The 121,589-nt window shown below is 41.3% G+C and overlaps 4 protein-coding genes across 4 annotated transcripts; 1 reads left to right on the forward strand and 3 right to left on the reverse strand.

Moving 5' to 3' along the window:
* Positions 1 to 7,534: 7,534 nt before the first annotated feature.
* Positions 7,535 to 12,188, reverse strand: LOC117449554 (G-protein coupled receptor 182-like). The gene is made up of 2 exons (XM_034087305.2): positions 11,985 to 12,188; positions 7,535 to 9,611 (listed from the first exon to the last, which is right to left on the reverse strand). The coding sequence occupies exons 1-2, from the start codon at positions 12,171 to 12,173 to the stop codon at positions 8,538 to 8,540; spliced, it is 1,263 nt and encodes a 420-aa protein (XP_033943196.1). The 5' UTR covers positions 12,174 to 12,188; the 3' UTR covers positions 7,535 to 8,537.
* Positions 12,189 to 16,363: 4,175 nt separating this feature from the next.
* Positions 16,364 to 32,717, reverse strand: pip4k2ca (phosphatidylinositol-5-phosphate 4-kinase, type II, gamma a). Its single transcript, XM_034087306.2, has 10 exons — positions 32,288 to 32,717; positions 30,059 to 30,156; positions 28,031 to 28,127; positions 27,619 to 27,768; positions 23,540 to 23,686; positions 23,051 to 23,089; positions 22,836 to 22,949; positions 19,897 to 20,158; positions 18,629 to 18,732; positions 16,364 to 18,209 (listed from the first exon to the last, which is right to left on the reverse strand). The coding sequence occupies exons 1-10, from the start codon at positions 32,444 to 32,446 to the stop codon at positions 18,129 to 18,131; spliced, it is 1,251 nt and encodes a 416-aa protein (XP_033943197.1). The 5' UTR covers positions 32,447 to 32,717; the 3' UTR covers positions 16,364 to 18,128.
* Positions 32,718 to 38,305: 5,588 nt separating this feature from the next.
* On the reverse strand, positions 38,306 to 43,588 carry igfbp6b (insulin-like growth factor binding protein 6b). The gene is made up of 4 exons (XM_034087331.2): positions 41,788 to 43,588; positions 40,984 to 41,018; positions 40,148 to 40,267; positions 38,306 to 39,847 (listed from the first exon to the last, which is right to left on the reverse strand). The coding sequence occupies exons 1-4, from the start codon at positions 42,122 to 42,124 to the stop codon at positions 39,734 to 39,736; spliced, it is 606 nt and encodes a 201-aa protein (XP_033943222.1). The 5' UTR covers positions 42,125 to 43,588; the 3' UTR covers positions 38,306 to 39,733.
* Positions 43,589 to 44,829: 1,241 nt separating this feature from the next.
* On the forward strand, positions 44,830 to 120,928 carry spryd3 (SPRY domain containing 3). The gene is made up of 11 exons (XM_034087307.1): positions 44,830 to 44,928; positions 46,300 to 46,427; positions 48,011 to 48,086; positions 52,933 to 53,057; positions 53,660 to 53,795; positions 53,922 to 54,110; positions 81,894 to 82,043; positions 102,677 to 102,734; positions 109,034 to 109,153; positions 113,745 to 113,878; positions 119,403 to 120,928. Exons 2-11 carry the CDS (start codon positions 46,300 to 46,302, stop codon positions 119,535 to 119,537), a joined length of 1,251 nt encoding a protein of 416 aa, XP_033943198.1. The 5' UTR covers positions 44,830 to 44,928; the 3' UTR covers positions 119,538 to 120,928.
* Positions 120,929 to 121,589: the final 661 nt, after the last annotated feature.

Raw genomic sequence — 121,589 nt, forward strand, 5'->3', positions numbered from 1 at the left:
GGCGCTCCTCTGTTTTCATTTAAACAGCTCCTTATATCCGTTAGCGCAGCTAGCTAGCACCAGATTCTAACAACAACAACAATGCACGTAAGGTCTCTCGCTCGCTCGCTCGGGCCACACATACACACACCCTCCCGGTCCTCCCGATGGCCAGTCGGTGCCTGCCGGTGAGCGTGGAAGTGTGGTCTGCCACAAGCGGGCGGCAGGAGCGGGGCTGTCAGCATCAGCTTGGAGATGGTATTTTAAACTTGATGCGCTCTGAAACTACGGGGCGGCCGAGGAAAAAAATACACATGCGTTAATCGCGTTAAAATAATTAGTGGCGTTAATTTTTTTTTGCGTTAACGCGTTATTAACGCGTTAACCTGACAGCCCTAAAAATAATATATGACAGTACAAAAAGGTTGTTATTAATAAACAAGAATACAGTTTGAAAGGGGAGTGATTTGTAAAGTATCCATAAAGAAAAAGAAAATCTTCTTACAGTTCTGTTTCATATGGGTGTTGAGAGATGTCTCCATAGAGCTCCTAATGTTGCTCTCAAAGTGCACCAGATTGATGCTTTTAACTTCAATATTAAAAAAAAAAAAGTCTTCCCGGGGGTGCATGCCCCCGGACCCCCCTAGAGGAGGTGAGGTCCCCCCCACTTAAATCATGTTCAAATGGATAGGAAACTAAATACAGTTGCACACATCTTGTGTCCATATCTTTCTGTGTTGGTGGTAATGCCACAACCATGCATGCGCGAATCATAGTAAGTGTCTGCATTTGGGGGGGGGGGGCGCCAGCTAAAGTCTTGCCTAGGGCAGCAAATTGGTCAGGGCACGGAGTGATTCAGAGCGGGTCCTTCTGCTTTTGGTTCTGGACTGGTGTTCTTGTGTTGGTGGATAAAGCAGACTGCTCCGTGTTTGGTGCCGCTGTGCCGCTGTCACGTCTGTTCCCTGATCTCTGCGTCACCGACCGATTTGATATTAAAGTGACAGAAAAAACGTTATAGTAAAGCCGCGGCCGGAAAATCAGGAAGCAACGTTACTACTCTATAACCGATTATCTTCCGTCACTGCATCAAGACCGAATCGTCGACGTCCGCATCGCAATGCATCGTAGAAACGATTATTTTCAACACCCCTAACGTCCATTGATATATACAGTCTATGGTTACACCCAACACTGGTTATACCGTGTTTTCTGTGCAAACGGCGTTAGCATTTTTTCGCTCGAGGCTAATTCAGAGTCTCAGCGTTAGCTTTGTGTGTTTTTTTGCACAAAAAAAAAAAAGATCAATTAGCTGAGTTTCTTCCCGTTACATGGATGTGAAACATTCATAGTTTATTAAATATTAAGAAGCCCTCGCACGCTGTTTCCTGCAGATTATGCATTTTTCCCCCTGGTGGCGGGGGGATGGGGTTTAACAGGCTAATTAGTGTTTATTTATTGCAAGTAAGGAAGTTGTTGTACATGAGTTTTGGTCTTAATATGCTATATGGGCATAATAAGGCAGTAGTACCACAAGAATAGTTATTCTACCATAACAACACTTAACAAATATGATCTATTCTTATGTAACAAGACATGAAACTATAAGTGTTAATTGTGTCTAAATAACTCAAAATTAGGTATTTATATCTAAGAACATGTTCCCTATTTTAAAGTGAAGTCTTGTTCATAACCAATAAGCTAGTAGTTTGACTCTAATTAGGTATTTCTATCTAAGAATATGTTCCCTATTCTAAAGTGAAGTCTTGTTCATATCCAATATGCTAGTAGTTTGATAATTGACCTGAACAGGTTCCCTAATCTAAAGTTGCCTCCTCTTCACACTTTGTAAATACATTATAGCACACAACTACTGAAATTAACCTCAATAGTACATGAACAAAGTAGGCACACGTTGAAATATCTGTTTTATTAATGAACCACTAAAGCAGGGGTGGGGAACCTCCGGCCCCCGGGCCGTATACGGCCCGCGAGACCATTTAGTACGGCCCTCGAGGTAATTTATAAACACACGCAAAAAAGAAAAAAATGAAAGAAATCTAGACCGCAAAAAAATTAAACAAGCGAGTGCCTGTTTTTCCTGGCCAAGATCAGGGTCCTTGAACAGAACACGAGCCTAACGTGTAGTGCTGACGGAGAGCAGCACCAGGACACTGCTCCGGCACTTCCAAAAATTGCAGTAGCCTACCCATAAGGAGCCGTACACATGCCGCAGTTTTTGCGTGGCTGTGTCTTTGGTTGAAAGCCCAGTGGCGATCTGTTCATGACTGTCATACTGATCATACAGTCAATAACTTTGTTGTTATTAGCATCTGGTTAGCTAGCTATGCTAACGAATATAAGAAGCTTTTTCTCCAACCAGTGAGGTAAAGGCACATCTTTATATGATCATTATTATAAAAAAATAAGATAATAAAGTAAACGGGTATAAAATACTATATAACAGTAAAAAAAAGTTGTTATTAATAAACAAGAATACAGTTTGAAAGGGGAGTGATTTGTAAAATGTCCATAAAGAAAAAGTAAATCTGTTGAGTTCTGTTTCATATGGGTGTTGAGTTGAGAGATGTATCCATAGAGCTCCTAATTTTGCTCTCAAATTGCACCAGATTGATGCTTTTAACTTCAACATTTAAAAAAAAATCTTCCCGGGGGAGCATACCCCCCGAACTCCCCTAGAGGAGGTTAGGTCCCCCCCCCCACTTAAATCATGTTCACATGGATAGGAAACTAAATACATTTGCACACATCTTGTGTCTATATCTTTCTGTTTTGGTGGTCATGCCACACCGTGCACGTGCATGCATGCACGAGGTCAATCATTTGTACAGCCCTCGGAGGATGTTGAAAAAATTGAAATGGCCCTTGGGAGGAAAAAGGTTCCCCACCCCTGCACTAAAGAGAGGTTCAGACACATACCAAAACATGTCAAGTTTCTCCAAGGCTAAGAACACATGCAGCCTGTACTTTTTAATAAAAACAGATTGTTAACAGATTGTATGCATTTGTGATCATACTGTGTCAGAGATGGAGTACTCGAGTCCTGGACTTGGACTCGAGTCGGACTTGAGTGCCGATTTTCGGGACTCGTGACTCGACTCGGACTCGCGCACTGATTGACGCGACTCGGACTTGGACTCGTGAATTCTCGCACAGGATGACTTGGACTCGGACTCGTGAATTCCCCCCCCCCACGATGACTCGGACTCGACTCGTACATTGACGCTCCGACTTGGACTCGGACTCGAGCACATTTTCTCTGGAGTCTGATGTCCTCTATCCTGTATGGCGAGTTCACGTACTGGGCCCCGCTATTCCAGTCTAGAGATGTCTACAGACACACCCCGCATCATGCTGTATGCTTTCACACATTCTGCTTCCACATTGCAAAAGAGCAGCGCAAAATGCTCGTTATGTGGAAACAATATAGAAGAGAAGGCTCCGTAACACATTACTCTAAGGATCGAGTTCAGACATATAGGCTGTCTTGAACACTATCATCAGAGTAACGTGATCTAATCAATAAATAAAGATTCAGCCGATAACGAAAGCACATGGCTACTTAACATGCAGAATGACATCATGTTGCATGCTAAGTAGCCATGTGCTTTCTGGGGATAAATCTTTATCGGTAAACTGATTTAACTGGTAAAAGTTCCTTCAAAATAAGAGTCCCGATCTTATTACTATCAAAATAAAAGTGCAAAACGAAAACTTTACCATAGGAAAATATTGGCATACAAATATAATCACTTCTCTAAAAGGTAACTCATTTTAAATATAGTTTATTTATATATAATAATAATATTAATATTAGAAATAAGCTTTATATGTGTATAATAGCACCTATTACAAGAATTGTAGCCAAACTCGCTTCACAGCAGTTCAATAGACAGGATAACAGCAATGTAGAGGAGCAGCTACATTTCAAAACATATATCTACGAAGATTAATACATAAAGACTTGTGACTTGACTTGGACTCTTCTTAAGTGACTCGGAATTGGACTCGGACTCGAACACAGGTAATGATGACTCGGACTCGACTTGGACACTCCTTGGGTGACTCGGACTTGGACTCGACTACGACTCTCCCTTTGTGACTCGGACTTGGACTCGGACTCGAAGAGTGGTGACTCGAGGGTGACTTGGACTCGTGAATTGGTGACTTGACTACAACACTGTACTGTGTCACCTGCTTGTGCTTACACAATAGGTGTACTGTTCTCTCTGTGTTATACTGTCTCAGTGTGAACATAGATTAAACAGCCAGCCAAACTCTTTTGAGAGCCAGGGAATGAGCAGCCATGCTCCTTTATTGACTTATTTGCAGTCCACTGACATTCAAACGGAGTGAAACTATAAAAAAGAAGTTACAAGGCACTTAATGATCTCATACATGCAAGTCTAACATACACAGATTAACACATGGGATCGCTAAGTGTAAACAAGGTAAATAAAGCTAATGCTAGCTGTGCAATAAGCATGTATACAGGCTAGTATGGCTAACACTAGCATGTATGCTAATGCTAACGATAGCGCGAATGCTAACGCATTTTCTCATTGTGTTTAAACATCTCCAACAATACATGTTACTAATCCTTACAGTGTAAGTGTAAGGCGTACACTTACAGTCATTGCTTTCTGGCAGACTTGACCCTTTTACTCTTCAGGTTGCATAGGGAAAATTAGTAGCAGTCTACTGCCATGCTATTCAGTTCACTTTCTCCTACTTCCTGTACCTGGTTTCCTGTCTAACCTTCAGTACATTTCATTTCATTTCAAACCTTTATTTATTCAGATTGGTCCCATTGAGATCATAGATCTCTTTTTCAAGGGAGACCTGCAGCATATAGGTTCCACATGAAACATAAAACAATAAAGGACATTATACATTATATTTACAGGATACATAGTTATAGACATTTACAAGTGCCCATTGTATCAGCAAGCATTTCATTTTGCCTAGCTTTAAAAACATGCAGAGGAATGAGATTGCTCAGTTTCAATTCTTGCTGAAGATTGTTCCAAGCAAGTGGAGCTGCGCACATAAAAGCTGTCTTACCGAAGACAGTCCTTGCTCTTGGCACATCTAACAAGACTACATCATGTGACCTCAGACAATAGCTGCTTGCAACTCTGTGTGAGATCAGAGAGCAGATATAATACGGGAGTTTACCCAACAAAGCTTTATAGATAAACGTGTACCAATGACTGAGCCTCCGTACAGAGAGTGATGGTAAACCTGCCTTGGTATACAGTGTACGGTGATGTGTAAGCGCTTTACAATTTGTGACAAATCTCAGAGCACTGTGATACGCAGCATCCAATTTGCTCAGGTAATTGGCAGGTGCATTCATATACAACAAATCCCCATAGTCCAGCACAGGTAAAAAGGTCACAGTGACTAGCCTTTTCCTGGCCTCAAGCGAGAAACAGGACTTATTCCTGAAAAAGAAACCTAGCCTAACCCTCAGTTTTTTAAGCAGGTTATTGACATGAAGTTTAAAAGAGAGACAATCATCAAGCCAGATACCAAGGTATTTGTAACAGGCAACAACTTCAAGTTTCGTTCCTTGCGTAGTTACAATATCTAAAACAGGCTCTGGTGTCTTTTTAGCTTTTGAAAAGAGCATTACCTTGGTTTTATCCACATTTAAAAGAAGCTTTAATTCAGAGAGCTGAGTCTGAATAGTGTTAAAAACAGCCTGTAATTTAACACCAGCCTCCTTAATGGAGGGACCTGCACAGTACATCACAGTATCATCCGCATAAAAATGTAAAGTAGCTTCATCCACATTATCACCTACGCTGTTAATATATATGGAGAATAAAAGTGGTCCTAAAACAGAACCTTGTGGTACACCATTAGAAATGTTTAACCATTCAGAAGACAGTCCATCAAAATGAACACATTGGGACCTTTCAGAGAGGTAGTTCACAAACCACCCACTGCAAGGCTGGATAGGCCAATACTGAGTAGCCTCTGCTTTAAAATGCGATGATCAACGGTGTCAAACGCTTTGGAAAGGTCAATAAACAGAGCTGCACAACTCTGCTTATTATCTAAAATAGTAGTAATGTCATTTACCACTTTCATCGTGGCAGTGATGGTGCTGTGTTTCTTTCTGAATCCTGACTGATGTTTAGACAGGATATCATTTATACATAAAAACTCCTTTACTTGTTCACTCACTAGGCGTTCAAGAACCTTAGCCAGAACTGACAACTTAGAGATTGGCCTATAGTTATTTAAAATAGTTGCCTCCCCTCCTTTCAGTAAAGGCAAGACATAAGCAGACTTCCATACTTTTGGAATTGTATTTGTGCTGATGGAGAGGTTAAAAAGAGAAGTAAGAGGTGGAGCAATAAAATCTGCAGCTATCTTTAAAAAGAAAGGTTCTACGTTGTCCGGGCCAGCCGGTTTCCTAGGATCTAACTTGGATAATGCTTCATGAACAATACCAACAGTTAAAGGAGTAAAACTGAAAGGGTTTTCCAGACCACATTGTTCAGAGTCAAGGATTTGAGCGTTCACAGGAGCCACACAGCCAAACAGAGAGCCACAAGACACAAAATGCTCATTAAAGCAATTTAGCATAGTAGCCCTGTCTGATATAATGCCAGATGCTGTGGTAAGGCACGGAGGTAGCTCATTTGGGATATCACCAGTGGAAATCGATTTTATGGCTTTCCAAAATTTCCTAGGGTTATTCAGGTTTTCTGTGGTAACCGACAAATAGTACTTTGATTTAGCACTTTTTATTTGAGATGTGAAGCTATTTCTTAGCTGCCTAAAACGTAGCCATTCTACCTCTGAGCCTGATTTCCTAGCCTTAGCCCAAGCATTATCTCTCTCATGAAGGAGACTGGACAGCTCAGCAGAAAACCAGGGATTGTTTCGTCCCTTCACTCTAAATTTACGCAGAGGTGCATGTCTATCTATAATTTTCATAAAACCAAGATAAAAATAAGACCATGCAGTTTCTACATCAGCACACAAATTGATTCTACCCCAATCAAAATCAAACAGATCATGCACAAAACCCTGCTCCACAAAGTGTTTTTTGTCTCTCTTTGTGATGACACGTGGTTTAACCTTTTGGACCTTAGTGTCCCTAATTGTGGCTACAACACAATGGTCACAATGGTCAGTACACATTTTACAAAAATATAAATGTGCAAATATGAAACATACAGGTCAATATCACCTTGCTATTGGTAGCTGAACGGTCAATACCCCAAAACATATTCCTAGATATAAATACAACATTTTGAGTTATTTAGAAACAATTAACACTTCATGTCTTGTTACATAAGAATAGATCATATTTGTTAAGTGTTATTATGGGAGAATTATTATTCTTGTGACTACTTCCTTATTAGGCCCATATTGAGCAGAGCATATTAAGACCAAAACTCATGTACAACAACTTCATTACTTGCAACAAATAAGCACTAAGTAGAGGGTTATTGAGGAAAAACTCTCAACTAATGGCTTATTACTTGTAGAATATGGTCATGTAGAATAAGGCAAGGCAAGGCAAGGCAAGTTTATTTATAAAGTGCTTTACAAAAAACGAAAGACATTAAGAAAATGGCATTTAAAATCAGTCATTAAAAAGAAAAGCTAATAAAATAAACATTAAAAGAAAAAATACATGGATAAAAGTTAAAGTGCAGTCTAAGATATGAACAGTTCAATTAAAAGCAGCGACAAAAAGAAAAGTCTTCAGCCTGGATTTAAAAGTAGTAAGAGTTGCAGCGGACCTGTAGGTTTATAAGGCATTAATAAGTGTTTTATAATGACTAATAAAGAGCAAATATACTGCTAATATGCATGTTAATGAACAACTAGTTGATGGTTAATTTGTGTACCTTAATATAAAGTGTTACCAACAAATTAAATAGAAAAGTATTATTTAGAATTTATTGTCGGATAATAGATTGATTGTTAAATCATTTTCAAATAAATGTTATTTGCTGCCAATATATGCCACATAAGCAATATTATTAGATTATTAAGAAAACTTGTAGTTGTGTCACTCCGGTGAATGTTTACTCTTGGAATAATAGAAGAACAAACAAATAAAGTAGAAATTAATTAATAATTAAACTAATAGTACCATGGAGAAAAAAGTAACCCCATTGCATTATTTTGATACCTGCCTGCCGCCACATGATTCAAAGGCTTTAGGATTCAATGGTTTTATTGTCATATGCACAAAGTTACAGTATAGAAATGGCAATGACATTCTTCTGACCTGAGCTCCTCCAACAATGCAACATATATAATAAAATACAAAATAAAAAGTAGTGCAAAATGTCTATATATACACACGAGATCTCATATCTACTCTTCCCTGTCTCTCCTCTCCCTTACAGTCGGTCAGAGACCACCTACTGAGTCACGTGTGTCCTCAGAGCCTGAGCGTGGGGTGTGTCGCCTTCCGCAGCTCGCTGCTGTGGCACGGCATGGCCCACCTGTCGCTGACCGTCTTCAGCTGCCCGCACTGCGCCCTCTGCGACCTGTTTTTTTATTTATGTTCCAACATCGGACTGGCTGGTGCTGGCGTTACTTAACTTGCGTTGCTTCCCCGGGTCTCCCCCTCCTCTGTTGGGAGGGTTGGTCCCGGCTCCCAGCTGGTTCCCGGCTCCATCTCTGGGTAACTGGCTCAGCACGGTGTTGACCAGGTTGTCTCGGAAGCTCTTGCTGAGGAAGTTGTAGAGGATGGGGTTTGCCACGCAGTGAAAAAGAGACAGGCTGTGCACCACACTGGCCGAGAAGTACAGCACCTCTATCGCGTTGCAGCTGAAGATGTCGGGGTCGATGACTTCCACGACCATCAGGAACACGACGAAGTGGTAGGGCAACCAGCACAGGACGAACACTAGGGAGTAAACGTGAACCAGCCACACGTCCCGCCGGCCCTGAACATCCGGCGCCGTCTGAACCGCACGAGCGATCAGCACGTTGCAGGTGATAATGACGACGGCGGGGCCCAAGAACTGGAAGACCAGGCTGAGGAAACTCACAGAGACAAACCACTCTGTGGAGTTTTGTTCAGGAAAAAAGAAGCAGCCCGGCTCGTTCCACTCCATAAGATCTATGTGGACGTTCTCCAGCAGCGCCAGGAACAAGGAGAGCAGCCAAAGGCCTCCGCAGAGCACCCAGCGGCGACGGCCCAGCACAGGGAAGAAGGCGGGAAACGAGGGTCTGGTCAGGGACAGATAACGCTCCGCGGTCATGAGGGCCAGGAAGAAGGAGCTGCTGTAAGAGTTGACCTTGTAGACGAGGTGGGTCACCTTGCAGAGGAAGCGTCCCCACAGCCAGACATTGCCCATGGTCACCTCCATCATGAAGAACGGCAGGATCACGATCACCATGAGGTCCGACAGGCTCACGTTGAGGATGCAGAACAGGACCCCGTTGGCCGAGTGGCGTCGGCGCCAGTTGACCCAGATGACCAGCACGTTCTCCAGCAGGCCCACCATGAAGATGAAAAGGTAGATGAGGAAGAGGGCGATGCGCCGGTAGTCTCTGGCAGAATCCAGGTACATGGGGCAGTGGTGGAACAATTCCAGCGTGGCGTTGTGCTCTTGAGCGCTCATGGTCTGGAGTGAAAAGCAGAGGGAAAACTGTTTCATATAACTGGAAATAGTTCAGGTTTATTCTGGGGTTAATCTGAATATGTTACACAACAGAAGCTCAGGAGGAGGGTGGGAGACGTGCTGGGTTGGAATATTACAAGAAGTAGTTTGAGAGTCGGATATTAAAGCCTCAACATATGAGAAGAAGCAAAAACGTCAAATGGAAGTTAGAAATGTCTCACTTTGAGGTGCTGTGAGTAAATATTTGGTTTAGTTTATAAGTTGTACTTGCTGACTCATTGCACATTTTGTCATTTCAAAGGAGCAGTGTGTTGGATTTGGCGACATCTGGTGTTTTGGTTGCAGATTGCAGCCAAACTGAATAAAGGCTAACCCAATACATCTCAGGAGGCGGCTGGTGTTACAAGCATGTCAAAGAACAACTTCAGGTAGCATTAAAGCGTGAAATACACTGTCTAGAGAGCATTTGATATGTAGGAACATGGTGGTGCAACATGTATTCAGACTCCATGATGAGGACCCTTTCCCCTTTATATTATACACTAATATAAACATAGTTCTGCATATTTTATTACATTTCTGCATATTGTTCCCTGAAATACTGCACGATGGCCCTTTAAAGCAGGGGTGGGGAACCTCCGGCCTCCGGGCCGTGTATGGACCGCGAGACCATTTGATACCGTCCCCGAGGTAATTTATAAACACCCGCACACACAAAATTAAAGAAATGTACATCGCAAATGAATTAAACAAGCGAGCGCCTGTTTTTCCTGGCCAAGGTCTGGGTCATTGAACACAACACGAGCCTAACGTGTCATCACCATAGACCAAGGGTGTCAAACTCAAGGCCCGGGGGCCAAATCCGGCCCGCGACTTCATTTAATGTGGCCCACAAGAGCTTTCAAAGAATATAATACGTTTATTATACTGTTACATGCCACTTTACTACATGTAAGTATGTTGCCCATAAACTACATGTCCCACAATGCATCTCGTTTTGTGACATGCGCACTGAAGAGACTTGCAATTATTTGCCCTGGACTTCTGCTTTCAAACGTAGTTAGTTATTACCCTATCTGATAATAATCCAATTCAGAGGCAATAATATAATACATTATTTTATATATATGTATATTTATATAGTAACAACCGGCCCTTTGAGTGCAACCATAATGCTAATGTGGCCCGTGATGAAATTGAGTTTGACACCACTAGACTGTATAAAGGTCATCACGTGTCTCGTCTGACAAATGCTGAAGGAGAGCACCGCTCCGGCTCCGCAACTTCAGAAATTGCAGTACCCATAAGGAGCCGTACACATGCCACAGTTTTTGCGTGACTGTCTTTAGTTGTAAGCCCAGTGGCGATCTGTTCATCTGTGATACTGATCATACAGTCAATAACTGGCTCTATGAAACCTGATGTACTTATATGATTCTGTTTTCTTCAAGTTTGTATCTTCTTGGTCGAATTTCTACAACCAGTGAGGTAAAGGCACATCTTTATATGATCATTATAGTTATACAACATTAAGAGAATAAAGGAAAAACTGGTATAAAATACTATATGACGGTAAAAAAGAGTTGTTATTAATAAACAAGAATACAGTTTGAAAGGGGAATGATTTGTACAATATCCGTAAAGAAAAAGAAAATCTGCTTCCAGTTCAGTTTCATATGGATGTTGAGAGATGTATCCATAGATCTCCTAATGTTGCTCTCAAAGTGCACCAGATTGATGCTTTTAACTTCAACATTTAAACAAAAATCTTCCCGGGGATGCATGCCCCCGGACCCCCCTAGAGGAGGTTAGGCCCCCCCCCCCCCACTTAAATCATGTTCACATGGATAGGAAACTAAATACATTTGCACACATCTTGTGTTCATATCTTTATGTTTTGGTGGTCATGGTGAGTTTGCTTTTTTTTGCACGGCATGAAAGAAAGGCGAAATGAATGGGCTGTGATTTTAGTATTTTGAAGCAGAGGTTGAGTTCAATAATTTGTACGGCCCACGGAGGATGTTGTAAAAATTGAAATGGCCCTTGAGAGGAAAAAGGTTCCCCACAACTGCTTTAAAGAGTAGAATACTGCATATATTTAGCAACACTGTTGTACTCACAAAGGACTAAATATCAAGAAATGTTTTATTACTGTAGTGTACATGCATTTTTTCTCTCTAAGAAAAACATGACGCCTACATTACCCATAATGCCACTAACAGTCTGATGTCTAGATGGTAACCCTCGACTTGCAAGATGTGCAGGCTTGAATAGCTAAAGTTAGACTTTGACCTCGAATGGATAGGCTTTCCCTTTTATTTAGAAATATGTATGGTGGAAAAGGTTGTTACATCACAACAAAATATATTACTGTACCTTGTTGTGAAGAGCCGCTTTGTGTAGATGAAGAGGGTTAGGGTGAGGGTCTCTCCTGAGGCCTCGCTGTGTCTGAGTGAAGCCTGAAGCCACCAGATGACTCCTTCCAGCTCTGATGTTCACAGATATCTGAGCAATCAAGCAGCAGGAGCTTCTACCCTCCCATTTCTCATTAACATACTCACACATGACAGGACATCCTCAGTTGGTAGTGTGGAGCGGTGTAGAAATCCAGGAACGCCCACACAGGTTTTATGCATTTCAAAATGTACATTCAACACTCAGCCAAATAGGACATAGAAACTTGGGTGTTGCCATTTTCTGCTGCATCTCGTCACTATTTAATTGAACTCCTTTATTCATTGTACAGGTACAACTGAATTAAAAAGCGATCCTGTCAGTGCATAACAAGAGTATTATTCAACCTTTTACTTCCCTACATTAATTTGACAGCTTAAGCTATATTTAAAATCAGGATTTTCCATACCAAACTGTTCAGATGGTTTGATTTAAATAACAGTTTGAATCCCATAAGATCAAATTGGTATCACATGACACAGCCATCCTTGGATTAATAAACAAAGACAGCAGTTTTGAAGAAGACTAGAATGTTAGGCCGGTGGTGGTTATCCACAACGTACCCATAACTCAGGTCTGCTTCAATATGTACTTTGGTGTTCATATCGATAGTACTCTTAGCTGGAGATCCATGTTGAACATCTCTGCTTTATCTCAATAGAGGAGATATTTCTTCACGTAGAGCTTAAGCTGTGTGGAGTTGAGCAGAAGTAGAATGAAAATATTTATGATTACACATATACACAGTTTGCTATGTGCAATGGCAAGCAATTGCTGTTCCCCTGTCATTCCTCAAAGATTTGATGCAGCTATACGCTCTGATTTGTTGCTCTCAGTCATTAGGCTGTCATGCATCCCTTTGTTTACTTCAGGAACATAGTGACATCACTATGTAACACTTGCGTTTCTATTAGCTAGCGCTCCAACCCATTGGACGTGATAGGCTAAGGGGCAGGACATATTTCAGCGGTTGACAAATCCCAGGAGAGCCGGTCAGCTAACCAATCAGAGCAGAGCTTTTTGAACATTAAACCTGAAGACATGTCAAAGTAGAGGCACCAAATACAAATATGACCGCTGAAAATGAGCATTAGGGCCCTTTCAAAGTCGTAGAAAAGGTTAATTTTACCGTGCATTTCAAAAGGCACATTGGTGAATCACAGAAGTTTTTTTACTTTGGTGGATGCTATGATCCATTCTCATTGAATTGGTTCCAAAAGTTATCTAAAACGGAAACAGCTAATTTACTTCAGGGTAAGACAGCCGTGCATATCTTGAGTTTTTTTTTATTTAACAGTTTTTAATTTGCATTAACTTATTCAGATTGTTCTCAATGTATTACCTTGCTTGATCCCGTTTGTGAATATGGCCGGGAGGGATGGTGCAGACACGGTAAAAAATATACACCAGTGAGCAGAGAACAATGCCAGGAAGCCCCCTCTTGAGCTGTGGACACGGTGAGTGACGGCCAGAGTGTAGAAGAGGTGGGAGGCCTGGCGCACATCTCTGAGGACGCACATCTCTGAGGACGCACATCTCTGAGGACGCACATCTCTAAGGACGCACATCTCTGAGGACGCGCAACACACACACACAAACACACGTTTGGGACCTGTTCTCAGGTGATGACGGCGCAGATTTGTTTGAGAGTTTAACTCATCTTAAATTGCACAATATAAATCTATCTAATTTCCTCTAATGAAATGTGGCATTAAGCAAAGGTCAGCAGCTGTCCTCGCCAAGGTCACGTCAGAGGTTAGCAGCGTTGTACGGAGTGAAAGCAGGAACATTTGTGTTGGCTGTGATTCAGGCTGTTTATCTGCTGCGCTCCGGAGCGTCAGCAGCTCGATGACCTTCTGTCTCGCTGCTCGTCCTGCCTCGACCCTATTGTCTAAATGCGTTCTTTCTCTCCACTCTGGTGAAACGGGAAGGAACCGGTCAGCAAAACCACATCTCAAAAGTGAGATTAAAGGAAGTCCCTGACCTCTAGCATATTACCTAAGACTTCATTAAAACAACTCAGCAATTCAATATACGTTTAGTTAACATGACCGCCAAACTACACAAATAATACCTTACACTGCAGGGACAACATGTACAGTGTTGCATGCAGCTGGGAGCCTGTTGACCTCTGACCCCACAGATACCAAGTTTATCCTAGTTCAGTATGATAGCGTAATACTTGCCAATGAGTACTAAAACACAAAGTATTAACACAGGCTAATGGGAACGTTTTTAGCAGTGGTGGGGATATAATGAAGTACATTTACTATTTTGAGTTACTTGTACTTTACCTGAGTATTTTAAGCTTTACTCTACTGACATCTTTGGTTACGGTACAGATTAAGATTATTTGTTAACACAAAACTCAAATGAATTTAGAAATAAACATTGTCATATTGGAAGTGCATTTATCTAGCTGCAGTATCCGAAGTAATTAAGGTTAGCTCAACATGTATGCATCATATTACTGTAATTTAATGTGATTCAGTATATTTTGATGCCAATACGTTAAGTAAGATTTTGAAGCAGGACTTTTACTTTTAAAAGACTCTTTTTTATAATTTAGTTATGCTACATTTGCTTGAGTATAAGATCTGCGTATATCTTACATTACTGGTTTAAATGTTTGACCTGTTGATAGCGATAAGAAGCTATTGTAATTCAGCATTGTTGGGAAGGGATTTTTTTTGTGTAATAGGAAACATATTATAGTTACATAGTAAAAAGTTTAATGATCACTATTTTAATTCAACAAATGAATGTTAATATAATTGGATAACTTTTCTCAAGGTTTTAAAGTGGGAATTAAAAGGGGTAAAATCCTTAAGACATGATAAATTACATAAAGTACATACATTTAAACCAGGAAGTTTGCTCAACACTCACTAGTGTCAAACATGAAACGTTTTTCAATATAACTTGAAAAAGGATCAGAGCAGAGCCACTGAACAAATGTTATAATCTACTCATAAGCTTTTTATGGGATATATTTAGTTTAGTGCTGTCAAAATTATCGCGTTAACGGCGGTAATTAATTTTTTGAATTAATTGCGTTAAAATATTTAACTCATGTGCAGAATGGCCCGCCCCATACGTTCCACCAATGGCAGCGCCAGGGTATGGCTGGGGTAGGCTACACCCATACCAAGAAATGGCTTAGCCCCACTATGGAAAATGATGTTGAAGTTAGCAAAATAAAGTCTGCCAACTCGCGGAGTAAATTGCACAGACAGCAGTTAGTAAGATTGATTTCAGTAGCCACGGTTTTGAAAACTTTTGTCACGAAGTGATCGTCTTCTCAATAGAACATCTTTGATAACGGCGTGGTGTTGTTGCAGGAAGTCCCGACGGAGAATACTTTTGCTCTGGTACAGGGGTGCACATAACTGGTACGCAGGTTATGTGCGTAATTTGAAATGCGTACCGTCACTTGTGTCACAAAGCGCATTTGCGTACCGACGTACTTGTGAAGCTTTTCCAGAAGGCGGTTAGATCACCGGACGACAGAGTCGGTCTCCGTGTGCACAGACAGAGCTGCTGTTAACGTCGGTCTGTACAACGGATTTGTGCCAAAACTACGCCAACCGGCTGCGGAGGGAGACTCCCCCCTTCACTGGAGAACTGCGCTAAAACAGCTGATCACAACGTGCACACTCTGTGGTCACGAAGTACTCCACTTTCCGCCGCCGCCCCCCCCCCCCCCTCCCTCCCGCTGTCGACTTTCCTGAAGTACTCCCCCGTTGATAGAAATCAACACGTAATGAATTAAGACCCCACGGTTTGATGATTGATAGGTGTGTGGGCTGTCTTTCATTTTGACACGCAGAAAAATGTTATAATAAACATAGATACTGTATGTTAAATGGATATATCCGCCATCTTTCATTTATCTTTCCATTCCCACAACAATATACATAAATAAATGGCATATTTTGGACATAGTTCGAATGGTGATTAATCATGATTAATTCATTTTTAAGCTGTGATTAATCTGATTAAAATTTGTAATCGTTTGACAGCCCTAATTTAGTTATAACTCTTTGGTAATGAACATTTTGATTAGTAACTTATTTAATAACAATTATTTTACAATAGTATTTTACAACAGATGACACAATTGCAGTTAAATGATATTACTTTAAACTAGCTACTTCCCAACAACGCAGTTCACTCTGAGGCGAATACGCAGTAGAGAAAAAAATGTGTGTTGAGAAATGTCACATAAAACCGGCACAAACATTGACCATCTGGTGGCATAAAGGGGAACCAAGAGCAATGAGAGGAAATGAGGCAAAACATTTCAGAAATTCCTTGTAAAATATATTTTGGTCCAAAACACGGATTTTTCAAAAACACAACATGTGAAATCATCGAGGAGATGAGGCATCAAACCGAGAGCTGCGCTGCCTGGCCAGTGATTCAGAAATAATCCATCATACCACCGTGCTAAGGCTAACTGCAGAAGCTACTGAAATGTAGTGTTAATGTCCACAGTGTTTTACACAGTACTCTAGTTATTATCACTAAATGTCAAATGTTACAATACACAGACAGCAGATCCTATTGCTATCTTTGTCTGAATCCATCACAATGATTCACATTTGCCACAACACCACGTTCATAAAGGAGTCCGTACAGAATGATGGGCTCATTTCAGGAAGTGTTTTGATATCGACACATGAAAGTATTTTTATTTAAAAAAGGCTAATCCTAAACCCCTCGCAGGCTCTTTACAGGCTCCTGTAGCTAAGAGGCGCTGTCCAACATGTTTACAAGTCAAATGATTTAATGTGCTCTCTATTAAATACCACACATTTCAATTTACAAGGCTGTTCTGTACATTTTCTTTTAAATTTAGTAAATATCTTGAGGAAAATCATACATGATCCATTTTAATTGCGATTCTGCTCTGTCACACCAGAGCTAATTTAATTGTATGCAAGGTGCAAATCCTATTAGGATAAAGCTTTGATCCCACACATTTGGCACTCTAAACATTCAAATGGCCCACAGCATCAATAGATAAATAATATTACGCTCCAACTGTAGAATATAGACTACCATTATTGTTTTAACACCGATCATCATGTCATTATTATTCTAGGATTAAAAGGAATAGTTTCACTTTTTAGGCACCTTTTTACCCAGAGTTAGATGAGAGGACACTAAAACCAATAAAAGGCTAACGCGATAAGCCGGTTTGCTTAGCTTAGCATAAAGACAGGAAACAGCTAGCAGGGCTGTTTAAAGAAAACAAACCCTGACAAACAGCTCCTTGCACTTATAGACGTGTTATTCCTCATTTGTTTGAACAAAATGACGAGTTTTGCGCATTAATTGGCTTCTTTAGAGGTGCTGGATGGAGGATGTCGTTACCTTTCTACAGAGCCAGGCTAGCCTTTCCCTCCGTTTCCAGTCTTTATGCTAAGCTAAGCTAAGCTAAGCATCTGCTTGAATAGCTTCACATTATAAAATCCATGTTCCCTTTCTAGCAGTCTTTTTAACTCCGTCACCTATAGGTCAGTGGAGTAGTGGGTTTCATTGGCATTGTGTACAGGGTGCACATTTGTCAAAAATGGTGACCAACTCATAGAGAAATGACGGTTTGACTGTTACTAGAGGTTAAAAAACGATACAAGGAACCTTAAACATGAAAGCAGTTTCAATCTTTTCATTCAACTTTTGGCAAAAAAAGTAAATAGGCTATGATCTTAACATGTCAAACTCTTACTTTAAGTTTATATCAGGCCTGGGTACCGAGAGAGAAGTGACAAAGAAGAAAACTAAATATTTGATCTCGCACTGACGTGGTCTAACACTGATCAACAGCAGTTTATTTCCATGTACCCTAATGCTCCAGAGTTAAACCGTTAAAGAGTGCTTAATATCTATAAGAACTGCATCTTAAATCTTAAAAATAAATATATGCATCAGAAGTAGTACATTATGTTGCTACAAACGTAAGTAGTCCCGCCTCAGATCCTCAGAAACAACGATCTGTGTGTGCGTACTAATTTCTTTTGGTCGAAGGGTAAAATAGATGACAGCGTTCGGAGCCGAGTGTTACGCAAAGATGTTGGAGATGAAGTCGCGAAATCTTTTGGCGTACTGCTCGGGGTGGACTGTGGAGATTTCAGCGCCGGCCTGCAACAAAGAGAGGGAGGATGGAGAGGAAAGGGAAAGGTCATCAACATCATCTGTGAACAGAGTTGTGAATAACCCGACAGCATCCCTCTTCCGCCTCACAAATATATTTATTCCTCAAGCAGTATTATTCCACTGTACAGTATTTCATTTTACATCATGTTCTTGTTTATCTGATTCTACCTTGCGTGCATATAGACACCTACATTTACTTGGACACTTGCAACATTTAGCTTCTTGTATTTTATCCTACATACATTTGACTTCTCCTGCATTTGCACATTGGTCTTGCGACATAATCTTGCACTATTCTATTTAAACTCTGTTTCTTCTTGCCATAATTACACTGTAGCTACAATGCGTATGACAGTAAAGCTTTGAACCTTGAACCCTTCTTCCTCCTCTCCCGTGACACTCACCCCATGTTTGACAGTTTTTGCTGCATGAGCGGCTTTCTTCTTGGCGTCGTACTGAGTGAGGACGTCGATCAGGCCCATGAAGTACACTTCCCTCTGAGGGGCTCCTGAGATGAAAGAGAGAACAATCAGGGTTTTTACATTGGCTGTATCGACAGTACTGACAGAAAACACTCATCCAGATGAAAGCTCCCGGGTAAGAAATGAATATCAAAGCCTATAAAGATATATCCTTATATTATTTTCCAGATGATTCTAGATGGTGAAAGTGGAGATGAAAAGACAACATGGAGACGTATAGAAACTTCAGGAGATCATTTTGGAATTACAGATTCAGGGTTTGGACACACTGCATCTAAGGAATTATTTGCTGCTTGTTTTCTTTATTCATCATTTAAACTTTATGTCTCTACAATATTTGAAAATTGTGAAAAAAAGGCGACATCTTAAAATATACATATTCCTATGAAACTAAGAAAATAGCTTAGGCCAACATCTAAAATATTTTCCATTTAAAGAGATGTAAAACAGAGAAAAGGCCGCAAATGATCACATTTCAGGAGCTGGAGGCAGGAAAATCTCACAATAATAATGATTATATACTCTGACTAATATTTCTTATCTCTACACGCAGGGGTGTCAAACTCAATTTCATTGCGGGCCACATCAGCATTATGGTTGCACTCAAAGGGCCGGTTGTAACTATAAAAATATATAATATATATATAAAATAATGTATTATATTACATTATTGCCTCTGAATTGGATTATTATCAGATAGGGTAATAACTAACTACATTTGAAAGCAGAAGTTCAGGGCAAATAATTGCAAGTCTCTTCAGTGCGCATGTCACAAAACGAGATGCATTGTGGGACATGTAGTTTATGGGCAACCTGCTTCTGTAAAGTGGCATGTAACCGTATAATAAACGTATTATATTCTTTGCAAGCTCTTGCGGGGCCACATTAAATGAAGTCGCGGGTCGGATTTGGCCCCCGGGCCTTGAGTTTGTCACCCCTGCTCTACAGCATGTTAACCTACATAAACATGAAAAAAAAGTTAGTGCTGAACAGATTTAAAATATGGGGAAAATAAAGCACTTTTATTGGACTGGTATTGAGTTTCAGGAGATACTTTGAGAAGAAATAATAAATAAATCAAATAATGATTTAGGAAAGAGGAAATGTCTAACCAGTGCATCCTACCTAAAACATTACAAAGTCATCTCATTCTTAAATAATGGTATTGTGTGGCCTGAGCCTTTGTTCACCTGGGCAGTTCCCGATGGCGTACACGTCCACGTAGGGGTCGAACTCCCCGGGCCCCAGAGGTTTGCAGCAGGACATGTACCCAGCGATGCCCTCTGGAGAGGTGCCATAGGACCCCACCGCTGCCCCCGCCAGGCCGTTCTCTGCATCTGGATCTTCCTCGTTGGACACCTCCTCGCCCTCCTCTTCATCACGTTCAGCTCGACCCACATCGTGGATCCCGAGCAGCAGGCTGTAGTCCATGATCTTCAGCCGCACTAGGAACTGAAGAGGGATATTTGTTAAGAAGCTTACAGAGAAATGTATTTACTGTGAGGGAAAGACGCACGGTAAAATAGTGCTGAACTGTTAACCAGAGCTAAATGAATCCACAGACAGGGATGCAAACTCATCAGGTATGAAAAAGGTGACAAGGACCCGAGCCCCCCGACCCCAAGGAATATCGGCTTTAAAATTAGGAATAACAGATAATTTTAGCAATCAGAACAACTAAAGCAGCAGTGTTACTAAGAACAGAAACGCCAAAGAGTCACATCTAATATACATATATATAAAAGCATTTATTTTAATTGTAAGTGTAGCAGGGAGTTTAACATTTTGGCAGCACTGTTGAGCATTTTGAAAATGTATTTTCATGCCTCTGTGCAAGGCTTAGTCTTTCTATCTTTATAGCCACTGGTGTAAAGTAAGTTCATAAACTCAAATACTACTTGGGTACAATTTTGAGATACTTGTACTTTATTTAAGTATTTCAATGTTTCTTTTGCTACTTTGTACTTCTAATCCACTACAGTTCAGAGGTACATGGTGTACTTTTACTCCACTACATGTATTAATCCCTTTAGTTACTTCACAGATCTGGATAAATGATGTGAAATCTAATCAAGTGTTGAATCAGACTTTAGTTCGACCTGGAGTAAATCCACAAGCTACCCTGCAGAATACAAAGTCATTCAGACTAGCTGCATCTTTACCAGCTTTGAGAACACTTTAATGATCATATATATTATTCTCAAATGGACCAATCTGCACAACGACTACTTTTACTGTCGCTACTTTAATACTTTTACTTGAGGAACATTTTGAATGCAGTACTTTTACTGTAACAGAGTATTCCTACACTCTGGTGCTTCTAGTACAAGACCTGAGTACTTCTACTTTTACTGTCGCTACTTTAACTATATAATAATAATGATAATACTTTTATTTGAGGAACATTTTGATTACAGGATTGTTCCTAGATTCTGGTACTTCTACTTTAACTCAAGTACAAGACCTGGGTACTTCTACTTTTACTCAAGTACAAGATATATACTTATACCACCTCCGTTTATAGCCTATGAAAAAAACGAATAGAAAACGAAGGCTAAAGCTAACGTTAGCAGATAGTGACAATGTATGCTAGCTAGCTAGCTCAACGATAATATTGCGAAAGAAAAACTTTTCAGTGCACATCACGCTCTGCGCTCCGACAGGGAACTCTGCTCTGAATACCTGAACGGCCCGTTCTAACAGCTGTTCACCAGCGGTCCAGTCTGTGCCACAGTGACTCCAGACCGCACAGTTAATATTAACGAGCGCACCCGTAGCAGGTAATGTGGCTGCTGAAGCTAGAGTAGACCATCATGGCGGAGCAGCAGTCTTATTATACATCCATGAGCAGAGCCGACAGGCAGGAAGACTCGAGCACACAGCTCGCGCTTCATTATCATATATAAAAAAAGAACACCATGAGTGTCATGATGGCACATAACAGCTCGCGGCCGCAGATTACTCCGGGTCCCATACCCCCCCATACTCCAAAAATATTTTTATTGCAGATCTACATGAATCACACAAACGACCTATTTTGGATTCAAAACGGCGAATTTCGCCGAAAGGTGACAAGTTTGCATCCCTGCACAGAAGAGTCATTCAAACATTTGGACCGGTTGTTTCTAGAGGGAAAATCACCCTAACCCAACCTACCAAAACTGAAATATCTTTAGTTTTTATATGTTGCTGAAACAAAAACAACAATTTGCAGGAACATTTGTATTTATATATCAACTTGCACTACACGAACATCTGGGAATATTGAATGAAATGCCTTGTACATGCACAACCCTCCTCTACTAGATCCTGCTGCTCTTCATGTTTGTATGTTTTCAGTTGATGTCGTTTTGATGCACGACAAAGACAAATTCCCAGTGCCCTGAGACTTTCTTGTTTATATTCTGTGATGTTTACATTTGAGATGCGGCAACCTGTTACATTTTAGCATTTCGTCGAAGAAAATAAATACTTAAAGAATGATAAAAAAAGTAGCAGATGAATCTATCCGGAGCACTTTCAGCCATATACTGACATCACCGATAACCACCACGCAGCGCCACAGGAGGTCTTTCCTCCCAGTGGCCATCAGACTCTTTAACTCTTCACCCCTACATAAAGGGAACTGAGAACTTCCACACCAACAATATGTGCAATATACATATCAATATAATTGCCATCATTACAATACACTCGCTGCTATATAACTATGTGCAATATTATTAGTATTATTAATAATGCTATGATAACGTGCAATTACGTAACTGCCACTACGTTTTATTTTTTGCACTACTAACTACTGCTAATAATTGCATTGATTGTGTGACCATCTATGTTTCATGTTGTCTGTAGATGTTAATTGCTCTTCTTGCTGCACTTTTAGCGTACAGTTTTGCTGTTGTGCTGCTGTGTTTATTGTATTTTGTTACTCTGGCACAACAATTTCCTTCGGGATAAATAAAGTCTTATCTTATCAATTTGAATGACCTATGTTTATGTTTTGAGATGTAAATGAATCCCACAGCTGCTAAAATGGCATCACAGCCTTGGTGCGTCCCTGACGTGCTGATGGTGCCTCCGTGTGGCGGAGCGGTGCAACAACAGAGAAGTGTCTCATTGAATCACCTACCTCCACATCTCTGTTGAGTTTCTCCATGACCTTCTCCTTCTGCTCGTCGGTCACATACACCTTCTGCATGTTGTTCCTGAAGTCCATGTCCTTGAAGGTCGGGAGCTCTTTTCCCTTTAGGAATAAAAAAACATCTTTAGCAGGAGTTAGGGAGGGACGTAAGGAGGAGACAGTGGGCCCCATTAGGATATACAAATGAAGAATTGCTATTTTACCCTTTCTTTGTCACTTGCTTCACGAGCCACCAGAGAGCCCTGGAAAAAATAGAGATTCAGAAACATTAAAAAAGGCAAAAAACGACATTACTTGCAAAAAGTAAACCTTAAGGGTAATCAGTGGAGCTGCTCTCAGTATAGTTATCATACAACACATTGCTTGTCTAATTATCAAAAATAAATGGATATGTACGTTCTTTTATTGAGAAATAAATAGAATTTTAAAATGAAAGAAACGATTGTAACATTTTAGAGTGCATTTATATACTGATACTCTTTTAGAAAAGTTCCCTGAAGTCATTCTTCTTCTGTTTATCGTGCTAATGGTAAATTGAGGAGCAGTACAAAGCCACTTCTGTGCTAAAGGCAAAAGGTTTTAAATTAGCTAAACATGTGCATCTCAGGACCCTTTCAGAGAAAACCGTATATATTGACTATAATGTATAACTTCATCATTTCTTTGAGCAGTGCCGAGTAGTTCCTCCTCACCTTCAGGTCGTACTTCCTGTGCACCAGCAGTCTGTGGCTGAACATGTTCCTCATGACGATCAGGTACGTCTCCTCGCTGTCCACGCTCACACGGTACATCCCGAGGAACTGAGGCAGCAGCGTGCTGCCGTGACACTTCACTATGTGCTACAGAGAGGGAACAAAGGGTATTCGCATGGCAGCTCGAAAAGTGGAACACGTTTCTAATTTAGACATAAAAATAGCAGAAGACAGATTAACATATTAAAGGCTAACCAGCATGTGTGTATGAGAGTTTATGGACACCATTTACTGATCATGTTAACATTTTGATTTAACTGATGATCGAACGGAAAACGTATTGCAGTAACAATGCCGTTTCAGAGTTTGTAGACACTTGATCTTTTTTAACAGTTATTATACTTCACTTTGTAATAGATTACCATTTGTTGTACAGATGAAACTTAAACTTTTAGCCTTTTTATTTTTTTCTGCGAGAGAATGCCACAAACCTGTGTTAAGTGTAACATATTAAAGGGTCTATGCAGGAATCCTGAAGTCAAATGTAATACTTTTTAAGACCCTTTCCACACATTTTAAGACCTCATCGCCACTTGGAGTTCTAACCGGTTACCTTGGCGACACACTTTACCTCACATTGACTATATACAGCATTGATTGTCCTTCCTCCTTATCTTCCAACCATTTGGACGCAGACTTGCATTTCCCCATAACGACGTTGTTTAGCAACCGCTATCAAGCAGTGAGCGTGCGATGTCCTGTTCAGATGGCGTCAAACCCAACGGGATGCCATCAATAAACTACACAAAATCACACTACACACCTACGCAATTTATATTTATTTTTATTTACCCAGGTGTATCCCATTGAGATCATTGATCTCTTTTTCAAGGGAGACCTGCAATGATTACAATCAGGCAGACTGTAGAATACAACCTCTTTGGACAATTGATATACTTATTGGAAACAACCTACAAAATGTAATACCTTGGAAAATGCACTTTAATACTTTTTAATAGCCTGAATTTTCGCTAAATTGATTTGTCAACTTTTAATACTTTTTAAGACCCCGCGGACCCCCTGTATTAATGTATAAGACTGTATTTCATGTTTAAAATTCTAATACAAATATTGTAAAAAATGAAGACAGATTTGCAGCTGAAAGATTACCACAAGTCTTAAAAAGGCCTACAGTCTTACATGTTTCCATATTTAAAGGTCACTTTAAAAGCAGAGCAATTACTGAGTGTATCCAGGTTAGACTTTGAGCCGTGCTCAGTCAGTTAAAATAGACTTTCTTCACAGTGACCTCATTCAGTGTCCCATGAAACACACTGGGCAGGAGGTTAAAGAGTGAATCCTGGTTTCAGGGATGCAAACTCATCAGGTATGAAAAAGGTGACGAGGATCCGAACCCCCGGAAAATTCATCCAAGTAATGACTGAAAGCAAAACATTGATAAAGCCTTTAACAGCGAAGCCGTCGTGCTTGCCCTAATGCTCGAGTACAATATGTCAGAGATGAAGCACTCGAGTGCCGATTTTCGGGACTCGACTCGGACTCGCGCACTGATTGACGCGACTCGGACTCGTGAATTCTCGCGTATGATGACTTGGACTCGGACTCGACTCGTACATTGACGCTCTGACTTGGACTCAAGCAAGTGTTCTCTGGAGTCTGATGTCCTCTATCCTAGCGTGTGCACCTGTGAGGCGAGTTCACGTACTGGCCCCCGCTGTTCCAGTCTAAACATGTCTAGGACACACCCCGCATCGTGCTGTATGCTTTCACACATTCTGCTTCCACATTGGAAAAGAGCAGCGCAAAATGCTTGTTATGTTATGTGGAAACAAGATTGAAGAGAAGGCTCCGTAACACATTACTCTAAGGATCGAGTTCAGACATAGGCTGTGTTGAACACTATCATCAGAGTAACGTGATCTAATCAATAAATAAAGATTCAGCCGATAACACATGTCAATTTGCATGCTAAGTAGCCATGTGCTTTCTGGGGCTACATCTTTATTAGTAAACTGATTTAACCGATAAAAGTTCCTTCAAAATAAGAGTCCCCATCTTATTACTATCAAAATAAAAGTGCAAAACGAAAACTTTACCATAGGAAAAATATTGGCATACAAATATAATCACTTCTCTAAAAGTTAACTCATTTTAAATATAGTTGGACATATTAAAAGTTATTTACAATAATAATATTAGTAATAAGCTTTGTATTTGTATAGCACCTATTACAAGAATTGTAGCCAAACTTGCTCCACAGCAGTTCAATAGACAGATTAGTATAACATGACAGGATAAAAGCAATGTAGAGGAGCAGCTACATTTCAACACATATCCACGAAGATTAATACATGAAGACTTGTGACTCGGACTTGACTTGGACTCTTCTTAGGTGACTCAGACTCTGACTCAAACACAAGTAATGATGACTCGGACTCGACTCGGACACTCCTTGGGTGACTCGGACTCAAATACGACTCTCCCTTGGTGACTCGGATTCAACGAGTGACTTGGACTCGTGAATTGGTGACTTTACGACAACACTGCAATACGTCAATATTGGGTACAACATTTCTAAAAAGAATAGTCATCATCTGAATCTACAGTTCTTTAACACGCAAAACATGTTCCCTAAAAACTAAATGTTGACTGGAAAAGTGACACAATAAACAAACGGTCATGATGAAAGAGGGAAACTGTGTAATGCCTCGGATAACAATGAGTTCATTCAAGTGCATTAAAAAAAACACTCTGAAAACAGAGCTGCCATTTTTCCTCATCTTCCTCCCCGTTCTGTGTAGGCTGCGTAACCACCGGCTACACATTCCTATCAAACTCAAAGCAGCGAAAAGTTTACTCAGTGGTCCGAGTTCTGAAGTCCCCTCACGACTCGGCCAAACAAGCATGAGCACTGATACCAGACTGGGCCGCAAATGTATAATAAGCCTTTATAGAAACAAACAAAATAGAGGGGAAAGTGTGTCACCTTCCTCGTATCTCTCCTACAAACGTACTCTACTATTTACATGAACATAGATGTGTGGATATGAACATTTGCATATCTTTAGTAAATCAGCAACTATAGAACTGTTTGTTCCCCACGCTGCGCAGCGCTGTAACCTTGATGATGAGGGTTTTGTTTTGCCTGCGTTTTTATTCAGTTTCCCCTAAGGGAGGTTTACATTTAGGGTCTTGATCAAGGGCAATTCAGCACGACAGATGTTTTCTCTTCTCAGTTTGAGTATGTAGCGGTCTGCCTACTCACTGCACCACATTTGGGTCGACGTCCCTCGCCATGAGGCAGAAAAAGAAAAATAATCCCCCCAGGAAGTGCTAATTTTAGGAGCTCAAAAAAGGTCCAAACAAAGGTTAAAGAGAACATTCTGTAAGTAGGACGCAGTGTGGGAAGCTTAACACACAGTTCAGTAAAGCAGACAGGATGCAAGTGATCCAGGATCTGTGTGTGATGGTATCAAGTCTGGAAACTGACAGGAATAACCTTGAATGAATGAGTGAGGGGCAAACTGAATGAACAGGTAGATGGAAGGAAGGATTCAGATTCAAGATGCAGAAGCAGCTGAAACGGAAACGACCCAGTTCTTTGCCAGATGTTGGTTTTCCAGAATATAATAAAAATCATCAATAATAACACAATCTCCCAGTACATAAACAATTTAAGAGATTATTCAGCATTTAGAGACATTACTCCGCCCGACTTGAAAAAGCTAGCAGAGTGCTATATGAGGGTTTCCTGTAAACACATTAAGCTGTGGAGAGACTTGTCTCAAATACATTTACAGAAGTGACTAGCTTCTTGCTGAATACGGTGTAAAGTTCATCTTAACATTTTGCATGTTTTACCAAAACAAGATTTTGAGATAATCAAATTAATTGTACACACATTGCCCTGGACCTACATTAAACTGTATATTTGTAACACTCGTGTTTTACAGTAAGTCCTCAGTAAGAACTAATAAGACGGGGTACGGGAGTAAGAAAGTATTGACATAATGCTGGGTAGAACATAGGGAGTTTTCCTTCAACGACCAAGACCTTACCTGGTGGTACTCAGACAGGATGTTGTGCATGTCTGCCACATCCTCGCTGGAGATCTGCTTGATGACCAGCGTCCGGTCGTAGGAGTTGAGGAGCAGACCCTCTCCCTGATCGTCTACACTCCTCACCGGGGGGCTGCGGGTCAACGAAACCTAGACAAGCACACAGTTAAGAGTAGAAATGAGCCTTTTAGTTTTAACTCAATTTTTTCTTATAATTTGTTTTAATATGTTAAAAAGTTTGTTTGTATAGGATATTTTAGACAAACGAGGCATTTTAAAGCACTTTACATAAACCATCTAAAAACGGGTGCTATAAATACATAATAAAGACAATTTCATTAAAAAAAATGTAGGAGATACATCGCTATAGGACAACAAAGTCTCATCAGATACTGAACATTACTTCACATACCTGATAATCCAGATCCTCAATACCAAAGCGCTCCCTAAGATTTCGGAAGACCTGAGGACAGTACTCTTTGAATTTGAAATGTCCTGGGAGATTTTCTCTGCAAAATGAGAAGACGTAAGAAAGTGAAAAGGGGTGGCTGAACACAAATGAACAAAAACATTTTTTATAGCGGACAGCACACAGACGTCAGGATTCTTTCATATGTTTATGTTCCTCTGCAGGTTAGCCTATACACATTGTCAGGTAGTGCTGCACGATTAATCGAAAAAAGATCGTGATCTCGATTCAGACACCTACGCGATCTCATTTCTAAATTACGGCGATCCTATGACGTCATGCTGATTTTTTTTTGGGGATTTTTCTTTTTTTTACATTTTTTATTATTTTGCTTCTGAATAATACCAACTTGCAATGTCAATCATACTTAAACGATGTAAAGCAAATATACTCTATACATTTAACATAAAAGTACCATGATCGCATGCAAATGGTAGTGTTCTGTCTGTCTCTCCTCCTCTCATGCAGTGTTAACCTATGGTGTTAACGCTGCAGCCACGAGGGTTGCCAGTTTTTGCGGAAGGAATAAGCAACCAGGTCTATGAAAACAAGCGCAAAAGAACATGAGCACTTTAAACCTATATCAGGTCGGCTATTTGAAAATAAGCTATCTACAAGCTTACAACCGCAACAACCATTATTACTTCCTACCAACTTTACAGAAAGATAAGCCCAATGTGGCTTATAATAAGTATACCTGGCAACACTCACTGACTGCAGCACGTGAGGGCAGGAGCCGGCAGTATCTTTACAGAAGCGTTAGCATTAGCACTGATTAGCAAAGAGTGACGAGAGCGACTAGTAGTACAGGAAAAACAGAAATGAGTGACACAGAAATGAGTGACGAGGAGGTCGAGGACAATGACAACAACACCGATGAAAAAAAAAGGGGGGAACATTGTAACTTGCCAGCATTCCTCCCTGAAACCTCAGAATGTCGACATGTTGGTGTTCTTAGCCAAGAATCTTAAAGTGCAGTAGATGGACTGGGCAGCTAGGCTTTATTTACATTTATTCTGAAGCTGTAACTTTATGTTCTGTTCCGTTTTTATATTCAGTACTGACTGCAGTATTTAAGTTAATCCTTTTGATTCAGTGACATTACTACTCAGTGGAGTCTAGCACTTTGTTTAAGTTTTTTTCAGTACAAGAACCTTTAAGTGCAGTAGTTGAACTGGGTGCTAGCCGGCTAGGCTTTTTTTAATATTATTATTCTAAAGCTGTGACTGTTTTGTTTTTATATTCAGCACTGTGGTGAGGTATTTTGAGTAACTTAAGTGCATTCCTCCCTGTAACAAACAGGTTGGTGTTGTTGTACAGTAGTTGGGTGTCCACTGTGGACAGGTGCTACTGCAAAGTTTACATTTTGTTATTATAAAGCTGCAAAAATTCAATTTGTTATGTTCAGCACTCAGGCAGCAGCAATATCTTTATTTTAGTTACTGTATGTTTTGTTACCAGAGAGACTTGAGTTTAAGTCAAGCACTTTGTTTAAAGCCATAGTAGTTGGCTGTCAAATTCATTTTAGTTACTCTATGTTTTTGCTACAAGAAACTGAGACTTGGATTTAAGTCCAGCACTTTGATGTTGATGGTGTCTGTTTAAAACCACAATAGTTGGCTCCAGGTGCCACATTTTGAATGTAGTAATGGTTGTTCAGTATTCAGCAACTACAGACTAAAGACAAAGTTATGTTTTTAAATTTAAACAGACAACATTTGTCTCTCTTGTAAGAGAGACAAATGTTGTCTGTTTAAATTCATTGTACTCACGTGACGTCTAAGAGTAAGAGTGCAATACATATTTTCATTGAAACGATGAGAATCGTGTGAGAATCGTGATCTCAATTCTTATGGAGGAAAATCATGATTCACATTTGAGCAAGAATCGTGCAGCACTATTGTCAGGTACATTTGATTTTAGGTGCAAGTATTCACATTTCAACCAATTCATTATCTGCTTATTTCTTACTTGTTAAAGAGGTGGTTGTTGACTTTGATCTTAGTGTTTGCTTTAAAGTCGTCAGGCAGCAACATGACGGGAACCGGCACCTGGTTAAGATCATTGATCTGAAAGAAAGAAGGTAACAACAATGTTAGCATTTCTTTAATTTTAAACATGCTGCATTGACTGGGATGCATGACACTAAATGTTAGGCTACAAAACCATCGCCATTCATATGCCTGAGAGGGTAACTTTAACCTGTTAAGCCCCGAGCCTGTTTTTCAGGTCTCAGGCTCGAAAATGACATTCCCAGAACAAATGACCATATCTACCCTTCTAAAAAGGGTTAAATTAATAATCTTTTTTCTCAAAGCAAGGTTACACCTGTGAGTTGGATGTAGAAGTGTCAGAATCAATATAGATGTTTTTATTTTAAAGTAAATTCAGATTGAACACAGTAAAAAAAATGTAAATTATTCCATCCGTCCGTCCAAAATGTTTTTACTTATAGTGAAAACCACCCTTGAATGATGGGATGGTAGACTAAAAGCTTTAGGAATCCAAACTACAACATATAATAAGTACCCCAGGGTTTCCCACACATAGACTATACTTGGGCGGGCAGCCCAGGTATATTAACGGCCGCCCAAGTATATTTCGCGACCAATTTAGGTTTTGTTTTTTTTAATAATTAAAAAAAAAAAAAAATTCTGCGATCAATTAACTTGTGGACAATGATCCCTCGCTCCCTTGCACTGATCTCGCCTGTTAAGTGGCCTGCCTCACACAGGGTGACTGGCTGTCCACATGATGTGGCCTGCCGACATGGCCACTGTCATACAGATCATAAATCAAAGCCCTTGATTGGTCTCTGTGTGTCATTCAAGCTCCGGATAACCTCAGCTCAGGTGAGGTAAAGGACTCTCTGAGTGTTTAGATAGTTAACTTAGTCTAAGACCCCCACTAAAAATCACATGGATAGGTTCCTAAATACATTTATAAATACATTTATTTTTTTAAATAGTAACCTATTTTCATATGTTCATGTGTGGGTAGTAGATTTAAACTATAGGGCTATCATTATGGGCCCTGTCTGTACCTGTTCGCTCTGGCATCACGTGAAGGGTCTGCTAACAGAAAGGTTAATGTTGTTGCACGCCACCTCACCTCAGGACGCTCAGGGGTCATTTAGATGCTTCTTATGAGGCTTGTGTTTTGTTTTGGTAAAAATGGTTTGTATGGTCCGTTAGCTGAGATTCTTCCCGTTAATCTGGTATAACACATTAATAGGTTCTTAAATATTAAGATGCCCTGAGAAAGTGTCGTGAAAAAAAAGCCCCCGCCGAGGGGGGCTTTGGGGCTTAACAGGTTTTAAACTAGTTCAGATCTTTGAGTACTTGTACTTCAAGTAATAGGATATACATTACTGCACTGACTAGTTATACTAAATTATTTCCTTTAGTACACTAAATCTTTCAGTATGGCCATACAATGATTGTTGGTAGCTGCTACCAGAGTCCACGGTATTTCCATAACATTTTAATAGCTGTGATCCAATACACTTTTGTTGATGTTTGCTGTGTAACATAAACAGCTGCAGTGCTGTAAAGTAACTAAGTACATTTACTCTAGAACTCTGCTTGAGTATTTAAATGTTTTGTTAAATTCGTACTTCGTTCTACCCCAGAACAATTCAGAAGTAAATCGTGTAATTTTACTCCACCACATTTGTTTAACACTTTTAGTTACTTTACAGACTTGGATTAATTATGTGAAATATAAAATCAATATTTAAATCAGACTTTAGTTCCAAATTCACAAGCTACCCTGCCGCATACAAAGTTATTCAAACCTTTACCGGCTCTGATAACACTTTAATGCATCAATAATTCTAATCAAAACATAATATATATTATTCTGAAATGGGCCAATATGCATAATGAGTACTTTTGGTACTTAAAGTTTATTTAGCTGCCAATACTTTTCTTGAGTACAATTACTGGTAACAGAGAATTCCTAGACTCAGGTACAGGTAAAAGAGAACTTCTCCCATCTTTAACAGCTGTTTACAAGTCTGTCACTAGATCCTAATGAACCCACATGTCAATAATTAGTCAAAGCATCTGAGTTTTTAACCACAGATGATCTTCTAGGGTCACAGAATCTCACAGATGTTGGTAAATCAGCTAACTGCTAACTAAGCTAAGCTACGTTTACATTGCAGAGATATGTTAGCATTAGCTTCTAGCGACTCACCGAGTGATTGACGCCCCACATGAAGACGCTCAGGACGGGGTCGCTGGCTCGAAACACCTTCACCTTCTGCTGCACGAAATGTTTCTTTTTCGTTTTAGTCTTCGGAGCCAAGACCACCATGGGACTGGAAATAGCTCCGGAGTTACCGAGGGCAGCCATGACCGCAGACGGGCTCTTCTCGTCAGTCTTCCTGGAAGCTAAACGAGCTAACGGCTCTAGCTAACGTCTCCTCCCCGGCCACAAAACAACCAAAGGTCACCTGTCGAGCTTCGGTTCTTTTACACTGTCTCTATTTTTCAAAACCTGGCGAGCTGAATCATTACTTAACTTAATTAATGCGTGACTAAATTATTTCCCAAATCATTGCTGCTGCTGACAGTCCACCTCCGCCCTCTCGAGCCCACCCATGTTATTATCAACCACGTGGTGAGTTTGTGATTGACAGGTGGCAACGACCAGTAGAATCGATATAAGTGCGTCAGGTGACCTAAAGTGGGCGGTTCTGGCAAAGTTGCATGGTGCTTTCAAGTAAGAGAGGTCAGTCGGATTTATCACCTCTTTAATTCTGTTACCTCATCACTTCGTCTAACTTCAGTTGTACTAATCTTTTAATCAAATAAAATGTGTGAAATTACAACAAACATACTCTGTTGCAAGCTAAAGTAGGCTACATAAGTAATATTGGCAAACTGTAATTAAATTAAATGGATTCATTATCTAGAATGTCTAATTCTATAATCAATAAATCAGCCTATATCACACAATTATAATTAGACTTTAGATTAGATAATTAGATTTGTACACTTCATTTTATGTTATTAGGTTGATAACGTAAAACTAATTCATATAGTAAGTTCAAAAGCATAACAGTTCTGCAAGATGAGGGCAATGTGCAGAAATGTGAACACAACATAGTCATACCAATGCTCCAAACACTGATGGACAATGATTAAGTGATAGTGATACAGACAGACAGCTTTGTTGGATCAAACCATGCATGATGGTTATGTGTGTGTTCAGTGTCCTACTTAGTGATCACATTTAAGCAGATGCATTCAACTCTCATTATGGTTGCCCAAAATATATTTGTTAACCTCTAGAGGGCAGTAAGATCCTAAAAACAAAGGACAACGTCATGATTTGAGGTACCTGTGTAGACATCTGACAGAAACAGAGCTACACACTATTTATTATAACCCTGTTTTGTTTAAAATGGGGAATGTAATTCTTGCAATGTGGTTTTCCATTTCCATCAAGTTGTTGGACTTGTGAGAGACAGATATAATACAAAAAAAACTGTGGCAGAATTTAAGATATCCAGGGCTTTAATCCCTAATATTGGAAAAGAAGAACATTCTTTTTATTCTTTCTTATATTTATAAAAAATTAAAAAAATGTTATTTACATGACATGTTACTTGTTACATACTCAATACAGTGGACAATCACCGCAGGAGCAATTTGGGGTGAAGTGTCTTGCCCAGGGACACAACGACATGCTGACTGCAGTGGGGTTTGGACCTGCTGCTACCCCCTGATCCGAACACCAACGCACAACCCACTGCGCCACACGCCTCCATTTAAGTTAAACATTGATGATTAATTGACAATGTGACATAATATACACATTAAACAAATACAATATGTGTTTAAACTACAACTGACATGCATAGAGAATAGCAGAAGAACACAACATCAGTAATATACAAAAAAAGGTATTGATTGATTTGATTTACTTTTATCAGAGGTGGTCCAAGCACTCAGTTAATTAAATGTGTTCCTGCATACAAGAAAATAGCAAATGTACCTACTGTTATAACTGTCCACAACTAGTTAATACAAGTCAATATACACTTGTATACCGATTAGCTTATGATTTGCAAATCTACTTTCTCAACTTATTGTCTTTGACTTTACATATCACAAAATGCTGATCGTATATATTTAATATCATGTACCATTTTGAAATGAGCAACTAAGAGATTAAATGAACCCCAGGTAAAGCAGTGTTTCATGCATAGTTTCATGTATGTGTCATACTGTAGTTGGGTGTGTCCAGAAGTGTGCTTTGTTGCACCTGTAACCTCTTGCAACAGTTATGTCACAATTTGGCAGATTGCACTGTTACATAACTGCAGAGAGGTGAAGAGTTAAACCACTAGGCCTATATGCAATAGTTTCCAGGGAACGGTAACTTACTAATTTTCTTCTTCTATATTCTAGTTTTCTATTTGAATGTATGACAGCATTACTATGTTATTTTGTTTTCCAAATGTGAGGCCTGTCAGCATTCAATTGTAGTAAACAGTTCATTTTTCCAATATGCTTTGAACGCAGCACGGTTTCCAACATACATCTTCGTACACAAGCTCTATTTCCCCCTTTGGCTAAATCTGACACATTTACATCTTAATGATGCTTTTCATGTGTGTTGTGTCCAATAAATAACAAAATAATAGTAAAGTAAAATATAGGGAACATCCCCAAATGTATTTGATGTTGAAAAAGCAATTTACTTGGTGCGTGAGAACAAATAAGTGTGTTATAGAAATATTTTTGGATTGATTATCAGTTTTTACTTTTGATATGTTTTAGCATGTACACATTTTGTAATATTTGACCTCGAGAATGGAAGGACTCCAACTATCTGCTTGCAAGACATCTGCTTTCAATGTTTAATTTTGGGTAAAAAACTGTACGTGTCATTATTCACATCATACTTGTCATTTTTAAGTAAGTTATACAGAACGGTGGATGTATTGTGCTTGCTTCTCATGCTTAATGCACAGAAAAGATTCGCCAAGAATAGCAGAGCACCCTACATAGAGAAGTAGGACGTGTGGTGGTGTGATTCTACAAAGGATCATGCTTCCTCCTTCATTTTCTGCAAGGCCTTCATTTCATATCACGCATGGACAAATGGGATATTCTATGCTGTTACCTTGGAAACAGGCATGTATCTGGTCTCTGTGTTGCAGAGCAAGAGAAAATCATCTTTTATGTGCCTAGTAATGGCAGAAAAGCAGCATGACTCTAATGTGCTCTAATGTGTAATTTCAATTTCACTGCATAAGGAATGTGAGCATAAAGCCTCAAACTGAAATACACAGTAAGCTGTCCAAGTGCTTCAGAGGGACCCTTCGTAGTAAAGGCTTCAGAAGTGACAAAGTCCCCATATTTGTTAAGACAACTGATTTAGTGTTGTCTGCCTTCATCATGTGTATCACTTTGTCACCACCCTGACTGAACATTTGATTGTGGTATTGCTCTGAATAATGGAAGGAAGTATTTGGGTTACTGGTGTTCCAAAAGGTCTGCTTCTCCGAGGTCTGGGCAGTGCATTACTGTTTTGATGTGTTAGTTTCATCAAGGTTATATATATATTGTTGTCTTTTTATAATTAGCTGCCAGCTAGCATGGCTCTTTGGATGGCCATGACAGTCAGTCAGTCAGTCAGTCGGCCCAAAGTATCCTGTGGGATACATTTCCTGAAATTCAATGGTGATCCCCAGACTTTTCCTCTAAAGCTATATCAATAGGCTTCATGTGTGGCTGTAATTGTCAGTGTCAAATATCTGGATAACTCTTGAATTGCAATTTGGTTCTGACTTTGTTGTCCCCCTCACGATCCTTGATTCTACTTTAGTGCCAACTATGGGTCAAAATGTTGATTTGTCCAATTCAGAAAATGTCACACTGACACAATTCTGGCACATTCAAGAAAGGGCTAACTGCAACTAGCGCTGGGTTTGTCGGCAACGAGTTTTGGGGTTATTTGAAAATTGAGTAAACCCGGCTAAAAGTTGCCAATGTTAAACGGGCCACATTAAAAAACAGCAGACTGATAACAATGCTATACTTGTAGCACTCACATGTTAAAACTGACATGAACCCAGGCCAATATAATGCATTGTCAATTATACCAGAGTTAGCGGAGGGTCAACTGCAGTGTAGAAATCTGTTAAAATACCTACAAAACCTTTGAGTTTCCCATCAGCCTCAGCTGAGCTTTTTGTTTATTGCTAACTAGCATATATAAACATGCTAACAAAATGAACTTAGATGCTAAACATGTTAGCTTTAAACCTGCTAAACATCAGACAGGCTGCATTGTTATTGTTAGCATGTTGCCATGCTGTCGTTAGCATTTACCTCGAAACACTAATGAGTACAGTACCTAAAAGCCATCGTTTATTGACTCTTTTTTGATTACTCTAATTGCTATTGAGGATCGGCCCAGACCCTGGGGGGTTTTAAATCAACACTTAAAACTCACTTTTTCTCTTTGGCTTTTGTTTAATTATCTATTTATTCATTTATTTAGTTATTTATTTATTTATTCATTTAGTTCTTTATTTTAATATTTATAACATAACATAGGATTTCATAAAGTATTTTTAAAATAGTTTATACATTATTGAAATATAGGAATAGTAGATAGGATTACTTAAAATATAGTACCTTATATTTCATCTTTTTTCCCTTTAGACCCTTGCGGTTTATTCTTTAAAAACCCTTACCCACCCCCCATTTCCCCTCTGCTGGTCTATGGCCTTGTAGAGGGTAACGGGGTACAGAGTCGCATCTGACGAAGAGATAGGTTGTTGTGCTCCCTCTCTCTGTTTCTTATATCTAATAGAACTGCTCGGGTCTTGATAGATTGAGTGGGGAAGTTCATGAGATCTTTCTAGAGGGTTATCAAGAATAACTTTGATCCAATGACCTTCTCCCTCTCTGTCTGTGTCTGTGTATTCTCTTGTTCCGATTAACCCAGCCAAATCTTTTTTCTTGTTTTGTATCTATATCTACGCCGGGATCCGGAGTCGAGGCTGATCCTCTTGCTGTAGTCCTGTGTCTTGGATCCTCTATCCTGAGTTCTGGATTAAGTCGTGGACTTCGGGTCGTGTCTGAACCTGTCTCTGCGGTCCTGCCTTGGGTCTCGTCATGCTGCTTCCCTGATGGCTTCCACAGGATTGTCGCTGACATCCTCGTGGATTCATCTTCTCATTACAGACACATGCATTTCCTAACATTCGGTCTATATGCTGTAAAATGTATTATCTCTTGGATTTACACACGGCATCTATTGCACGTCTGTCCGTCCTGGGAGAGGGATCCCTCCTCTGTTGCTCTCCCTGAGGTTTCTCCCATGTTCTCCTTAAACTGTGGTTTTTCTCTGGAAGTCTTTCCTTGTACGATGTGAGGGTCTAAGGACAGAGGGTCTAAGGACAGAGGGTCTAAGGACAGAGGGTGTCGTTTTTCTCATACTGATATTCTGTACAAACGGTGCTGTTGTATTTGCTGTAAAGTGTCTCTACTGTAGGCTATTTTTATTATATGTACAGCACTTTGGCTCGACCAAAAATCGTTTATAAATGTGCTATATAAATAAAACTTGATTTGATTTGATCAAATATTTTGTATGATAATAATCATAATATTTTATAATTGTGTTAAATATCCGATTTCCGCATTGTTGGAAGTATTGTATAAATTCATATAGTAAGTTCGTATAAAAGTATCAATGAACAACACAATACAACAGTGTAAAATACTATGAGGAATCAAATTCATGCGTTCAAACTCTTTCCTCAGTAAAACTACATACTGTAGGTATTCTGTGGGGAGGGATTGCTTTTACAGTTTAAAATACCCTGTATTATTATTCTTAGTTAACAGATAGGTTACATTTTAGAGACATAAACTGCTCAGTTGGATCTATGTTTCTTGTTTAAATCATGTTTTGTATGCAAAAAGTTAATCTTTAGAGTTAATAGTAACTGTTAACTGTTGACTGAAATGTTGGGATGCAGACAATAGTCGCCTAAAGTTTAATCACAAGAACGTAATTGTACTTTCATGACATATCTGGGGTATCCATGTTTATGTTTTTATGTAACTTAAAGCCAAAAACGTGGTAGATATCATCTTCATCAACTTATCATCATTATCAACAACAGCATTATTCAAATTCATCACAAATACCTTCATCCAATAAAAAGAACACACCCAACAGCCATTGTTATATTAATATATGTTTAATTCTTCTCCATTTTTATTATCATTATGTTTTATTTTCATATTTGCAAATCTTACAGGTCCTTTGTGCATGGACCTTTCATCACGGCACACACACGTTGGCACAACAAGATTGTTCAGAAATAGATAAATTCTAATCACACTTTAATAGCACACCATTTCATGACTTTTGCAAGGACTTGGGAGAGACATAACAATAACAAATTAGATTTTTTTTTTCCTCTACTGAACTCAGAATTTGTGGTATGATGTGCCAGAAATAAAACATAATAGTAACATGGATATTCTCAACTTTCAAATAAACAAAGCATAAATAAAAGGAAATTAAAAACATGAGATATAACCATAAGATGTGCAGCAGTTGAATAGAGCTCTGATGAATGATGAGTTTTGCCATAAAGGTGCCTTTCAAGCACAACACTTCCCCTAACATGAAATAAAATAATCTCTGTCTTTAAATAAGAAACTGCTGACAATATAAAAATACATGGCATTGTACTGTAGTTCATTAAATAAACCAACAATTCATATATAAAATATTATATTGACGTGTATAAAAATATGCCTTACAACTTTTTGAAAAGGGTAACAGCCGTAAGCTTTTTGTATGCCACTTCAGAACACACAGTCAACCACAAAAATCCAACATATGTACAAACAATCAACTAATAAGCAGTCAGAATGCCATTTTGACAAATAAAATGAACAAAAGCATCCAGGATCATATTTGTAAGATTATTTTTTCTGACTTGACATATATATACTGTAAGATTCAAGCAGTACTTGATGGAAACACATACTCAAAAATAAATTAATAGAAAAGAAATATTCTGTCAATTAGGTATGTTGATATCAGTGTATCTTTGGAGAGAGGGAGAGAGGACGGTGAGGGAGACACATTTTTCAAACATTTGTGTCGCATCACCTGCGTAACAGTATTTCAGCCCACTGAGATCAGAACAAACACAGGCAGTGTCAGCTATCCTAAACTAAAAAGTAAAGTAAAGATCTACCAGAAAGCCAGGACAAGAGCCAGGGAATATAGAGATCATTCGGAGTAATACCGCTTGGATCACTGAGGCAGTTCACAGAGCATTAATGTAAGCATGCAGCATGTCACCAGACGATGCAGAGGACGCTGCTGCAACTGTTGAACATTCAGGCAGATGTTATTGTTGCTGCTGCTGGACTGTGAGTGTGTGTGTCTTGCTTTCGAGAGGACATGAACGTTAACTGGTATGTATTTTCCATAGGAAGTGGTTTATCCCTGCTACCTCCTGTCCAGGCAGTGTCTAGCACATGCTAAAGCCACCCTCTCTCCCTGTGCTCCTGCTCCTCCACCACCTTCTCCTCCTCCTCCACCTTCTCCTCTTCCTCCAGGCTCAGAGCAATCGGACAGACTCATGCCTCACTCCCCATCGCATGGTAAAGTGCCATCTTCGCTGGCACGTGAGGGCACAGGCGTGCCGAGTTCATCCACGCACCAGCAGTGGCCACGCTGCATGCCCTTGGAGGAGCGGCACTGTGTGGGGTTAAAAGACAGAGGGATATTTTGAAAGGGGAAGGAGGGGAGTGGGAGAAAAGGTGGTGAGAGAGGAAGAGAGAGAAAATGATATGTCATCATAGCGCAGTACTGAGAGGCTCAGAGGATGAAGTGTCACATATTCTCAGCTCCTGTGGTCACAGACAAATCTCTGGATGCACCGAAAAGAAAGCTGCAGTGGGGTGCAGCTCTCAGAATACACACAGTTACACAGCCGCAAAGACATGTTTTCAGATCACATAGGAGCCAATAAAGTTACAGGTGTGTGTGACAGTCTACCTGCTTTTTCCTGTAGAAGCCACGGGTGTCACAGTTGGGTATATAGATGTCACGGTCAGACTGGAAGATTGTCAGCTCCAGACCCCTCAGGACAAGATTCAGCAGCTTGCGGCAGGGTGCCTGAAAACAGCAACGCAGAGTGTGACTGACATAACCAGAAGCAAAGACATGTTCCTCTGAAGAGTGGCAAGCTGCTGTTTCCCCTCAGCTGATTGTGTTGTCAGAAATCCTCTTTGATCACAACACATGTCGATATGAATCACAAAGGATTTGCCACAGTGTCGCAGCGTTACAGCCAGAAGCAGGGAATATGTATATCAGATTGTGTAACATTATATAACCATATTGTTACACAATGCTTTGGCTTTTCAGGTCAGTGGATGGTTTGAAGTCACTTTCGGGAATGAATCTGTGTCCTCTTCATCAATTATGTGATTATTGTCATCCATATTATACATACTATGCATTAGTTCAAATGCTGGAGATCACCCGAATTGCAAAGTGTAAAATCTGAGGCGGCAGCGGCCGACTTGAAACTTTCCTGATTCACATCATGCTCAATTAGTTCTGCCGCATAGCAGCACACACATCATGCACCACAATGCATGGCTTCAGGGCAGTGTGTGTACATGCCACTGCAACACCCTAAACGACAGAGAATCCATGGTAATAACTCTTTATAACACAATGCATCTCAACAGACAGCCCTCTGCATCACATCTGATGTGTTTAACACAATAATGTTTGGTAAAAATGCTTTTGACATCTCAGATTTTTGACCATTTAGGTGAAGAGCTTCACTCGTGAAAGACTGTAAATCAAAAGCAGGAACTTACTTTTTCAATGTCACCGCTGTGTGAGGGATGGGGACCTGAGAGCAGACGACACACCGGCATGAGAATGGGACATTACACCAACGTAGCCGATAACATCAAACCACAACCACATTTCACAATATAAGCTGCCCTTATTGGTGTATATCTTTGCATCACTGAGCAGTCACTCAGAGGGATCTATCTGGTGTGGCCGTTCAATGAGAGACCTAATTTCCATCAGTATGCTTCCTTTTCAGATAGTTCATCGCAGTATCTCCGTTTGAACAGTAGATGGAGATCACTGCAATAAAAAGCAGCTTGATTAGGATGTAGGTGTCAGTTTCACATTTGTTCTTAATTCTCTACAGAGAGGCTGACTTGTAGGGCAGATCGTTTCGAATGAATTGAACTGGACTAAATGTATAACATGTCTTATCAATGCAGGGATATGTTCACGTATACACTGTATAGATCTATAGATCCTTGTTTTATGTGATTTGCCATCATTTCTGATCTTCTACAATCGGAAGGACAAAGGACATTTCTTCACAGTCTAACAGTATTAGATGCTTGAGGTCTTCAAATCCATCTGTGGTGCATAAAATGCATCCAGGCTTATTTGGCCTTTCTTTTTGTTGGGAAGTGACACAGCATCACATGCAATTCACAGCAATACAGGAGACACTCTGTAAAAACATTACTCTGTGGTAGATGTGCACTTGTCCAGCCCACCTGCAGCGTCCACGCAGGTCCGAGTGCATCTGTAGGTGCATGCATGTACGTGTGCATACGTGGTTTCATGCACGTGTGTATACAGTATCTTACCTGTGGGGTGGGGCCTCTCAGTGGGACTAGTCCTGCTGTGCTTGGCGCAAATGCCCCTTCCCTGCAACAGAGCCTGGAGGGGGCTGTGCTCCCTTGGTGGGGGAACACAGCGGAGCCCCTTGGCACAGCTCAGGGTGTACACACCACAGGGCTCTCCCTGGGCCAACACTGACGTGCTGCCGGCAACATTATGGTCTCTGGGGGGCCGACCTGCCCCCAGTGGATCCCTGCAGGAGGGACAGACCTTGAAGGGGCCCAAGCGGTTTGCCCCGGTCCATGATCCGCAGTGAGCAATCAGCAACAAAATAACGGTTGTTAAGTAAGAAAGGAAAGGCATTTTGTGTCCAGGTCTCAGGTTCTCCACTCTGTCACTCTCTGTCAGTTAAATGTGGATGATGCTATTTCTGGATGTATATTTCTCCCTTAGTCTCTCTCCCTTTTCTCTCCCCTTTCCTCAGTCTTCCTCCCCGTTTCTATACAGTAGCTCTCCTTGGTGCTTTGCCGGTTGAGTCCCCTGCAGTGCCAGAGGAGACAAATGGAGATCGAGAGAGAGACAGCAAAGCACCAGCTTTTAAAGATCTGAAAGGCGGTGATAGAGAGTGAGTGAGAGAGAAAGAGAGGGAGAGAGAGAGAGCACAGTTATGACACCTTCAGGGGCTGGGACTCAGAGAGAGAGAGAGAGAGAGAGAGAAAAGGGGAGAGGGAGAGAGAGAGAGGGAGGTGGCAGGGAAGGAGAGAGAGAGAGCAAGTGGGGGGTGGATTATGTTCCTTTCAGAAATTATCAAAATCACTCCACCCTTTCCTGTTATATACTAACACATACATCCAACCCGTCTTCTTCCGCTCATTCTGAACGTTACAGATGACGAATCAGAAGTAGTGATGTTCTGCTTTTTGCACTTTCTTCCCAGTGTCAGAGACCTTTCTGGAATCATATTTACCATGGTAACAAATACAAAGGTACACGTGCCTCCATCAGCCTCGCCACTGCAATATCATTTGCTACATTACATGCACAGCTGCGTGGTTTCTCCCGATGTGATTATGTGGAGAATATTTCCTGGAAGAACACGAATGCTCCACCTGAGCAACTCTGTCTTTTTGTCAAATCTGAAACACATATCAAAGTTCAGAGACCGTTGAAGTAATGAGTCATATGCAAAATACATCTGTAACGATTTAAAGTCTTGTAACAGAAAAGTATTTTAGTCACTAACTTTAATATTATCATTGTGTGTTTCTTACTTTCTAATGTTAATTTACTGGCTTTCACGTCTTTGCTTAGCTTGGGAAAACTCCTTATTAAGAAGATTTGTTGCAATGTTGTTAGTTAAAATCTATTTACACCGACAGTATGACCTTCGACTTCTGTGAACTGAGAACATCCTGATGCTGCCTCCATGGCTTCCAGAAGGCTCCTTTCAGTATTGCCAAGCTTGTAACGTTCACTCGGATGCTCTCTGTACGACTGACTGGACTTTCTTACAAGAAATAAAATACCACAAAGACAGCTGAATGGTTTCATTCTTTATCCACATTTGATGGATGCAAATGCCACCACAGGCTGATCTCCTAAATGTACTTCTTCCAAATGTTAGAATATTCCAAAACTGAAGTGTAAGATAAGACTTTGTGTTTCATACACTAACTAAAACTGAGCCTCAGCATTATCAAATCCCTGCTGAGTCAGGTATGTAAAGCATTGCCTCTACAGCGCTTTTATATTTTTATATAAACTTCTACTAACAACTATCAGATATTAACTGACTTCATGGACGATATTACATATTGGAGTTTGAGAACAGCGAAGTACTTTGCTCAGCAAATGTTTGAATTGGAAGAGAAATCATCTGGATAATTAGGAGGAGGAGGAGGAGGAGGAGGAGGAGGAGGAGGAGGGCTCACTTTTGCAGGAATGCACATTGACCAGCCGGAGTCAAACTCCTAATAATTCCTCCACTCAGTTAGGATTTGCTAACTATTATTTAACCAAAAGCAACTTTGCAGGAATTATGTATGCAAGATTTTGAGTGATTTTGTTTAAAAGTCCTCTATATAACCTCTATAAAACGAGAAACTCTATTAAAGCAACGCATTTTTGTCGTTGTTCTACATTTGCACTTGAGTACTTACGCTCTATTTATGAAACGGCACATTATGGCACTGCAAGAATGAGTTAAAAATTAATGTGGTTCAAGGATCTGACCATGACCATCATTGGGAGTGTTGAGGATTCCTCTCTTATCTAAAGTCTCATTGTCTCCTGTGTTATCTGACACCTGCATTGCTGCGAAAGGCGCTATGTAGACAGATGAACATCATGGACATTACACCAAATTAGTCATTCACTTGAAACATGAACATCATTTGGGTATTAATCTAAACTATGGGACTTGTTTTTGTGCTGTGAGCAGTTGCCTGGCCCTATATTTGCAGTAGTGTAGTAAAGACATGGCAGGGCACAAGCAGACATACCCACTGGTCTGTACTTCCCACTGGAATGCAGGGCTACATGAGGCCAATCATCTGCTCTGCCATCAGCAGCCTGTTGTTCTGATTAATCTTGGCAAGGAGGGCAGAAATCACCTGCTGTCTTGTGTTGCCATCAGCGTGCAAGTTAGCCCGTTTCCACCTATCCGGAGAATGTTCCAAGACACACGCCAGACCAACGGGGGCTCTCTTTTCCACTCTGCCCTTGGGTGTATTCATTTTTGCTCCTACAACCACACAGTTGTGTCCTTCTGTCTGCCTCAGGTCTTTCCCAGCCAGCTGCCTCAAAGTCTCTCTTCACCAACTTCAATACAACTACAAGAATCCACTCAAAACATTGTGGTTGAACGCTTCTCTGCCCTGAAGAGTAGTATCTCCATGACTTTCTGGTAATATTTCAGTTTAGGATAATGACATTAGTCATTAATATGACACACAAAAAAACAGACACACACGCAGAGAAACAGAGAGACAGGATTGGCTGAAAGATTGTCACCATTTCTCAATCCTCACTGTGATTGGCTGTTCCATTAATGATCGTGACGTCACAGGCAAGCGCCGAACTCCAGTTTCCAAAGTTTTTATGAGGAGCTAAGGATAGCTGATGGACAGAAAAGTGAGTTTCTGTCGTATTTGTCCCCAAGTTAACCGGTAAGTGACTGACATATCGATAATGACACCTATAATAAAGTATTGTTCTACGCTGCACTTTTAGTAACAGTCGTTCTCTTTGCTAAGCAACGAACCTGAGCTAAAGAGAAAAGAAGCTACACGACGTTAGCTGCTAACGCTGCTAATGCTTTTTTAGCTTTACGAGTATTTTAACCCCTTATAACCAACTTAGGAAAGGATTATTATCTTAAGCTATGTAATAAACACAAGGCTATAAACAGTTTTCATTATAAATGCTTGCCCAACGAGTCATGCTAAGCTAGCTTTATCGTTAGCATGGTTTCTAGCTTGGCAGCTTGGATGTAAACATTGGCACGCCCACCTTGCTGTCAGTTTAAACGTCTTTTGTTTTACTATCGGAACATCTCTGAACGTTGTTTTAAGAGACACTGGGTAATTGTGTGGACGTTTTTGACGTGTTTTACTGTGCACTCAATGCATCCCAAAGCAAACTGAAAACTACAATTTCGTCGTATGTTTAATAGTTATTTTGTCTCGTCGTTTGGTCATTGTCAATATTTGATAAAAAAAACAAAAAACGATCATTGCATCTTAAAAAACATATTGATTATGGCAGTTCCGTGTGTGTTCACCTGGTTTTTCGTGCAAACTGATGTTTCATTGGCATATGATTGGAAACTTAAACCACCTGTTCTACTTGTTTTAGTTAGTATTTAACGTTTTGTTTACATAATGGCACTTGCAACAGGTTAACCATTTCAACTACAAGAGCAAGGCAATGTTTAATAACAAACAAAAAAAGGAAATACATTTGAATTAAATTCATCTGAACAGCTTTTACAGTTTATGCAGTGTTTTAGCGTGTAACTCCATATGTAGCTGTATTTGTTTCACACCCAACAGATTTAGTTGACTCTAGTACCTATGAGTTGTGTCTTATGAAATGACTTTCAGGGTTCTTTGGGTCACTACAGTATTACTGAACACCCTTAAACTATAAGTGAAATGGAAACTTTACTACAAGAACGATCAGTGTCCAACTGTCCATGGTAAACAGAAACTCATCTGTATTTTTACATTGTGAGAAAAAGATAAAAAGCCCAGTGTCAAGAGATTTTACATTTGTATCAATGTAACATCAATACAATGACAACTGTTTATACAATCAATATCTTTCCAACTGTTGATAATTCACCTCTGAGCCCTCATCGGCGCCACATCCTGATACAAAAAGGAGCACATGCTTGGAGAAAACGTGTTAAATGCCAACATTTCATTGGCACTGCGATTGTCGTTTAACTTTTAGTTGTGTATTTCTCCCATTCTACACAGCCTGCTGGACTTGTGTTCATTTCCCCTTATTTTACCCACCATTTTTTCACGATTCAGATGGATGACATCAACGTACTACACCACAGATGCCTCCTGAATCTGAGGCGTCGAATCCGAGGTATCGGGGATGGGCGCCCTGCACAGGAACGCTACATGAGGATACAGAAGGATGGAGAGACACTCAGGTCAGCCTGTTCTCAAACTGAAGTGATAATGAGGCTCTGCTTAATCTGTTCCCTTATTGTAAAATTGTACTTGTTCGTCAAGTGTTTTCATTCCTTTAAGAATAAAAAGGACTCAGAAGCTGGTGCTGTGAAGATAATCCTGAATGTTCAGCACGTTTCTAAGCTTCAACTTGTTGCCCTAAAATATTCTACATGTAGGGATGCCAAGATAAAAATATTCTTTTTACAATATATATATAGAATCCACCTAACAAGGACAGTATTTGTGCTGCTATGACGGATCAAACCTAAGATCCAGAGCTATTTAGCCTGTGAGGAACTTACACATTAGCTTTGTACCCGTCTTAAAGCTTTTAATGTTTGTATTTAAGAAATTAGTATGGTGTTTATTTCACTGACTTACAACTAGTAGAATAGAGAAAACAGGGACATATATATACACATATATACGCATACGCATTTGCTCCTGTGGGTAATGTCCGCAGTAATGACTCTTACATGTCTAATATGTGTAATGTGTACTTGTAAAGCGCTTTGAACACCTGTAAAAGCACTCTAATAAAAAATGTAATGCATTATTATTATTACTATTATTATTATTATTATTATTATTATTATTATATGTTAGCATTTGTTTTGCAATTTCGCATTAATAAACCCAAACAGGTCTACTGGTAACCTCAGAACCAATTTAAATGGTGGCCTGTCTCCAAGTCAGCATAACATAAAATACACAACATTTTCTCAAACATTTTAGTTTTTTTAGTGTAGCAACCACTATCCATAAATAGATCGAATAAGTAAGCTGCTAAATTTGAAGCTAATTTGATTCAAATCAAGTCTGAAGTCCCGTTGGCTATTATGCTGTTTTTAAAATCAAAAACCTTGAAGTAAAACGTAGATGTATACAGAAAAAATGGATGCCTGCTTAACCTCTATGTCTAAATTCTGTCATACAAGTGTTAGTTAGTTATAGCACTGTCCAAACAATCCCATAATAAGCGCCACAGGCTTATCACAAACTTTGGTTCCTACATTCAGTTTGCATCAGGTTTGTCACATACCTACCATACAGTAAAACATCTAAATATGTTAGCATTTAATTCAGCTGCTAAACACTGAATTGCCCTTGCACATCTCCAGTTTCTCCTTTCTTAACAAAACATCCCTTCAGTTATTATTTAATAGTGGAGGATATGTATATCTTATCAAACAGTAGGCTGACTCCTTGGATGTAAGCAGACTCACTTTCATAATAATAAAGAAGAGCATGAGATGGGTCTGGCTGTGTGAGACTAATACAAGGTAACAGCAAATAAAAATCATGCGCATCATGTCGTTTGATCTGTTTTCCTTTAATCATCTGGCTAAGGAGCAGCCTTTAAAGTGTCTTTTCATTTTAAGTTGTGGGTTCATATTGTAGTCTGATATCTGTTGCTCATCTTGTGCATCTTATTACTCTGATAGTGTCTCCACTGTATTTCCTTCCAAAGACGAGGTTGTACTTGTGTTTCTGATTATGCACACTGCAGTCGGAACTATGAGAAGTCACCTATTGTTAACCTGTCATTTTTTCTCTTTAGTTACCAAGGGAACTCTGAGGAGGTGGGTTGCTATGTGGCTGGCCATCCTTTATCAAAGGGAAATTGCTATTTTGAGGTAAGGCTCATTTATAGTGGTGCTGTAAGTCAATATCTGGCATTGTTATTGAAACTGAGCTCCGATCGAGTTGCAAGACCTCTCCCAAGATTAATTTGTCCAACTGCTATCTTTAACTGTGTATCTACTTTTTTTTCTAGCTTTATGGTCGAATGTTTGTCCTTTGCACAATCATTCATTCTGAAATGTTTGGGTGGGGGGGATCTGATATGTGATATGATATCATTACCACATACCGTCGTCCCTGTGTGTGCTCAAGATTGCTTTACCATCAAGCCAGCAATTGTATCCGCTGGAATCCCATCGCTGACAATTTTCTCAACTTCATATTCAATTCTGAGTGCCCCCCTACAGTCCACGTTCACCAGTGCAAAACCACGACCTCAAGAATGTCCGAGCTGCATTGGAATGAGGGATAGGGTGTGGGTTAGTAATCTTTGAGTGAGATTAGTCTAATACAGTGTTTTCCAGCAGACAGGCAGGCAGACTGGCAGCAGGAGAAACTATCGGACATGTATTAGCTGTCATAACAACTCTCACTCATTCAGGAGAGTATGTGGAAAAAGCAACTAATCTGACTGATACTGCAACTGCAATATGAATCACAATGTTAGAGGGATTGATTGTTTTTGTGTCATTATCCTCATTATCATTGAAAGATGTATTTATTATTTTAGGTTTTTTATGAGGATCTGAAACAAACAAAGATACATATATATTTAGTTTCCCCTTTATTTACAACAGGGTTAAGCGGTTTAACAACAATTACCATAAAACACAATTGGTTGGGAGTACACAATTCATCAATGTCCTTTTCAGAAATCAGATTAAATGTCTTTCTTTTGAAATGTTTGAAGGTTTTTGCAGCTTTTTTGTTTCTCATGTTGTCCAATTGTCCATCCTAGGTACACTTCAACTATGAGAGACAAAATGGGGGGAAATAATCCAGGAAATCACATTGTAGGATTTTTAATGAATTAATTGGTAAATTCCTCGGTAAAATAAGTATTTGGTCACCTACAAACAAACAAGATCTCTGGCTCTCACAGACCTGTAACTTCTTCTTTAAGAGCCTCCTCTGTCCTCCACTTGTTAACTGTATTAATGGCACCTGTTTGAACTCGTTATCAGTAAAAAAGACACCTGTCCACAACCTCAAACAGTCACACTCCAAACTCCACTATGGCCAACACCAAAGAGCTGTCAAAGGACACCGGAAACACAATTGTAGACCTGCACCAGGCTGGGAAGACTGAATCTGCAATAGGTAAGCAGCTTGGTGTGAAGAAATCAACTGTGGGAGCAATTATTAGAAAATGGAAGACATACAAGACCACTGATAATCTCCCTCGATCTGGGGCTCCACGCAAGATCTCACCCCGTGGGGTCAAAATTATCACAAGAACGGTGAGCAAAAATCCCAGAACCACACGGGGGGACCTAGTCAATGACCTGCAGAGAGCTGGGACCAAAGTAACAAAGGCTACCATCAGTAACACACTACGCCGCCAGGGACTCAAATCCTGCAGTGCCAGACGTGTCCCCCTGCTTAAGCCAGTACATGTCCAGGCCCGTCTGAAGTTTGCTAGAGAGCATTTAGATGATCCAGAAGAGGATTGGGAGAATGTCATATGGTCAGATGAAACCAAAATAGAACTTTTTGGTAAAAACTCAACTAGACGTGTTTGGAGGAGAAAGAATGCTGAGTTGCATCCAAAGAACACCATACCTACTGTGAAACATGGGGGTGGAAACATCATGCTTTGGGGCAGTTTTTCTGCAAAGGGACCAGGACGACTGATCCGTGTAAAGGAAAGAATGAATGGGGCCATGTATCGTGAGATTTTGAGTGACAACCTCCTTCCATCAGCAAGGGCATTGAAGATGAAACGTGGCTGGGTCTTTCAGCATGACAATGATCCCAAACACACCGCCTGGGCAACGAAGGAGTGGCTTCGTAATAAGCATTTCAAGGTCCTGGAGTGGCCTAGCCAGTCTCCAGATCTCAACCCCATAGAAAATGTTTGGAGGGAGTTGAAAGTCCGTGTTGCCCAGCGACAGCCCCAAAACATCACTGCTCTAGAGGAGATCTGCATGGAGGAATGGGCCAAAAATACCAGCAACAGTGTGTGAAAACCTTGTGAAGACTTACAGAAAACGTTTGACCTCTGTCATTGCCAACAAAGGGTATATAACAAAGTATTGAGATGAACTTTTGTTATTGACCAAATTTTTCCACCATAATTTGCAAATACATTTTTAAAAAATCGGACAATGTGATTTTCTCATTTTGTCTCTTATTACAGGCCTCTCCTTTTTAAGTGGGAGAACTTGCACAATTGGTGGCTGACTAAATACTTTTTTGCCCCACTGTATTGTGCAGCCCTACAGGAGTATATTTCATGTTTTTGGGTGGTTTAGCACAGGAAAGTTGCAAAAGTTTGGTCATAAATAACCTGCTAAAGGGCTGCAGTGTGTTATTTATAGAGCCAGACAGCAGCCTGCAGCATCAGCAGAGATGATTTACTTCTTCCATTCTTCTTTTTTAGATTCTTAACCTTTCGAGACAAGTAGCACCACTTCCGGCATCCGTTGAAACATTTCAGATCTTCTTGAGTTACGGCCCGTCCACACAGCGGCGTGCGCTGACGCTTGCCGGCGGGCGTGTCTGAAACTCGACCAACAACCAATCACATGAATCTCCCGCCCCTGACACACAAGCAGCGGGTTGATTGGCTAGAGCTTGTACTGGCATATGATTCGATTGGCTGACGCCTCGGCGTCAAAAGTTGAACATTGCTCAACTTTTCCGGCGAGCCCCGCCAGCTACGCTCCGCGTCGCTTCCCACGATGCATTTCGGCTAAAAGTGACGTCACCCCATTCAAAGTGAATGGGGAAGTGTCAACGCACGCCGCTGTGTGGACGGGCCGTTAGGCAGGCTAACAATTTGCTTTGACATTGTTTATCTTCTGGCCTTCATGTTTCCCAGATATGTGCCAGATGTGACATTTCTATCAAATGCAATGTCAATCACTCTGACCTGAGAATCACTTCGTCTCCTATCTAAAAAGGATATTTGAACGATAACAATATTTATATGGAAACGCGAATCCCATTTGCAACCTGATGGATCGCTCTGACATTTAAACAATGGGATTTAAGCGTGGTCATTACCCTGTGTTTGATGCTACATTATTCTCCACCTTGTGACGCACACGCTGTCAGCTTCCCCGATATCGCGAAGATTTGGGAGCGTTTCTTCTGATAAAGGGCAGGCCTATGTGGGCGTATGCGTCACTGCAATCCTCGTGTTTCACCTCGTTCTGCTTTCACAAGGAATCCATCTTACCTCTGTCACTTCTGCTGCTCTTTCTCCAGTTATCACAAGCTGTTTTCTCCAAGTTGAGCTGAACATCTGAAGCATTCCACTTGTTTTAATAGATTTATTGGGAAATGTATTTCGACATAACGGCTCATCAGTGTGCAAACTCCTGCGCTGTAACATTTACTCACGTCCTTCACAGACAAAAATGATATTTTAACAGTTTACATGTGGAAGTAATGACCTGCCGAGGCCAAGAGTGTAGTATTAGTATTGTCCTTTAAAAAGTGCCAGACTGAAAAGGAATTGGCCCTGGAATTCGTAGGCAGAGAAACCCAAGCCGTTTGGTTTAACGTGTGCCGTCATGCAGGAGAAGCGATTTGGGGGTCTGAGCTGAAGAGGGAGGTAGAGAATGAGGGAGGCAGATATGTGGGGAAGGGGAGAAAAACATGCAAGGAATGATACAGAGGGGGGAGAAATGACTTGGAGAGGTCAGCAGGAAAAGGAAGGAAATGCAGCTCACTCCCCATGGGGCCGTTCTCCTGTATTCGCCGGCATTACCTTTCACCTAATTCTGCTTAGTTATTGTGTGTCATTTTGTTCTGATTGGGTTTAACTAGCTGAGGGGCGGAGGCGGTTGTGAAATGTTCCCCTGCTGCCACAGGGACTTTGGACTAACGATGGGCCGGTATAAAATGTTCATGCTACCAATTTTGTGGCCAGAAATATCACAGTTTACACACCATGATTGTATTGGAATGAATTAAACATTAAAAAGGGAACATTGAATTATATATTGCAGCTTTTTTGGACCATAAATACATCGGCAACACCAGAAACCGAAGCAGGTTGTGAAAATATATTGAGGGCGGAAGAGCAAAACGTTTTTTAACCACTGTAAAAAATGTTGTTTTGGTAGGCTTAATGCCAACAAATATTGATAGAAGCAAAATATTTTGTTGGACTAAAACTATTGTCCTTAACTTTTCAATACATTTTTCACTTTTGAACTTAACATCCTTAGTCGGAAAACAATGTTACGTAGCCACCACTTAAATCTAATGGTAAAAGTGGTATGAAACAAATGATAATAGTGTTGCCTGATTTAAAGACTTTGAATATCAAATAGAAGTGATAAATAAAGACACAAATCAGTGTTGTAGTTTTAATTCAGGATCTAATTAAGGATTTGACTGTATCAAATGAAGTGTGTGTGTGTGTGTGTGTGTGTGTGTGTGTGTGTGTGTGTGTGTGTGTGTGTGTGTGTGTGTGTGTGTGTGTGTGTGTGTGTGTGTGTGTGTGTGTGTGTGTGTGTGTGTGTGTGTGTGTGTGTGTGTGTGTGTGTGTGTGTGTGTGTGTGTGTGTGTGTGTGTGTGTGTGTGTGTGTGTGTGTGTGTGTGTGTGTGTGTGTGTGTGTGTGTGTGTGTGTGTGTGTGTGTGTGTGTGTGTGTGTGTGTGTGTGTGTGTGTGTGTGTGTGTGTGTGTGTGTGTGTGTGTGTGTGTGTGTGTGTGTGTGCGTGCAGGTGACAATAGTGGACACAGGGGTGAGGGGGACCATCGCTGTGGGCCTGGTGCCTAAATTCTACAGACTGGACCACCAGCCTGGCTGGCTGCCATACTCTGTAGCTTACCACGCTGACAACGGCACGTAAGTCAAACCACCAGCTCACAGCCATCCATTAACTTCAGTTCAGCTTTGGTTTCCTGCATGGATGGAGAAAAGGGATTGTGGCTTTTGCCGGTTCTTCATCCACACATAACTACAGCATTCATTCCCTATATGATTCTCCATAGCTCTTTTCTTTGCATTATAAACAAAATCAATCACTTAACTATTCGGTCACATATATCTAATCTTGTCCTAATAGCTCTTAACCTTGCACACCTAATTATTGTTCATAGGGCTTCAACTAACAACTACTCTCATAATAAACTTACTTTGTCTGTAGATTTAGAGCTCAAGGTGACCTCTTTAAATGTTTTGCTTTGTCTGACCAATAGTTCAAAGACAAAGAAAGCAGCAAATCCTCATAATTGAGGAGCTGGAAGCAGTGAGTTTTTACATTGTTGCTTGATAAATGATAAACATTACTGGCATCATAAACTTGCAGAAGACAACACACGCAGAAAGCTCATACATTACAGTTATTGCTGTTTATTTATACACATAATAATGATTGAATGGTTATATATTTGCAGTAGCTAGCTTTTTTTATATTGTGAAGATTCATATATTTTTGATCTTCCTAGGTTATACAATGGAAACCCTGTCGGTCAGCAGTTTGGGCCAAAGTGTGCTCGTGGTGACCGCATCGGCTGTGGAATACACTCGGAGAACATTGAAGCAGGTTTTACAACAGTCTTTTTCACCAAAAACGGCAAAGAGGTAGGTGTTTTAAAACACGAGGACATTCTGTAATGTTCTGTTTCAAACAGGAACTGTCAGTATGTATTAGCGTCGTGTCTTTCTTTCTCTTCACCAACTGTTACCATGCATCCCTGCCCTCTGCAGGTGGGTTCAGTGGAGGTTCCCGTGTCTGCGGAGGGGCTGTTCCCCGCCGTAGGGATGCACTCCATGGGGGAGGAGGTGAAGGTTGACCTGCAGGCGGAGTGGTTCCTGGAGCTAGACGATAGTATGATGATGGTGGACAGCCATGAAGATGACTGGGGGCGGCTTTTCGATGTCAGGGTTAGCGGCACGGTAAGAAGTAGAAAAGGTCACTTTTGTTTTGTCCCTGTTAAAGCAATACATGTTGTCTGCTATCTCTTGCCTAGCCTAACTCGGCGATTGCAAGTATTACTAAGTATCATGAGTATAAGAGCATATAAGACAATGGCAGACTGTATTTTAATTCCTAATGTGAACTGGCCAAAGACTAGATAGATGCATTTCCAAATAGCAGTGCAAGTACAAATTAACATTATCCATATTGAATCTGTTTATCAATCTTTAACAAAACAGACAATATTTTCAAGATACATTTGTGGTGGAACTGTGTGTCTCGGATTAAACTATAAAATGTGAAAAATAACATTTGCAGAGCTTGAACTGAATTGTTTACCTTGTTCCGACCATTGGCCATAATATAAAGCATTTATTATACAAAACAGACGGATCTTACTCGTTGTTGGGACTATATCACGTTAAACAAAGGCAACACATTAATTATAATCTTTATAATATCAGTTCATTAAAAGTTGTATTACTTAAGCACTGTTTTAAGAAGTATTAAACAAAATGATGTAGCAGTTTATGCTAGTTAGCTTGTAGCTGATTTATGACCGGTAATTTGAGTTCCTGAACATGGCACACGATGTACGTGAAAAATGTACATTTACATTAGAAAATTACATATATTAACTGTGTTTTTTGAATGGGACAGATTCATGTGTGGCTTTTCCGTCTCTTGCACTTCTGAGTGGTTGTTGCCAGTTCCCCGTGTTTGTTTTGAGCCTTTTTACAAGATCCTTCATCTGCCTATTCTCCAGTAAATCCATCTTTGTTGACAACTGTGCTTAATGCTTTAGCAAGAAAGGCTCAGTGATATATCTTTTCAGTAACCGTGGACACGTCTTGGGATCTATCAAAGCAGTTTTCAAACTATCTGTTAGCTGCTGTTGCCTCTCACAAGGTGACTAAAAGAATGTAAAGACTTTAGCGTATATAATTAAAGTGTTGCACGGCACTGGCTGAGCTAAACACTGAACTATACATCCATATGATTCCTACGAGGCAGTCAGTCCTGGATGGTTTTATCGCACTAGGCACACTCTGAATCAGGTATTGTTCAAGAATGCAATCAGTGCCAAATGTTCAAGTTAACATTTTATATGAGGAAGGTATAACAAATTATATATATTCTTGAAGAAGTGCGTTATTGAAAATCATGTAGCAATAGGTAATAGCTTAAAAGGCAACAGTAACGCAGCGTCCACATGGCGGTGTGCGTTGAAGCTTACCGGTGGGCGTGTCTGAAACTCGACCAACAACCAATCACATGAATCTCCCGCCCCGGACACACAAGCACTCGGTTTGATTGGCTAGAGCTTGTACTGGCATATGATTTGATTGGCTGACGCTTCCGTCGAAGCTTCAAAAGTTGAACATTGCTCAACTTTTGAAGCGAGCAACACGAGCGAAGAGAAGGAACCGCAATGCAGTTCGGCAAAGCGTGACGTCACCCCATTCAAAGTGAATGGGCAGAAGCGTTGAAGCTTCAACGCACGCCGCCGCTTGGACGGGCTGTGTTACACAGCGATCAGTACTAGGGCTGCACGATTTTGGGGATTGGTGTAGATGACTGACACACAAGAAGAACAAAACAAAAAAAATGTAAAAAATCATTTAAAATCGCAATTTCGATTTAAAATCGATTAATTGTTCAACCCTAATCAGTACTGACTGATGGTGTTCGAAAAATACAATGTGAGTTTTACATTTAAATTCATACAGAGAATATTTAGCCCGGGAAAACTAAGAAATGGAACAATTATTTATTTTCACATTTAGGTTTTTATTTCTATTTGCCAAGAAACAATAGAAATGCCAACACATTGGATTGACCAGTAGCCTATTGTTACTTTATTTAAAAGACCAGAATCGTCTCTTAGCCAAAAGACTAGAAGGAAAGCCTATTGTGCATACCAGGCTTTGATAATACATGTGAACATGATCAGAAAAAAGGAAACTAATTATCGGAGAATTGTTAGATCATGGATAAAGTCCCTTACTATTAGCCTGCAGTTTATTTCAGGAACCTTTTTAAAATAGAGGAAAATATGTTTTATTTACAGAACAAGAGCACAAAGTAATTGCTATCTGCCCGGACACCGTGTAACGCCACTAGATACAAGTGCTTTAATATGAATACATCTTCAATAGACATCATTAATACAGCAGCATTCACCAATATGTACTACAGTCATTTGTACAGTAAGACGACAGAGGTTGGAATAAAGTATTCTGTTGTTTGTTTGTCATTGCTGTGGGCACCATCAAGTCAAGGGATTTTTAAAAATTCATAAGCTGTAGCTGATTAATATCTGGCCTTGTTGGTGGGATAAGAGTGTTATAGTCCCGTGTTCTCAGACTCAGACTAAACTATGCTTCAAGTCGTCGACGTGAGCTACTCCAATGGAATTCATTGTTGGCAACAACCGTGTCATCAGTGATATCACAAGTGCTGTTTTCCCACCACTTTACAGTAGTGAAACTGTAGCACCTTTGTTCTGTGTGAAGGTGTGAGCTCTCATCAACCCCCCGTCCCACCCTCACTTCTTCCAACTTCAAAACCACAAGACTACAGGTTTCTCATTGACAGAGCAGCGATGAAGGCCAGGCTGTGTGTGGTTTTTAGTGATAAACATGTCTCTCCACGCCGGTACACAATCATCTGCCACACAGCAACATGTGCCATTATCTTTTCCAAAGGCAGATGGAGGTCATTAAGCAGAGGGCTGTCGGTGAGCAGGATGATTCAGCCAGCTGTCTCGCTCTCTTGTCTTTCTGTCTTTCTGTCTGTCTCTCGTGTTTCTCTGGACCGAGGAGTGGCAATGGCACGAAACGTGTCGGAGCAGCCAAGTGCCTGGCAGCCCACCAGGTTGTAAAAATTCAATAAGTGGAGTAACGGGACTCTTAGGAATCTTTTACTCATGTGGTTAGAGGTTTTCACAGCTGGGGTGTCGGCTGCATGGTCCGCTCAGCCGTGCAGCAGTGATTTCTTTATTCTATTCTACTGTAAGCCTTTAAGATCCTTGATGTAGCCATCATTGAGAGAGTTTAAAAGTAGAATATGTCACATTTCTGCATTAAGAATGTCTAAAAAAACAACTAAACCTAAGTTATATATTTTGTGAAATATCCCAAATGCTTCCAACAACTATCAAACCTAGAGAGATACCAAATTCTAATCAAGGTCACAACCAGTTTAATTTGGTTGTGTGAAATGGTATTGGATAAAGTGTATTCCTATGAAAGTTTCTCAGTGGAACATAAAGGCAATATGGCTTCCGAGTATGAATTTATAATTTTATTTTTAGGATCTATGATTTAAATAAGGGCTATTCAAAGTTTGTACTAGCTTCAAAGTCTTCAGCGCTTCCTGCGGTCTTGGGATGTTCCCTTTTTGTGCAAACTTTAGCGTTGTGCCAGTGGTTGTTATATATTGACCTTTTTTTCCAGTTTTAAGGCACTTTTTTTTTTTTACTCTATATCAACCAGATGAAGGGTTTCAGTCATTGGATGATTTGACTATCAGAGAACCAATCTGAGCAAATGTTGGTGAAAGCGTCAGGCTGACTTTTTGTGCATCCGTTTCATGGTTTGTACTAGTTTTTATCCCCGGGTCCGGTTGGTTTGTAGAGGACAGGATCTAGGGGGATAATTTTGTTCCTTCGAAAAGAAATCCTGAACAATTAAATGATGGAATCCTATCTGAGAGAAATATGCGGCATGCTATTTCACTCCCACCTCCATCTTTTGGTGTTGTTTTGTGTTAAAGATCCCTACTAGACTACTGCAACTCCCTCCTGGCTGGTCTGCCTGCATGTGCCATCCGACCTCTGCAGCTTATCCAGAATGCAGCGGCTCGTCTGGTCTTCAACCTTCCTAAATTCTCCCACACCACACCGCTCCTCCGCTCCCTTCACTGGCTTCCAGTAACTGCTAGAATCCACTTCAAGACAATGGTACTTGCATACCATGCTGCGAATGGATCTGGCCCTTCCTACATCCAGGACATGGTTAAACTGTACACCCCAGCACGTGCACTCCGCTCTGCATCAACCAAACGGCTCGCTGCACCCGCACTGCGAGGGGGACCCAACTTCCCATCAGCAAAAACACGTGGGTTTGCTATCCTGGCTCCAAAATGGTGGAATGAGCTCCCCATTGACATCAGGACAGCAGATAGCTTACACACCTTCCGGCGCAGACTGAAAACTCATCTCTTTCGACTCCACTTCGAGCGATAGAACTACTAACAAAGCACTTATATACTAATAAAGGACTGGCTTATCTAAAGCCAGTTGAGTAGCACTTGAAATGTTTGGCTCTGAAACCTGATGTACTTTATGATTCTGTTTTCTTCAAGTTTGTATCTTCTTGGTCGAATGCACTTATTGTAAGTCGCTTTGGATAAAAGCGTCAGCTAAATGCAATGTAATGGAATGGAAGAAAATGACATATTATGCGTTTAAGTTGGTGAAAATACTGAAACTAAAATCGCTGTGAAGTTTTGACAAGTATTAAGTGCAGATGCTGAGGAAGGGTGTGGGACAGCCGCAACAGTAGCTGCTTCCTGCAATGACAGAGAACATGTCGTTTATAGAGCAACAAGAGAAAGAAAAGGAAAGTGTGGCAGAGGAAAATGAAACTAGAGGAGCAGGGGAAACAAGAGGTTTGTTTTGAAGGCTAGAAACCTTTGAGTAGGAGGATTATTATGAGGTAAGATTATGGTGAGAACATTATGTCAGGTACAAGTTGGTCTCACTTAATCTTTGTTGGTTTTGACTCTTAATTCATTTTGTTGTGCGGTTTCAACCAGACCTTTCCAAGAGCCACTTTGGATCTTTGAACACTCAACTCTGTCCTTGTTTCCTCTCTTTGCTTTTATGTTCGTCTTGTCTCCTCTATTCTTGTTCCCTCTCTTGCCTTGTGTCTTCTACCTCACCACTACCCTTGACTTCTCTTCTCTGTCCTTAACCCTTTCTTATCTCTCCTTGCCTCCTCTCACCTTTTTACTTTCTTTTTAAAAAGTATTTCCCTAACATTGACTTCTCTCCTCTCTGTTTGACCCTTATCCTCTCCTCTCTCCTGGGCTCCTGCCTCATCTCCTTATCTCCTGTCTCATTTTGACTCCTCTTTCCTTAATAATAATAATGCATTTTATTTATGGGCGCCTTTCAAAGCTCTCAAGGACACCTTACAGAGCATAATTAAAAACAAGCAACAAAGAAGAGCACACAGTAATACAAGACTTAAAAAATACTTAAAAAACAGAGACTTAACAACAACAATCAGTTTAGCAGAGATTAAGAAATGGAATACGCCAGTTTAAAAAGGTGTGTTTTCAGGCTGGATTTGAAGGTTGGGAGTGAGTCCATATTGCGGATGTCTTGTGGGAGAGAGTTCCAGAGACGGGGGGCAGAGTGGCTGAAGGCTCGTGACCCCATGGTGATCAGGCGGGCAGAAGGTACAGAGAGTTGAAAGTCAGAGGAGGATCGGAGAGTACGAGAGGGAGTGTAGATGTGAAGGAGCTCAGAGAGATATGGAGGTGCAAGAGTGTGAAGGGCCTTGAAGGTGAGGAGCAACACTTTGAAGTCTATGCGGTGCTTAACGGGGAGCCAATGGAGTTGTTGGAGAACCGGAGTGATATGATTAATGAAAGGAGTTCTGGTGATGATACGGGCGGCTGAGTTTTGGACCTGTTGGAGCTTACGTAGGGATTTCTGAGGAAGACCAGAGAGAATGGAGTTGCAATAATCGATACGGGACGTAACAAGGGCGTGGACGAGGATGGCGGTGCTGTTGGGTGTGAGTGACGGGCGGAGGCGGTTAATATTGCGGAGGTGGAAGTAGGCAGATCGAGTGATGTTGTTGATGTGAGCTTCAAATGATAAGGTGCTGTCAAGGATGACACCCAGACTCTTAACTTGGGGGGAGGGTGAGACTGTGGAATTGTCAATAGTGAGGAAGAATTTGTCAGTTTTAACCAGAGTGGACTTGGAGCCTACTAGGAGAAACTCGGTTTTATCACTGTTGAGTTTTAAGAAGTTGGATGAGAACCAGGATTTGATTTCCAGTAAGCAGTCGGAAAGGGCAGTGGGGGGGAGAGTGGAAGTGGGTTTGGTGGAAAAATAGAGCTGGGTGTCATCCGCGTAGCAGTGAAATTGGATTGCATATTTTCTGAAGATATGGCCGGGAGGTAGGAGGTAGATGATAAATAGGAGGGGGCCCAAGACAGAACCCTGAGGAACACCAGTGAAGACTGGATGGGACTGTGATTTGAAGTGTTTGAGTTGGACAAAGTGAGTACGGCCAGAGAGGAAAGATCTAAACCAGGTGTGGGATGTGCCAGTGATACCAATGGAAGATAATCTGTCAAGGAGGATTTGGTGTGAGATGGTGTCAAAGGCTGCAGTCAGGTCAAGGAGGATGAGTATGGATAAGAGCCCAGAGTCAGCTGCTACTAGGAGATCGTTTGTGATTTTAACCATGGCCGTCTCTGTACTGTGTGAGGAGCGGAAGCCAGACTGAAATTCTTCAAAAAGATTATTGTTGTTCAGATGAGTATGGACTTGGGCTGCAACTGTTTTTTCGAGTATCTTGGAGACAAATGGTAAATTAGAGATTGGGCGGAAATTATTCAAGTTGTTGGGGTCCGCACCAGGTTTCTTGAGAATAGGGGTTATTGCACCTGTTTTGAGGGATGAGGGGACGAGACCAGAGGTAAGGGAGGAGTGAATTATGTCGGTAATTAAAGCGGAGAGAGAAGGTAGACATGCTTTAACTAGGTGGGTAGGAAGGGGGTCAAGCTGGCAGGTGGATGATTTTGATTTCCGAATGAGATTTGATATTTCAGCGACAGTGGGAAATTCGAAGCTGGATAGTGGGCAGGAGAGGGGAGCATACGGAGTTGAGTGAAGTGATGTATAGCTGGAGGAGGTCAGTTGCTGGTGAATATTTTTGATTTTGGCATTGAAAAAGGTCATGAAGGTGTTACATTGAGAGGTTGAGTACAGGTGGGGTGCAAGAGAGGCCGGTGGCTGCAGAATGCTGTTGACTGTAGAGAACAGAGTTCTGGTGTTTCCTTCACCTAACCTAATTAATTTTGCATAGTATGCTGATTTAGCAGAGGAAAGAGCATCCTTATAGGCGAGTATGTGGCTGTTGTACATGTCCTTATGAACTACAAGGCCAGTTTTGGTGTACAGGCGTTCAAGACGACGACCTTTAGCTTTGAGCTGGCGTAGCTCAGGTGTATACCAGGGGGCAGAGCGGGTGAAAGAGACAGACCGGGTTTTCAGAGGTGCATGTATGTTTAAAAGGTTCTGGAGTCCGTCATTGTAATGGGAGACCAGCTCATCTGTGGTTGATAGGCAGTCTTTGCAGGGGAGGTTGTTAATTCCATTAGAAAAAGCAGACGTGTTAATATTCTTGACGTTACGGAATGAGATGGAACGTGACATATTTGCTTTGGGTAATGTTAACTTGACATTGAAGGTTACAAACTTGTGGTCAGAAATGGGCAAATCGAATGCAGAGCAGTTCAGAGGAGTTACACCAGAGCAGCAGATCAGATCAAGTATATGTCCTTTGGAGTGTGTAGGAAAGTCAATATATTGCTGTAGTCCAAAACTGTCCAGGCATGATGTAAAGTCCTTTGTGAGACTATTGTTGACATTGTCCATGTGAATATTAAAATCACCTAGCACTATTATATTAGGGGAGAGAGAAGATAGGGAAGTAAAAAAAGCAGAGACTTCATTTAAAAAGTCCTTATTGGCCTTGGGTGGACGATAGACAGTGGCAAGAATTGTTGGAATTGGCCCATTGCTTTGCAGAGCAATGGACTCAAAGAAAGTATTCACAGGAACTGTCAGTGCAGATACTTTCCACTTCTCGTTGTAAAGTATCGCGAGACCACCGCCCCTGCCAGAGGGATGGGATTTGCTGGTGTAAACAAAACCAGGTGGGATAGTTTGATTAAGCTGTGTAAAGTCATTGGGCTGTTGCCACGTCTCAGTCAGACATATAAAATCAAACTTACGATCTTCCAGTAGATCATGAAGTAGAAGTCCCTTGTTGTTGAGCGAGCGGATGTTGAATAGCCCGATGGCGAGATCATTTCTGTCAGGTTTGACGCCAGCACTAGCACACCTGGCCAGGTTTGCTAGCGAGCTGTGGTCAATAGACCGTCCGGTGGATCTTCTTGCGGGACGAGGATATGAGGAACAGAAGGATGGAATTGGTTTTGTGTCATCGAAGTTGATCCACATCGTTACCTGGATGGTGAAGCTACCAGATACAGGTCCCGGTATGATAGCAGCGGCGGCTAGGCGAGTCAGGGGAGCTAGCCAGGTAGGAAGCCGGTAAATCGGTAGTCCAAAACACACACGATTGCAAGTTAAAACAAGGGATCAAGTCACTGATATTGTCGGGAGGGTAGGCTGCTGTTCTAATTGCTGAGAAAACAGTAAAAATAGTGACAAAGAACCGAGATAATTGGAGTAATACTCCGTAGTTGAGCAGCGGCAGCCAGTCGTGCCAGTGTTCACTCCCATAACCTAGAATAGAAATAAAATAGACCTTACCTTGATTACTCTCCTCTTTTTTGTCTCCTCTCCTCACATGACTTCTCTACTCTTTTCTTGACTGTCCATGAGTCCTCTCTTTTGACTTTGACAACTCTCCTACATCCCAGACTCCTCTCTTCACGTATACTTATCTCCTCCTTTACTCTCCTATCACCTTTATTTCCTCTCCTCACCACCTTCCTTGACTCCTTTCCTCTCTCCTTTAGTCCTTTAGTCATCTCCACTTTCTTGGACTCCTCTCACCTTGACTTTTCTCCCCTTAATTACTCTCCTATATCCCTGACTCCTCTCACCACCTATACTTCACTCCTCCTTAAATCTCCAATCACCGTGACTCATCTCCTATCACCTTAAGTCCTCTGCTCACCTCTCTTCTCACCACTTTCCTTGATTCATCTCCTGGGCTGCAGTCGAATTGTCAGTTTCTCTTAGGAACCTTCCTAACCGAGTGAAATGACCCGGAAGTCCCTCAGTGGCAGCCATGATAAGAGCCGTTCGAATTCTCTAGATCAGTGGTTCTCAAATGGGGGTACGCGGACCCCTAGGGGTACGTTGGAGTACTGCAGGGGGTAAGTGAAATTTATTTTCTGTTAATGAAAAAAATACGTAATTAATGCATTTAAACAAACTACTAATAGTAGATGAACTACTTTCTTCAAAGGTTTACAGAAACTCTGGATAATAAAATGGGAAAAATAAACGGGGTGCTCTCTTTCCTCTCCCTCTCCTGACAGCCCGTCAGTCTCGTGCAGCTCGCTGAACCTGTAATAAGTGACCCGACAGTGTATACTAGTTTAGCTAGTTCCAGAGTTGATAAACTAGCTAAGTGACTTAGGTCTAACTCTTAGTGTATTTTGCTCCATTCAACGGTCCGTCACAGCAGCGGAGCTGTGATCCGGAAGAGCTGCGTGTTCTCCGTCAGCAGCAGCTGATCTGATCTCTCTCTCTCTCTCTCTCTCTCTCTCTCTCTCTCTCTCTCTCTCTCGCGTCCAGTTATACTTCACTCGCGTTTATGTCCAAATCTATCAGATCTAGTTAGTTCTAGTTAATGATATGACTGCCTGCTTATCAAAGGACCTAAACAATAAGCGTTGCTTGGCAACGGCTTGTGGCTGCAAAGTATAGCATTATGCATATGTTTATATGAGGAGTCAAAATCCCATGCTCATAAAATGCTCATATATATTTTTCTCTTCATTCCCATAGCCCCAAAATAAATAAATAAATAGACCAATTTTAGGAAAAGTAAGGAAGTTTGAGCAGTGTGGGTTTTATATTAACAGAGTTACACATATTTCAAAACGTGAAGTGTAATAACTGCAGTTTGCCTCCCTGTCAGAATGACAAAGATCCTCAGTGAAGCACAAGCCCATGTTTCTCACTAAATTGTAAGTACATCTTATTAAAAAGATCAGTTCAAAGCAACTAATGTCCTCTGTGTTATTGCATGATGTTAAAATGGGTTTGCCATGAATTTAGTGATGGATTGTAAACATTTGAAATGTAGCATTTAAGTGTTTCTCAGTTACAATGTTGTTGTTTTAATAAATCAGACACTGATGGTGCAAGGCTGTACTGTGCCTCTTTATATAGACATTTTTTCACAATTGTTTTTGCGCTAATCAGGGGGTACTTGGCTGAATTTCTTTTTCAAAGGGGGTACATTATTGAAAAAAGTTTGAGAACGACTGGTCTAGATGATAGGAAAGGAGCTTTGAAACTTCCTTTAAACCTCCTTTAGCTTAGGAAACATTGGACCTGGAAAGGAGAAAGTGCTGCCCCACAATGCCTTGCAGCCGCAGCATTCGCTGTCACACAACATTCGTCCGTTCACGGAAACAACCGATTATGACCGAGAAATTATATCATGAAAGTTAAGGTGCTTATTAAGCATTTTAAAACGGTAACTTGTTTTGAACGTTCATCAGTATTATAATCAAAAGGAGAAATATGAACGTTACTTTTTACTGAAATGATCAAATAAAGTCAACATTTCAGTGTTTACTGAGCTGTGTGGAGTTTGTTCAGCTTTTAAAATGTTTGAATGGTGATATACACAGTGATAGATGTTAAGGACTAATGTTTATAATAAATACGTATTTATTTTTAAGATATTTTCATACAATCATAGGTATTGGGATTCATGTGGATTAATACGTGTGGACCGGAGGGAGAGGGTGACGAGCATACGTTTCACTTTCCTTTTTTATTTAAATTCCAACTTTGGTCATGAAGAATATTTGTTTCTCTGTTGTTCATAAAGCATAAAACAAAACCATAAGAGCGCGTCGGTGCAACGTATCTAGATGCGTCCGCCGTTCTTATTAAACATGTAGTCCGCTCAATCCGCTGTATAGAAAACTGTATTTTCCCAACAGTAAACGCACATTCATGACGTCCGCTGGCGCATCATAAACACGTTGGATAGTGAAAGTGCAGTCGGATTCTCAAAGCACCGCAGTGTCTTCTCCTAAGTCCTTTTGAATTCTCCTATCCACTATTCCTTAACCCCGTGACGTTTCACACAGAGGTCAAGGAATAGACGATAGGGGCTGATTTTTGGACTATTCGACTGCAGCCCTGCTCTCAATGTCTCACCTCTCCTCTGTCCTTGCCTCACTTCTCCTCTCCTGATCCAAGCAGAGCTCCTATGGATTTCAGTACAAATTGTAACTGTACTGTCTATCTCCCGACAGTATGGGTGGAATCAAGATGGACGGAAACAACTCCTAGTTTTGATTATTTAATCAAATCCAAATAGGTTGTTAACCTTTGAATAAAAAAGGACAACAACAATACACCAATTAGGATCACACATATCCCATACACATTAAATCACATTCAATATAATAATCACACTTACTAGTGGCCTCTCCTGATTCCTCAATCTCAATGACGTTAATGTATGTATCCCCTCTATTTATACATATCAATAAACCCCGCGAATCTCCATCCAGATTTAAAGTCACACTCACATAAAATGAACCCCATTAATTTAACCCTCATACACCCAACACAAAACCATGAATTTACAGCACACCTCCCACTTGGCCCTCCTGGTCGGATGACCCAAGGAGGCCACCAACCTAAATAACCTTGCTCTGGTGGTGGTGTCTGAAGAGGTTCCTTCTTCTTAGTTCTCCACTTCGGAATCTTCAACAACCCCGAAGCCAGGTTCCTCCGCAGAGGCACAGGTTTTACTTTTCTGTTGTCCAGGACTCTTGCCTCCCACTTTGCTTGACCCGCCGCTCGGCCTCTTCTAGTCAGCCATTTCTCTGCAGCTCGCCTGACCCATGCGACCACTCCACATAGCCTAGCCAGACTGCTGAACCTCTCTAGTTCACAGGTTCAGAACAGCAATGCTCCGAAACTTCCCTTCCGGTCTTCTCTCTGTCAAGACTGAAGCTTCTTCCCTTTCGGAGGTTTCTGGGGATCCGCCAACCTTAACTAGGGACTCCTCAGCCTCTGCGTCCTTTCCACTGGTGTCGTCATGGATAGGGGGTTTTGTTGACCGAGAATGCCTTTCTTTGACGCTTGCCCCACACTCTCTCTGGCACCGGTTGCCACCTCCGCGGCCGACTTCATGGGCCATTCTTCTAGCTGCCTCACCAGGAACTCAGGTCCCCTCTGCCACTCTGAGCCCTCTCCCTGGTCTTCAGGAGTTGCTCCTCTTGTTACGATGTAAGTCTTTAATCGAGCTGCAAAGACCGCACCGCACATCTCAGCTTTGACTACGTCTCCCTTTTGGTCGAGAGGTGTTAGCTTTGCCTTTGACTCCACCAACCTGACCCCTGGCTCTGCTACTGCTCCAGCTTGGACCTGCTCCGCAGTCTTCTGCCTCCCACTTTGGCCTGACCTGACCCATGGTTTGAGGGAGGAGCCTCCGGTGCTCAGGATCTCTTCTACCCCCTCTGTGATTTCCTCCAGTCTCTTTGGGTCATTGTGGGACGTTAAGATATCGTCCACATAACTGTCCTCCTCCAGGACCCTGTGATCTTCCACCATGTGTGCGAAACTGGGCTGCTTCTCTGTTTTCAGGAAGGTGGCCTCCACTCCTCTTCTGTTGTTTGGAAGTGAGGCTGGGTCCTCAGTCCATGGGTAAGATGCGTCCCAGTGCGGAGTCAGGCAGTATTCATCTTTGGCCATGTAGGACAGCCCCTCTTTAATCACGTCCAGCTCCCTTTCTTCTGCCAGGGTCATTTTCTTTCCTCCTGGCTGGCATGTGACGCAGCGACACCCACCACACATGGGTTCACAGGCTGCACCGATGCTGTCCCACTTCCACCACTCGAGAACTTCTCTCCTCGTTGCAGTTGTATCCCTGGTCTCCACCTTTACTTCCTGAGTCAGACTCTTAGTCTCTTCTTCCCTCAGGATCTCAGGACTCTCGACTACTTCTCTGTACTCCACAGCAGCTGTCCTTGAGCGAGCGAAGTGCGTCTCGGACTGGTGCATAGTCACTTTTATATTCTCAAACGGACTGGGATGTGCTCCGCCCACGGTTTTACCCAGTGGGCCCTCCCTTAAGACGAGGTCTCCAACTATCCTCAGTCTTTGTGGAGCAAGTCTCCCCTCTCTGTGACTGATGAGAAGTTCAACATGGTCTGGTCTCTTCAGTTCGTCCATTGCAACCTCTGGAAAGAACCTCTTTAGCTGTTCAGGTCTGACGCTCCGATGCACTTTAGCAATCTCCTCTAGGCCATAACAAACCAGCTTGTGAGCCCTCACAGTACCTTTGGGGGTCTTGACTCTTACTCGCAGGAGGTACCTCTTCATCTTGACTGTCACGGTCATCCCTCCAACTCCATGCACGACCAGAGTGACTTCTTCTCTGCTCAGACCGAGCCTGTCAGCCGCTACGTGAGTGATGTAGTTGGTGTCTGATGCGAGGTCAATCAGAGCTCCGATCTTCTGCCCAGCGTTGGCAGTGACTTCCAACAGCATCATGATGACAGGGTGCTCGGTCAGTCCATTATTTTCCAGAAGTCCACCTTCATCCTTCCTAGTGCTCCTTGTCACTGAAGTCTTGTTGCTGTTACTGAAAGCTTTCTTGATCTCTGCCGCCGCCTCTGGGGAACATTTGGACAAGGCCAGCTTTTGTTCTTCTGTTAGCTCTCTTACCCTCTCGCTGCCTTTTCCAAGTTTCCCCTTTGGAAGCTGTTCCCATTTTGGACAGAGGAGGTAGTGGTGGTCCGAGGAGCTCCTCTCTTGGCAGTCTTCCCTGTTGCAGAGGAACCTGTCTGTGCACTCTTCTACCCCATCGTGACATCCAAGACAAACGCGGCATGCTCCTACCTTCTCCACAGCAGTCTTTCTCTCAGCCAAGCCAAACCCCTTGAACTTCTTGCAGAAGAATAACTTGTTATTATGCTTATCCTCTCCACACACGACGCACTCACCTTCTGGAGTGTCCCTTCTGGTGGCTTTTGTGTAGGCATACTTCCTCTCGAACCTATTTTGCTGTTTGTCCATTTTCTCAGTTGTCTCCATTATTTTTCAGTTGTTCCAAGATCTCTAGAATTTCTTCTTGCTCCTTCAGGAACTTCAGAAGCGTATTGAAATGGTTGACTGGGGTGACACCGTTTTCGGGCTTAGCCCTGAAGATGACCCACTCTCGCTTCACCTGGTCGGGCAGCTTGCTTTCTATATACCTAATCATCAGCAGGTGGTTGATGGCTCCAGGGTTCTCGAGGTCTGTGAGGTCTGCCAAAGCCTTTTCCACAGCTTGGATGAGGTCTATCACCTTCCTCGGCTGATCTCCTTTCACAGCTGGTATCTTCTCCAGTTCTGCGACGATCTGCAGTGTAATCGTGCTCCTGTTTCCATACCGGTTCTCCAATACTCTGAACATGTCTTCGACTGTACTGTAACTGGCCAACTTGACATCAGTTTTTACCTTTTCTTCCATGCTGTCCAGAAGCTGGAACTTCTTGACTTCAGGCGACCCGGATGGTTCTCCCTGCTTCTGCAAAGATTCCCAGTCCTTTTTCCAGCTGTGAAACTCCCTCATACTGCCACTGAACTTGGGAAGGCTTACCGGCTTGAGTCGTATCTTTGATATCGCTCCCATCGGGTTGTATCTGGGTTCCGTGCCTGCCTCTTCCACTGCTTTATGCTGCGCTTTCATGAGGTCAAACCGTGCTTCTTCTGCTGCAATCTGAGCCTCGGCCAATTTAGAGCGTTGGGCCTGGTCTTGCCTTAGCTGAACCAGGGCGAACTGAGCGCGCTCATCCTCTGCTGCAATGCGTGCTTCCTCTGCAGCAATTTGAATCTCGGCGAGCTTCGCACGTTGGATCTCGGCTAACTTGGTGCGCTCATCCTCTGCTGCGGTGCGTGCTAACTCTGCTGCGCCGCGTGCCAACTCTGCTGCGCCGCGTGCCAACTCTGCTGCGCCGCGTGCTTTGTTGAACTCAGCTTCCTTTTGACGCTTGAGTGCGTTTTTCCTTGTCTCCAGCTGGCGCACTATCTCTTCCACATCTTTTTGGTCGGTCACAGGAGCCCATTCCCTCCAGGTGCTGTGCACTTCCTTTAATTCTTTAATCAGTATTTCTAAATGTTTAAGTTGCTTTTCGTAATTCTCATAGCTCACCAGGTCAATTTGTGTCGCTTCTGCGTCCTCATAGACCTTTTCAGCTTCCCCGATGGCAAACATCACTTTCTTTTCTCCATGCCTAGACCAAAGGTTTGCTTTAATCACTTCACTGACCTCTTCAAGCCTTTGGCTGGTCTCTCCATCAGTCTTTTCCACGTCTGCCCTCAGCTCTTCTGGTACTTGGTCCTCGTCGCTATCAGCGTTCAGAATTAATTGCATCAGGTATTCACTGTTGGCCTCTGTGACTTTGGTGGCGGCCTTGTGGACTTCACTATATTCTTTCATCAACTCCTCCTCTAACATAGTGTTCACCGTCTTTGTTACTGAGTTCACCTTACGAACTAGAGCCACCTTCGCCCTCGTCGGCAGGTCTTTCAGATGTTTCACTGTTTCCTCCCCCTTAATCATCTCTCTGAATTTAAGGTTGAGTTGCGCTCAATCTGTTTTGTCCTGGCTAGCTAGTTGGATCGCTAGCTGGTTAGCTCCGTTTTCTAGCCAACAGCTTGGTGCCTTTGGCTTAGCTAGCTTCTCCTTTACTCCCTGGGTAGCTTTGTTTGCTAACCAATAACGTGGTGTCTTTGACTTTGATAGCTAGCTTGGGTTCCTATGCTAGCACTCTTCAGTCTGCTAGCTAGTTATTGTCTTCTTGCTAGTTAGCTTTATTTTGTGGAAACCTTCAGTCTGCTGGATAGCTACTGCTTCGTTTTCGCTATGCTAACACTAGCTTCTTTGGCTAGATAGCGCCGAAATATTGTCTGTGTTACTCACGTGATCAGACCACGTTAGCTCCGCTAGCTTTGCTAGCCTCGCTAGCCTCGGGCCTTCCCTTTCCGCCGACCGTTGCGACCACGGGGTTTCCTTATCGTCCGGTTGTCAGCTCGACTCGCGGACCGGCGCTCCTCGGTGCTTCGCGAGTTCCGGTAGCTTCGTTAGTTACGCTCCGCTAGCTTCGACGGTCCTTGCTAGCTTTGCTAGCCTCGGGCCTTCACTTCCCGCCGCTCGTTGCGACCACGGGCTTTCCTGCTCGTTATGTCGTGAGCTCCGGTAGCTTCGTTAGCTCCTCTAGCTTCGACGGTCCTTGCTAGCTTTGCTAGCCTCGGGCCTTCACTTCCCGCCGCTCGTTGCGACCACGGGCTTTCCTGCTCATTCGGTCGTGAGCTCCGGTAGCTTCGTTCGCTCCTCTAGCTGTGTCTCGCCATCGGTTGAAAACTTTATCCCTCCCGATGCGTTAGTTAACAACTGTACTGTCTATCTCCCGACAGTATGGGTGGAATCAAGATGGACGGAAACAACTCCTAGTTTTGATTATTTAATCAAATCCAAATAGGTTGTTAACCTTTGAAGAAAATAGGACAACAACAATACACCAATTAGGATCACACATATCCCATACACATTAAATCACATTCAATATAATAATCACACTTACTAGTGGCCTCTCCTGATTCCTCAATCTCAATGACGTTAATGTATGTATCCCCTCTATGTATACATATCAATAAACCCCGCGAATCTCCATCCAGATTTAAAGTCACACACATAAAATGAACCCCATTAATTTAACCCTCATACACCCAACACAAAACCATGAATTTACAGCACAGTAACTGCCAGCTATAATATTTGGCGGGCATGGAAATAGTTTCCCTCCTTCCTCACATGTAACAGATATTTCGAGTCTTCGTGGTTTCCGACGATTTACGGATCTATCGCCCGGTTGCCACGGATAATTTCCACCTCGCTCTGGCTGCTCGCGGTTGCTTCACCTAACATCACCTCGCTAACGTTTGATCAAAACAGGGTAGTCGTTTACACACGTTTCTATGTACGCCGGATAATGACTGCTCCGGTTGGGAGCTGTCCTCACTGATTGTTAAAGGGAAGGGGGGGGTGCAGAGAAGATGGCTGCAAGATAAATGACTTTTCCGACTGGTATGCGATGATGAGGCCTTCTAAGAAATGCAAAAGCCGCAGAATGCACAGTGCACAATGGTAAACGTAGCAACTTGTCTGCAGCCTTTGATTTTGAGAACTGCTTACGTGGGGTGGCTGGCTGGTGGGGCGGGGGGGGCTCTCCTGTTTAGATAGGTGGATATCTGATCCTACATTTCTTCCCTCTATCATCACACCTACCAAGCCAAATATTCCCCTCTCTTGCCTCCATTATACTCAGGTATTTATCTGTTTTATAACGCCCGCTTTCTATTTTCTGCCATGTAATACTGCATTTGTTTCATTTATCTTGGTTATCCTTGAAACCACTAAATGTAAGTATATTTGGAAACATTTTTCCTTTTTGTTTTCACTTTGGCCTCCTTCATTCTTTTATTTTGGTCATCCTTTATCAAGTTAAACTCTTTGTTCCTTTTCAGCTTTTTAATCACTCATCTGAAGGCCATTTGTTCAGGCTAATGAATACTCTTCCCTCAAGGTAATACTTGGGTGGAAAACTGAAGTAAATGGAGTGAATTTTTATTTGATTGCTGTGCCATTGTTGGCTCAGTGTTGCCCGTAAAGATTTTTACTGGCTGCTTGATATTTGATAAAAGCAGGTTTTCCATTATGCAAAAATGTAAAACCTAATAGCCTCAATGTATTAACTCTTCTAAATAGGAAAACCACTGACTAAGGTTATCTCTCTGCAATGCTGACATTCAGGGTGAATTTGGGCTCTTTTTAGTTATTGAATACCAATGTCTTTTTTACATTTAAAACTTCTCTTGTTTTCGAATAGGCTCTAAATGTCTGTCATATTTCTGATGCCTTAAAATTGACGGCAGTTGAATTGATGGAAAAATATAATTTACAACTCATGTCAGTCTTCTTTATGGTTTCATGTATAGACACTTTACCTCTTCCTAGCAACAATGGTTCTTCTGCCTTTATCAGCCTTCACAATGACACAATGAAAGTGAAAGTCGTGGCTTTTATAACAGCTTTATTACACATGGAGATGTAAAACAGTCACTAGGATAGAGGACTCTGTTGTATTGACGCTGATGTGACACCATATTGTCTCCATTTTCGTAATGGAGCGTGCCGTTCAAAGGAAATAAGGTGTGATTTAATAGAATTTAACATTACAAGGTGTATGCAAACAGGTGTGTTTTAGGGGTTGGAATGAGTGATGATCTGTCACATCTTATAAAAAATAACCACAAACACTGAGATTTGATCTGTTGGCTTTAGTTTTCAAGGCTATTGTGCAACATCGATAAATTAAATGTTCAGTGATCCTACTTCTTGATTTGTATAAGATTACCTCACAGGACATACATTAAGGGATTTAATACTTTCTCTATCTTTGTCCTGACTGTCAGCTGGAGGTGTCTTAGGCAAACACAACATGTTTGATAAAATCCACATGCCACCATGCTCCCGCTCTGCTGTTTTCTTGAGAGGAGACATTTGGCCGGCTTTCCACTGCGTACGTGCGGCTCGGTGCGTCCAATCCTCTGCCTCCTGTTGTCACGGCAGTCGCTGTGCCCACTCACCCTTAATCCCTCAGCTGCGGATGAGCAAGTGGACAGCACCCAAAACTGCGGTATCAGTTTTCACAAGCGCTCCCACACGGCCCATATCTCACGTTCACTCTCCCCACTAACATGTTTTTCATGCTGTACAGGTGCAACCACATTCTTTTAAACATGCCTCCACATTGCAGTTTCCTCCTCAGAGCAATTTCTTTAGATGACTTTGAACTGCACCAATCATCGTCAAGTCAAAATCAGCACCCCTCCGTTCCTTGTGTTACCTTTTCCAATTTTCAGAGAAAACTGTTATACCAACGTCCCTCTAATGTTGCCTGCTTCCTTCCTTCCTTCCTTCCTTCCTTCCTTCCTTCCTTCCTTCCTTCCTTCCTTCCTTCCTTCCTTCCTTCCTTCCTTCCTTCCTCTGGGAACAATAGTCAAGAATCCTAACATGACACCATGACACTGCTCTTGGGCAAAAGTTCACCACATTCCCATCAAGCTGTTATGGTTTCTACCTCCCAGGCCTAGCCTGGCACCAGTAGTTGACTTTGTTTCTTGAAGCGAGTAGCGTGAGAAAAGAGGAAACTATGCATAACTTAATCCAAGGAAAGTCAATAGAGTGACCAAGTGGAGTCTTGCTGGCTGGTTGGGGTCGATGGACATGACGCACACAATATGACTGGAGGCAAGCTTGATTTCTGGTCCACTCTACTACTACTATTTCAACACTGTAAGGGTAGACACATGTTTTGTACACAATTGGGGTGTATGCGCAGTCCTACCAATGGTGTCGCACTGTGACAAGACCAGATGCTTTTCAATGCAACCAATGAAGAGAGAGAAGTGCTAGCAAGTAAACCTGAATGTAATCAATGCTGATCATACAAAAATACAGGAATAATAAATGCATTCAACATGTCGGTAAGAGCTCAGGGATTCGGAATGTGCTTTGGCAAGTTACATTGAATGCAATTATTAAGAAAATACCTTTTGTGGCACATTTTCCTTCTATTTTATCTTCACAAGGAAAAACTATTACTTTTTTGAACTTGGTCATGTATCTTATGCCCCTTTCACACCAGTGCCTTTTCAGCTCCGGCTCGGAGCTAGAGCCTGAAAAGCACCGGGTTTTCCAGTTCACACCGGAGCTGCGCCGGCTCTTAGCTCCGGAATCCGCTTCATTTCCAGCTCCAAAAAATTGTCGGTCCAGAGGCAAGAGCTTTGGAGCTAAGAGGTGACGTCGCTTACGTCTCTCTTACGTCGAGGCGTCCAGGAAACTAAACCCACCTCCCATGGGTCGACTGTTATGCCTGCCTACAAGCAGTAGTGCCTATAAACACACTTTATAAAGTCAGGCAACACTAACCAGGCTTCGTGTGATTCTGTTTATTTGTGCCTTACTTTGACCATCCGTTCGCTGTTATCGATCATTGTGGAGAGAGGCAGACGTGTTGTTTTGTATTATTGCAGCTATCAGATGCAAGTAGTCAGTTTAGCTTCGGTTGCTATGCTAACATCACCCGTTTTATACCAGAGAAACTTTCATAACAGCGTTGTGATACCAAACAGTGTCAATTCAGACTGACACACATTCACTTAGGCTAAGGGGAACTGGGGATATGCATCAGCTGCTTGTGTGAGTCGGACAGTGAATACTTTAGAGCGGCCGCTGCAGTGTGAGCTAACCGGGAGCTAACGGGAGAATAAACTCCCGTGGAAGAGCAGCCAGCACTGCAGCGGTCGGTAAATGCTGCAGAAACACATTAATAAACAATGAACCACGGCACTCTGGAGAAAAGTATAAGGTTGGAGAAGTCGTTATTCAATTTATTCTGGCTTCGTGTGATTAAAAGCAACACGATCATCGACCCGACGCAGTTGTTGTTGTTGTTGTTGTGAGCTGCCGTTGGGGGGAAAATCAGCGATGTAAACGGTGACGTCATGACGCAGCAAGGGCAGCTCTGGGGCGCCAGTGGGCGGTGTGAACAGAGCGGGAGCTGAAAAGGGAAACCGGAGCTGAACCAGAAAAGCTCCCGCTCGGAGCTAGAAACTGAAAAGCGCTGGTGTGAAAGCCGCATTTATGTCACCACTGATCCTTACTGATGTCACCTTAACTTGTACACTTCACTTGTTCCTATAAAGCAGTAACACACTGACATACACTGTAAGCTGTTTAGTAATCCCGGTTGTAAATAATCACAGATTGCGAGTGCAGATTTGACCTGTGCCTTCATGTTGTTGGCAGATTGTAACTTTGGCTGAGGTGAAAGTGTCTAGTAAGGTGTTTCAAGAAACACTTTCCTCATAGCCTTGAACAGTGCACTTGTTTCAACATACAGTACAAAGCATAATACCTGAAAAATTCTATATATCTGTCAATGTTTTTATGCCATCTCATCTCTGGTAGCGTTTTCCCCCGAAGAGCAAACATTTTTTCCAAAGGTGGCAACCTTCCTGTAAAACAAACTTTTTACGACTTTGCCCACGTGGAAATCCGCGCTGGTATTGGAGCCGCAAGTTAATTTGGGCAACATCTTCCCAGCAGTGGTAATGGGGATAATAAATGGAGTGTATTAAAAGGTGATGAAAAGCTCCACACGGCCAGAGTGATGAGGTGTCAGTGAAGGTCAATAATGTGGTGGCTCCTTGGTTCTCACAGCTTTTGGAAATCTTAGAGGGGACGATTGATTGATTGATTGATTAAACCTGCCTAGTGACTATGCATGTCCATTGTTTTAGCGCGTTGTCGCAGTTGCGTGGTTTTCTAAATGTTATTACCAGTGTGTCATACCAGATATCTGTCAGAACATAAGGTAGTCACTTGCTGTCTTGCACACACTGATGTTGCTGCAGGTACAGTAGCTATGTGGCCGTAAGGCTTGTTGTATGCATTCAGGCGAATTCCATCTTGTCTTCTAACAGTAAATCCTTGTTCACCTGACTCCACCTCACTTACTGTGTCAGTGCTATGGTAATTACAGGTTTTGCTTTGATTGTAGTGTAAGGTTTTGCTGCTAAGTGCGTCCTTGAGCTTCCTACCCATGTTAAACAAGGTCAGTCACACAGCAGAAGTAGTTCTGATAACGCACATCACACGCTTGAACAAGTTGTTAAAACTCGGTAAATGGTGAGTGATTTGTTTTGAATATTTTCATGTGAACAAAAACATTTGTTCACATTAAAATGAAATAGGTTCTTAGCTTTGCCTCAAAACCTGTCTAATTATTCTTGCGGTTTTTATACAAAACTCATAAGAACAAGCTAAGGTTCTTTTCATAGTAATGTAAACAGTGTCACGACATGGTTTGGGTATTTTGACACCGTTCCGCATCCTTTGATATATTTTCTTTATTAAAGTGGCACATGTGACCCAGATACTTAATGTCCAGATTTTATTAAAAATAAAACATATATTTGAAGTATTTATTTTTGCAAAGAAGAAATAGTCAGGACCAAGGACAAAAAAACAATTCAGAAATGCACAAAGAATCAAATCCAATGGAAAACATAGATGTAACGAAAATGTCAAAATAGAAATCCAATGAAGACAAGATTAAGTGGCTGAGTAATATTGACTCATCAGCTGCTGTGTGATGTACAATCATATCACAGTTTGCTTGACAAGTGTAAACCACATAATACATGTGAAGCTGACAACTGAGCGGCCCGACCAAGCAAGGAGGCAGAGGCGGAATGTCCAAAAATACAACCCGGTGTGGGCATTTATTAAAACATGAACACATTACACACACAGCCTCAATCCTGCTGCTGCTGTTCACGTGAGACCAGCCTGCAGCCACCAGGATCTCACCCACAGTCCCTGCCTCCTCAACAGACAGGGAAACAGAGCCTAAATACACACACTCTAATCAGCACAACAAGACACAGGTGAGGGGGGAGGAGACAACATAGGGCACCAGGTGCACACAATCAGCAACAGACATAACGGGAGGGGGAACACTTTTCAAACACAAACGTATAACTGAACAGAAGTACACACATACAAACCCAACTAAACGCAGTCAGCACTTGAACAATTAATGCCACTTAACGCTATGATGTCTACACCCCCACATATTGTGTGCACCCGGATTATTCTTAACCGCTGTCATTCTAGCATAAGCACTTTCGGCGCTCTCGCTAACTCCCCTATCTTGTCAGGTGGAGCCGAGGACCTGACCAGCACCTGCCAGACGACATTTCAATCAATACTGTTTAATCCTTTAATAAATACTATCTCAATAATTAGTATAAATTATTTAAAATGTGCAAATATGCCATGCCAAACGGTACTGTGCAATCACGCTAATAAAGTGCAAAACTGTTCACTAAAGTGCTGAGTTACGAGGCCCGAAGCCGTCAGTTCACAGTGACGAAGTTACCTTCTTCACAATACAGAACAGGTCTCATCATTTCAGTTTCACCCTTCTTTAAGTTTCCCCATTAGTTGTGACAGGTAATTGGCAGGACCACTCTCTGGGCGTTGCATCTGTTTCCCAGGCAGCAGCTCAACAAAACACGGCCTTGCACACCACCATTACTATTCTCAACACTCTTATTGAATTATAGGAGTGAAAGAGAAAAGGGGAGATTTTCAGTTATCTCAGTGAGGCATGTTTTGCTCAAGGCTACGACGTCTCTTTTCTTCCCCTGCCCTCTATCTCCTGCTTCTATTACTCGGCAGCAAGAAGCAAAAGAAAGGTGGGATTGAATGCTTATTGCAAACAAACTCTTTCCCTCATCTCCCAAAAATAAATGTTGTTGTCCAGGCATTAAAGTGCAGCAGGTTAAGGAGACCCAAGAGTACACATCAAAGGGGAATTTGTAATACAAAAAGTGGACGCAATGTAACTGTCACCCATGTGAACAATTAACCAGCAGAGTACCATAAAGACACTATAAAGATTTCTATTTGCAATAGGACTCGAGGGAGAAAGTAGAACTAACTTTCTTTATGACCAAGAATCACCATAAGATTAGATGTGCTTCCAGCCTTTCTCAGGGTTTAAAAAAACAAAACGTTTTATCTAGAAAACTATGGAGGCAGGCTTTAAATCAGGGGTATTCAATTATATTTTGAAGAGGTCCAGTTCATGGATGTATAATAAGAACTGGATACAGCGAGAGAGGCGGGGTCTCGTTCTTTCCTATGAGAGCTGCTCATTGGCGCAGGAAGACAAAATGGCTGAACTTTTGAGAGAGCGAAACGTCACAGATTCATGCCTGGCTGTCAGAGCAGAAAAACCCGTATGTGCACTCACAGAGCATGCACCCCTTAAGCCCCGCCCCCCGAGCTCCCACTCTAGGCTTAGTAGTATCAGCGGGCTTTGAGTAGAATGAATGGAGAGAGAAAATAAATCTAGATTCGGCTTTTAGTGCATTTTACAACTTTAAGGACCGAATCAAACCCAGATTTGGCACAAAAAAGGGGGAATACACGTTTCAAAATGATGCCACATCAAGGTGGAATGCTCTTCCCACAACTGTAAAGGAAAGTAAAACTTTACTTACCTTTAAAACCTCTCTTAAAGAGCACCTTCGGGGGAGAGCATTGCAAAACTGGCCCCGGTAATGGTACAAATCTCAACCTATCGTCCAATGGACAGCTTCCCCCCCCATCTATGTATATACTCACATTTTAGACTATGTTACTAACTGTATATCTGTAGACTTGGTATGTCTTAAATGTCCGGTTAGGATGTATTAGAACGAAATCTAAAATGTAAATTGTAAATAAGCCATCTGTATGTCAAATATGTCTTATATGTCTTAAATGATACGATGAATTGGAAATGGGGGACCCTGATGTAAACAAGACGAAAGTCTTTCTCTGGTCTGCATCCCCTTAACAATTGTATTTTTTTAGCTGTACTGTACTGTACCCAATATACAAGCTGTTAATACACTTTTCAATCAATCAATCAATCAATCAATGATTCTAATAAGGGCTATAAAATAGTTCATACTGGGGTAGTTTATTTAGTTACAAAAAAAGTATCCACCGATTTACAGACGTCTCTTTCCCCATGTTAGTCAATGGGAAAAAGTTGTTTTGGGCCTGGTGACGTCACGGACTGATACGGAAATTGCAGTACCGCCGTTTGGACACAACTAATATCGGCACAGAGTCCGTCTCACTTCCTGGGGGCTTGGTCCAGTTACTAACATTTCCTCCCTGCAAAGGTCCAAACCTCATAATGTCTAATTGCATCCAATAGCCCACCATTTTGTCCGTCAAATAAAATCAACATCGTATCACCGTATTTCCTTATCTTTTGAATGTTCCAAGTATGATACTTTTAACATATAACACATTGTGGCACTTGTATGGAAACAAAACAAAACAATAAATAAAAACAGGACCAAAAAATGCAAACAGTTTTGAGCAGCCCCTTTTTTCTCTTCACAGTTTTTCTACTTCACCTCGTTTCTTTTTTAACACAACAATTTCCTACATTTCAAGTAAAATAGAACAGGCACAAAGATTTCCAGCAAAATAGAACAGGCACAAATGTGAAAAAAAGGGAGGCAGGCTTTAGATTATTGCAGCAGAGGTCTACCACCAATACATCTTTCACCATTTCTGTTGTCAAGGTCCATTTGTGACCATTTCATCAGCAGCCAGGCTGACACCTATAGCTGATGGAATGATGTAACTGGAGACAAAAAAATCTTGTTAGATCCACTCCCCACTTATAAAAATAGCACGTTACCCCTGCACCCCCTCTAATCTCAGATGCACCCAGAGTCATTTTGTTTACGTACAGTGAGCCTTTCTAAAATATACAGTAAAGAGACAAACCCACCAGCATTATAGGATATACGATGACTTTGAGCCAAATTCTTGTTTTTGTGCTGTATAAATAAATTGACTTGAAACAGTTGCTGATTTAGAGTACTGGCACCTTTTTTATTCCAATTCAAGCACTGGCTGTAGACACAGGCTTTAGTTTAATAATACTGAATGGCTAACTGGTCTTGGTGTAATCACCTCATTGTCTGATGGCCTGCACATTATTTTTCAAGGAATTTGGCACGAGTTCGCCGAAAGAAAGCTTCAGTTTAGCGGCTGTTTGATGTGTGTTTCTCTGAAAGGGAGCAAGTGGAGTTTTTGACCACCGGGAGTGTTTTTTTTTACTGAGTCCTCACCTTGTTTTTACAAGAAAAGAGGTACCAAAGTTATTTTAAGGAATTCCTAAAATACTTCTTAAATTAGCAATGTCTATTGAAAACCTGGAATTAAGTTTAGGTTAAATATAGGCTGCGGATTTTTTGCATGGTTATTACATATAAAACTACTGTAGCTCTTCTGGATAGTTAATAATAATAGATGTGTTTTGTATAGCGCCTTTCCTTATGCTCAAAGACGCTTCACATACAATCATTATTAGTTCATTATGAACACAGTGTTACTTAACAGTGCATTAGAGTTGCCACTTATCCTATTACTATACAGCTACTCTTGAACTATAAATTACTTTTCTCAACAACCAGACTAACTCATTACAAAACTCATATGATATGAAGCTTTAGAGCGGCCTCTGCTTCATCTCCAAGTTATTTTCACTTTGATGCATCACTAAGCAACAGGGAGAAAAACTAAAAGGGAAATGTTAATAACTTAATTGAGACACTTGACTTTTATTGCATTGATGTTGAATAGCTGCTTGCACCAGATGTGTGCTTTCTGGCTAAAAACATTCTCCTATACACACGCTTAAACATAAAGGCTTAATACAGGAGGAATGTCGTCCACCCCCACCATGTCCGTCATAGCCTTTTATATTCGGGAGGATCCTGCATTGCACACACAATGAAATGCATGCATTCATACTGCATGGCATGGAAACACGGCTCAGCCTAAAGGCTTTGTGGTTGCTTAGCTGCCCACCTACTCACCTGTACCCACCCATCTTCACCTGTTTAGATGCTTAAGATCAAAATAGACCTGAAAGTAATTGCATTATCATCAGGTTCTGTCCATGCAATCTCTAATGGCTGTTGGTACTTGCAGGAGAGTCACCGTGGGCGGTTCAGTTTGGGTTTGACTGGGTTTTGAAGTGTCAATCTGTCATGTTGCCCACTCACTTAGGACCCAGTTGCAAAAGCTGGTTGCGTGGTTAAGTCCCTCGTCACGAGAACAACAGTGGGCCGGGGATCCTGCCCAAGCTTGATCTGCTGTGTCTTCAATCTGTTGTCTCCATCTCAACTTTCCCACTTCCCAGAGACTGCCGGCACTTTGGGCCTGGTTGCCTGACTAATCAAATAAAGTAAATAAAGAAACAATTAAATAACAGAGGTACCTGAGGGTAAGAATTGTGACAAACTGTTTTGATTGGCCTGAAAAATTCCTTCAATTATGAAAAAAAGAAGATGCTTAATAATATTTAGGTTTGTTTCGACTTTTCTTCAGTATCAAACAACTCCAGTGATAGGTGACTGCACATCCAGGGGGAAAACACCGAAAACAGAAAAAGCTAATTTAGCATACTTTACATGGTGTCACTTTGCCAAGATGTTCACAAATATTAGTTGGCAATCAAAATATTAACTGGGACCATGGCAGTTTTCATTGTCAGAGGATCCATTATGTCAGTAGGGTTTACCCTCTTGGCACCATGAAAACCGTTACCAAATGTCATGGCCATCCATCCAAGAGTTGTTTATCTTAGTGCTAGATAAAAAGTGGGGATAACCAAAGTCATAATCGGACTATGGATGTTTGTACAAACTTTAATAGCAATGCATCCCATAGTTCGTGAGATATTCAGTCTGGACCACAGTGGTGGACCAAGACACGCTTGAGAGAGCAGTTCTAAACCTGCCAATTTACTCACCTCCAAAACATCTGGCTGTGTGAAGTGGGAGGTCTACCAGAAGTGGATGCTTGTTGGTTTAATATTGGTCAGAGGCACTTTTTTAAATTTGGAAAGGTTTCATCCAACAATCACAACAACATGCACAACAGCATGTCTACGGTTAAACGAACGTTATGTTGGGAAACATCTTAACATGTTGGTGTTAAATGAGTCTATACAGTTTATTTCCTGACCTATTAACCCCCATTCTTCTTTGTTTATTCCTCTGTTTATCCCCCCCTCAGCTCTTGGAGTATGTTGGCAAGGGAAAGAGCATCATGGACGTGGGTTTGGCTCAGGCTCGCCAGCCACTCACCACCCGCTGCCACTACTACGAAGTGGAGATTGTTGATGCTGGAGAGAAGTGTTACATTGCCCTGGGCCTGGCGAGAAAGGTGAGCTTTCTAAGAAAATAACAACTTTATACTATTTCTCACACACACACACTTTCACTCAACAAAGAAGAATGTTTTGGTTTTTTTCTCAAACCTTTGGCCTATTCCTCCTTCTTCCACATCATTATTCATTAGAAAGTCTAGGATCAAGAACTCAAGTGATGTGGACTGCAGGAATAATCAGCACATTCATTTTACTCCCCCTTTGGTCTCCATAGTTCAATAAGTCATTGAGATAACAATATGCATACTGTATGACATATACCCAAATTGAAGTAAGGAGGACCAATAGCTTTTGAAAAATGTCCCATCAAGCCCTGTCTTGGGAAAGGCTTGGCCTCATGGAGGAGAGGCAGGACTACAGTCGTGTTTGCAGCAAATCTCCAGTGTTTCTTTGTTTTTCAAAGCAAATGTCTGTCATGTCATAATGTATGTGTGCTGATGAGGTGGAAGAAGGTGCATATTGGAGATAGTGTCACAAATGTCAATTTGGATTTTAAATTGGGCCTTAGACTGCTGCCATGGTTCGGGCTCAGGTTTATTTTTTGGTCCAAATTATGGCTCAAACACGGACACAGTATATAGAGAAAACAGTGTATGGAAAAAAAACGGATGATTTTTTTTTTGTTAAATGAATCCTACTATTCACCTTATGTAACCCCGCCCCTCTCCTACTTCTGGTTCAAACCCATACAGTATATGTTAGTTATTCCGGTTTAGCAATAGCAACATTGTACACAATTCATTTTATTCAGTACTTCTTAAGCTCAAATCACACTCTCGCAGACTTTTCCGGTGTTTCTAAATTAGATTTTAAGAGGAAAAGATGCCTGTTTTTGTTGTTATTACTGTCAGGAAATGTACAACCTAACCCTGGTCCGCCCAGTAGTAGTAGTCAGATCGCTACTCCTGCTGATTTTAAAGCTAGGTCTGGGTTGGGTTTCATCCACTTGAATGTGCGCAGTCTGTTAGGTAAACTAGATTTTGTCCGTATCTGGGCGAGCTCGACTGACGCTGACGTCATTGTTTTATCAGAAACATTGCTAAACAAGTCTATTTTGGCCTCTGACATTGCCTTAAATGGTTTTAATGTGTATCGTACCGACCGGCCTAATAAAGGTGGTGGCGTTGCCATTTATGTTAAGAATAAGTTCGGTGTAACCACATTAGTTTCCAAATCGATCAGTAAGCAATTTGAATTTTTAGCCATAAATATAGAAGTGGCAAAGGGTCAACAGGTCATGGTAGTGAGTTGTTACAGACCCCCCTCAGCTGTCAAAGACTCCTTTTCTTCGCTAGCAAATCTTTTATCACAACTAGACTACAAGGAAATAGTGCTACTTGGAGATTTTAACTGGGACTGGTTAACTGCAGTGTCAGAGGATTTTAAAAACCTTTGTATCTCTTTAAATGTTACTCAGATTGTTGACAGTCCTACTCGCCCAAATATTAAGTCCCCTAATAAATCCTCCCTAATTGATCTCATTTTAACTAATGTTCCCTATAAATATTCTTCTGTGGGAGTATTTGCAAACGATCTGAGTGATCACTGTGTTGTAGCCACAATTAGGGACACTAAGATCCAAAAGGTTAAACCTCGCATTATCATTAAGTGAGATAAAAAACATTTTGTGGAGCAGGGTTTTGTGCATGATCAGTTTGATTTTGATTGGGGTAAAATCGATCTGTGTGCTGATGTAGAAGCCGCATGGTCTTATTTTTATCTTGGTTTTATGGAGATCATTGATAGACATGCACCCCTGCGTACATTTAGAGTAAAGGGACGAGACAATCCTTGGTTTTCTGCTAATCTGTCCAGTCTCCTTCATGAGAGAAACAAGGCCTGGGCAAAGGCTAGGAAATCAGGCTCAGAGGTAGAAGGGCTGCGTTTTGGGCAGCTCAGGAATAGCTTCACATCGCAAATCAAAAGTGCTAAATCAAAGTACTATCTGTCAGTAACCACAAAGAATCTGAATAATCCTGGAACATTTTGGAAAGCCATTAAATCGTTATCCACCGGCGATATCCGTAATGAGCTACCTACGTGCCTTACCACAGCATCTGGCACTATATCGGACAGGGCTTCTATGCTAAATTGCTTTAATGAGCATTTTGTGTCCTGTGGTTCTCTATTTGATTCTGTCACTAACTCTGCTTCTGTAAACACCACAGTCTGTGACTCTGAACAATGTGGTCTGGAAAACCCTTTCAGTTTTACCCCTTTTACTGTTGATGTTGTTCGTGAAGCTTTAACCAAGTTAGATCCTAAGAAACCGGCTGGCTCGAACCTTTCTTTTTAAAGATAGCTGCAGATTTTATTGCTCCACCTCTCACTACTCTTTTTAACCTCTCCCTCAGCACGAACACAATTCCAAAATTGTGGAAGTCAGCGTATGTCCTGCCTTTGCTAAAAGGAGGGGAGGCCACCTTATTAAATAACTATCGGCCAATCTCTAAGTTGTCAGTTCTGGCTAAGGTTCTTGAACGCCTAGTGAGTGAACAGGTAAAGGTGTTTTTATGTACAAATGACATCCTGTCTAAACATCAGTCAGGATTCAGAAAGAAACACAGCACCATCACTGCCACAATGAAAGTGGTGAATGATGTGGCGAGTATTTTAGATAATAAGCAGAGTTGTGCAGCTCTATTTATTGACCTTTCAAAAGTGTTTGACGCCGTCGATCATCACATTTTAAAGCAGAGGCTAGCCAGTATAGGCATGTCCAGCCATGCAGTGGGGTGGTTTGTAAACTACCTCTCTGAAAGGTCCCAATGTGTTCATTTTGATGGGCTGTCTTCTGAATGGTTGAACATTGCCAATGGTGTACCACAAGGTTCTGTTTTATGTCCACTTTTATTCTCCATCTACATCAACAGTTTAGGTGAAAATGTTGATGAAGCTACTTTACATTTTTATGCGGATGATACCGTAATGTACTGTGCAGGTCCCTCCATTAAGGAGGCTGGTGTTAAATTACAGGTTGTTTTTAACACTATTCAGACTCAGCTCTCTGAACTAAAGCTTCTTTTAAATGTTGAGAAAACCAAGGTAATGCTCTTTTCTAAAGCTAAAAAGACACCAGAGCCTGTTTTAGATATTGTAACTACGCAAGGAATAAAACTTGAAGTGGTTACCTGTTACATAGTGCTGTAGCGACGCGTCGACGACGTCGACTTCAAAATATCGTCGACGACATATTTCCGCGTCGATGCGTCGCTACACACACGTGGGTCACCCAAAGCAACAAGCAGTTCGCAATCGCACTTCAAACACAATGGAGACTTACGACCCGTCCTCACAGCGGCGTGCGCTGACGCTTGCCGGCGGGCGTGTCTGAAACTCGACCAACAACCAATCACATGAATCTCCCGCCCCTGACTCACAAGCAGCGGTTTGATTGGCTAGAGCTTGTACTGGCATATGATTCGATTGGCTGACGCCTCGCCCGAGGCGTCAAAAGTTGAACATTGCTCAACTTTTGCAGCGAGCCACGCCAGCTACGCTCCGCGTCGCTTCCCACGATGCATTTCGGCTAAAAGTGACGTCACCCCATTCAAAGTGAATGGGGAAGCGTCAACGCACGCCGCTGTGTGGACGGGCCGTGAAACGGCTTCCACCTCCTCCTCACAGGATTGCGCACGAAGCCCTCAAACGAAAACATCTCGCCCTAGGTCTTCAAAAGCATGGGAATATTTTAAAGTTAGTCCAAAACGCAAAGATATTGTCATTTGCAGTCTTTGCCAAATGGAGTTGGCATATCACACAAGCACAACGGCTATGTGGAACATTTAAAGCGGCAGCTAGCTGTGGTGGCTACCATTAGCAGCTAGCATTTGCTCTCCGATTTTTACATAAAAATGGAATTATGGATTATAAATTCAATCATTTTTTTATACATAGACGTTAAAAACCTATGGATTAACCGATTCAGCCGCGTTTTTTCTCATTTTAATGCCATTGAACACGTCTTTTGATCAGATTGACAGCTACGGTGGTGAGACGATCTCCCTAGAAGCTCTGTAAAGGTACGTGTTGTGATGACTGTATTTGCTTCCCCTGTCGCGAGCCCGGATCACTCAGTGATGATACTATATACCTACATAATCTGTGGAGTCTCAGCTTTAATTGGATATCTTGTATGTGCAGCTACGATGAGTAATAAGGGTACTTTTATCTTGAGTTCTGTGCCAATGTCCGTTAGCATTTTTCGCTCATGGGTCATTTAGATGCTTCTTATGAGACTTGTGTTTTGTTTTGGTAAACATGGTTTGTATCGTCAGTTAGCTGAGATTATTTCCGTTAATCTGGTATAACACATTAATGGGTTCTTAAATATTAAGATCCCCTGAGACACAGTATCATGAAATTTTTTTTTTTACATTACGTTTTTTCTGAATTGAACAACAGAAAAATAATCGTTAGATTAGTCGACTAATCGATCAAATAATCGCCCGATTAATCGTTTTCGAAATAATCGTTTCCCCCCAGCACTACCGTTACAAATACCTTGGTATCTGGCTTGATGATTGTCTCACTTTTAAACTTCATGTCAATAACCTGCTTAAAAAGCTGAGGGTTAGGCTAGGTTTCTTCTACAGGAACAAGTCCTGTTTCTCGCTTGAGGCCAGGAAAAGGCTAGTCACTGTGACCTTTTTACCTGTGCTGGACTATGGGGATCTGGTCTATATGAATGCACCTGCCCATTGCCTGGTCAAGTTAGATTCTGCGTATCACAGCACACTGAGATTTGTGACAAACTGTAAAGCATTAACCCATCACTGTACCCTGTATGCAAGGGCTGGTTTGCTTTCACTAACTGTACGGAGGCTCAGTCACTGGTACATTTTTATATACAAAGCCATGTTAGGGAAACTTCCATCTTATATCTGCTCCCTGATCTCACGGAAAATTGTAAGTGGCTACTGCCTGAGATCGAATGCTGTGGTTTTATTCAATGTGCCAACTTCTAGGACTGTCTTAGGGAAGACAGCTTTTAGATGCGCAGTTCCTCTGTCTTGGAATAGTCTGCAAATTAAATGGAAACTGAACAATCTGGTGCCACTAAATGTTTTTAAAGCTCGGTTGGATGCTAGTCAATCGGAAGCTATTGGTACCTGTTTATGTGGATAATTATGTAAATGATGCTGTATGATGTCCTTTTGTTGTTCTATTTATGTTTTTATGTTTCATGTGGAACTACTTGAGCAGGTCTCCCTTGAAAAAGAGATCAATGATCTCAATGGGATTTATCTGTATAAATAAAGGTTTGAAATGAAATTAATTTGAGATCATTCACAGCTAACCTGTCAGTGTGCTATTAAGCTAGCTAATAATCTGGCTAGCAGATATTGTCTCTCATACAGCTAGTATCACAGCTCCAAACATCACTGTACATTCTGAAATATATGTTTTTTTGGGATAACATAATCACATATTAGTAATCAAAATAGTGAGTTGCTTGCCTGAAAAACTGTTGTAACTTCATAAGGTTGTTCAAAAGCTTACTTACAGATACTTTGGTAAGTAAAGGTTGATAAAGCTCATGCATGCAAATTAGTCGCTTAAAGGTCCCATGTCATGCTTTTCTGGTTATTCCCCGTCCCCTTGTGTGTTATGAAGGTTTTTATGCATGTAAACGGTCTGCAGAGTCACAAACCCTCAAAGTACACCCTGTAGCGAGTAAAACTCTAACACAGAACATACCTGTCTCTGCTGCCCCAGAGCGCCTCGTTGGAGATTTCTCATTTTCCATTGTTTACTTCTTGGGTTCTGTGACGTGTGAACACCCAAATCAACAACAAATGACCGGATTGGCCCAAATGGACCAATCCGCGGAGCACCTCACACACCAGGATCCCTTTGCTAACTAACAGGGAGTCCCTATTGACTTGCATAGAGCTCCCTGAACGCTGGTAATAGACGAGTTGGTCTGCAGAGAGCATTTCTCCGCAGACCCATGCTCACAGCGTTATAAACCTTTTTCTTACTCAATATCAAGCCACACTTATTGTTTTTACTTCGGCTGTGAGTGTTTGTGTGTGCTCAGGATGAGTTTAGCTTGTTCTCGCTGTATCGCCGACCCGGAAACCTGTCCCTTGCAACGTCCCGACCAATCAGAGCACACTGGGCTCACAGGGAGGGGGGGGCAGGAGCTCCAACAAGCCATTTAGGACAGAGAGTGAATACAATTACTATACAGAGATGTTGTATGAGAAACCAATGTGTTTTTGGAAAATTGCACAATTTAAATCTATTCTAGTAGACCTCAACAATGGAATTATGATCAGTAGACATGGCCATGACATGGGACCTTTAAGAAATCTAGACGGCAAAATAATTAAACAAGTGAGTGCCTGTTTTTCCTGGCCAAGGACAGGTTCCTTGAACACAACACGAGCCTAACGTGTCATCACGTGGTGTAGAGCTGATGGAGAGCATCGGAACGCCGCTCCAGCACTTCAAATATTGCAGTACCCAGAAGGAGATGATTTATCCATAGATCTCCTAATGTTGCTCTCAAAGTGCACCAGATTGATGCTTTTAACTTCAACATTTAAAAAAAAAAATCTTCCTGGGGGAGCATGCCCCCGGACACCCCTAGAGAATGTGAGGTTCCCCCCCCGCTTAAATGATGTCCACATGGATAGGATACTAAATACATCTTGTGTCCATATCTTTCAGTTTTGGTGGTCATGCCACAACCGTGCACGTGCATGCATGCGCAAGTCATGGTAAAATATCTGGATTAAGAGTTTGCTTTTTCTTTGCACAGCATGAAATAAAGGCGAAATGAATGGGCTGTGATTTTAGTTTTTTTAAGCAGAGGTTGAGTTCAATCATTTGTACGGCCCTCGGAGGATGTTGTAAAAATTGAAATGGCCCTTGAGAGGAAAAAGGTTCCCCACAACTGCTGTAAATAATAATAGAAACCCTTGATTTATAACTTAACATCTCCGTCTCCTTTTGATCTGAGTATATTATAAAGAATAGCCAGTTAATTGAAGCATTATAGCACAGGCCTTTGTCAGATAGTACATTACGCAGTTTTTTTCTGCTTTGAATAGTTCTCTCTTTTTTCACCATATGTGTGTTTGCATCCCTGAAAGCTGGCTACGCTATGCAAATGAATAGCAATTACACCTTAACCGGAAGTACCAACACATAATATGGAATTAAGGAAGCGCCCAACAAGCACAAGGTGAATGTCGACAGCTTTATTTTCTTTCCCATAGTCCAGCAGCTCAGCCATTCTCTTTGGATGTAATTGCTCGCTCTCAAGTAGAGGAAACACCTCTAAGAGGAAAATACAATTAGAGACATTTTACCACCTCTCATTTGTGCCCTTATTTATTTTTCCAAAGAATGCACATGAGGTTCCCATTTGAGTATCAGCACTGCAGCTCTGCAAGTGACCATTGCTAACTGCTTTGAAGAATTTAACAGACAATCTTGAAGAACTGGGATTGGGAACTGAGTGATTCATATTAAGACGTGCAGAGAGTGAATAAAAGAAGAGTTAATATCTCAATATATTTCCATACAAAGCTTCAAGGGTGTTAAGTATAAGCAGCAATTGTTGAGTATTGTGCAAGGCTGTTTTTGAACCCCCTTACTAAGCTTATAAAGGGCAAGGCAAGGCAAGTTTATTTATATAGCAGTTTTCAACACAAGGCAATTCAAAGTGCTTTACAAAAAATGAAAGACATTAAGCATAAAAAAAGAAAAGCTAATAAAATAAACATTAAAGGAGGGGTAGGTACGTTTCAGAAACCGACTCGAGATACACTTTTTGTTATATTCCATGGAATGCTCTTAACATCCCGATAGCAATGAATATCTTAAGTGCTTTGACAAAAAATCCATAAAATGTCATCTGTAGAAGCCGTAATACTGTAAAAAGTACAACCATGGATGGCCTACCTGCCCGTCAGCCTTCCATCGGGGCACAAACTTATCTCGTGCCCTCATTGGTCGTGGTCATGTGCGCGTTCGTGTGTGTTGGAGGAGGGGCTCTCATGCTCTCTATAAGGAAGTGGCAGATTTTCTCCGGTTGTGTATTTTCAAATTCTAGCGATCTCGAGCCGGTTTCTCAAACTTACCTACCCCACCTTTAAAAGGAAAAATACATGGATAAAAGTTACAGTGCAGTCTAAAATATGAAGAGTTCAATTAAACATTAAAAGAAAAAGTACATGGATAAAAGTTACAGTGCAGTTTAAGATATGAATAGTTCAATTAAAAGCAGCGACAAAAAGAAAAGTCTTCAGCCTGGATTTAAAAGTAGTAAGAGTTGCAGCGGACCTGCAGGTTTCTGGGAGTTTGTTCCAGATATTTGGAGCATAATAACTGAACGCTGCTTCTCCATGTTTAGTTCTGACTCTGGGGACAGAAAGCTGACCAGTCCCTGAAGACCTGAGAGATCTGGATGGTTCATAATTTAGCAGGAGGTCAGTAATGTATTTTGGGCCTAAACCATTCAGTGCTTTATAAACCAGCAGCAGTATTTTGAAATCTATTCTTTGACACACAGGAAGCCAGTGTAAAGACTTCAGAACAAGAGTGATGTGGTCCACTTTCTTAGTGTTAGTGAGGACTCGAGCAGCGGCGTTCTGAATCAGCTGCAGCTTCCTAATAGATTTTTTAGTGAGACCTGTGAAGACACCATTGCAGTAGTCGAGTCTACTGAAGATAAAAGCATGGACAAGTTTTTCCAAATCCTGCTGTGACATTAGTCTTTTAATCCTAGATATATTCTTTAGGTGATAGTAGGCTGATTTAGTAACTGTTTTAATGTGACTGTTGAAACTCAGGTCAGAGTCCATGACTACACCTAGATTTCTGGCTTTATCTGTTGTTTTGAACATTGCACGCTGAAGCTCAGCGCTAACTTTTAAACGTTCTGCCTTGGCTCCAAAAACCATTACCTCAGTTTTATCTTTGTTTAATTGGAGAAAGTTCTGACACATCCAGTCATTGATTTGTTCAATGCAGTATTAAACGTGTACGTCTCTGGTGGAAAGGTTCCCTCAAAACCTTTTTTTCATTACATTTGTTACCTAATATTATTCGACTGACTCAGGAATTATTTCCTCGACAGTATGGGTTCATGATTTGTGAGTTTCTTACTCCCCTGCTTCCCCTCGAAAGTGTTATGGATGTGAAATATTAGCGACTGCCGAAGCCAAGGCCTGTGGAGAGCTGCCAGCGCTGTCTCTCCCAGGGTCAAAGCTCTGTTCCGTTATAATAACAAAAATAAAAGATAAAACTTGTTCAACATCTCTCAAGGTCTCCGAGGCCATTTATATAAAGCATGAACAGAGGGATGCACAGCTCGCTGGATGACATTAAGATAAGGAACGCTATAGAGAAAGGACACTCAGCTGGAGATATTTACTTACCCGGTGTTTGTGCTGTACTAACAGGTTTCCAACGGAGCCATGCCATTTTTTATTATTGGTCAAAATCTAAATCTAAGCATCCTTTTTGTGGATAGTTTCACTAGGGTTAACCGAGTGTGCCTGACATATATAATATATCAGTAACAGTGTTTCCCACAGATCTGAAATATACTTTGGGGGGTGGTGGTAGCGGGGGGGGGGGGTTGAGGTGATGTGCAACAACATTAACCTTTCTGTTGATCGCTTGTTAGCAGACCCTTCACGCGATGGCAGAGCGAACAGGTACAGGCAGGGCCCATAATGATAGCCCTATAGTTTAAATCTACTACCCACACATGAACATATGGAAATGGGTTACTATTTAAAAAAATAAATGTATTTAGGAACCTATCCATGTGATTTTTAGTGGGAGTCGACCTCAAATCCTCTAGGGGGGTCCAGGGGCATGCTCCCCCGGTAAGATTTTATTTTTTATTTTGGAGTTAAATGCATCAATCTGGTGCATTTTGATGGGAAAATAAAGAGACTAGATCTATGGAAACACCTATATTAAACAGAACTGTATACATTTCAATAATCATAAAATCATGGCCATAACCAATAACATACCATTTCCAATATGAAAAAAACACTAAAACTTGTTTATTAATTTATATTTGGTTCATTTATAGTTGTCAGGGTTCGTACGGGTGCTTGAAATCCTTGAAAATGCTTGAAATTTGACGTGGTGTTTTCAAGGTTGGGAAAGTGCTTGAATTTCAAGAATGGTGCTTGAAATTGAGATAAAGTGCTTGAAAATGTAAATGCTTTATTTTACAATAAATTGCTGTCTGACTGAATAGTTCGCTTTTTAGATTAAAAGAAAAGAATTGCTTCGCTTCTACATAAAACAGCCCCGCTCCGGCCTTCCCGCGCTATGCGCGCGACCTGCAAGTGTTTGTGTTACGTGTGACCTGGGCATTCTGATGAGTGATAGATGACTGTGTCCCAGGAGGTTGCAGTTTCAACGAGCGTTGGCTAGCAGAAGACAAATACAAGCCATGGCTAAGACTAGGGTCAAGCCCACGAGTAGCCTCCTGCAAAGTTTTCCAAAAATAACGATGCGAGAGTCTGCGCTGACGAGCCACATGAAAGGTACGCCGTAGTAGAGCATTTTAGATTAGGCTAACGTTGCATGTTACGTTTGTTTAAGCTAACGTTAGCTAGCTGAATCAAAGTAGAAAAGTATTCTCATCAAAATATAGTTAAAGTAGCGACAGTAAAAGTAGAAGTACTCAGATCTTGTACTTGAGTAAAAGTAGAAGTACTCAGATCGTGTACTTGAGTAAGAGTAGAAGTACTCAGATCTCTTCTTGAGTAAAAGTAGAAGTACTCAGATCGTGTACTTGAGTAAGAGTAGAAGTACTCAGATCTCTTCTTGAGTAAAAGTAGAAGTACTCAGATATTGTACTTGAGTAAAAGTAGAAGTACTCAGATCTTGTACTTGAGTAAAAGTAGAAGTACTCAGATCGTGTACTTGAGTAAGAGTAGAAGTACTCAGATCTAGTACTTGAGTAAAAGTAGAAGTACTCAGATCGTGTACTTGAGTAAGAGTAGAAGTACCAGAGTGTAGGAATACTCTGTTACAGTAAAAGTAGTAAAGTATTCTCATCAAAATATAGTGAAAGTAGCGACAGTAAAAGTAGAAGTACTCAGATCTTGTACTTGAGTAAAAGTAGAAGTACTCAGATCTTGTTCTTGAGTAAAAGTAGAAGTACTCAGATCTTGTACTTGAGTAAAAGTAGAAGTACCAGAGTGTAGGAATACTCTGTTCCTCAAGTGAAAGTAGAAAAGTATTCTCAGGCAGGCCACATCATGTGGACAGCCAGTCACCCTGTGTGAGGCAGGCCACTTAACAGGCCAGAAGGAGGCGAGATCAGAGCAAGGGAGCGAGGAATCATTGTCCACATGTTAATCGATCACAGATGGCGTCGTGGTCACGGACGAATAAAAAAAAAAATGATATAAAAACTAAATGGATCGCGAAATATACTTGGGCGGACGTTAATATACCTGGGCGGCCCGCCCAAGTATAGTCTGTGTGGGAAACTCTGAGTAATACTGGTAGTATAACCATCTTTATAGAGATGTTGTTTACACAACCAGCTGGAGAAGGGAGTGTAACCCATACTTTACATTAAAAGCCAAATTTAAGGTGTTGATCCTAATGATTTGCATTTTTTTCCTATGTTTTTAAAGAGGATTAAACTATTTTTGAACATATTTGTGGACACTTCTGGGTGGGCAATTCCCCTGTCAGCGAAGGAATGACATCTCAGAGCTGGAGTTGCCTGAAGACAAGAGCATATTTGATATCTATTCCTCCTCAATTCAACCCACATAACATTGATTATGTAACGTTAGTGATTGCCACATCAATCATATGGGAGACCCTTTGTAATGAGCATTATTTGTATTTGCACATTTTCATACACTAGGTGCAGCTCAAAGTGCTTTCACCACATGGCACACATCACAAATCAAAACAGAGAGCAAGAAATTAAAAAACAACTTTTTGCACACATGCAGCATAAAAACCATACAACCATTAAAGAAACACAAGGAGGTAAAAAAGGTATGAAAACAACTAATTTAAATAAAATAAACAATAATCAAAAGACATAGGAAACAATGAAATATTAAAAACTATAAAATTAAATAAATTAAAAAAAAAAAGTAAATAAAAATACCAATGAAAGGGGATGTTGCTAATAAAAAAAATGTCTTCAGCTGTTGTTTGACCACTTAGTTTGCCTCTCTATTCTCTACTTTAGACACTTTTAAAAAAAACTGCTGCGGAGGACATTAGGGCTCGTCCAGGGACATCAGACGACAGAGAATCAGAGATATGAGGGTGCCAAACCCTTCAGACCATTAAACATGTAACATTGTCTGTATTCATGAAGAAAGCAAAAGCTAACTTAGGCAAGGCAAGTGTATTTATATAGCACATTTCAACACAAGGCAATTCAAAGTGCTTTACAAAAATGAAAGGCATTAAGAAACATATTTTGAAATGATATCTAAAAACACTCATTTAAAAGCAATGATATACAATTACATTTAAAAACACTAATTTAAAAGCAAAGGTACATGAATCAAAGTGACAGTGCAGGGTGAGATACACACATCTGAAATGTTTAGCTCTGACTCTCAATCCTTGCTAACTTTTTAGCAGAAATAGTTTTCTATCACCTCCCTTTCTTTCTACTTTCTTTGTTAACTTGTCCTTTAGTTATTTCAAGTGTTTCATGCTAAACGAACCCCCCTTTGGAAAATTATAATCTGACCCCATGGTACCTTTTAGTTTTCGCCGAAACTATTCCTCTTTTTTATTTTGAAATGTTAAGTTGACCTTGTCTTTCTAGGAATTTGTTGGTGTCCTCCGTGAACCAGGGTCTTGAAACCAAAACGGATTCATGTACCCCACGGTACCTTTTTAGTTTTCGCCCAAACTTTTCCTAAGCTTACTGAAATTAGAACAGTGACCTAAGATTTTCATTGTCATAACTACACTAAGCACAAGTGACAATATCCATCTGTTATTCATCTCTTCACGGGTCCAGTTGCTTCCACAGTAAATGGACAGACTATTGAAATTCCCAGGAACTCTCCGCCCTCTGTGTCATGCTTTCAATTCAGAGCAACTCAAAGGCTGAGTCACAAAGACAAAGCACACATTCCAGATAAAACTAGAATGGCACACAGTGAGCGCAGACATCCGCCAGGGCTAATGGTGCGTTCACTTGCTTCTTCGATGGCCCCATTTAGACAGTCATTCCTCGACATCTGTGTTTTGAATGGGCTTAATGTGGAACAAACGTGGATGCTATGCTACATAGAAAATGTGTTTTATAGTATTGCCTAAAAGCTTTTAAACCACATGCTGATTTCTGTTTGAAAAGATGGGGCGTTTCACTTTATAATTATTTGTTCTGATTATTCTGACCCAACATAAATGCAACACAAATCAAAGTCAAGTCAAAGCCAACTTTATTGTCAGTCTTCTGTGTTTGAGATGCAGACAGGGAGATGCTGTTTCTCACAATCCTGATGAATACAAGTAAAAATATCAAAAAATACCTACATAATCAAACATAGACACATATATACATATTCCCACATTAAGAGGCCATATATCTCTCCATTAATTAATGTGAATTAGAATATTTAAAAGATTTCTTAGCAAACTTTTTTTTTTTTCAATTTAAAGGTGGGGTAGGTAAGTTTCAGAAACCGGCTCGAGATACACTTTTTGTTATATTCCATGGAATGCTCTTAACATCCCGATAGCAATGAATATCTGAAGTGCTTTGACAAAAAATCCATAACAAAATGTCATCTGTAGAAGCCGTGGCGCTGTAAAAAGTACAACCATGGCCTACCTGCCTGTCAGCCTTCCATCGGGGCACAAACTTATCTCGTGCCCTCATTGGTCATGTGCGCGTTCGTGTGTGTTGGAGGAGGGGCTCTGTAAGGAAGTGGCAGATTTTCTCCGGCTGTGTATTTTCAAATTCTAGCGATCTCGAGCCGGTTTCTCAAACTTACCTACCCCACCTTTAAAGCATTTTAATCAAATTTCCTCCGAATCCACTTTTGTTGCTTTTACTGGATTACTTTACGAAATTAAATCACTACTTTACAGTTTGCTCAATTTCTGTTCTCTCTGCATCTGTGTTTCATTATTAAGACATTAAGCTTGAGTCCAGGAGAGGTGATAAAGCAGCAAATTGAAGAGCTGGGGTAATGACTGTTTACGCAACAGCAGATGGAGGTTTGCATGCTGGTCTGTTTCACGTGGTAAGCCGATAAACCTGAATATAAACATAAATCCCGTCATGAATGCCCCGCAGGCGGCCAGGTTCTGCCTGTGTGTCTCGTTCCGTTTGTTGTGGTCGCTGACTCAACCTTGTAACTCGCTTATCTTCACTTTATAAATCTTAATGCCACCCTTTGCCAACTCTCATCCGCTATAATCGGCATTTTCCAATAAAAGTAAAGAGATTTCAATGACCCAGTAAAATATCTCAACTTAACTAAATGGATTGGCAGCAAACTAACAAATGCAGTGCTTAATGTACGTGCTTAGTACGTGCTTAATGTATAGCTTAGTACAGATCCTCTAAATCAGGGGTTCCCAAAGTGATTACAAATTGACAATTCAACGTGTGCATAGACATTTTTTAGGGGCGGACTGGCCATCTCTAGAATTTCCCCGCAGCGAGGCTTCCCCCGTTGACAATCCACTAGCACGCACCCTCCCCCCCCCCTCATAATAATGAATGATAATTGTGCGAATTATATCGCAATTGCAATATCAGATAATTTAATCACAATAACAATGTTTTGTGTGTGGGAGAGAAGATTGGGATTGTAGTGTTCGTAGACCATTTACTTCCACAGAAACCAATATAACACTACAGGGAAGGAAACCACCAATAGGACCTCCTTAATGGAGAGCACTGCAAACCCTCTGGCTTCTCTCTCATTCCTCTGAAGATAAGGCTCTCACTTAACGTAGAGCGTGCATATGCTTTGTAGCACGTTTCATCCGGTCCACAAAGCTGTTGCCAGGCTGCAGGACAAATACAGGTCTAGGCTTAGGTATGCAGTCAATGACGGGAAGATGGGAGTGTGTGGGGTTTAAGGTAGAAAGTCGGGACTGTAAACATCCAGGAAACTATTCAGAAAGGAAACTATTCAGAAAGGAAACTATTCAGAAACTGAAAAAAGCAGGAAAACCCTCATGTCCTGAAAAACAAACACAATCCTACGACAAAAAGGAAAAAGATCATAGCCCTGTGGGATGAGAGGGAAGTGAAGAAGCAGGTAGGGAGACGTTTGAACATGGGATTATTCATGGGTAAAGTCAGTCTGAATGTCACTAATGATTTTCTCAGATCACCCCGGCCCTGACCCTCCGTCTCTGATGACTGTACTGATTATGCTCTGTGCATGTACATAACAGGAATACACACACCTTTACACACAAACCAGATGCTGGCAGCGCTCCTCTGTCCTGGGATGCCCCTGGATCCGGTCCTGGAAACGGCTCGTAACTCCTGCTGTGAGGCAGAGTGTGAACCCGTTTATTGTAACGGGGTCAATTTAGGATAAAACAAAGCACCTGACACTCTGCCAAGGAGAACATGCAGCGCAATGTAGCATGTTCTCCCTGGTGTAACTTCATGTTTAGAAATGAACAGATTTAGTCAGTAAATACTCGACAAACTGTTCATCTGCAAATATTTAAAAAATCTGATCGAGTTGTTGTTGTTTATTTTAATTTTTTAAGCATAAATGCCAAACATTAGCTGTTTCTAGCCTCTCTAGTTTCAGAATATAGTAGGGTTATTTGTTATACATGACAACAACAAAAACATTTTTGAATTTCAACTATTGGTCGGTTAAAGGTAGGGTAGGTCATTTTGGAGAAACCAGCTCGAGTGCGCTAGAATTTGAAAATACACAACCGGAGAAAATCTGCCACTTCCTCACAGAGCCCCTCCTCCAACCCACACGAACGCGCACATGACCAATGAGGGCACGAGATAAGTTTGTGCACAGATGGAAGGCTGACAGGCAGGTAGGCCATCCAGTTACTTTAGCCGGGCCGGCTCAGATGATTGGTCGTGCTTTTTACAGAGCCACGGCTTCCACAGATGATATTTTTGTATGTATTTATTGTCAAAGCATTTAATGTATTCATTGCTATCGGGATGTGAAGACCATTCCATGGAATATAATAAAACGTGTTTCTGAAGTGAATTACCTACCCCACCTTTAAAGCAAGATGGAAACAAATGGAGAAATTATTGCATGCGCTTTTCACTACCTATGATATTTTATACCAAACATTCAATCTGTTAATAAGAAAATAATCTGTACAGACACTCCAACTACAGCAAACAAATATCACAGTATACTTGTTTGATATAACAAATGATCACTATGCAGCTTTCTAATTAGACGACATAGTTTGTCTAATCTATTTTTAAAATGTATAACTCAAGAACCCTGCACTCCATCCTCTGGAAGCTCTTCAGATGTTTCTTCACAACACGAACATCAAGAAGTTTCTATCTTTTCAAACCCGGTAGTTTTTCAGTGTCGTGTTTATATCAAGAAAACATGCGCTAGAATCCATATAAAGTGGTCAACATGCCCGAACACATGCCCAAGCTGTTGTTCACTCATTTCAGGCCCGGCTGTCATCGTGTGCGGAGCTGGAGGTTTCAGCCTGATGACACAAGGTTATACAAACAGACCTGCATTAGCTCCTTACACACTCTCTGCCCAACCCCTATAGGTGAGGGTGTGTGGGCATGTACAACACACTACTTTCCATGCCTCTCAAACTGTACCTGCAACACACACACGCACACACACACTCATATTTTTAGACCGCTCTGTGATATGCCAGAGTGATAGCTGCTGAGGATGATGGGTATCTGCTTCCACTCGGTTACCCGCTCAACCCGCACCTTCCCGCTCATTCAGACTTGTTTACTCTGCCACCGTGTGGAAATGCAGGCTGCTCTGAAGACACCGGTGGAGCAGCTGTGGATCTGATACTGCAGGGCTTTTCTCCCACAAGCTGTGGACACAACGCGGGTGTTTGTTGCTCTTAGAAGCAGCTTGCATTTCAATGTTGGCTTCTGCAGGCCAACGGGGGGTAGTGAATATGTTTCGAAAGTTTATAGCAGCAGATGGTTAACATGGCGTCTCTCGAAGGCATTCCATCAGATGTTGATAGAGGAGGAGTATAGGTGTAATTTAGTGGCGCCACCACTGATTGAAAAACAAAAATCACAGTATTAACTGTTGTAGTTTCCAAACCACAAAAAGTTGGAATGTTTCTTTTATCAAAGACAGATCCAACTCCAACAAAACAATATAATCTGTGCTTCACAGAGTTTACGGCTGAAAAAAGATATATTGACTTTGAGAAGAGTCTTAGATAAGAGTACAAGTCATATTTTTACACCGTCATATTGTTTTTCGGGTATTAAGACATCGTCTGAGTTCATTTTGACCCGATGTACCACGACGAATGCTTACTTCTTTGTTAAAAGAAAGGAGAAAGAATGCACACTATTTGGTTTAAGAAAAGAGAAGATATCATGGCGATATCTTTGATGGTGTTTCTGTTCAGAATGATGTGAATGTTCAGAAAGCCCTGAAGTTACTGTAGTTGTATCTGTTGCCATTGGTTGCATATATGCAGGTGAGGTGACCATATTGATGTTGAAAGATTTCTGACTCAAAACATTTACTAATATTTTAAAGGAGTGGATTTCAAAGATAGAATAAAATGTATTTCGATTTTTTTTTTTCAATTTATATTCTTTTTTCGCTGCATAGCCTCGGAAAATATTTGTATTTTCAAACTGTATGTTTTCAGATTTAATATTGAAAAAGGCTGTGAGGAGGGAGATATTACTGATGTGAAACCTAAAGCTCTCTGGTAACATTGGGTGTAGCTTATGTATGAATTTCCCCCACGAGTTTTGCTCATAAACCAAAAGTAGTGAACTATATTGACGTGATAAAGAATCTTTCCAACAGTTGTCTAGACATTTGACTCTGAATCACAAATGCGGCCGACTTAAAGTTGTGGGATCAACAAAAGTCAGTCGGCTTCATCTCCTGGGGACCATGAATGTCAGTCAGAAGTATTATTTCAACACATCATATAGTTGTCAAGGTATTTCAGGACCAAAGTCGCTGACCGAGCGACATAACTAAGTCAAACTATTAAAATGATAAAGCTTCTTTTTAAAGTGTATTGACAAGGGAGTTCTTCTTGAGGTTTCCCCCAATCCGCTGTATTTATTTGATGCACCGAGTGTACGTTTTAAATTTAAAGATGAGGAACAATTACCCGAGAAATCTGCTATGAAAACACGCATTTAACAGTTGATCCATTCTTCAGACACAAGTCTGCGGTTTACACTAAAGCACTATAAATCCTTATTTGTCTAGCCGTTCCCAATGTTGCCGTATTTCAGAGAGTTACTGCAAGTCGCTGATCAGATCCGAGTCTGTGGATCATCAATCAGGGAGCAACAACAGCTAGACGTTCCTGCGCTGCTCGTGGAGATTCAGCCCACATGCCAGTCAGCCGGAGGAAACCTCGGGCTTGTGGTTGAGACGAGGGGGAAGAGGAGCAGACTTGGCAGATCAAGAGGGATTCAGGCTTGGAGGAGTCGCTGCATTCCTCCATGTCTCTGTCTTCCTCTGCTGATGTCTCACTCTGTCCCTCTCTCTCTCTTTCTTTTCCCTCCATCCTTCTCCATTTCCTGTTCCTCCAGCCCCAATGGGTCGCTGATGTTTCCCTGATGTCCTGTCCTCAAATGCTGCACTCGTGTCTGCCGGGCCCGACCACGCTGTCTGTCTGCTCGGACCCTATTACTCATTTCTGCACACGGGGGCAAAGGCCTTTTCATTTGATGAGAAATGTAGACTTTGATCAGTCCTCAGGGGACGCTCTTTTATTTGGATAAAAGCTCAATTCCCAGGCTGACCTATGATTTTTTTTTTTGGGCGTCATCCTGGTCATACTTTGGATTCTTCAGACATATACAAATGAATAGTGACCTTTTGTGTGTGTTAAAAGAAACGCATCCTCGAGAACTCAACAAGAAAGGATTTATAAGATGGAGCCCACTTAGAGATGAAAGAGTGTAATGTCATTGCCCTCCTCCTCCTCCTCCTCCTCCTCCTCCTCCTCCTCCTCCTCCTCCTCCTCCTCCTCCTTCCTCTCTTGTTCAGTAATGTGTTTCTAAAGTAATGTAGGTGCAGCCAAGAAGACAGATAAAAATCTCTGGTAATTACCCCTTGAGTCATGCTCTGATGTTATCCGAAAGTTTGCCCAGTAGTTATTTCTGTTGGCATGGTGAAACCTGGAGGAAGGCATACGGACTGTACATGCAGACAGACGGAGAGAGACAAACACATCCTAAGACACTGACCGGTATCCAAAACAGAGTGGCAGAGGAATCCTCACACCTGTTAGCATGTGAACGCTAGTTACATGATTTAAAACAGCACTGGTATTAACACGTTCAAGAGGATATATGCTCATTTTCAAATGTATATCTTGTGCCTCCACATGTCTCCTTGCTCTCGTGTTCAAAAAGCTCTTTATTGCCTCATACTGCCTGTGCTGCTGCACCTCTTTTCACCCTCTGTCTGAAACCAGAGCTCAGTCTGCTCTGATTGGTTAGCTGGCCGGCTCTGTTTGTGATTGGTCAACCGCTTAGGGATGTCCCGACCCTTAGCCAATAGAAGCGCCGGTACACATAGTGATGTCACTATGTTAAGGAAGTATGACATTTTTGCCTTTGCAGCCCATTTACATGCACACAAACCTATATAACACACTACAGGAAAGTACTGTAGGGAAGGGTTTCTTTAAAAACAGCGGCTAGCTACTCTGTAATTAAGAGTTGACTGACCGTGTCCTGACATCACCAGAACGGAAAGTAACGTTTATGTTCGGATGTTATCAAACAAAAAAACATGATCTCATAGGAAACAAAGAAATCATTTCGAAAAACGATCAGCATCAATCACTGAATGGATGTGTGTTGACAAAGGGCTTGGGGAGTGTAAGGCTTTTGTTTCTGAATATAAACGGGTCTGCATCAAAGTTAAATTGTTAATCTAAAAGCGTTTGAAAACAGCCAGCCATCGTAACATACCGTAATAAACTTCAGATACTAATAATCTTCCATCGTCGTGCATCCCTGCCGTTGACTGCTTTGAAAAAGCTCTTTGTTAATGCAGTGGATTTAATGTTCTTTCCATGCCCTCACCAAAACAACCAATGTTTTTATGATTACATTTTATACGAGATGTTCTTTCTAGATCAAGCCTCTTAATGTCGCCTTCGAAGTGCACCATATTGATGTGTTTAACTTAACAAAATGTTCTTTCAAAACTCACGATGTTTCCAAAGTGAACGAGTAATTACGTAAAATAATCGTGTTCTCAATTCTTACCAAAGATAATGGTGATTATGATTTTTGCCATAATCCAGCAGCCCTATTATGTGGTTGGGTTTGGTTAGGTTTTCGTCTCTGGTTGTCATTTCAATTTGAATGAATCCTGCTCATTCCCATGGCACATTAGTAGAAACATGTGAAACTGTGTAAAGTGTGTATTTGTGACCCGTGGATCTGTTTCTGCAGGACTATCCCAGGAACAGACACCCGGGATGGAGCCGAGGGTCGGTGGCGTACCATGCCGGTGAGATATCAAACCCTTTTCCTTTCTTTCTTCTACTAAGAAAGAAAGTGTGGAATTCTCCCCGTCGTGTTGTTTAGCAGAAATACACACATCTGATCTACTTCCTCTAAAAAGCATCCATCTGCTGCTTTTCAGATGCAAACATCACAGGGCTCCGTCTCCGCTGGATGTTAGAGGTGCCGAGCAAAAACAGAGATCGAGGCAGGCAGATTAAAAGCACAGCAAGCTGATAAAACACACGGTGACAGCATCAGAAAGACGAGAAGGATCTTATCTCCGTCTCTCTCTGTGGAAGTGTAGTCGTGTAAATATCAGTAGCAATGAACCATAAAAAACAAGACACAAAAACGTATCTTCCCGTGCTTCCATGTTAAGTGCTGGTTGTTTTTGATGAGCTGTGGACGTTATCTGTACAGGCATCTGCATAAAACCCCCACAGATCCCATTTCTGTCCTCGGCACCCCCCACTATCACGGCTGAGAGATTAGCTGCTGCCGTGATGTGAGATTAGCAGCACCCAGGTAGGTGTTTGTTATTACATCATACGAGCTACAGTAGGTAACCGGCGTCTTATCGCTCTACCCACTGACACAGTCACAATCTTGTTATTCCTTATCAGACCAGAGCTGGTTTTATCAGCATTGTTTTGGTCTGAAGCATCCCATTGTTGTTCTCTCTCACAGGGGACTCCGGGTGATTCACACGCCAATTATATCACTTTCTGTCGTACGATGTTCTAGCAGGAAATGTGTACGATTTGTATCTTTAGAGAAAGGTTTGAATACGTTTCTAAAACACATTTTCTTATTCACTTTGCACATTGTATTCATGTTCCTAGTGCATTGTTAAAGTGATAGTGTTAAAGTGTTAAAGGTTTATTTGGCAAGTAGGTGCACACATACAAGGAATGTTCTGTTTGGGATTGTGCAGACATAAGCTCAGGGCCAGAATCAAACCTTTTCCCAAAACGATAACAAAAAAAGAAACGTTTACAAGAAGTATAAATAAACACAAAAACATGTGCAGTAAGAATATGAGAAAGTAGTAGAATAAAGCTTAATATTATGTACTGTATATCAGAAATTAAAAGTGGAAAACCTATGCCGTTTTAAATGCATTATAAAATACAAAAAATTAAAGTTTAGAAGAAATATTAATGTTAAAAAAGTACAATGAGAACACGACAACTAACTCAGTAGTTTATCAGAAATGTACCAAAAAAGACTAATTAGTTGAAGAATATGACACATATCTAAATATGTGCAGTATATCAACATGAAATGGTGGTTGAGCGATGCAGCTTTAAAGAGCATTATACAGTCATGTGTAAACTATACACAGGAATGCTGGAGGTTTACAGTATGAGGAATGGCTCCGAGATGTCACAAGATGAAATCCCCGTATCCCTTTGCAGATTCCATTTATACTTGGAGTGTATTAATAATAATAACAGTTGATGCTGCGCGTGGTGCCGGGGTCTGCGGACGATATCTCATCGCTGAGTGACAGACGGGCGCTCGGTCCCACAGGTCCAGCTGCGGTCCGCCTGGTTTGGCTGCTGCGTGTCGGACGCCGCAGTAATGTGCACGCCCCAGCACAGCTCCCATTAATCTTATTTGTTAGAGACTAAAATGATGTATGTGGCTTTCCGCGCAGTGCGTCTGAGGTTTGCCTTCCCATGCTTGGGTTAAGGTGCAGGCCGTGATCCAGCTACTTAAAGTCAACAGCCAGGGCCTCTTCTTCACATCTCCCCTCGCTCCTCCATGCTGATTTTCAGCCCAGGGACCTCAAGAATTGCACGCAGACGCTCTTTGGCAAATTGACAAAAACTTAATGTATACACAGTATTGTATGCACTGGGTCATATAACCGCAGGAGAAATTGCTTAAAGAAGGAATGACTGTCTTACCCTGGTTTTCATGCACTTTGCGAGCCAAGAATACAGTGAAGAGGTGTTTCAGTGACACTGTAACCTGTGTTTATTAACCATTATGAGGGTTTCTGCTCTTCACCTCGGTACCTAGTGGGGAAGGCCAGGATATTCTGTGCTGGACTTAGTTTGGACTCATTGTTTTATTTTGTATCAAACCTCACGCTGTTCCTTAGGGCACCGTGTGTGCTTGTAATGTTCTTACCGCCTGCTTTAAAGAAAAACAGTGGCTGTAGAAAGATGTATGTAAGTTATATCATGCAGCCTGGAGGGGATACACACATTTTGTAATGATTCAATGTAACATTCCTTCTTTTCTTATTATACTCTGCATGTACAGTATGGCTACTTAGCTCTATTTCTGTCGTCCTGATTTATGGTGCGTTGTAATGGGCACGCGACCAGTGTTGACCTGGATCACATGTGATGTGTGTTATTGACTTTAAAGGTTGAGATTTTACTCCAGATATATTCCAGTTATATCCACAAATGCCTGCCAACCATAGCGCTGCTCCTTTGTATAGTTTGAGAGTTCTTTGGCCTGCGCTGGTGTTACCGTGTGTGTTTTTGTTGGGCTCTGGCCCGGCGTGGACCTCCATCCTGTGCGTTGGCTCCGCTTGTCTCCGCAAGTTAATGGGCCGTGGGGCTCTGCGGGCCCCTGTGGACCCTATCAGGAGCAACCAGCCATCCAACCAGTGAGTGCTCCTCGGCAAGCCTCATTAACCCTGTCACCCCCTCCAAACCCTGCCTCAGTGAGTCACACGTGCTGGGACTCAACACCCGCAAAGGAAGGCTGTGCTCCACCACCACCACCACAACCCTCCATCACTCAAGAGCAGGCTAACCTCACATAATGGGGCTCAGTCTAACTTCTGTGACGGGTCTAATCTGATTCCAGCTCAGGTTCTGCAAAAACAATTATTCCACACCAACATGTTGTGTTGGGTGGGTTATATGACCTTCTTAACCAATGGGATGGAAATGGATTTGGATGATAAAGTCTCTTTCAACATTGAGGTACAAAAAGACAAGGTACATTAGGGATGTTCAAATCTAAAATGCACCCAGATCATGTGTCCATACTGTGGAGGTCACCGCACATCTAAGTAACGATATCAAGTCCCATTCTCTTGCACGGTTAACAAAAGTGGAAAAAAAGATGTTGGCGCCCACTGTCTGTCAGCTATCGTCAAACCACCATAAAGCCTGGATCCAAAACAAAAGACTGAAACCATACCATAGTTTTACTGCCTCCTTACACTGCACTCTTTTCCCTGTGATGAAGATCCAACCAGAGTTTTTTCACCCTTTAATAATGTATATACACGCTTGGGCCACTCTGGAAAATGGTCCATTAACAGGACGTATATTGTACAAAATCTATCAACAGCTCAACGCTTTTTGATCAACTCCAATGGCAGCTGCAAAGGGAATTTATATTACATTTTTAGGAACATGTGTGTGAAATCATGAAAGAATTTGAATATTTAGCTTTTAATTTGTCATTGTTCCCTTGGCAAGGAAGCCCGGTCTTTTCCAGACTCACAATAAATAGTCTGGTTTTACTTTTCTCAGCCAGTCTCAGGCTTGACTCCAGTCCCTGAACTCAGCTCCAGTCTTCACTTCCTGGTTGCTGCTGGGATCCGTCTCACATCCAGCACCTGTTGGCGGCCAGAGAGTAGCTCACAGTGTTAGCTTTACCAACAACTTCCTCAGCTTATGGTCCTGCCTTTAGCATTAGCGCCATCACAGGTGTTCTGCTCCATCAACAGCCTCAGAGCCAAACCTTGGTCAACACCTCTGTGCTAATTTTAAACTCTCCGGTCTCCAACACAAATTTTGAACACAGCCAAGCGCTTATTTGAGCTGGCTTCCTGTGATTCAATTTCCGACCTCCTTACGAACCAGAGCACACTTGAGAAAAGCAACAGAACATGTTATTGTCTGAAGACGGAGGCAGTAGCCAAGTTCTCAAGACTTATTTTGGGAAACATAGGATCGCTGTTTCAATAATCGACCATGTAAGCGTGTTGTCTGGTACTACGAGTTGCAGGTTCAGTTCCTGGGCGCTGATAAGGTGCCCTTGGAGCGAGGCATCGGACCCCCGCATTGCTGTTTAATATCTGACAACAGCTCCTAATAGTACGATGGGTCATAGGGGAGAAAAACTCACCCTTTTAGTGGGTTAGCACGGTATGTAACTTACTCTAGAGAGAACTTTGGGATTTTAGCCTGTGCAGACCATTTACATGCACATACACCTTTATAACACACTACAGGAAAGGGAAGACCCCAAAAATCATAATAGGGCCTCCTTTTAAATGCAGAAACTAAACTAAACTACATTTCTATTTTATATTGTTTGTCAAATGTTGGTTATTTGTATTCTTTTTTCCGACCAACTAATCGTTCCATCCCCTTGTCGTATCAGCCCTAATGATTTAGAAGTAACGAAACACACACACACACACACACACACACACACACACACACACACACACACACACACATTAAAAAGAAAATAGGATTGTTGCAACAAACCTAACATTTTCCAGGTAGTCAGAAATGTTGACCTTCAGCGAACATCCCTTTGAACCACATGACGCTCCGCCAGGCTTCTCCTGCCTTTCCTGTCCCAGTGAACTGAGTCCATCCTCAAACCCAAACCTGGACGTCTACCCCTCCCCCCCCCCCCCCCAGAGCTCAGGTCCAGCTCCGGCCCCTCGTCACTCTCCAAAGACGCCCTGCTCGGCTATTTTTAGCGGAGCCTCGCTGTGCCGGCGTGGCTCCACGGTTAGCCTGGAGCGTGGTGTTGTGACAAGGGCCCGCATGGGAGCCGTAATGATAGTGTCTCCGCCTCCCTGCCGGGGCTCAGATAGAGATTGTTTAAACAGTATCCTGAGCCGGGGACGGGTCCCATGACAACTCCATAAATATTTACCAGCAGCAGCCGCGGCGCTTCGCTTGGGCAGAGCTCGTCTGCAGGCTACCTCCACAATGTTTTTCTTTTGCCCGTTTTCTTCCATTGTTGTCTCTCGCGAATGTAATATGTGTTGATTTGGTTATTTCCTTTAGTTGTTTTCAAGTGTTTTTTTGTTTTTACGAGCGCTGCTTTCACCTTCTTTGCACATCATCATCTGTCAGAAATGTCAGGATGTCCTGTATGTTAGCACTGCATTGTATGTGACCATCTAACGCATTACAAGACGCAGCAAAGCCCACGTAACGTTAGGTTCAGCATCGGGACACATGGACAGAGATGACCTTACACAGGGCGTCTGATTTCAAGGCTTTTTAAGAGTTTTCAAGACTTCTGCCGTTCCCTAATAAGAAGGCCTTTAAAGATAAGTCTTACATTTTATTTCAAATAGTCTTAAATACATTTAGCGTGCAGTAATGTTTGTTTTAAAGTGTGAAGGATCTAATTACAGTTTGTCAGGAGACATTAGTTATTTCACACGCCCACAAACTAAAGTTCAGTCGGAGGTTTATCTTTAATCTTTCTTTGCAGAGTTTCAATCAGACCTGTAGCATCAATATTTCTAGCTACAGCAGCGAGGCAGGTGTCCAGGTCAGCAAAAACGTAAATGTTATAATAATACAATATGGTAAAACTGTCAGATTGAGTCTGACATTTTTCTTGCTTCAGAGCAGCTTCATTTGCAACATCAACACGAACAACAATATTTAAGATACGATACAAATACATCATTGCCTAATCCATTAATACATTTGCTATAGGTTAGCTGGTTCAGGTTGCATTGATTTGATTCAATAAATCATCATAAACAGCAATATAAATGATACTTGGCCTTTTAGTTTGAACTGTTTTTTTCCATTTGACTTCATAATAGTAGTCTTAACATTATTGGGTTACTCGACCAGTGACTCCATTAATGTATTCATTGTTTGGTTTGTAAGAACTCAAATGTTAGTTTTGTCCGAAAAACAGTTCAACATTATAACATATAAACTAATTTATCAAACAATTTAAAGAAATGCAGCACATTCTCACATGTGTGTGGCTGGAACCAGGAAATGTTGTAACTTGAAACCTTTCGAACAAATATCAAAAAGGTATTTTCTTGAAACTTACAAAAAAAATTCTGCTGTTCTCATAAATTCTTAGATATCTTGATTTAATTAAACTAAAGCTGTCAGATAGAAGTAGTGTAGTATATATGTTACTTATTACTGCTTTTAACCTGCACCTTGCCCTTATTATTTCACGTCTACTCTGTATGTCTTAAATATATTTACTGTTGTATTTTTCGAGGAGCCTGGAACTTAGACTTAGTTTTTCATTGCCAACACCTACACCGTAATGCATGACAATAAAGCCTTTGAATCATTCTTTCTCCTCTGATAGACGACGGCAAGGTCTTCCACGGCAGCGGGGTCGGAGACGCTTTCGGTCCTCGCTGCTTGAAAGGCGATATTATGGGCTGCGGCATCATGTTCCCACGAGACTACATCTTGGACGAAGAAGGTGAGGGCAGAGGGTTCAGGCGCTGCGATTAAACCGTCACTCATTACAATCGGGCGTGGGAGGTTTCGCTCTTAAACGTACTTATTGTGGTTTAGAGTAATGCAACATTGGGTCTTAAAGGAGTCTTAATGGTGTTGCGCTTGGGAAAGAAACTGGATGCAAACCAAGATCCCCCGCACAGAAAACAGAACCAGAGTCACTGAAATTCTGGAGACACTGAAATGGTTAACTGTCAGACAGAGGTCAACTTATATTTTATTGAATTTTGTCAGAAATATTACAGTGACTCACTCACCAGATATATTATCACAAAGATTTATAGCGCAATATGCACAACATAACTATCAAACACGACATACAATAGAAGGAAGGTTTGTATTACCTAAATCTAAATCAAATATGGGACAGAAAACAGTCATGTACAGAGCCATGATCAGCTGGAACTCTTTACCGGTTCACATCATTCAGGAAAATTCTCAAGTACATTTCAAATGGTTGCTAAAAAATTATTTAAGTATTACAAAGTAAATTTGAACTGTGCCTGTGGCTATGTATGCATATATTATTATGTACACTTATTTGTATTTACTTTTGTTTGGCCTTAGGATGGCGATAATTGAATGACCATGTTAGTTTCACTTCATTTCACTGTAAATAGCATGAAATTATGAGCTGTTTTGTTTTAATTTTGTTGTATGTTTATGTATGTTTTGAGTGTGTGAGGACCCCAGGAAGAATAGCCAATGCTCATGCTAGTGCTAATGGGGATCCTAATAAAGACATAATAAAGACATAACAAGCACTCAAAGGGGATCTTCTCATACATCACCAATCCAGTTGTTGCAATTCAGAGAGAGCAACTAACTTTGTTAAGATTCATAAACAAAACATCTAATTCAGCTGATGCTTTTATCCAAAGCGACTTTCAAAACCAACCAGGAGTATACACAAAAAGAACAGCAAGAATCCGGCAAGTACGGCTTCAAATACAGCCAATTACAAATTACAGCCGTTATGCACATTACAAAAAAGGGCTATAAGAGTTATCGATAATGTTGGGTATCTTGAACACACTAATGTATTATTTTTGAGTTCACATATTGAAGTTCACTGATCTGGTTAAATTTAAAACGGCACAAATCATGTACAGAGCAAGACATCATCTACTTCCTCGGAAATTAAAACCACTGTTCGTAGACAGAGAGGGGGGGTATACTTTGAGAGGAAATCTACATTTGAAACAACTCAAGGTCAGAACAACTCTGAGAAGTATGAGCATGACAATCTGTGGGGTGATTTTATGGAATGGCTTGGAGCAGGAGTTTAAACAAAGCACAAGCATAATTCAGTTTAAAAGGATGTACAGAAACACTTTTTTGGAAAACTATGAGAAGAGAGGTGATTGAAGATGAGAAATGATTGTATATGTATGTTTAAATGTAAGTAGGAATAACTTGCATAATGATTTAAAGGACAATCATTGATCAAGTAAGGGGTGGGAATTAATAAGCATTGCTTCCTCCTGCTCCCTTTCGGACACATGATTTATTATTATTATTATTAATATAAATATTATCATGAATGTGGATAAATACTGTATTTTAACAATACGGTATTCAGTTTTTCACATTTTTTTTTTTTTAATCTGTTCGAAATAAAGATTGAAATGAAATAAGTCAAACTTTTTCAAGTGGATGGGTATAGAGAATTGTATATATTTGGTTGGCTAAGGTGCAGTTAAACAGGTACAGTCAGCTATGGGAGGTATGCAGACTTAATGGCTGCACTATCAATTGAAATTGGATCAAAATCCCCATATGGACTAGTACATACATATAGTGCAAGATATCGCATTCAGCGCAATATTTGGTAAGAGAAAAATATGTAAAAATGTGTAAATTAAGTAATGAGGAGCCAGAGAGAAGTCCCGACCAGCAAAGGGTATTCTTCGGACTTAATAAAAACCATTGTTTGGGACATTTGTATATGTTTTCGAATGCTAATGCTTAAAGGGAGGCAATCCTCATGACACGCATTTTTAAATAATTATCATCCGATAAAACACACCAGTCTCTGCCAGTCTTTTTTTTATTTTTTTTTATCCGATGACGTTATCAGTGATTTTAAGATGATTAATTACCGAAATAACATCAACCCTGTGGGCGGCGTCTTTTTGACGAGTCACATGACTTATTTTACCGGAAGTGACGTGAACTATGCGTTTGGTGTCGAGGACAAATTGACGTAGCCTATGTGCTTTGTTCATGTTTACTCTAGTTACTCTCACATTTCTATTGAAATATGCCTCATTGTATCGCGAAACATTGCCACAATTCGGATAGGAACAATCCACGGAATGCTCGGTTCCATCTATTGCCAACGGGTAAGCGTAGGAAGTACGTTCGGAGGCAGTGGCTAGCGAAATGTGCTCGGCCCGAACCGAAAGATCCACAGGCGCATGTATGCAGCGAACATTTCAAGTTTCCGGACGACTACTCTGAGTGTATGATGAAACATAAAATGGGATTTATTAATCAACCATGACTTAATGGGGATGCAGTGCACTGCCAATGCCAGCCAGCGGAAGCACATTACGCAGCAGACTTTACTTATTGTTTACTACATAAGGAAGCAGGAATTGCAGGACCCAGAGCGCACGGAGCACAGGGCGGACAGCAGATAACAGAATTGCAGTTTTATTGCTTATAGATTATCAGAACATTTCAAAGGGGACACAGTCACATTGGATATTAACCTATGGATTAACTACATCATCGTTTTTATCGTTGTAATGCCATTGAAGACCAGTTTAGACCAGACAAAGACCAAGGTAAGCCATGTTAGCCTAGCGCATGTTAGTACCTAGCGCCACTTGTTTTGATTTATGTTTTTGTTGATAACCTCGCGAGTTTGTATCTTCCAGTGTTGAGGTGGGCACCGTTAGATTCTGTGTCTTTACGATCATAAACGATATGTTGGATGTGCAGCTAGGATAAGTAATAAGGGAGCTAGGAGTGATTTTCGGTGCAGTAATAGGTTAGCATTTTTCGCACGGGGCTAATTCAGAGGCTCACTGTTAGCATTGTGTTTTTTTTTTGAAGAAGAAAAAGATCAGTTAAATTGTTTCTTGCGAATGACGCAATTTCGGCCCCGGAACCGGGTCCGTGGGGCCTAAGAGGATAACAGAGTATGTATTTTATTTTGTTTACAGTTGTATTTGGATGGAATGAATACCTATAGTGATAATTCAAAGTAAGTCCGCCTGGACTTTATTTTTCTAAACTTCTTCCTCGGCTGACGAGTCCGAACTCAAATACTCCGCCATGTTTTCGTCGAATGAGCTGTTTGTGTGTTTACAAAGTGAACGCATAGATGACGTCACGACCAGAGTTGGGTGTAACGCGTTACAAAGTAACTGTAATAATATTACTTTGTCGGTAACGGAGTAGTGTAACGCGCTACTTTTATAATTCAGTAATCACACTCCAGTTACTAACATTGCCCCGACACGCGTTACTTCGTTACTTTCTAAAATCAGTCATAATCAAACCTCAACAAACACCTGCAAAGAACACATGCTAATGTAAAGCTAACGCACATAGCTGTTGTTTATTTATATCACACACTAGTCTGTTCCTCTTCTCTGTTTTCCGGTTGTTGTCTGTTTTGAATGACGAATACACACTACCGCCGCCTGCTGGTAAGGAGAGTTATTGCCACTTAAGCATGCGCAGTTCGTACGTGCTCGGCTGAAGTCTGGCTCCAGTGCAACACATGGCCAACACGCAGGAGAACACGCTGACGCAACAGCGTGAGCAGAGATAGACTGCGCAAAATATACAGATAGCAGGAGACAGAGGACAGCCACGGTCAGATAGGAAAACATTCAGGAGCTATGTGGATCAGTCTTATGCGACAATGGAAACTGAACTAAAGAGAACATTTGAAACTTTAGCAGTCTGCGTGATCTGCCTGTAGGGAGGGGCGGGCCGGCCCTGCGAGTAAAGTAACGAGTAAAGTAACGAATTACTTTATGTAGAGAGTAACGAAGTAGTGTAATATATTACTTTTTTTAAAAGTAATATGTAATATGTAATATATTACTTTTTTTTAGTAACGACCATCTCTGGTCACGACCTAGTTTTTCGGATCATGTGACTACTGAAAATGGCCAAAATGGCAGCTGCCTGACGGAATATACAGGTTTTGATAAAAAGAGCTATAAAATCATTATTTACCGGGGAATATCGCTGATTTCGTCAGGGTATGGTTTAAACATAATGTTTCACTAAATACTGATGTTTTGATTAACTATCTAATGACTGGAGCCTTCCTTTAATAATGTTTCAAAAACGATAATTCCCTCAACTACGCGAAGCATATCCCAATTGCATTAACAGTTCAAATAATTGCAAGTGGGTATTTTTTCCCAATTGTGCAGCCCTACTAGAATTTCTGCTTTTCCTGTTGAAAAATAAACAAATGTTTGAACTTGTTTAGCTGTCTTACTTTTCCTTTCTATGTTTTCGTTCCTGTTTTTTTAATTATAAAAATAAGCCTTTCTCCCCACGGTGCTCTGTGCTGTACTCAGGTGACGTGGACGACTGGGATCGGCTTGAGGTCCGTCAGGGTCGGGCAGGAGTCCAGAACGTTCTGTACCTCGACGACGAAGAGGAGGAAGAGGAAGACGGCGAAGAGGGCGAGCAGGAGGCCAGGAAGGTCACGGTGAGGGAAAAAAACAGCACACAGCTGTGCTAACCATTGTTGCACAAACATAAACTTTGAATATTAGAGATTCCTTAGCACAAAGTACCAATGAACTGGCCAGATGTATGGAGAACCGAGATGACTGGATGCAACGATGGAGGGCTTGTCTGAGGACGACCTAGAGAGATTCCTTAGCGTTTTACGATTTAAACAGGAAGTAATATAAATCTGCGTTCAGGTATGTTCATGTGGCCACTAGGGGACAGCATAACAAGCTGTAAATCTGAAACAGGAAGCGGTTTATTGCCCAGTAGGTTTTCACATACAAGGATTTCTGTCTGGGGTGTTGGTGCATAACATAACATTTAGTAAGACACAATGAAATCAAAAATAAAAGCAAAAATGTATTGAAGAAATTGGAAAAATACTACAAAAATATGTACTGTATACCTGCTAGTTGAAATAAAAATAAATATAAAAAGTTGCTTTAAGAATATATAATACAGTATACATCTGAATTTAAATTGAAGAGCTTAGCAAAATTGACAACACTAACAAATCAACGTTTCATTTTATTTTGTACTTGATAAACAGTTATTTACACAGTGACCTCTGCATTTAACCCATCCTAGTACCAGGAGTCTAGTACTAGGAGCAGTGGGCAGCTATTGTACAGCGCCCGGGGAGCAATGGGAGTGGGGGGGAAGGGGGTTGTCCGGTGCCTTGATCAAGGGCACCACAGCAGGGCAGGAGGTGAACTGGGACCTCTCCAAGTAGCAGTCCACACTCCGTATTTTAGGTCTAGTCGGGGACTTGAACCGGCGACCCTACAGCTCCCAGTCCCGACTGACTGAGCCACTGCCGGACAACCTCATCTAATTTCTCTAAATCATCACTTACCAGCATTGAAATAAACGTTATATTTATGAATCATTACAACATTCGAGTTGTTGCATGACACATTTTATTTAGTAAAAACTCATTGCTGTCAGATGAATCTGTCACATAGGCCTATTGTCGATTCATGTGTCAATTTACCTAATTTAGTTGAAACCTTAAGTTCATTTGAAAGTAAGGAATCTCTAAGATAATTTGTGGACATCTAAACGTTGTTCATTAAATTGTATTAATATCATTAATGTTTTGTTTATAGACTGGTACATGGCGTCCTGTCAGTTTGCAACAGAGTCATATCCCTGATATAGATAATCCACAGCCTAAATAGATCAGAACTCTTGGTCAATATATTGTAAATTATTGCTGATATTTAAAATGTTTTTCACAACAGAAGCTCAGCAGTTTGCGTCAATATGACAACCTTGATATTCTGGTGCAACTCCACTGGTAACTGTTTGTTAATATTCCAATCCAACCCCAATGTTACGACCTTCCAGGAAATCTCTCTGCTCTCTAATCGCTGACCGCTTTCGAGCTCCAGCTGTTGTTTGTTTGTTAAATTCTGCGGCTTCCACTTTGTCTCAACTCACCCACACAGTTGTGCAAGTCAAAGCCAGAGGGGAGCGGGTGAGTGAGTGCACGCTGTAATAAAACTATGACAGGGTGAGGATGAAATAGAACAGAGGTCCATAATAATTCAGTGGGTTACATAACCCAAAATGCACTGCTGTGCGGGGGAGGGGAGGTTGATCAAAGTAATGAAGCAGTTCACCCTTCATCTGAGAGTCAATAGCAGTTAAGCCTTTTCTTTTCTCGAGTGGGTGGCACAGTAAATGTTTGATAAGTGACTCCACGGTGTTTCAGTGTGTCGCTGTTTGCGCTCCGTGTTAGCGCTGAAAAGCTTGTTGATGTTCTTTTGAATGTTTGATCACTCATTTAGTAGAGACATGTTCAGTAAACATTGACTTTCTTCCCCCCACTTCAACAACGCAGACATTAAATACAAAAATATATTGTACAAAAAACGGTCAATCAATTTAGCGAAAATTAAGGCTATTAAAAAGTATTAAACAGCATTTTCCAAGGTATTACATTTTGTAGCTTGTTTTTAATAATTATATAAATGGTCCAAAGAGGTTGTGTTCTACCGTCTGCCTGAATGTAATCATGGCGTAGGTGTGTAGTGTGGTTCTGTGAAGTTTATTGATGGCATCCCGTTGGGTTTGACGTCATCTGAAGTTCTGAACAGGACGTCGCACGCTCACTGCTTGATAGCGCGCGAAGGTCCGTTTACGCCGGTTGTTAAACAACATCGTTATGGGGAAATGCAAGTCTGCGTCCAAATGGTTGGAAGATAAGGAGGAAGGACAATCAATACTATAGTCAATGTGAGGTAAAGTGTGTCGCCAAGGTAACCGGTTAGAACTCCAAGTGGCGATGAGGTCTTAAAATGTGTGGAAAGGGTTTTAAAAAAGGTCTTAAAAGGTCTTACATTTGACTTCAGGATCCCTGCGTATACCCTGTAGTACTAATGGAGTAAATATCACATCAAAAATATTAATAATAATATAAATAAGGTAATAACAGTACAGACAAAATAATGATTCAATCATTAAGCCCCTGTCACACTGTCCCGAAATTGACACCCGATGGACACACGAATATGGAATTGTGAATTTCGCACGAAGATGGCCCCGAACCACACACGAAGGCAACATTTACATTACATTTAAGACATACAACTGCAATGAAAGTACCAAAAACAATTATGTTACAGTACTATGATACTGTACTGATATCTTCAGACTTTGTTCTTTACTTTATCCGTCTTTATATGTAGAAAATATTACGTTTTCTCCGTAATGTTGTTTCCATAACAACAACAATTTCCTGTCAACTGTCCTTCAAAATAATATATTATATCCTTTTTAGTTTCACAGAACACAAATTGGGTTATTTACATAATATATTTACATGATTTTGTTGTGCAATAAAACAACCGGATGGACACACGATAAAGGAAATGTTCACATTCGGCTGTGATCGTAGCAACATCGGGCCATTCGTGAGGGCATCTAAGCCATCGTATGACCGCTGGTGGAGTTTCTCAGGCTCCGGCAGCAACTTCGTGAGCGGTGGCAAAATCTTTGGCATGCCAAAGAATTGCCGAAGGACCTTGCGAAGGTTCATTTTCGTGTTGAATTCGTGTGTCAATTTTGCCCTTCGTAAGGCCATCGTGAGGGCATCTTGTTATCATCGGTGCCATCGGGCATTCGCCCCGATCAGAGTGAGGGCGAATGCACCGATGATAACATGAAGATGACACGATTTGACAAGATGCCCTCACGAGTGCATTACGAAGTTGCCGCTCACGAAGTTGCTACGATGGCTTAAGATGCCCTCACGAATGGCCCGATGTTGTTACGATCACAGCCGAATTTGAACATTTCCTTTATCGGGTGTCCATCGGGTGTCAATTTCGGGACAGTGTGACAGGGCCTTTACTGATTAATATGTTCGGTACAAAGTACAGAAGTGTGCGTGTTTTCCATTTTTTTATACCCTGCCCCCAGAAAACACATTTTGTTTACAAAACAAACCTATTAGTTCTACTGAAATTAAAAGTAAAACAAAGAGTAGAATTATCACATAAAAAGTCATAAGAAATAATAACAAATTATGTTTAAATGATATGTAGTCGTAGGTTAGAGCCAGGGGTTCCCAAACGTTGCCATGCCAAGGACCCCCATATAGCATTATCCTCTGGCGGGGACCCCCCTGTTGCAATTTTTTTAAATGACGTGTACAAGTGCCTCGCGATGGAGCATGCAGTGCGTTGCCACGACATTTGGGGCCTTCTGCCTGATCAAAGCTGTCACTCCACTTTTTTTGCCTGTCATAGCCCCACTGCCCCATCTGGACACACACCCACACAACGAGACCAGTCAAGTCTGTTTGAGATGATGTACTCCTCATCTAAAACTTGGAAAATGTCTCTTCATGTGGTCCTACAGTACCTTCCAGTGCTTTGCAAAATAATATTTCCTCAACAAAGTTGTCTTCTGAAATAAATCTGATGTATGCAAGCAATTCTGCGACATTTGCTACATCCGTGCTCTAATCTAAACATTCACGAGCTCTCACTTGCTCCAAAACCTGAGCAAATTTTCAGTCGCAGTAGCAGCAGCTCGATTCTGATTGAGGCTTGAAGGGCGGTCGTGTGATTCAAAAAATATGAAAAGATTGGTATCAAAAGACACATAGATTGATAGATGTGCAGTTATTAATAACATTAAAAAAATAAATCAAACTTAAAAAAAAAAAAAAAAACTGTTTCCCTCAAACTTTGAGTGACCCCCTGGCGGCCCCCACTTTGAAAAACACTGGGTTAGACTACTTAAAGGTGACATGTCATGCTTTTCCGGTTATTGCCCGTCCCCTTGTGTGTAGCGAGTAAAACTCTAAAACAGAAAATACCTCCCCAAAACGCCTCGTTGGAGATACGTCACTGTCCATTTGATTCTTCCGGGGACATCATGATGTCATGTCGTCCCCGGAACGAAATGGACCAATCCGTGGAGCCGTTACGTTACGTCCGCGGAGCCGTTACGTTAAGCCCCCGCTGATTGGTCCAAATTGACCAATCCACGGACTTCCTCACACACTCAGTGCATGCAGCTCTGCTGATCTCTCCTCCCTGGCTGCAGGCTGATAACACAGTTGGGATCGCGGCGAAATTCTCTCCGCAGATCCATTCTCACAGTGTTTATCAACCTTTTTCTTACTCAATATCAAGCCACACTTATTGTGTTTACTTCGGCTGTGACTTTGTGTGTGCTCAGGGTGAGTTTGGCTGTGTTTCGCTGTGTATCGCTAAACAAGGAAATCACACCTCCACGGAGCTGAGCGCGATTCACAACGTCCCGACCAATCGGAGCACACCGTGCTCACAGGGAGGGGGGGAGAGCTGCAACGAGCCGTTAAGGACAGAGAGTGAATACACATACTTTACAGAGATGCTGTATGCGGAACCAATGTGAGTTTGGAAAATTGCACAGTATAAATCTATTCTAGTAGACCACAACAATGGAATTATGATCAGTGGAAATGGACATGACATGGGACCTTTAAACATTTTCTAACTTATTCTGTAAGTGTAATTGTGAACTCTATACTCTATGGATATTTGTCTTTCTATCTTTCTATTGTTTGTACGTGTATATTTACTGTTGGTTCATTTTAACATATGCAATGTTTTTGACATGCTACTGTAACAAAAAACTAAAGCAATTTGGCATCAATAAAGTATATCTACTCTAATATAATATAATCTAATTAATAATAATAACAAATAAATAAATAACAGTACCATCAAAATAGTTTTTTTTTTTCTTTTAATACTTTATTTTGAATTTTTCAAGCAAAGACATACACACTATACAGTAAGTAGGTACCCGAAACCTTTACATGCCGTACAAGAGAAAAAAAGAAACTGGGTATTACATTGACACTTCCTGAGAATAGTCTAAAGCTGCCAGCACCGTAGACAGCATCAACATAACTTTAAACACACGATAATAAAAGATATATAGGTTTTTTTATCAGTGTGTTTTTAACTGGCTGTCGCCCCCTTGTGGTGCTGCAGGTGTTCTTCACCAGGAACGGGAAGCTGATGGGCCGCAGGGAGATGAGGGTCCCTCCCGGGGGTCTGTTCCCCACCGTGGGGATGCTGAGCAGCGGAGAGAAGGTGAAGGTGGATCTGCACCCCCTCAGCGGCTGAGCGGACCCCCACTGTGAGCTCTGCTAACAGCTGGCTGCCCTGCAGAGCTCACACCTAGCCTAGCATGCTGCGAACACTTCAAACACACCGGCGCTGTCTCTGCTTTTATTTATAAGACCTGTACATTGTCTCATCAAAGAATCACAACCGGATCGCACACATGGTTGTACAGTAGCAGAGAAGTCAAACATAAGCTGTGTAGGTTACAGCATGCTGCACCTAAAAGAAAATATATATATTTAACGGTTTATTCTATGCAATCTGTACGGCTATCACCTTCACATCTAACCTCCCTCTGCATGCAGTGTGTCCAACACTGAGCTGTTAAACCCCCTCTCGTCATGAGCTCTGTTTATTTCATTTGTCACGACCCAAAGCTAAGCAGAGCCAACTGTTGTGTCGAGTCAGAGCTCAGTTTCAGGGAATACACTCTCCCCCTTCTCTCTGTCTCTCCTCCTCCCTCTCTCTCTCTCCTCCTCCCTCTCTCTGGGTGAGGCTGCCCTCCTGTGAGCGTTCAGGGACCTGCTGCCTCCCGGAGCTTCGCTGGAAGTGAAACCGAGGATCTGTTGCAATGTTTCACAAATGCATCCACGCTCATTGTATCCGAGCTGATCATTACAGGTTTGGCCATCACAACCTCACATTCAGATGCTGTTAACTGTTTCTAATCGGAGAAGGACTACACTTAAACAAACATGTCGGGTATGTTTTCTACAGGGGCATCTGCAGAATACACATTTAAAATCTTTAACGTAAAAAGTTCAGGGAATGTGTTTTGTTGTTGCACTTTGGGGAGTCATACAAGAATACAGTGAGTGGACAAAACTGAAACGACCCTTGCAGTCGGATGCAACGCCTCAATCATCAGCCATACAATATATCCACATGGAGCTTAATTTATAATCATTCAATACAATCAGCTCTGGCTGCTGTGTTGGATTGCATCAAACTGTAATGTGTTACTTTGGGTTTTAACATAGTCCTCAGTGCATGCAAAGGGTTATTTCCTGTCTCACTTTTCCCCTTCTGTTTTTCTAATCATAAAGTTATACTAATATATGACCGTTAAGTTTACAAGAAGAGATCCTCCCAAATGAATTCCTTGCTTTAGTAGTCAGGATGATTTCTGTGATAACATTATGTGATGAAGAGTTAACTCAAGGATGAAGATGATTTGTGGTTGCTGTATGTTTGTGTTTGTGTCTGCACATCATCATCATCATCATCATCAACAGCAGCAGCAGAGGTTTGCATCACAAAGACGAATCAGATCAGAGACTCTGGTTTTATGCTGACTCACTTCAAGCTGTGTTGGATCACTATGGTAACCATGCAAAAGCATAGGGCTGCAACAATCGTTTTTCGTTATTAAATATGCAGTGTAAACATTTTCTTGATTGTTTAGACTTTAAGATGTCATGTGGAATATTTAGAAATCATAATTATAGATTTGAAAATAAATAAATATTCTAAATTCTTCTTCCCTAAAACCTTCAGCCTACATTTCCCACAATGCAACTCGACAAACACCATAGCCTCAAGCAATACTTTTTTTCTGCGTCACACGGCTGTATCGGCGTCTTCCAACCTACAGTTTAACAACAATTCTTCATGGCTGTTTTATTTGTAATGATTAAATACTTTAAATTAAATCTGATTACCACACCATGTTCTATATGTGAGCTCCCGCGTTTCTCCTCTTAGTATAATAGTTCGAATAATTGTATACGACGGTTAAAGGTGGGGTAGGTAAGTTTCAGAAACCGGCTCGAGATACACTTTTTGTTATATTCCATGGAATGCTCTTAACATCCCGACAGCAATGAATATCTTAAAGGTGACATGTCATGCTTTTCCGGTTATTACCCGTCCCCTTGTGTGTTATGAAGGTTTGTATGCATGTAAACGGTCTGCAGAGTCAAAACCCTCAAAGTACACCATGTAGCGAGTAAACTCTTAACACAGAAAATACCTCCCCAAAACGCCTCGTTGGAGATACGTCACTGTCCATTTGATTCTTCCGGGTACATCATGATGTCATGTCGTCCCCGG

Source organism: Pseudochaenichthys georgianus, chromosome 7 (assembly GCF_902827115.2).
Source record: "Pseudochaenichthys georgianus chromosome 7, fPseGeo1.2, whole genome shotgun sequence".
NCBI lineage: Eukaryota > Metazoa > Chordata > Actinopteri > Perciformes > Channichthyidae > Pseudochaenichthys > Pseudochaenichthys georgianus.

What these genes read in the sequence shown, in the direction of transcription:
- LOC117449554 (XM_034087305.2), bottom strand. Translation starts at nt 12,173, where the DNA reads ATGTGTGAGTATGTTAATGAGAAATGGGAGGGTAGAAGCTCCTGCTGC. An exon ending in AAGCGGCTCTTCACAACAAG is followed by an intron (nt 9,612 to 11,984) that starts GTACAGTAATAT and finishes TTTTCACTCCAG; the next exon opens with ACCATGAGCGCTCAAGAGCA.
- pip4k2ca (XM_034087306.2), bottom strand. Translation starts at nt 32,446, where the DNA reads ATGGCTGCCCTCGGTAACTCCGGAGCTATTTCCAGTCCCATGGTGGTC. An exon ending in TTGAGGATCTGGATTATCAG is followed by an intron (nt 27,769 to 28,030) that starts GTATGTGAAGTA and finishes GTGCTTGTCTAG; the next exon opens with GTTTCGTTGACCCGCAGCCC. An exon ending in TCCTGTCTGAGTACCACCAG is followed by an intron (nt 23,687 to 27,618) that starts GTAAGGTCTTGG and finishes CCCTCTCTGTAG; the next exon opens with CACATAGTGAAGTGTCACGG.
- igfbp6b (XM_034087331.2), bottom strand. Translation starts at nt 42,124, where the DNA reads ATGCCTTTCCTTTCTTACTTAACAACCGTTATTTTGTTGCTGATTGCT. An exon ending in TGAGAGGCCCCACCCCACAG is followed by an intron (nt 41,019 to 41,787) that starts GTAAGATACTGT and finishes GTCTGCTCTCAG; the next exon opens with GTCCCCATCCCTCACACAGC. An exon ending in ACAGCGGTGACATTGAAAAA is followed by an intron (nt 40,268 to 40,983) that starts GTAAGTTCCTGC and finishes TGCTGTTTTCAG; the next exon opens with GCACCCTGCCGCAAGCTGCT.
- spryd3 (XM_034087307.1), top strand. Translation starts at nt 46,300, where the DNA reads ATGGATGACATCAACGTACTACACCACAGATGCCTCCTGAATCTGAGG. An exon ending in TACCACGCTGACAACGGCAC is followed by an intron (nt 53,058 to 53,659) that starts GTAAGTCAAACC and finishes TGATCTTCCTAG; the next exon opens with GTTATACAATGGAAACCCTG. An exon ending in CTACATCTTGGACGAAGAAG is followed by an intron (nt 109,154 to 113,744) that starts GTGAGGGCAGAG and finishes TGCTGTACTCAG; the next exon opens with GTGACGTGGACGACTGGGAT.